The sequence below is a fragment of the Zingiber officinale genome, chromosome 4A (assembly GCF_018446385.1).
Source record: "Zingiber officinale cultivar Zhangliang chromosome 4A, Zo_v1.1, whole genome shotgun sequence".
Classification (NCBI taxonomy): Eukaryota; Viridiplantae; Streptophyta; class Magnoliopsida; order Zingiberales; family Zingiberaceae; genus Zingiber; species Zingiber officinale.
In genome coordinates, this window is record NC_055992.1 from 157,682,931 (window position 1) to 157,802,509 (window position 119,579).

The 119,579-nt window shown below is 39.4% G+C and overlaps 7 protein-coding genes across 23 annotated transcripts; 2 read left to right on the forward strand and 5 right to left on the reverse strand.

Moving 5' to 3' along the window:
• Window positions 1–35,797: 35,797 nt before the first annotated feature.
• LOC121971862 (membrane-anchored ubiquitin-fold protein 4-like) lies at window positions 35,798–41,054 on the reverse strand. 4 transcript variants are annotated; one of them, XM_042523334.1, is made up of 4 exons: window positions 40,773–41,045; window positions 40,532–40,691; window positions 38,599–38,769; window positions 35,798–35,955 (listed from the first exon to the last, which is right to left on the reverse strand). In XM_042523334.1, the coding sequence occupies exons 2-4, from the start codon at window positions 40,659–40,661 to the stop codon at window positions 35,813–35,815; spliced, it is 444 nt and encodes a 147-aa protein (XP_042379268.1). In that variant the 5' UTR covers window positions 40,662–40,691; window positions 40,773–41,045; the 3' UTR covers window positions 35,798–35,812. The 4 variants fall into 4 exon arrangements, with proteins under 4 accessions (XP_042379268.1, XP_042379270.1, XP_042379269.1 ...); XM_042523336.1 differs by lacking the exon at window positions 35,798–35,955 and adding an exon at window positions 36,278–36,535 and having other exon boundaries at window positions 40,773–40,989; XM_042523335.1 differs by lacking the exon at window positions 35,798–35,955 and adding an exon at window positions 36,939–37,340 and having other exon boundaries at window positions 40,773–40,971.
• Window positions 41,055–41,643: 589 nt separating this feature from the next.
• On the forward strand, window positions 41,644–48,852 carry LOC121971863 (probable catabolite repression protein creC). 2 transcript variants are annotated; one of them, XM_042523337.1, is made up of 11 exons: window positions 41,644–42,024; window positions 42,122–42,436; window positions 42,509–42,617; window positions 42,694–42,796; window positions 44,010–44,097; window positions 44,185–44,268; window positions 45,521–45,617; window positions 45,717–45,804; window positions 46,301–46,406; window positions 46,472–46,564; window positions 47,979–48,852. In XM_042523337.1, exons 1-11 carry the CDS (start codon window positions 41,878–41,880, stop codon window positions 48,354–48,356), a joined length of 1,608 nt encoding a protein of 535 aa, XP_042379271.1. In that variant the 5' UTR covers window positions 41,644–41,877; the 3' UTR covers window positions 48,357–48,852. The 2 variants fall into 2 exon arrangements, with proteins under 2 accessions (XP_042379271.1, XP_042379273.1); XM_042523339.1 differs by having other exon boundaries at window positions 41,878–42,011; window positions 42,095–42,436.
• Window positions 48,517–54,722, reverse strand: LOC121971864 (exosome complex component RRP45A-like). Of its 3 annotated transcripts, none has more exons than XR_006109266.1 (11): window positions 54,499–54,722; window positions 53,453–53,662; window positions 53,211–53,306; window positions 53,015–53,129; window positions 52,698–52,778; window positions 52,403–52,591; window positions 51,302–51,567; window positions 51,178–51,218; window positions 49,255–49,489; window positions 48,945–49,013; window positions 48,517–48,848 (listed from the first exon to the last, which is right to left on the reverse strand). XR_006109266.1 is itself a non-coding variant. In XM_042523341.1 (11 exons), the coding sequence occupies exons 1-10, from the start codon at window positions 54,639–54,641 to the stop codon at window positions 49,284–49,286; spliced, it is 1,221 nt and encodes a 406-aa protein (XP_042379275.1). In that variant the 5' UTR covers window positions 54,642–54,722; the 3' UTR covers window positions 48,517–48,848; window positions 49,255–49,283. The 3 variants fall into 3 exon arrangements, 2 of the variants coding, with proteins under 2 accessions (XP_042379275.1, XP_042379274.1); XM_042523341.1 differs by lacking the exon at window positions 48,945–49,013 and having other exon boundaries at window positions 53,453–53,507; window positions 53,634–53,662; XM_042523340.1 differs by lacking the exon at window positions 48,945–49,013 and having other exon boundaries at window positions 54,499–54,721.
• An 11,847-nt stretch (window positions 54,723–66,569) lies between these two features.
• LOC121971865 (F-box protein SKIP14-like) lies at window positions 66,570–70,842 on the reverse strand. 3 transcript variants are annotated; one of them, XM_042523344.1, is made up of 3 exons: window positions 70,662–70,842; window positions 69,387–70,526; window positions 66,570–67,758 (listed from the first exon to the last, which is right to left on the reverse strand). In XM_042523344.1, the coding sequence occupies exons 2-3, from the start codon at window positions 70,173–70,175 to the stop codon at window positions 67,288–67,290; spliced, it is 1,260 nt and encodes a 419-aa protein (XP_042379278.1). In that variant the 5' UTR covers window positions 70,176–70,526; window positions 70,662–70,842; the 3' UTR covers window positions 66,570–67,287. The 3 variants fall into 3 exon arrangements, with proteins under 3 accessions (XP_042379278.1, XP_042379277.1, XP_042379276.1); XM_042523343.1 differs by having other exon boundaries at window positions 70,658–70,842; XM_042523342.1 differs by having other exon boundaries at window positions 69,387–70,842.
• Window positions 70,843–74,541: 3,699 nt separating this feature from the next.
• On the forward strand, window positions 74,542–93,785 carry LOC121971866 (ER membrane protein complex subunit 10-like). 4 transcript variants are annotated; one of them, XR_006109267.1, is made up of 10 exons: window positions 74,542–74,968; window positions 75,166–75,228; window positions 75,317–75,412; window positions 76,637–76,684; window positions 84,271–84,342; window positions 92,192–92,250; window positions 92,424–92,514; window positions 92,659–92,818; window positions 93,206–93,341; window positions 93,511–93,785. XR_006109267.1 is itself a non-coding variant. In XM_042523345.1 (9 exons), exons 1-8 carry the CDS (start codon window positions 74,630–74,632, stop codon window positions 92,788–92,790), a joined length of 900 nt encoding a protein of 299 aa, XP_042379279.1. In that variant the 5' UTR covers window positions 74,542–74,629; the 3' UTR covers window positions 92,791–92,818; window positions 93,511–93,785. The 4 variants fall into 4 exon arrangements, 2 of the variants coding, with proteins under 2 accessions (XP_042379279.1, XP_042379281.1); XR_006109268.1 differs by having other exon boundaries at window positions 92,659–92,800; XM_042523345.1 differs by lacking the exon at window positions 93,206–93,341.
• Window positions 93,786–95,215: 1,430 nt separating this feature from the next.
• Window positions 95,216–104,402, reverse strand: LOC121971867 (probable transcription factor PosF21). Of its 3 annotated transcripts, XM_042523350.1 has the most exons (6): window positions 104,207–104,402; window positions 103,941–104,013; window positions 103,362–103,841; window positions 101,809–101,941; window positions 98,250–98,334; window positions 95,216–95,858 (listed from the first exon to the last, which is right to left on the reverse strand). In XM_042523350.1, the coding sequence occupies exons 2-6, from the start codon at window positions 104,009–104,011 to the stop codon at window positions 95,530–95,532; spliced, it is 1,098 nt and encodes a 365-aa protein (XP_042379284.1). In that variant the 5' UTR covers window positions 104,012–104,013; window positions 104,207–104,402; the 3' UTR covers window positions 95,216–95,529. The 3 variants fall into 3 exon arrangements, with proteins under 3 accessions (XP_042379284.1, XP_042379282.1, XP_042379283.1); XM_042523348.1 differs by having other exon boundaries at window positions 103,362–104,013; XM_042523349.1 differs by lacking the exon at window positions 104,207–104,402 and having other exon boundaries at window positions 103,362–104,032.
• Window positions 104,403–105,078: 676 nt separating this feature from the next.
• LOC121971868 (protein FAR1-RELATED SEQUENCE 6-like) lies at window positions 105,079–109,524 on the reverse strand. Of its 4 annotated transcripts, XR_006109269.1 has the most exons (8): window positions 109,286–109,523; window positions 106,924–109,029; window positions 106,721–106,816; window positions 106,529–106,627; window positions 106,194–106,262; window positions 105,953–106,115; window positions 105,783–105,834; window positions 105,079–105,462 (listed from the first exon to the last, which is right to left on the reverse strand). XR_006109269.1 is itself a non-coding variant. In XM_042523352.1 (7 exons), the coding sequence occupies exons 1-6, from the start codon at window positions 109,355–109,357 to the stop codon at window positions 105,987–105,989; spliced, it is 2,571 nt and encodes an 856-aa protein (XP_042379286.1). In that variant the 5' UTR covers window positions 109,358–109,523; the 3' UTR covers window positions 105,079–105,462; window positions 105,953–105,986. The 4 variants fall into 4 exon arrangements, 3 of the variants coding, with proteins under 3 accessions (XP_042379286.1, XP_042379287.1, XP_042379285.1); XM_042523352.1 differs by lacking the exon at window positions 105,783–105,834; XM_042523353.1 differs by lacking the exon at window positions 105,783–105,834 and having other exon boundaries at window positions 105,079–105,481.
• Window positions 109,525–119,579: the final 10,055 nt, after the last annotated feature.

Sequence of the window (119,579 nt, forward strand, 5' to 3'; positions counted from 1 at the left end):
AACACTCATTATTTATGAGCCCCGTCATATATTCATTCATCCCTTTTATTAGTTTTTTAAATAATATTAAAAATTTTATAATTTAAAAAAGAAAAAGAAAATATTAAAAAATTAAGAGAGGGGGTGTTCAAAGGTGTTCAAACCTTTGAACACTCTCTCTCCTCTCTCTTGTGAGTGGGCATTATAATGCCCACTCACAATGGAGAGGGGGTGTTAAACCCATTGAGGATGTTCTAATGGGTACACGTTCCGTGGATAAATTTAAATTTTAAATAATACAATTTTATTATCTCCGGCTCCTATGGTATCGGTTGAAAATTTAATATAAATGAGAAATTAAATCTTAATCATTGTATCAAGATTGATAAATCTTAATCATTGAATCAAATTGATAAATCTTAATGATCATGTCCGAACGCTGAGTCGATGGACGCTGGGGACGTGGCGCTCTCCGCTGTCTTCAACTGGTGATGTGGATCTTCGGCGAACCTGCAAAGAAGCCGAGCCGGCGACGACCCTCCGACGCTCAAGTCAGGCAGCGAAGAGAAGAGGAAGAAACAAAGTAACACTACTGTGGCTACAGTACTCAAGATTACATCCCTCCGTTGAAGCTTGGGGTCCTTATATAGGCCCCCGGGGAGGTGCGGGCACGTTTCTCGATGCGTGCATGTTTCCCCAAATATACCTCAAACGAGTGTGTCAGAAAAGCATGTCTGACGTCATTCCGCAATCGTCCGAACATATCCCTGACGTGACAGTGGAAACTTCCACCGTACGATACTCTGTCCGGTCCGGTCGCCGACCATGCTGCTTGTCGGCGGCATGGTAGGCGGCAGGCGTCTCGAGGATGATGTTTACCAGCTATACCTTTTGTCTTTTCTGGGCCAGGCGGTCTGGCCGCTCGGCGCTCCTATCCCTCGAGTACGTGTATGTATTGGACTGAGCGGGAAGATCCTCAACCCTATGCTCGACTGGGATCGCACCTCAGTGATCTGTGCTTCGACCAAGCGGCCTGTCCGCTCGGCCCATAAGCTCCTTTACCTTAAGCGTCGGAAGCTCGGCCTGTGGCCGAGCTATATTCCGATCGGCCCGAAGGACATCCAGCCGACCGGTCAAATGTTCAATCTGCTCGGTAGGACCTTGGGGCCGCCCCTATTGACTTTTGACTTTCATGTGTCGTTGACCACCACTGACGTAGATGCTCCGTCCTTACCACCGGATCATTAATCATTCAACTTGAAAAGTTTAAGTGCCCTTTGGATGGCTAAATTTCATTCATTAATTTTCAAAGGGTGACATCTAATGAAGAGATAGTGTGTCTCTTAGAAAAAGATGTTATCTACATCATTCAATTCAAAATGGATAGATGAGATTTAATTGAACCAAGAGGTTTTTATTGTTGGTGCGGGAAGCATCCGATGGTCGAACCTAAGTTTTGGGAAAAGGTTCAAAGTTATAGTTATTTGTTATCTAACGTCATCCAATTCAAAATGGAAATATGATATTTAATTGAACCAAGAGATTCTTATTGTTGGTGCGGGAAGCATCCGACAATCGAACATAAGTTTTGGAAAAAGGTTCAAAGTTAAGGTACGACAATCGAACATAAGTTTTGGAAAAAGGTTCAAAGTTAAGGTTATTTATTATCTAATGTGTTTGAATGAGTTTGCAGGAAAGTCCTAAGTGTACTTAGGCAAAAGTCCTAGCTGTTGTTAGATAGGTGGAAACCCCTAGGGGGTGGTAACCCTAGGTCCTAGGGGATGGTAACCCTAGGAGGGAAGTCTTAGCAGGTCGAGGGGTTCGGGCAAAAGTCCTAGAGTCAGGGACTCTAGGTGGAAAGTCCTGGTGTCGCGAACCGGGTGGAAGACTGGACGGGTCGTGGAGCGGACGAGCAGAAAGTCCTGGAACCTCGAGTACTGAGCAAAAGTTCAGTCGGTCTAGAGGATCGGTCTGACAACAGGTATATTCTCCTGAGTGGAGTAGGTGAGGATGTGTTCCCCGGTGAGGGAACAGTAGGTGTCGGTTCGACCTAGGGTTTCGATTGAAAATCCGAAGTTAGAACCGGACAGTCCGATGACTGTCAAATATTTATCTTAACTTTATTTTATTATACCTAACTCTATTTTGTAGGATATATTTTATATTTTGGACTAACACATCTTGCAGGGAGCAAAAAGGATGTAAAACCTCGGATGAACAGTACCCGAGGCGCCCTCCATGGAGCTTGGAGGTACCTCGGGTGCACTAGCCGAACTCCTCCGCGCAGCTGGGCAGAGAGCGCCCTCGAGGGCGCCTTCATGGAGCTTGGAGGCACCCTGGAAGCTGGTGGAGAGCGCCCTCCATGGAGCTGAGGGTGGCCTAGACGCAAGACACGAGGGAGCCTCCATGGAGCTTGGAGGCACCCTGGAAGCTGGTGGAGGGCGCCCTCCATGCGGTTGGAGGCGCCCTCAGGCAGATAAGCAGTGAAGGAGTTAAAGCTTATCAACGCTGTGTTTTTGGCGGGGTTGAGGGTGCCCTCCATGTGGTTGGAGACGCCCTCCACGAGCTACTTAAGCCCAATTCGAGCAGCAGCAAGTATACAACAAGAACTCACAACCATTCTTCCATGTGCTGCTTAAAGGATGATCCGATAAAGTTGTAACAAGACACCGACGACCCGAAGCTTTAAAATTTTGTGTTTTCCGTTGTCGGTATAATTTCATTACTGCTTTACTTGTATTTCAAATTGTAAATTTTTGAGCTTATAGTGATTGCCCAAAGTAAACGCTCAACGAGCGTAGGCCTTAGAGTAGGAGTCGTCACAAGCTCGGAACCAAGTAAAACCAACGTGTCATTTCTTTTATTGCTTTTATTCCGCTGTGTATTACTCGATTGCTTTAAATGAACGAAATAGCCACGAGCGCTATTCACCCCCCCCCCCTCCCTCTAGCGCTTTCGATCCAACAATTGGTATCCGAGCGGGGTCGCTTCGAATTGTTGAAACCACCATTCAAGCAGTTTTTTTCATGGTAATTTTCAATTTTTTTTGGAGTCGATTGGAATCAGTAAAATTGTCGCCTTCTAATCTATTTTTATCGCAATCAATTTTTTTCTCGAAGTTGGTGCAACACCACTTAAGTTTGCATTTTAATTTCTTAAATCACACACTACTAAATCTAAGACCAAGTCTTGGAACAAAATTTCTTGTCTTTTTGTGTGCGAGGTTTTCTCTAAAATGACCCATCAAGAATGCTATAGCACAACCTGACTGTCGCTCTTCTCCGGCAAAGATTTCGGCTACTGGAAGGGCCGAATAGAGTCTTACTTTCAAACCCAGTTCGAGATGTGGATGATCATTAAAACTGGCATCACACTCCCACTCAACGGCACGGGAAAACCAGTTTCATGCGAGAGCTGGGACGCAAGTATAATAAAGAAGGTCGAAGCCAACGCCAAAGCAACGTGCACTCTTCAATGTGGGCTGACAAAGGAGGAGTTGAACTGAGTCGGCCCATTCTCAAGCGCGAAAGAGTTGTAGGAAAAATTGATCGAGTTGCACGAGGGCACTTCTAACACAAAGGTAAGCAAGCGTGATTTACTTTTTAATAAACTGAATAACGTCAAGATGCAAGAAGGTGAGACGCCTAGCCAACTTCACGCGCACATTCAAAATCTTCTCAACGACCTCCACGCAATCGGACAAAAGGTGGAGAATCGGGATGTAATAAGGTATGCACTCAACACTTTTCCGAGGAATACATTGTGGGCATCAATGGTAGACGCCTACAAGACATCTAAGGATTTGTCTTTAATTAAACTAGATGAGTTGTTTTCCTATTTGAATTGCATGAACAGACTAATGCACGTCCGGCCGAGAAAGGTATTGCGTTGATTGTAGGTACAAGCAAGGCAAAGGAGGCTAGAAAGAAGCATCAGATTGAACCCGAGTCCAAAGAAGAACCGGACTCAGATGATGACAACGACGAAATAGCAGTCGAACTCGTCAACCTAGTGTGCATACTCTACAAAAAGAAGAAGGGATTCACAAAGAAGGACATCAAAAAGGTGATTCAATCCAAGAAAGTACAAACAAGTCCAAAGGTGAAGTTCGAAGTAACATGCTATGGTTGCAATCAAAAGGGACACGTCAAAGCCAACTGTCCAAACCAAAAGGAAGCAAAGAAGCAGAGGAAGAAGAAGGCACTACAAGCAACTTGGGATGAGTCATCGTCAGAAGATTCAAACGAAGAGCTCGAGTAGGCGAGCTTCCTTGCGCTGACAACTCAGGAACAAATCGACAAATCCGAGACCGACAGCGAATCGGAAATAGAGTCCAAGAGAAGCCATGGATCCGTATCCGTTTTTGAATGGCCTAAACCCACTGTAAGTATTTCTCAAGTAAATAAACTTTATAATTTAGTCAATTACCTTATGTGCAAATTAGCTAAATTCAATGTTCGGGTCAAATCACTTCAAAAGGAGGTAACAACCCTTAAAAAAGTGACTAACCCTAGCTCCTTGACTGACCTTATTCAGACTGAAACTTTAACTCAAGTCCAAATGTTTGAGGAAGAGAATTCTAGCCTGAAAAATCAAATCAAGGAACTAAAGGATACGTTGGAATGGTTCACCTTGGGTTCCAAGAATCTTGATCTATTCTTGGAAAACAGTGAACCGTTTACAACCGATCCGGACTTGGATTTAAGGCTAAATTAAAATACAAATCTTATTTATCCCTTATTAATAGAACTAATAGAAAATTAGTCCAAGCATGGGTCCTCAAGTCAGACTTGGTTAATCAAGTTGAACTTGGACATTATTGGGTCCCCAAGGATCAAATCCATTACCTTGATAGACCTTATCGAGTCTATGATCCAGGGGAGCCAATAGAAAGACTATTTTTATTAATAAATAGAATTGTTTAATGCTTGTTTTTTCTTGCTTTATGATACATACTTAGATTAGGCTAGATAAGGAACAAGGCGTAATTTACACTTGACCAATTAGACCTAGGGGTTTCAAAAAGAAAACTAAATATCTAATTTCTTTGAAAGGCTTTATCTAGAAGTGGTGGATGATCTCATACCCAAGAAGGCATAGTACCTCGCCACAGCCTGGAAGTCAATCCTTGAAATAGATATTTAATTACTAATTATAAAATCTGAGTCTAACTCAAATGTAAATTAATCCTTAGATGATAATCTAAATCAAAGATTAATTTAATCATCTCACAAAAACCTATAAAGTTCCCTGATTGATAATTTAGAAAAGGATGAGATGGACTTAGGTAAAATTTAGATCTAACCAATTTAACTAATTAATCGAATTAATAAAACTGATTAAATTAATCTTAATTAATTAACCTAATCAATTAATAAATCTAATTAATCTAATTAATTGAATTAATAAAACTGATTAAATTAATCTAAATTAATTTAACCTAATTAATTAATTTAATTTAACCTAATTAATTAATTAAATTAAATTTAACCTAATTAATTATTTTAATTTATTTTAACCAATCAATTAAATCTTAATTAATTAATACTACTTATCTCTAAATTAACCTAACACAAGCAAACAAAACAAAACAAAACAAAAATGTGTTGATCGTAGGACGTCTCCAAATAAATGGAGGCGCCCTCGGGAGCGACGGGAAAAACTTCCGTCAAAACTAAGGTGGGTGCCTCCCAACAGGTCGGAGGCGTCCCCCATAACTCATTAAGGGCGCCCTCCATGCAGTTGAGGGTGCCCTCAACGCTAATTTTTTTAGCAAACAGAACCTTTCTCTGTTCGCATTTTTTCAGGACTCAACTCACACCGAGGCGCCCTCTGCAACCTAATTTTCTCCCCTTCAACCCAAAATACCTCCTAGGTATACCCTATTTCATTATATTACTTCAAAATTATTTTTTAAACTCGATGTTTATCAAAAATATTTTTCATCAAAAAGGTTTTTACATTTTACTAAACTTTTTATGAGATTTTTATTTTCAAGCTAAAGTGCTGAATTGTAAAATTCTTTAAAGCTCATTTTTGCGAAAAGCCAAAAAAAAATTCTACATTTTATCCTTCTCTTCCAAAACTAATTTTTTTAAGTAAAGACTATCTTTTAGAAGGAGCTAAAACTTTTCTACCTTTCCATTCTTTTCTCTATTTTTTAAGTAATATTTTTGATATATGACAAAGGGGGGGAGAAAGAAAGTGAAAGTTAAGTAATTAAAGGGAAAGTGAAACTTAAGTAATTAGAAGTGAATTTAAAAATGAATAAGTGATTAAGGGGAGACTTGATTGCAACTAAATATATATATATATATATATATATATATATATATATATATATATATATATATTTTTGTAACTAAACGGTTTTAATGTTCATGCGAATCTTGATATTACATTTATGTTTGTATACATTTATGGTACTATTATTATACTTAACTTTGAATTTTCTTTCCATAATCAAAAAGGAGGAGATTGTTGGTGCGGGAAACATCCGACGATTGAGCCTAAATTTTGATAATGGCAAAAGGTTCAAAGTTAAGGTTATTTGTTATCTAACGTGTTTGAATGAGTTTTCAAGAAAGTGATAAGTCTACTTAGGCAAAAGTCCTAGCTGTTGTTAGGCAGGTGGAAAATCCTAGGGGGTAGTAACCCTAGGCGGAAAGTCTTAGCGGGTCGAGGGCTTTGGGCAAAAGTCCTAGAGTCGGAGACTCTAGGTGGAAAGTTCTAGTGTCGCGAACCGGGTGGAAGACTGAACAAGTCATGGAGCGGTCGTCCAGTAGAATGTCCTGGAACCTAGGGCGCTAAGCAAAAGTCTAATCGATCTAGAGGACCAGTCTAGCAACAGGTATATTCTCCTGAGTGGAGTAGGTGAGAATGTGTTCCCCGGTGAGGGAACACTATGTGTTGGTTCGACGTAGGGTTTTCGGTTGGAAATTCGAAGTCAGAACCGGACAGTCCGATGACTGTCAAATATTTATCTTAACCTTATTTTATTATGTCTAACTCTGTTTTGCATGATATATTTTGTATTTTGGACTAACACATCTTGCACGAAACAAAAAGGATGTAAAGTCTCGGATGAATTGAACAGTACCCCGAGGCGCCCTCCATGGAGCTTGGAGGCGCCCTGGAAGCTGGTGGAGGGCGCCCTCCATGCGGTTGGAGGCGCCCTCAGGCAGATAAGCAGTGAAGGAGTCAAAGCTTATCAATGCTGCATTTTTGGCGAGATTGAGGGTGCCCTCCATGTGGTTGGAGGCACCCTCCACGGGGTACTTAAGCCCAGTTCGAGCAGCAGAACTCGCAACCATTCTTCCGTATGTTGTTCAAAGGATGATCCGATAAAGCTGTAACAAGACACCAACGACCCGAAGCTTTAAAATTCTATATTTTCCGTTGTCGGTATAATTTCATTACTGCTTTACTTGTATTTCAAATTGTAAATTTCCGAACTTATAGTGATTGCCCAAAGTAAACGCCCAACAAGCATGGGCCTTCGAGTAGAAGTCGTCACAGGTTCCGAACCAAGTAAAACCAATGTGTCATTTCTTTTATTGCTTTTATTCCGTTGCGCATTACTCGATTGCTTTAAATGAACGAAATAGCCACGAACGCTATTCACTCCCCCCCCCCTTCCTCTAGCGCTTTCGATCCAACACTTATACCCCTTCATTTAGTATAAATAAGGTCCCTCACATCCTCATTTCACTCACTCAATTCCTTCCAAGCAAAGCAAACATTGCATTCCATACTCGCATTGGAGAGTTGGAGAAGCTTCTTCGGTTCGGAGGTCTTGCGATTTGCAGTGCTGCTATCATAAGATAGTATCTTGAGAGACGATTGTCGTGTTCCGTGAGTACCGTATGCGGGATAAATTCACCTTAAAAAGATAGAGTCAAACTTTAACCTCAACTTTACCAAAACGATGATATACTATTATTCTATCCGCTCGGATTATACCACCACTACAAGATCCCAATAATATCAATATATACAATATATGTACTGCTTTATATTCTTTTATTACATACAATACTAATACATAGTCATGCACTGAACTGATGCTAATATATATATATATATATATATATATATATATATATATATATATCATCAAGCTAATTAAGCATGCATAAACCACATAAAGCGATCGATCGACCTTCATAATAAGTCACAATATATATATATATATATATATATATAACAAAGCGCACAAACACCAACAAGCATTAATTCTTAGTGTTTCCTTCTTCAATTCATCGACGGCGGCAGCAGCGGCGGAAGATCAGGCGTGGCAAGGAGACCAAAGTGCGGTGGATTGTCCGGGCCCGACGGAACCGTGCGCATGTTCACTTCCTCTCCGCCACCTGCTGCGTGCTTTTGCTTGTGATATCGTGCAGCAGCCTGCAGGCTCACGTCGCGGCTGATCTCTCTGGCCACAGCGACGACGCCTGCAGAGCTGCTGCACGATGGCGGCGGCGGAAGGAGCAGGAGCAGCAGCAGAACTGCGAAGCAGAGGATTCCCGGTACTGATCTGCTGCACGCCATGCCGATGGATCAAACAACAGATCATGGCAAATGGTGGACTCGCATGCCCTGCCTTTATAGGCGATCGGATCAATCGTATTAATTAGCGTAATGCATGAAGGAAGGAGAGAAGGAAGGTACGGCAGTGCTCCAAGGGTGGTGCGAGTGAACTGACTCTGTGCATGCCTTTGTTTGTTTAATTAATTAATTAATATTTGAGATCCTATGGCAGACTCTCACCGTGAGTGTTGTCGTGTCCTTTAATTAGGTAAAGATTCCCTTTCCAGGTGCTTCTAAAAACCCTGATTCTCCAAACCTCGGGCGAAGCTCAAACATCCGGATCTGTTGGGCCGGAGCAGACTAGAAGATTCCCAACTCAATCCAATCTAAACCCTAAACCCAACGTAGTTGCAAGTTAGGGCTTAGGCCACCCGTCCATAAAATATATATAATTAATAATTAAATATATAATTTATGAAACCATATGTATCAATCTAAATCACAAAATAATAAAAAAAACGAGGTCTCAAATTATTTTAGATATAAATAAATTATATATAAAAATACAGTATACCTGAAATATCATAGCTAAAACTAATAACAAATAATAATAAGATGGTACATGAAACGGTGCATGATTATGGGGTCAGTAAGACATGGCGGTCAGAAGTCACGATTACGTGGCGATCAGAAGTCACGATTACGTGGCGTTCAGAAGTCAAGATTACGTGACGGTCAGAAGTCAAGTCTATGTGGGGTTCAAAAGTTTGACCTACGTGGAAGTCAAAGAGCCTGTTTATGGGTAGCTCGGGCCCAGTTACAAGAGGGGTCGGGTTAGACACGAGGGGCGTCTCGAACGATGGCTCGGGACTGGACATATGTGTCAATGGATCTGTGATGCATACAGGTCGGGAGTGTGTCCACTAAGGATACAGGTCGAGACTCAATATAAGCGGAAGCAGACCGATACTTACAAGTTGGGAGTGCGCCCACCAAGAATACAGGCCGGCCGGACTCAAGATAAGCGGAAGCGGTCCGATGCGTACAGGTCGAGAGTGTGCCCACCAAGGATACAGGTCGAGACTCAAGATATGCGGAAGCAGACCGATGCATACAGGTCAGGAGTGTTGGTCCCTTTGGAGGCCGACGAGAGGGGAGGGGTGAATTGCCCTACAAAAATAAATACAAATCTTTCTCGGATTTTCAACTTAATAACATACACTTGTAATAAAAAGAAACAGAGACTAAATAAAGAAATCAGACACGAGAGATTTACTTGGTTTGCAATCAGAGGATTGTTAATCCAAGACGAATACGGTGCACTATCTGACGATCTCCTTCGGGCGGAGTAGCCTCTTTACAGTGTTAAGAGTACAGACAGAAAAGTAAAGCACTAAGAAACTGATTACAAGTGAGATGAATAAGCTGTGCAAACTAGTACTATATTTATAGCACTGGTCGGGTGCCCCGAAGGGGTTCCGGGCGCCCTGGGGGGATAAAACTTTATCCCCCAACGTTCAGATCGAGTTTGACTTGATCTGGTCAATATCTTCAGTCCAAGTGTCCGGAAGGGTTCCGGGCGCCTGGAGCCCTAAAGTCAATAGGAATTAACTTTTTTCCTTCTCCGGTTCAGCTCGTCTTGATCCGGTTCTTTTCGCTCCGGCTCCGCTAGCTTGGGTGATCTCGGTCATCCGGAATAGGGCTCACCCGAACCCAAGTTCCGGCCTTTTCCTCGAGCAGCCTTCCTTCTCGGTTTCTCGTTCCTCAAACGTCGCGTACGTTCTTCTCGTCCGCCGGTGTAGTCTTCCGCGGTCACCGCGTCCCTCGGACGCACTGAGCCCGTCGGCTCTCTCCCGTGTCGTCCTTCTCGCTAGCCGTGTCTTTCGCTCGACTTCCTGTGTTCCTAAGCTCCTGTACACTTAGACACAAGGGTTAGACAAAACAGGACCTAACTTAACTAGTTTGATCACATCAATACACCTTGGGGTTCCAACAGGGAGTGTACCCACCAAGAATATAGGTCGGGACTCAAGATAAGCGGAAGCAGTCCGATGCGTACAGGTCGGGAGTGTGCCCACTAAGGATACAGGTCGGGACTCAAGATAAGCGGAAGCAGACCGATGCGTACAGGTCAGGAGTGTGCCCACCAAGGATACAGGTCGGGACTCAAGATAAGCGAAAGCAGACCGATGCATACAGGTCGGGAGTGTGCCTACCAAGGATACAGGTCGAGATTCAAGATAAGTGAAAGCAGACCGATGCGTACAGGTCGGGAGTGTGCCCACCAAGGATACAGGTCGGGACTCAAGATAAGTGGAAGCAGACCGATGCATACAGGTCGGGAGTGTGCCTACCAAGGATACAGGTCGAGACTCAAGATAAGCGGAAGCAGATTGATGCATACAGGGTAGGACTGATAAGCTTGGAGCACAAGATATAGGGACAAAAGTGTACAGGTCGGAGGCAGGACCAGGATAAGCGGAGTTGGATGGGGGCATACAGATCAGGTCAGACGGAGTCAAACAGACGTATAGCTTTGGAGGCGGGATAAATAGAGCCGAACTAAGGCATACAGGGCGCAATACGTGGGGCAATAAGAGGCAGGGCTGGTCGGGAATCTACAGCAGGGGATGCATAGAACAAGGTTAGAGGTACAGGTCTGGAGGCGATACCAGATCGGGGTCAGCAAGTGCAAAGACCCAGTTTAGCGATCACGGACTGAGGAGACCATTCACTACACGACAAGTACATAAAGGAATCGTAACCACCTGTCAGAGAATAATCAGAGTGTTAGGGAATATGCCAACAGTCGTGGCTCATTACCCCTTCGGTTCTTTCGCCGGCCTATAGGAAGATGTCACGTGTCATTCACTGCCAGACAAAACCTGACATCCGACATTCCCTGGCACCCGCCAGATTCTAGAAACACCATGGCAGTATAAAAAAAGGATGTTTTGTCCCTTACGCAGATACGCTCACTAGTCTTTTACGTTTTGCCTTTTGAACTTTCTCTGTTTCTTCTGGGGAAAAAGTACTTGACTTGAGCGTCGGAGCCTGACCCGGGGACTTTTTCCCTGATTTTTGGCCTCTAACATGGAGGGGACTCGTCTGAGTGTGCGCAAGATCAGCAGTCTCGTCACCCCATCGTCATCCGCTTGTGGGAGCCTTTCGGTGGGTTGCCAGGTCATCCAGGAGGCCCGATGACTTTCCGTCAACACCGGCGACACCGTGACCACTTTCATCCGACTCAGCTTCCAGACGAGATCAATTTGACGCCGTCTGTGGGAACACAACTACCTGTTCTGGAATGGGAAGATGGAGGAGTCGGGTCGAATCAATGTCACCATGATCACGGGAGAGTATGAACTCTTCAAAGAAGCCAAGAGGCGAGCGGCCTCCGAAAAACAAGCAACTGTCTCACGACCACGCCGAGCACTCGAGGTCTCTAAGGAGTCCATTCCCATATCAGATCGGGGCTCTAAAAGGAAGCAGCCTGAAGAATTTCCCCAGGCTCTTTATCGGGAACCTGACCTGGGGTACTATCAGCCAAGTCCCAACGGTCCTAGTTTCAAGAAGGAACAGCCGCAGGTCTCAGCGACCGAAAGTTCTCTCCCTCGAGATTCACGGAAGGGAAAGGCTATAATTCTTAGGGAGGAGCCCCACATGGAACCTGACGAGAAAGTGCCTTTCTCTTTCAAAATATTGGAGGAGAAGTTGCCTAAAGGGTACCGACCCCTAGCCATTGGAGAATATGACGGCAGCAAGGACCCCGAGGATCATCTTCGCAAATTTAGGAATGCTGCCTTGCTACGTCAATATAGTGACGCTGTTAAGTGTCGAGTGTTTCTGAACACTCTCTCTGGCTCGGCACAAAAGTGATTTGATGGATTGCCACATGGATCCATCACCTGTTTTCAGGATTTTAAGACCGTCTTCTTGCGTCACTTCGCTAGTAGCAGGAAGTACTAGAAAACAGATCATTGCCTCTTCACCCTCAAGAAGGGGTCAACCGAGCCCCTACGGAGCTATATCAAGTGATTCAATCAAGTAGCTCAGGACATTCCCTCAGCCACTTCTGAGATACTGATGAGCGCCTTCTCTCACGGACTGGCAGAGGGGGAGTTCTTCCGGGATCTTATTCGAGATCCAGTTAAGAATTTTGATAGCATGCTGGAAAGAGCGACCAGTTATATTAACGTGGAGGAGGCTCAAGCTGCTCAAAGGAAGGCAGACCGGACGGCCAAGTGATTCAATCAAGTAGCTCAGGACATTCCCTCAGCCACTTCTGAGATACTGATGAGCGCCTTCTCTCACAGACTGGCAGAGGGGGAGTTCTTCCGGGATCTTATTCGAGATCCAGTTAAGAATTTTGATAGCATGCTGGAAAGAGCGGCCAGTTATATTAACGTGGAGGAGGCCCAAGTTGCTCAAAGGAAGGCAGACCGGACGCCTGCCGCTGCTAACAAACCGGAGAGGCGAACACCTCAACAGCCAGCCCAACCCCTTCCCCAAGCGCGGGAAGTCAGGCCTCTCTTTCAGACCGGTCAAGAAATTAGACCGACACACGAGTCGCGGCAGTTCATGCCCCCCGACCTGGACCATGGAACTCCCGGTACTGCACCTATCATCGGTCCCGTACTCACGATACCAACCATTGCTTTCAGTTCGCTCGAGATTGTGGTGTTCCGTGAGTACCGTATGCGGGATAAATTCGTCTTAAAGAGATAGAGTCAAACTCTAACCTCAACTTTACCAAAACGATGATATACTATCATTCTATCCGCTTAGATTATACCACCACTACAAGATCCCAACAATATCAATATATACGATATATGCACTGCTTTACATATATTCTTTTATTACATACAACACTAATACATAGTCATGCACTGAACTGATGCTAATCTATATGTATATATCATCAAGCTAATTAAGCATGCATAAACCACATAAAGCGATCGACCTTCATAATAAGTCCCAATATATATATCTAACCAAGCGCACAAACACCAACAAGCATTAATTCTTAGTGTTTCCTTCTTCAATTCATCGACGGCGGCAGCGGCGGCGGAAGATCAGGCGTGGCAAGGAGACCAAAGTGCGGTGGATTGTCCGGGCCCGACGGAACCGTGCGCATGTTCACTTCCTCTCCGCCACCTGTTGCATGCTTTTGCTTGTGATCTCGTGCAGCAGCCTGCAGGCTCACGTCGCGGATGATCTTTCTGGCCGTAGCGACGACGCCTGCAGAGCTGCTGCACGATGGCGGCGGCGGCAGGAGCAGGAGCAGAACTGCGAAGCAGAGGATTCCCGGTACTGATCTGCTGCGCACCATGCCGATGGATCAAACAACAGATCATGGCAAATGGTGGGCTCGCATGCCCTGCCTTTATAGGCGATCGGATCAATTGTATTAATTAGCGTAATGCATGAAGGAAGGAGAGAAGGAAGGTACGACAGTGCTCCAAGGGTGGTGCGAGTGGACTGACTCTGTGCATGCCTTTGTTTGTTTAATTAATTAATTAATATTTGAGATCCTATGGCAGACTCTCACCATGAGTGTTGTCGTGTCCTTTAATTAGGTAAAGATTCTCTTTCCAGGTGCTTCTAAAAACCCTGATTCTCCAAACCTCGGGCGAAGCTCAAACATCCGGATCTGTTGGGCCGGAGCGGACAAAAGATTCCCAACTCAATCCAATCTAAACCCTAAACCCAACGTAGTTGCAAGTTAGGGCTTAGGCCACCCGTCCATAAAATATATATAATTAAGAATTAAATATATAATTTATGAAACCATATGTATCGATCTAAATCACAAAATAATAAAAAAAACGAGGTCTCAAATTATCTTAGATATAAATAAATTATATCTAAAAATACTGTATATCTGAAATATCAGAGCTAAAACTAATAACAAATAATAATAAGATAGTACAAATTCACGACAGGACTAAGCTAGCTATAAAACTCCTAACATCAACAAAATAGGTAATGAATGTCTACGTCCTAGTCCAAGATAGAGTATATTTAACGAATATAAGATGTAAAGTCATTTACAATTTTTCATGAAAAAAAATGATAATCCCAATTAACCTCGTTGACTATCCCTGGGAGGACCAGCCCGATCCTACCGACCACTAGGATAAATCGAGAAACGCGCAAGATGGTCAGTCCAAAAGCCCAACATCCTTTGATTGCGCCCCCATTTGAAAAAAATTCTACAAATACGTCAAAGTTGGGGATCGAACCGCAAGTGTCTAGGTAATAATCTAAATGTCCTACCATAGTATCATAATTAATCACATGACATTCATTTGCCAATTGAATCCATCTTCATTTTTTATCGATTCGATACTTGTAATTAACTCATCTAATTTTTATAATCTTAAAGCATAAAAGTACAAGAAATCCAGGAACAACTGCTAGCCATGTATTTTTGGTGGTCGACACAACCGCCAGTCGCGTGCTAGTGGTTGACATAGCCGCGCAATGGCGAATCTAGAAATTCAAGCATGGAGGGGTGATTATTATATAGAACAAGAGACAGTATCCTCTATCTCCACTGATAGAATTCCATAATACAAGGAATTCTATAGCCGATACGGTGGGCCCCCTGGATCCGCCCCTGTAGCCCGTGCTAGCGGCTGACACAGTCGTGTGCTAGCGCCGACACAACCGTGTGCTAACGGCCGACGCAACTGCATACTAGCAGCCGATATAGCCACCAGTCAAGTATTGTATTGCCTCCGGCGTCGGGAAGAGGGAGGGAGGGGGGAGGAAAGAACTTACTGGAGAATCGCCAAAGTCAGAGGAGATTGGGGAAGAATGGACGCACGCGTGTGTAAGTGGAGATCGGGGCTAGGGCGTGCCCTAATAATTGACAATACCGACGGATTCATGATTCCGTCAGTAACCTCGATGTATTACCGATGAAATCTCAAATCCGTTGGTAATACATTGAACCTACTGACGAAATCATGATTCCGTCGGTAATTCCTAATTGGTATTACTGACAAAATCACTATTCTGTTGGTAATACATCGAGAGTACCGACAGAATCATGATTTCGTCAGTAAAGTTATGTTTGTAAGGAACTAGGGCACTAAACACGCAGAAAGCCCAGCAAAAAACATCTAGTTCCTATCAGAAGATCCATGCGAAGAAAGAACATATACTAAGTTTTAACATGATAGGGAGTTATATCTTTGATGCTTGTACTCGATCTCCCGACAGCTAGAATCTCAGCATAATCACGTGTTCATGCCTCTTTTGGTATCCACACGAACACAAGAAAATGAAGAAGTCCAACACTCAAGGTTGTGAGTTTCAGCCAAAGAAATAGAGGAGAAGATGAATGAATTCACACTAAAAAATGAGAGGAAAAAAAAAATACTTTTTTTACTTCATCCAATGAAAATACTTAATGAGCATTAATTCACTCATGAGACTTAATGAGCGTTAACATTCCATTAAGGTCATTTTTGAATTCAATTTCGAAATTGAATGAATTTCGAAATTAACTCTTCTAATATTTCATTAATCTCCATTAATCTTCTTTAATGAATGAATTCACTTAAGTCTAAACTCTAAGTCTAATTCGGATTAGATTGAATCCATATGGTTGGATTCACTTGAGTCTAACTCAATGAATCTAATCCGGATGTATCAATCATTTCATAATTGACTCTTAGAGTTAATACTAATAATGTTTTCTTGATGGAATAATATTTTCATCAAGAATTTCCGATAGAAATATTTTTCTATCAGTAGTTTCGTTGATAATACTATTTTTTTTTTATATAGGCTAATTTTATATATATATATATATATTAAATTTTGGATTTTAATTTTTCTTCTCTAACTCATAGGCCAATCCGAGCCTACCACATGCCAATCCACTTGGACTCGCAATCCATGCGGCCTAATTCGTTTAGATCTACTAGATGATTGGTTGATAACATTATAATACAACCTATTTTAATTGTTGATAGAATAGATCAATCCGATAGATTAACTTAAATTGACGATTTTAATTATTAAAAAATATATGAAAAATGCTTATTCTCCCAGTAACAAAATCCCTTTGACCTTTCCCAATAAAATCTATTAGGATGTCTACTCTGGAATTGTCCCCTAATAATTTATGATGGGATATATATAGATATATATATATCCAAAAAGAAGCTCTCATACTCTAGTCTGGATCTCCTGGATCGTAAAGAGATCGTTTTGTGGTCCAGAGGATGATATCTTGATGTGGATTGGTGAGGATGAATGGTCCCCATCTATTTTATGACTGGGGACCATTCATTTCACCAATTCATGTTAAGGGATTATCCTCTGGACCGCAAAAAGCGATCCAGAAGATTTACCCTCCTCACATTGAACAATTAAATTTGTAATTAAATTCACTAGCTAATTAAATAAATTTAAACAACTTAATAACATCTAAATAAACTAAACTCAAATTTATAAAAAAATAAAATTTAAGTAAAACTTAAATAATTATTTTAATGATTTACTTCATTTTAATTTGATTTAAGATTTTATTATTAAATAAATTTAAACATTAATACAAAAGTTGACTGCATATTACCTCTAACAATTAAATGTAATGAATGCTCCTAAAGATTCATGTATATCGAAAAAATTCATGTCTTGATCATTTACACTAATGATTAGTAGTTGATCCTGTTCGAACCAGAAATTAACAGACGCTGGGCACATGGCGCTCCCTGGCTCGCTGATGTAGATCTCCGACTGGTGGCGCGATGCTCCGGCTAACCTGCACAGAAGTCGGGCCGGGAAGGGGGTTCCCTCCGACGACCCTCCGACGCTCAAGTCAGGTAAATTACGATGAACAAGGTGGCTCCCAAAGTCTCAGAGTACGTACCCCAGAATCCTCTGTCGATGAAACCTGAAGTTCTTTATATAGAGCTGTGAAAGGTTTGGGCACGCGTACCAAGGTGCATAAGTGTCCTCTGTCCTATCCTAGGTATGCGGCTGTCAGAAAGGTACGCGTCTGTCAGAAAGTTTACCTGACCCATATCGCTACAGTCAAAGCATGCCCTCGATGGGACAGCAGAATCCCCTGTCACAAGATTTGGAGCATGGCACACACGTGAAACCTACAGGTTGTCAAAGAAAGAAATCCTCTGGCCTTTTCCTTTGCTCCAAACTTGTAGTCCGAGCGGACAGATACCTAAACATCCGACCGGACATCCGCAGTGGTTTACTTGTGCTTTGTGGAGACTAACAAACAGGGGTGCTTTATGACTGCGGTCGGTCAAAAGGTCAACTCGGTCCATGACCTTTTAACCGAGCGTCGGAACCCGATTTGACAGGTGCCTCCCAACTATAAGTGCGAGCCGGCCGGACCCTCCGGTACTCGATTCCATCGGCCGGCCGGCATCCAATCGGATCGGCCGTCCGTCCGGTCGGACCACACTCTCCTCTGGGTGGGCGGCTGTTCCGGTGACTTCCCCTTGGCGTTGACTTTGCAAGAAAGGGGGGGCCCACTCTTACTACCGGATCACTTGCCTTCCCTTCAAGTCTAGTCGAAGGAGGAGCATAGTCCGACTGACTGGACTGTGAGTCTAGCCGAACGGCTCTTCCATGCTAATCTTCTCCGCCCGGTCAGCGGCAGAGATATCCTTGAATGAATCAATGATGGCTTTCGCCGGATCTCCTTGCGTTCTGCGCCAATCTTCGACATCAATGTCGATCATACCTTCATTAAATGCTCCGAATGATTGACTGCCACGTGGAGCAATGCCATCAGAGTACGGAGGCGGTTGCATGATATTTGGATGTGACCGAAGCAATTCGAAATAAACGGCTAGATGTATGCATTGATTCCCGTGACCTGGATCCGACGGTGGAGGCCGACCGGCCCTCACCCTATAAATTCTTCGTTTCCTTCTCGCCTTCACACGCCTCCGTTACCTCTACTGTTGCTCTCTGCGCTGTGGAGCTCCGGCGATCTTGTTGCTGCCTTCTGACGCTCTCCGGCGCCTTTCCTCGATTCATCTCCCCTCAGTAAGGTTTTAGATCTCTCCTCCTTCCTTTCCGGTATCTAATCCGTATTTCTTCCCCTAGCTCGAGTCTTTGAAATTCCATTCCTTCGTCTTTGGAACTTCCTTTTTTGATTTATCCTGTCCGGATCATGGCCAGTTCCTCTCCTCTCGAAGAACAATCCCTAGGCCCATGGTATACTACCATGCGATCCCGTTTCGAACAACGGGATTTTGATATATTGGCTGACAATTTCGAAATCCCCGAGGATATCGAAGTTCGCCTAGCTGGTCCTGCCGCTCGGCCACACAGACCGCCGCGCGGTGGTTTTCGTGTCTTTCGCGACCAATTTACCGTCGGTCTGCGGTTCCCCGTACATCCTTTTATAGCAGACGTCTGCAATTATTTTGGCGTGCCGCTCGGAAGTTTAGTACCAAACACCTTCCGTCTCCTCTGCGGTTGTCGTTTTGTTTAAGATTCACAACATTCCCTTCCGACCGGAGGTCTTCTTTTATTTTTATTATCCTAAGCAGCCGGCACCTTTATGTTCCAAGCTTGGCCCGGTTTGGTCTTCTTCAATAACTACCCACTTCCAATAAACATTGAAGGACTATTATTTCTATCATGCCCAGTCAGCCTAACTTTCCGACCCAGTGGCAAGTCAGTCTACCTCCTACTCCTGAGTTGAAGAAATTCAAGACCCGACCGGATTATCTTCACGCCGCAAATGTACTAGCTGGTCTGCGTCTCGACATCAACAAACTTCTTTCACGAGGGAGTGATGTACATTTTTGGGCTGAGTCCTATACGGACCCCACTTCCGACCGGCTTCGGTAAGAATTTTGCTTGGGCACTTGCTTTAATTGCTAACTGATTTCTTCTTCTCTTCATGCAGCTGACATCGTCATGGACTCGGTGATGGCCGGCGTTCTGAAGAGGAAGGCCGCGGCGGCCAAGGAAATGAAGGCGCTGGGTATTCAGCCGGTCGGTTCTCACGAAGGAGAGAGCGGCACTCAGGCTGAATCGGCCGCTCAGGCCTCTCAACAACAGGCGGCCAGCGGAGCTACCCCCTCCAGGGAACCAACGGCCCCCGAGGAAGGGTCCGTTCGGGAGGAGGAACAGCCACTGCAAAAGAGGCGCCGGGTGGAGACTCCGCTGCGCTCGGCTACCTCCGCGGTCCAACCATCCGATCGGGCCGCCGTGGCTACTAAAGGAAAGGAGCCTGTGCCCGAGACCATTTCGTCCGACCGGACGCCTTCTGACTGGGACGAGCTGCCTGCTCCGGTTGAAGCCACTCCGGTCGACACTCTCCCCCCCGCTCGCCGTTCAGTCCAACGTTCGACCATCCATTCGCGGTCTTCTGCGCCAGCTTCTGATCCCGGTCGGGCGATCCCTGGTCACGGCCGCACAATACGGGTTACTCTTCATCTTCCGACTGAAGAGTTGCTACCAGAAGCCGACCGGCCCACCGTGCCCGAGCACACCATTACTTTGAAAGGGCCCCTCGCCGAGATGTGGGCCGACGCTCGGGCGCGCGTGGCAGTGATCCCCCTCCGGAACTTAGCCAACAGCCACATGCAAGCGGCTACGGGGGTAAGTTTGTTGTTTTTTCAAGTTTTGCCTAAATATTTCAGCTCGGCTTTTAACAACCGGGCCTTCTTGCTTCAGAGATGGGTGGAAGAGATAGCAGTTTCCAGCCGCCTGGCTATGGCGGACGAGGAGATAAGACAACTGCGGGCGGCAGGCGGTCCGAGCGGCTCCCAAGGCCCATCCTACTCCGAGCTGCAAAAAGAGCTGAAGAGGGCTCAAACTCTACTAGCTGCTGAGCAGAAGAAAACAGCTGACCAGGCCCACGCCCTAGCCGAGTCCGAGCGACAGGTCAAGTCGCTTGACACAAAGATAACTCTGGCCACCACTCGGAAGAACACGGCCATCTCCGATCTGGAGAAGAAAACGTGGAGGCCCGGGGGATAAAGGAGCTGACGGAGCAGCTCGATCGGGAGAAGGCAGGCCGCTCGGCCGATGCGGAGAAGATTGAACGTCTGAATGAGGCCCTCACAAGCTCCCAGGCAACCTTCAAAGAATACCAGGATGCCGAGCCGAGCCGAGTCGCCGCTCTCCGACAAAGCCACATCCGATCGCCCGAGTTCTCGGAGAAAATTTACGAGCGGATGTACTCGGCTTTCGACTTGGCCATTACGGCCACTATGACCTATCTGAAGTCGAAGGGCCTTCTTCCGGAGTCCACCAATATTCCGGCCGGCGATCAGGTGGAGCTCCTGAGCAACATTCCGAGGGACCTCTACGACTACATCGAGTAATTCTTGTAATTTCGCCGCTCGGCTGAACATGAACCTTTTTGTACTTAGGCCACTCGGCCTAAGGTTTTAATTTTAATGAAATGCTTTCCTTTCGTGTACTCTATCTTTTTGCACTGTTCCCTTGCTAACACTTGTACTGTCCGCTCGTCTTCTATCACATCATACCTTGGGCATTTATAGCCGGACAGCGCGGCTCTCGATCTTTAACGACGGAGCTCGTCGGCGCGGATATTTATAGCCGGACGGCGCGGCTCTCGATCTTTAACGACGGAGCTCGTCGGTTCGTCCGCTCGGATTATTTATAGACGCCGGCTCGTCTTCGTCGGCGCGGATATTTATAGCCGGACGGCGCGGCTCTCGATCTTTAACGACGGAGCTCGTCGGTTCGGATATTTATAGCCGGACGGCGCGGCTCTCGATCTTTAACGACGGAGCTCGTCGGTTCGTCCGCTCGGATTATTTATAGACGCCGGCTCGTCTCTCGATTTTTAACGACGGAGCTCGTCGGCGCGGATATTTATAGCCGGACGGCGCGGCTCTCGATCTTTAACGACGGAGCTCGTCGGTTCGTCCGCTCGGATTATTTATAGACGCCGTCTCTCGATTTTTAACGACGGAGCTCGTCGGCGCGGATATTTATAGCCGGACGGCGCGGCTCTCGATCTTTAACGACGGAGCTCGTCGGTTCGTCCGCTCGGATTATTTATAGACGCCGGCTCGTCTCTCGATTTTTAACGACGGAGCTCGTCGGCGCGGATATTTATAGCGGGAGAGCGCGGCTCTCGATCTTTAACGACTGAGCTCGCGCGGATATTTATAGTCGGACGGCTCTCGATCTTTAACGACGGAGCTCGTCGGTTCGTCCGCCGGATTATTTATAGACGCCTGCTCGTCTCTTTTTAACGGAGCTCGTCGGCGCGGATATTTATAGCCGGACGCGCGGCTCTCGATCTTTAACGACGGAGCTCGCCGTCGCTCGGATTATTTATAGACACCGGCCGTCTCGATTTTTAACGACGGAGCTCGTGGATATTTCTGCCGAGCTTCTCGATCTTTAACGACGGAGCTCGCCGGTTCGTCCGCTCGGATTATTTATAGACCGACCCTCGATTTTAACGATGGAGCTCGTCGGCGCGATATTGTCGGACGCGCGCGGCTCTCGATCTTTAACGACGGAGCTCGCCGGGATATTTATAGCCGGACGGCGGCTCTCGATCTTTAACGACGGAGCTCGCCGGTTCGTCCGCTCGGATTATTTATACGCGCGTCTCTCGATTTTTAACGACTGAGCTCGTCGGTATTTACGGCCGACGCGGCTCTCGATCTTTAACGACGGAGCTCGCCGGTTCGTCCGCTCGGATTATTTATCGACTCGTCCCTCGATTTTTAACGACGGAGCTCGTCGCGGATATTTATAGCCGGAACGACTCGATCTTTAACGACGGAGCTCGTCAGTTCGTCCGCTCGGATTATTTATAGACGCCGGCTCGTCTCTCGATTTTTAACGACAGAGCTCGTCGGCGCGGATATTTATAGCCGGACGGCGCGACTCTACGGTTTAACGTCTGGGCTAGACGACCTTCAAGGCTAACTCCTTACCAGGTCGAGCGACCTTGGCCTTCCTTTCAGCAGAGGATACCCTGTGCTTTCATCTTTCTACTTCCTGCATCGCAAGTACATAGGCGACCCAAAAGTATATAAGTTTATATTTAGCGCACCTTTCACCCAACTTGGAGAACGTATTCATGGCCGAACGGCTCAGGGTCTACTTCGTCGGGCATTTTGGCTCGAATAAGTTGCCTCCGTCCGAACGGCACGGGGCCTTCGTTCCTCGAGCGCTTGGCTCGACCCATTTACCTCCGGCCGAGCGGCGCGGGTCCTTCGTTCTTCGATGATAATGCCTTATATTCGCTCTTTTGACTTTTCATTTCTGCATTTCCAGTAATCAATCGAAAAATGTATACAGGATGATTTACATAGGCACACCTTTCACCCCGCCCGGTAAGGCTGGAGGTGGTTCACGCTCCACGGCCTATCTAGCTCCCTACCGTCCTCATCCTCCAAATAATACGCGCCCGAGCGGAGCTTTTCGATGATTTTGAAGGGACCTGCCCACGGAGCTTCAAGCTTGCCGACGTCGCCGACCGGCTTGACTTTCTTCCAGACCAGGTCGCCTACCTGGAATGATCTGGGAATGACGCGTCGGTTGTAGTTTTGCTTCATTCGTTGACGATAGGCCATCAGCCGAACGGATGCCTTGGCACGCTCTTCGTCAACCAAATCCAGCTCCATGTTTCTCCGCTCGGCGTTGCCTTCATCATAACACTGGATCCGCGCGGATTCGACGCCGACTTCGACCGGAATTACGGCCTCACTGTTGGTGCAATATCCCTCAGGTCAAGGTTGACCTGGGTAACCAAGCTGAGTCTTGGTTTGGGTTTAGATGTTTGACAATAAGATATTGATTGAAGAAGAGTCAAGTAGGTCAAGGTTGACCGGATACTTGACCGGGAAGTCCTAACTGGGATGTTAGGTAAAATGAAAGACCTAGTGAGTGAAGCTAGGCAGTATAAAAGTCCTGGTGAGTGAAGCCAGGCAGAAGGAAGTCCTGGTGAGTGAAGCCAGGCAGAAGAAAGTCCTAGTGAGTGAAGCTAGGCAGATGGAAATCCTGGTGAGTGAAGCCAGGTGAAAGTCCTAGTGAGTGAAGCTAGGCAGATGGAAAATCCTGGTGAGTGAAGCCAGGTGAAAGTCCTAGTGAGTGAAGCTAGGCAGATGGAAAACCCTAGTGAGTGAAGCTAGGTGAAAGTCCTGGTGAGTGAAGCCAGGCAAGGGAAAATCCAGATGGATCAAGCATGATCGGACATCTGGTGCTGGGAAGTCCAAGTAGGTCAAAGGATTGACCGGATACTTGGCACAGAGAAAAGTCCAAGTGGGTCAAAGGGATTGACCGGACACTTGGTAAGGGAGTCCTAGCAGGTCAAGGGAGTGACTAGATGCTATGCATGACATACCAACAGGTCAAGGTTGACCGGATGTTGGTTTGGGAGGTTTGGGACTTGGTATGGATAAAAATCAAGTGCTGGATCGATCCTGTGGACTCCCGGATCGATCGCTGGATCGATCCAAGACCGCCCCTGCCGCAGAGACTCTCCGGATCGATCCGTGGATCGATCCAGATGTCCCAATCGATCGCTGGATCGATTGGGAGGCAGTCCGATAACGCCGGATCGATCCGTGGATCGATCCGTGGTTCTCAGAACGCTCGGATCGATCCGTGGATCGATCCAAAGCCTCCCGATCGATTGGGAACATTCGAATCGATCGGATCCGACCGTTGCGTCGTTAATGGCTGCAGCGCACGATCTGCTGCATCTCTTCTCCGATTCACTCGAGCTCTCGCCAACTCCTCCACAAAGCTCAGATCGCCAGTTCTTGAAGAATCTTGGAAGCTCTCCAAGTCAAGAGGCGGATCAAAGCCAAGAAGAGAAGCTAGGGTTAGGGTTTTGTACTCATTGTAAGCTTGTAAGCTTGTATTTCTTGTATCCTTTCCCTCTCTTCTTGTATTGAGTATTGTAGGGCTTCTCCGCCCTTGGTAGTTACCACAAAGGAGAGTTTTATTTAGTGGAGGGTGTGTGTGTTGGTGTGGATCCTTGGATTAGTCACCTCTTGTGAGGTGGATACCAAGTAAAACCAACCGTGTTAGCGTTGTTGTATTTGTTTCTGTATTTTCCGCTGCGCATCACTTGAAGAAACAAGCAACGAAGCTCGACGAGCACACGCGAAGCTATTCACCCCCCCCCCCTCTAGCTACTTTTCGGTCCTAACACTCACCGCCGTATACCAAATGGAACGGCGTGACTCCTGTCCCTTCTTTTGGCGTCGTTCGGATGGCCCATAAAACGTCCGGCACTTCATCCGGCCAACTTCCTTCCACGTGGTCGAGCCGAGCGCGCAGAATACGGAGAATTTCTCGGTTGGCTACTTCGGCTTGACCGTTGCTTTGGGGGTAAGCCACAGACGTGAAGTGTTGCTCGATGCCGTAGCTTTTGCACCAATCTTCCAGCACCTTCCCTGTGAATTGCCGCCCGTTGTCAGAAACCAATCGGCGAGGGATACCGAACCTACAGATGATATGTTGCCAGATGAATTTCTTGACCATCTGCTCGGTGATCCTGGCTAGTGGCTCGGCCTCCACCCACTTGGAGAAATAATCGACCGCGACTAGCAAAAATTTCCTCTGCCCGGTCGCCATAGGAAATGGACCCACAATATCCATTCCCCATTGATCGAACGGGCATGAGACGGTTGATGCCTTCATCTCCTCTGCCGGTCGGTGGGAGACGTTGTGATACTTCTGGCATGAAAGGCAAGTAGATACTGTCCGGGCGGCGTCTATTTGTAAGGTCGGCCAAAAGTATCCAGCTAGCAAAATCTTCTTGGCTAGTGATCTTCCGCCCGGATGTCCTCCGCACGATCCTTGATGTACCTCTTGGAGGATGTAAGCCGAGTCTTCCGAGCTCACACACTTCAACAGCGGGCGAGAGAAAGCCTTCTTGTAGAGCTGATCGCCGATGAGGGTGAACCGACCGGCCCTCCTCCTGAGCAGCTGGGCTTCATCCCGACCGGCCGGTGTGGCTCCCGAGCGGAGGAACTCTATGATGGGTGTCCTCCAGTCGCTTGGAAATGTGAGGCCTTCCATCCGGTCGACGGCGCCACCAAAGATCTTTTCAATTGGTTCGAATGGCGATCGGCTATAGAACTTGCTAGTTGGCTAACTCATCTACCGGTTCTCCGCTCGGGAATCTTTTGAATAAGGACCTTTCGGAAAGTAGCTTTGAGTTTTCAAAGGCTTCAAGAGAGCTTAAGCGACTGCTGATTTCAAAGGTACCGTAAAGTTGCCGAGCGCCAACCCGAATAGAGAGTCACCCGACCGCCCCACATGCCGTGCTGCCTGTAATCCGGCTATGAGGGCCTCATACTCTGCTTCATTGTTGGTGGCTTTGTAGTCCAGCTGGACGGATAGGTGCATCTTTTCTTCTTGAGGTGAGATCAGCAATATTCCAATCCCACTTCCGAGTCGAGTGGAAGACCCATCCACATATATCCTCCACAGAGCTTCCGGCTCTGGCCTCTGCACTTCGGTCACAAAATCAGCCAAGGATTGCGCTTTGATTGCCGAGCGGGGCTGGTATTGGATGTCAAATTCACTTAGTTCTGTCGTCCACTTGATGAGCCGTCCGGACGCTTCTGGATTTAACAGCACTCTTCCTAGTGGACTGTTTGTCCGGACAATGATGGTGTGAGCCAAGAAATATGGTCGAAGGCGCCGAGCGGCTAGAATCAAAGCAAAGGCCAACTTCTCGAGCCCGGTGTAACGAGATTCAGCATCTTTTAAAATGTGGCTTAGAAAATACACCGGCTGCTCTTCGCCGCTCGCCCTCACAAGTGCCGAGCCTACAGCATGCTCAGTTGACGACAGATACAGATAAAGTGACTCACCCCCGATCGGCTTGGCAAGTATAGGCAGAGAATTCAGATATGTTTTCAATTCTCCGAACGCTCGGTCACATTCCTCATCCCACTGGAACCTGGTAGCCTTGCACAAGATCTTGAAGAATGGTAGGCTCCGGTCGGCGGTTTTGGAGATGAATCTGGACAAAGCAGTTATCCGACCGGTTAACCGTTGCACTTCCCTTGTATTTCTGGGAGGCGGCATGTCTTGCAGAGCTTTCACCTTGCTAGGATTGGCTTCAATTCCCCGCTCGGTCACTATATATCCCAAGAAACGCCCCCCTTTTGCTCCGAACAAGCATTTCTGGGGATTTAGCTTGACTCCATATCTGCGTAGCGTTTGAAAGGTTTCTTCCATGTCCTTGAAGAGATCGGCCGCTCGGAAGGATTTGATAAGAATGTCCCACATAAACTTCCAGATTCCGCCCGATCCGCTCCCGAACACTTTGTTCATCAAGCGTTGATAGGTGGCCCCAGCATTCTTCAATCCGAACGGCATCATATTGTAGCAATATGTGTCGGCGACGGCTAACCTTTCCGATCTTCACGGCGAGCGGTTGGTGATAGCCCCGTAGGCGTCGAGTATGCAATTAATTCACAAACCGTAGAGTCCACCAAACTGATCTATCCGGGCAAAGGATAAAATCTTTGGGGCATGCTTTGTTTAAGTCCCGAAGTCGATGCAAACTCTCCACTTGCCGCCCGGCTTGAGACCAATACCACGTTGGCCCACCGAACTGCACTCGCAGATGTGGCCTCCGTAAGTTTCTCTACTTCGGATGATGGCATTCCGCTCGGATGAAATCTCTTTTCCTCTGCTTCACCGCCGGTCTGGACATGCAACTCATGCCGCATTAGGCTCGTGAAATTTCGCAACTCGTGTGTCGCCCGACGAAGACATCATGATTTCGTTGGAGGCATTGGATCAGGTTCTCCTTCTGTTCTTCCTCCAGATCAGAAGCGATAAAAGTCGTGGCCTCCGATCGGGTCGGATGGATCTGAACTTCCTCCTTTTCATCATAAATTAAAGCAGGAGGTTTCTCGGTTATGGCGTGTACCTCGATTCGGGGCGCCTTCCGAGCGGAACAAGCTTCTGCTCGGATCATCTCTATATAGCACCGCCGAGCTGCTAGCTGATCTCCACGTACTTCTCCTACTTTATCCTCCACGGGGAATTTTATCTTCTGGTGGAAGGTTGAGACAACCGCTCGGAATTCGCCGAGCGCCGGTCGTCCCAAAATGACGTTGTAGGACGAGGGAGAGTCGACCACCACGAAGTTTATTGTCCTGGTCCTCCTGAGCGGCTCCTCTCCCAGCGAGGTAGCCAGCCGGATCTGTCCGACCGGCTGAACTTCGTTGCCCGTAAACCCGTAGAGCGGGGTCGTCATGGGCAGCAGCTCGGCTCGATCAATTTGCAGCTGATCAAACGCCTTCTTGAATATGATGTTGACCGAGCTCCCTGTGTCAACAAATATGCGGTGAATGGTGTAATTTGCTATTACCGCTTTAATGAGCAGCGCGTCGTCGTGGGGCACTTCTACTCCCTCTAAGTCCCCGGGTCCGAAAGTGATTTCCGGTCCACTTGCCCGCTCTTGGCTACAGCCGACCGCGTGGATCTGCAGCTGTCGGACGCCTGCCTTTCTGGCTCGGTTGGAATCCCCACCAGCAATAACGTTGATCTCGCCCCGGGAAGTATTGCTCCTATTTTCCTCCTCCCGAGCGGACGGTCGTGACCGCTCTCTGGACGCCCGGCGATTCTCCTGCCTCGGAGGTCTGTGCCGATCGGGTGTCTGCTGATGTCGCCCCTCGTTGCGGGTCCGGTCAGCTTCATGAGTCCTACGTCTCACGTCGATGGGAGGCGACCGTCGTTCGGCTTTCCTGGGAACAGGATTGGACACAAAGGGAAGACTTCGGCAATCCCTCGTGTTGTGCGTATCCGTCTGGTGGAAGGTGCAGAACATAGGGGTCCACCTCTTCTTTGGCTTTGGCCGAGCGGCAGCCACTTCTTGTACGTGCGATCTAGCGTGTGGGGATCGAATTGCTTCGGCCCTCGGTCCTCTGGGTGGCTGCTAAGCGGCGTGCTGTCTCCGCTCGGCATGAACAGGTGCGCGCTCGGCTGGAGTTTCCTTTTTCCGAGCGGCTTGCGCTTCTTCCACGTTTATATATTCGTTGGCCCGATGTAGCATGTGATCATAATCTCGGGGCGGCTTTCGGATGAGCGACCGGAAGAAGTCCCCATCCACAAGGTCTTGCGTGAAGGCATTCATCATCGTCTCCGATGTGGCCGTGGGGATATCCATCGCCACTTGGTTGAATCGCTGAATATAACCTCGAAGCGATTCTCTCGGCTCTTGCTTGATGGCGAATAAGCTGACACTTGTCTTTTGATAACGCCGACTACTGGCGAAGTGGTGGAGGAAGACCGTTCGGAATTCCTTGAAGTTAGTGATGGATCCGTCCGGCAACCTCCGGAACCACCGTTGAGCAGATCCCGAGAGAGTGGTAAGAAAGACTTGGCACTTCACTCCATCGGTGTATTGATGGAGCGTGGCTGTGTTATCAAACTTACCCAGATGATCATCCGGGTCCGTCATTCCATTGTACTCGCCGATCGTCGGAGGCACGTAGTGCTTGGGTAGAGGGTCTCGTAGAATAGCCTCCGAGAATTGGCGATTGATCCGCTCGGGAGATGAGTCCGCCCGGGGAGCTTTTCCTTTTCTGTCATCCCGCCTTGGAATTTCGTCTGAAGAAGAGCCTCTATCTCTTCGAGCTGGTGTGGCTTCAGGGGTGCGAAATAAGGCCCGATGGAACGCGACGGTGGCTGGAGGTGCTTCCGCTCGGCCACCAGACGCAGTTGTTGCTTGTTGCTCTGGCCGTTCGGCTGATGTTTTTTGTCTTTGCTCCACTAGTTTGGCAGCCCTCATCTCGACCAGAGCTTCGAGTTCTTCTGTTGAAAGCGCCACCGTGTGTTGTCGTCCAGCCTCGTCCATTGCTCTTGTTCGAATGCAGGTGCGTTCCCACAGACGGCGCCAATTTGATCCTGTTCGAACTAGAAATCAACAGACGCTGGGCACGTGGCGCTCCCTGGCTCGCTGATGTAGATCTCCGACTGGTGGCGCGATGCTCCGGCTAACCTGCACAGAAGTCGGGCCAAGGGGGTTCCCGGCGACGACCCTCCGACGCTCAAGTCAGGTAAATTACGATGAACAAGGTGGCTCCCAAAGTCTCAGAGTACGTACCCCAGAATCCTCTGTCGATGAAACCTGAGGTTCTTTATATAGAGCTGTGAAAGGTTTGGGCACGCGTACCAAGGTGCATAAGTGTCCTCTGTCCTATCCTAGGTATGCGGCTGTCAGAAAGCTTACCTGTCCTTTCCTAGGTACGCGGCTGTCAGAAAGTTTACCTGACCCATATCGCTACAGTCAAAGCATGCCCTCGATGGGACAGCAGAATCCCCTGTCACAAGATTTGGAGCATGGCACACACGTGAAACCTACAGGTTGTCAAAGAAAGAAATCCTCTGGCCTTTTCCTTTGCTCCAAACTTGTAGTCCGAGCGGACAGATACCTAAACATCCGACCGGACATCCGCAGTGGTTTACTTGTGCTTTGTGGAGACTAACAAACAGGGGTGCTTTATGACTGCGGTCGGTCAAAAGGTCAGCTCGGTCCATGACCTTTTTAACTGAGCGTCGGAACCCCGATTTGACAGGGTGCCTCCCAACTATAAGTGCGAGCCGGCCGGACCCCTCCGGGTACTCGATTCCATCGGCCGGCAGGCAGTCCAATCGGACCGGCCGTCTACGGCCGTCCGTCCGGTCGGACCACACTCTCCTCTGGGTGGGCGGCTGTTCCGGTGACTTCCCCTTGGCGTTGACTTTGCAAGAAAAGGGGGGGGCCCACTCTTACTACCGGATCAGTAGTCATTCGTGATTTACTTCTTCCGTGTTGATTTAGGGATGGATTAACGGGGGCGCTAGGGGCGAGCGAATCGCCTTTTGCCACATGTATATAGAAGAAAAAAAACCTAAAAAATATAATCATTACATCAACGGTCCCTCTAAAGTCGATCTCACGGATATGAAATGAGATAAATATAGATATATAGCTGAAAGCGCATGACCAGAACGCTAACCTTAGATAATGATATCCCGAGGATCGAATTCTAGACCTCTCGATCACGAAACTATGCGCCTCAGCTGAGAAAAGTCACCTAAAAAAAAATGTGGAACCGCCACATCAGCGGCCCCCCTAGAGCCGGTCCCACGGATATGGAGGGAGGTAAATGCAGGTACACAGGTGGAAAGTGCATGGCGAAGACGTTAACCCTAGGCAGTAACACCCCGGGGATCGAACCTTAGACCTTTCAGTCACAGAACCATACACTCCCTATCTGGGCTACGCCCTGGGGATCGAAAAGTCACCTAAAAACATGCACTACATATGGTTGATTGATTAGTCAATCAAAGCAAAGAAATGTGACAAACATAAAGGCAAACAGTTGTTTGCCAACCAAAACAGACTTTGGAAACGTCATTAGAGCATGCACTTAACCCCCCTTATTATACACAACACAAGCACTTAAGCATCATTAATTTATGATGACCTTTGTTTTATTTTACAGCAGAAGCATGCACCACTCTCGGCAGCAATCATGGCGCCAAGCACCGGGGAAGGCTCCCCACCGTCCAATGTATGCACTTTTTCTAGAAAAGAAAAGCAAAAAAAAAAAATAATAATAATAATAATAAAGATAGAGGTGTTGTTCGTGACCGTAGAAATCGATTCGTGGGAAATTTAAGGAATAATAAAAAAGAGAGATCAATAAGAGATTAAAAAAAAGAGGCAGGGAGGAATATGAAATATGTATTAGTTGAGAGAATGAGAAAGTTGTTTGGATGTTAGAAATAAATATTTATAGGAATATTTATTATAGTTAATTTAGTAATTAATTTTAAATTAAAGTTGATTAAAATATTTTAAAGAAAACTATTTTTATTTGAAATAAGGAGTATTTTAGTCTCCTGAAAGCCAAGCCTATGAAATTCAAGCTAACCTAACCTAGCCTAGCCTAAATCGAATAGAAGTGATGCAATCCATTTGACATCCCTAGGCAAATTAAAGAAGACGACTAGTAAACCATCCTTCCCCTGACTGAGTACTACTGAAGTGGAGAAGCCACTCAATTGTTAGAAAGCAAAACTAGTGTGCCACATCCATTCTATAATGGCAGCCATTACTTGATTGTTTTAAACGAATGAAATAGCCACGAATACTATTCATCTTCCCCTCTAGCGCTTTCGATCCAACGCTTATACACCTTCATTTAGTATAAATAAGGTTTCTCATATCCTCATTTCACTCACTCAATTCCTTCCAAGCAAAGCAAACATTGTATTCCATACTCGCATTGGAGAGTTGGAGAAGCTTCTTCGGTTCGGATGTCTTGCGATTTACAGTGCTGCTATCATAAGATAAAATCATTATATCTTGGGAGACAATTATCGTATTCCATGAGTACCGTATGCAGGATAAATTCACCTTAAAGAGATAGAGTCAAACTCTAACCTCAACTTTACCAAAACAATGATATACTATCATTCTATCCGCTCATATTATACCACCACTACAAGATCCCAACAATATCAATATATACGATATATGCACTGCTTTAATTATATTCTTTTATTACATACAACACTAATACATAGTCATGCACTGAACTGATGCTAATCTATATGTATATATCATCAAGCTAATTAAGCATGCATAAACCACATAAAGCGATCGATCGACCTTCATAATAAGTCACAATATATATATCTAACCAAGCGCACAAACACCAACAAGCATTAATTCTTAGTGTTTCCTTCTTCAATTCATCGACGGCGGCAGCGGCGGCGGAAGATCAGGCGTGGCAAGGAGACCAAAGTGCGGTGGATTGTCCGGGCCCGACGGAACCGTGCGCATGTTCACTTCCTCTCCGCCACCTGCTGCATGCTTTTGCTTGTGATCTCGTGCAGCAGCCTGCAGGCTCACGTCGCGGCTGATCTCTCTAGCCGTAGCGACGACGCCTGCAGAGCTGCTGCACGATGGCGGCGGCGGCAGGAGCAGGAGCAGCAGCAGAACTGCGAAGCAGAGGATTCCCGGTACTGATCTGCTGCGCGCCATGCCGATGGATCAAACAACAGATCATGGCAAATGGTGGACTCGCATGCCCTACCTTTATAGGCGATCGAATCAATCGTATTAATTAGCGTAATGCATGAAGGAAGGAAAGAAGGAAGGTACGACAGTGCTCCGAGGGTGGTGCGAGTGGACTGACTATGTGCATGCCTTTGTTTGTTTAATTAATTAATTAATATTTGAGATCCTATGGCAGACTCTCACCGTGAGTGTTGTCGTGTCCTTTAATTAGGTAAAGATTCCCTTTCCAGGTGCTTCTAAAAACCCTGATTCTCCAAACCTCGGGCGAAGCTCAAACATCCGGATCTGTTGGGCCGGAGCGGACTAGAAGATTCCCAACTCAATCCAATCTAAACCCTAAACCCAACGTAGTTGCAAATTAGGGCTTAGGCCACCCGTCCATAAAATATGTATAATTAAGAATTAAATATATAATTTATGAAACCATATGTATCAATCTAAATCATAAAATAATAAAAAAAAACGAGGTCACAAAATATCTGGGATATAAATAAATTTTATCTGAAAATACAATATACCTAAAATATCAGAGCTAAAATTTATAACAAATAATAATAAGATAGTACAAATTCACGACAGGACTAAATTAGTCGTAAAACTCCTAACATCAATAAAATAGTTAATAAGTGTCTACGTCCTAGTCCAAGATAGAGTATATTTAACGAATATAAGATGTAAAGTCATTTACAACTTTTCATGAAAAAAATGATAATCCCAATTAACCTCGTTGACTATTCCTGGGAGGACCAGCCCGATCCTACCGACCACTAGGATAAATCGAGAAATGCACAAGATGGTCAGTCTAGAAGCCCAACATCCTTTGATTGTGTCTCCCATTTGAAAAAAAAACCTACAAATACGTCAAAGTTGGGGATCGAACCGCGAGTGTTTAGGTAATAATTTGAATGTCCTACCATAGTATCATGCTTAATCACATGACATTCATTTGCCAATTGAATCCATCTTCATTTTTTTATCGATTCGATACTTGTAATTAACTCATCTAATTTTTATAATCTTAAAGCATAAAAGTACAAGAAATCCAGGAACAACCGCTAGCCGTGTATTTTTGGTGGTCGACACAACTGCCAGTCGCGTGCTAGCGGCTGACATAGCCGCATGCTATTGGCCGACACAGCCGCATGCTAGCGCCGACACAACCGCATGCTAGCGGCCGACACAACTACGTGCTAGCAGCCGACACAGCTGCATACTGGCATCTGACATAGCCACCGGTCAAATATTGTATTGCCTCCGACGTCGGGAAGAGGGAGAGAGGGGGGAGAAAAGAACTTACTGGAGAATTGCCAAAGTCAGAGGAGATTGGGGAAGAATGGATGCACGCGTGTGTAAGTGGAGATCGTGGCTAGGGCGTGCCCTAATAATTGACAATACCGACGGATTCATGATTCCGTCAGTAACCTCGATGTATTACCGACGAAATCTCAAATCCGTTGGTAATACATTGAACCTACTGATGAAATCATGATTCCGTCGGTAATTCCTAATTGGTATTACCGACAGAATCACTATTTTGTCGGTAATACATCGAGATTACCGACGGAATCATGATTCGTCAGTAAAGTTATGTTTGTAAGGAACTAGGGCACTAAACACGCAGAAAGCGCAGCGGAAAACATTTAGTTCCTATCAGAAGATCCATGTGAAGGAGGAAAACATATACTAAGTTTTAACATGATAGGAAGTTATACCTTTGATGCATGTACTCGATCTCCCGATAGCTAGGATCTCAGTACGATCACGTGTCCGTGCCTCTTTCGATATCCACACGAACACAAGAAAATGAGAAAGACCAACACTCAAGGTTGTGAGTTTCGACCAAAGAAAGAGAGGAGAAGAAGATGAATGAATTCACACTCAAAAATGAGAAAAAAAAAACTTTTTGTACTTCATCCAATGAAAATACTTAATGAGCATTAATTCACTTAATGAGCATTAACACTCCATTAAGGTTATTTTTGAACTCTTCATTTTTTTAATTCAATTTTGAAATTGCATGAATTTCGAAATTAACTTTTCTAATGTTTCATTAATCTCTATTAATCCTCTTTAGTGAATGAATTTATTTGAGTCTAACTCAAGTCTAATTTGGATTAGATTAAATCCATATGATTGGATTCACTTGAGTGTAACTCAATGATTCTAATTCAGATGTATCGATCATTTCATAATTGACTCTTAGAACTAATATTAACAATGTTTTTCTGATGGAATAATATTTTCATCGGTAATTTAAGATGAAAATATTTTTTCATCAGTAGTTTCATTGGTAATACTAATTTTTTTTTAGTGTAAGCTAAGAACTTGTCACAAGCTAACCTGCCTCTATATATATATATATATATATATATATATATATATATATATATATATATATATATATATATATATATATATATATATATAATATGAATTTTTAAACTTAGTACATTTTCCATTTTAATTTTAAATTTTAGATTTAAATTTTTCTTCTCAACTCATAGGTCAATCCAAGCCTACCACATGTCAACCCGAGCCTATACATGCCAATCCACTTGGACTCACAACCCACGTGGCCTAATCCGTTTAGATCCGGTAGATGCTTAATTGATAAAATTATAATACAATCTACTTAAATTGTTTGATAGAATAGAACAATTTGCTAGTTTCAACTTAAATTGACGATTTTAATTATTAAAAAAATATATAAAAAATGCTTTTTCTCCCGGTAACAAAATCCCTTTGACCTTTCCCAATAAAGTCTATTAGGATGTCTGCTCCTGAACTGTGCCCTAATAATTATGATGGGGATAGATATAGATATCTATCCAAAAAGAAGCTCTGAATAATTAAATTTGTAATTAAATTCACTAGCTAATTAAATAAATTTAAAGAGGTCAATAACATCTAAATAAATTAAACTCAAGTTCATAAAAAAAAATTAAATGAAACTTGAATAATTATTTTAAGGACTGGGCTCAATTTGATATAAGATTTTATTATTAAATAAATTTAAACATTAATACGAAAGTTGACTCGGCTCTAGAGCATGTTACCTCTGACAATTATATGTAATGTATGCTCCTAAAGATTCATGTAAATAGAAGAGAAAAGTCACCTAAAAGCATGCACTACATATGTTGATTAGTCAACCAAAAGCAAAGATATGTAACAAACATAAAGGCAAACAGTTGTTTGCCAACCAAAACAGACTTTGGAAACGTCATTAGAGCATGCACTTAACCCCCCTTATTATACACAACACAAGCGCTTAAGCATCATTAATTTATGATGGCCTTTGTTTATTTTACAGCAGAAGCATGCACCACTCTCGGCAGCAATCATGGCGCCAAGCACCGGGGAAGACTCCCCACCGTCCAATGTATGCACTTTCTCTAGAAAAAAAAAAAGCAAAAAAATAATAATTATAATAATAATAATAAAGATAGAGGTGTTGTTCGTGACCGTAGAAATCGATTCGTGGGAAATTTAAGGAATAATAAAAAAGAGAGATCAATAAGAGATCAAAAGAATGAGGCAGGGAGGAATATGAAATATGTATTAGTTGAGAGAATGAGAGAAGTTGTTTGGATGTTACAAATAAATATTTATAGGAATATTTATTATAGTTAATTTAGTAATTAATTTTAAATTAAAGTTGATTAAAATATTTTAAACAAAACTATTTTTATTTGAAATAGGGAGTATTTTAGTCTCCTGAAAGCCAAGCCTATGAAATTCAAGCTAACCTAGCCTAGCCTAAATCGAATAGAAGTGATGCAATCCATTTGACATCCCTAGGCAAATTAAAGAAGACGACTAGTAAACCATCCTTCCCCTGACTGAGTACTACTGAAGTGGAGAAGCCACTCAATTGTTAGAAAGCAAAACTAGTGTGCCACATCCATTCTATAATGGCAGCCATTATAGGTTGTCTCACTTGTCCCATCACCTGCCGATTCCCTTAACTACTATCTGAAAAAGAAATGTAGTGGCGATATTAGGAAACATCAATTATTGTGTATCAACTATGCAAATAAGAATCAACAAGCTATGCGATTTGAAAAGAATAAGGCTACTGTTGTTGGAGGATTCTATTGAATGAAAGTCTCTGTCTCTCTCATCCTTTATTTGGTTGTCTCTTGAGCAACAAACATCCAAAAAAATATCTTAATATTCTTTCAGAATCTTAACCCGAGACTAAAGTTCGGCATGATCTCTAAGAGTTTGAAATCTTAAATTTTATACCAGCAGTGAATGTTGGTGTACCACACTACTTGTTTACCAAATTCTTTACTTTCATTCACGTCTACCATTCGGAGTCCCTTCATAATAGAGACAAGCCCATGGCTTCTCACACTAACTGATACCCAAATCATGAAGTAAACCAATAAGATAACTTTTGTCTAGGCTTTGCAGAACTACATTGAGCATAATGGACATTCATTCTTCTCATCCATCAGTCGTACTCCAATGCTTTCGAGAGCCAAATTACTGTGTAGCTAATGCAATTAATATACAGATATTGCCAGGAGAACTAGAGATCCAAAGAGACAAACCTAAAGGCATCCCACATTTCTGACCAACCTGGATTGCGCACGACAACAATCAAATAAGGATGCAAGTGAAACAACATGTTGGCCTCTGTGGTGTATGTAGTCACGGCAAAACCGATCGAGGATAAGTCATTGCTACCAGCCATGAAATCTGAGACGCTCCTAGCTCTACAATATAGTGCACGAACAGGTGGTCTTCTTCGACAACTCGTCAACCTTCTTTTCTGGTGTTGTTTGTTAACGGGTAATTAGTGAAAAGTGCACATTTGAAGGGGGAAAAATGCAGTAGCATATATCATTCACAAAATAATAATATAAAAAAACCTACAGTACTTAGTACTGACATGGCAGTTTGACAAAGAGAATGCATAATAGCAAAAAACAGACCAGACCACTTGGACCAAAAAAGGAACCAGATGTTTCTTTCTCCGAAAAAATAAAAACTGGATACTTCTTCAATTTGGGTAAGTTCATGTTGGTGTGGCCGATAGACTTAGCTGAGATAATGTTAGGTCCACATGCAGTTCGACCAATTAAGAGACCTGTCTGATCATTGAACAAGTGACCCAGAGCTTGGTTGGTTTGGTTTCTGGATTGGTTTTCATAACTTTGGAGGAATGTATAAAAATGCATTATGCACTATGTATCCTTCAACTAAAAAGAATTCCTAACTATGGAGGAATGTATAAAAATGTATTATGCACTATGATTCCATCAACTAAAAAAAAAATCCTAACTATGGAGGAATGTATAAAAATGTACTATGCAATATGATTCCATCTACTAAAATTGTTGCAATAAGCACATGTATGCCCTTTTTTGATGTTCTTATAACAACTCTTTTGGAAAATTTTCTGCTTGCTATACAAGTCTACACTCGATGATCGCCATATAAGAATATGTATTCTCAGTTTAAATTGTATTTCTTTTTAGTTTTCCTAACAATTTTTAAAACTATTTTGTCTCCATGCTTTACGTGATAACTTTGAAATCAATCCAGCAAATTAGCCATTTCCAGTGAAACCCATTCTACTTGAAGGCAAGATTCTATGGATCTTTATCTTACAAAACAAATTACCCTTAAAATCTTCAGCTAGTGTTGACCTGAGTCATTTTTTTTATCCTGGGGAAAAACTAAAATCACATTCTTAGTTTCCTCAATCAACAGTTGAAGATCGTCCCTTTAGTTAAATATCAAATCAAATAAAATTTCATTCCTGACCTCTTGAAGAGGCCATCAACTTTTATATGACAATGTATTTGTTTAGGTGTTGATTTTGACCGTTAAACACTTTGTGCTAGCTTAGTTTTTCAACTTGAAATGGAAAAAAAGGGGGAAAGAACTCCATTTAATATTCAGCCACAATGAAACATCCTCTTGATGACAACAAAAGAAGAGCAGCATTTGAAGTTTCTCTTATGTTGATTACCACTAAAATAAAAGCAACTTATCAAAAAGATGATAAACAATAATAGGCTTACTTGTTTTAACTTTACTTGACGATGGTTGGACAACAACATGCATGGTGATAAACCCACCAGAAATTTCATCAAAAGGTGATCTGCACTGAGCAACTGTTTTGTTGTTCTCCAACATCTTGCCGCCACATATCAGCTTCACATCAGTTGCAACCCTTGGTATGATCTTCTTATCTAAATGAGTTGGAGGAATAAATTACTTATGAGCAGAAAAACATGGGGCTCCAATATGACAGCAAACAACTATTTCAACTAGTCAATATGAAATGATAAAAATATGAAGAACAAGCTCTCATTTGCATCTGTGACAAGATATTTAATCTTGCAAAAATAAAATCAACATTGAAAGGAAAATAAGACATTTTGAGTACTGAAACCTTTCGGAACGTAATCATTGGAGCATGATGAAAATTCCACAAGCTTTTTGACTACTATGATTCGACTAGAACATTCATATAATGCAAGCCAAACTTTCCATAAACATGGAGGGAATAGAGAAAAAGCACATGAAAAAGGTTCAATGAGTTTGACATTGTAATAAGATAAATGAGATATCAAACCAAATGAGATATATTTTGGAAATGTAGAATGATTACATTTAAAACCAAATGAGATATATTTTGGAATAAGATAACAAATGTAATAAAATATAGGACTGGTGCTTCTACATTTTTTGATCTAGTATCTTCGGCTCCAACAATGTCATCCTGCTTCCTATTCTTCCTTTGCTCGTTGTCCCTTGCCTCTTTGATGAAGTGCCCAAAACCACAAAGGAATCTCAAACAGCTCTCATCTCCAGGGTGCCACAATTTCTGTAGGCAAATCATCAGATCTTCCAATCCATGGTTTCCATATACATGTGAAGTCAATCAAGCTAAAGGCATAGCTGAGTCATTGCTATGTTGTTGTATCCTCGGCAAAGAAACCATGGCCATAGACTATGCCAACGCCAATAATAGGAAAGATCTTGTTGATCCTGCCATGACTGCTAGCTACACGTTTTTCTTTCATTCTTTCCTCTCCTCAATTATTGAATTGTTGTTGGCTGTTATCTGCAGCGATTCATATGTCATGCTGAGATTTGTCATCCCCACCCAAAGCCATTTGCACCATGCTCATATGATGGAGAATGCTAATGCTGACATCACAGCTAACACCAACCCTTCCCATTCCAGCATTCGATGTGTAACCATGCCTTGCGAGTGGCTTCAGCCTTACTCCTTGGTTTTGGGGATACCAATGTCTTTTGCCTCAATATCAACCTGACATGTGACAACTTGCAGAATCCAGGGCAAGGGAGTGTGATTCATATAGCAGTTCAGTGGGAGGTGAAGCAATGGAAGAGTTGCATGGACAAAAAAAAAGGAATAGAGGTGGGAAGAGACACAAAGTGACATGGGCTGAAGCAACTGCTATTGGACTGCTGTGAACGTGACGTTTAAGTTTCTCAAGAGGCATGCATTTATGGTCTTGTTTTATGATATGTGTAGATACTTAAAATAACTATTAGGAAAAGATAAAATGTAATGAGAATACAAAATTAAGCTTCTTCCCAGTAGTTATCTGGAGTTCATCTTTCAGGAATTCACTTGTGTTGGAAATTCTATTCATCTACTAGATATTGGGGAGCTATTGTCTAAATCACCATCACGAAATTGAGAATTCTAATTCATATCAAGCAATATGGTATTACATACTATATACAACGCAAACTGCAATATCCTAAAACTAAAAAGAGATGCACCAACACGTGATACTCTGCAATACTCAGTTCAAACTAATAACAACTGAAATTAAATTTGCAGTGTAGCAAAATCAGCATCCTACCTGCAATTTTTTTCTGTAACATTCAGACGACGAATACTCATCAATACAAAAGAAGAAGAGCAAAAGATCCACCCTTATCCTCAGCCAAAAGATCAAGGAAACAACATACCGCGCGGCCACTCGGAGATTATCCTTTCCTTGAGCATCGCAACAGTCGAAGAAGCAGCGTAGCGGATCGGACCGATGTCCGAGCCATCATAAAGCCGGAAGTTGAGCTCGACCAGATCCTCCTCCGGCATTTGTCGTCTCCGATCCGTCCCCCAATCACCCTAAAAAACAAACACACAAGCAATTCCCTAATCCATCCCCCAAAGTCGATTTCCGAAGCACAAGGGAGCCAAATCGCGCACCTTTCACGGCAGGATCGAGCAGGAACCCAGCGATCGAGGATCGAAAGCAATCGAATCCAAAAGGAAAAGGATCGGAGCTCAAATAAGCGTCGTAGGGCGGCCGGAGGAAGAAGCGAAAGCAAAGTTGCCAAAACCAAAGCGAACTCCAATTAATTCTCAAATTTAAATCGAAATCCGAAAAATCATTAAAGTGCTACAATTACACGGTTATTAATTTTTTTTAAAAAAAATGGCCAGAAATAGAAAAACTCTGGGGAATCGTGGCGAGTCGCCCAGCGACGTGTGCGCCTCGCAACCTCCCTGTCCGCAGGCCGGTGCGCCATGTGGATATAAATTGTGGAGCGACCGCATGGGAAGATTCCTGCGGTCCTGGTGCTGCATGCCGACGCATCAAGCGCTGTCGGTTATCGGGCGGACCCGGACACGTCAGCCACTGTTGACCGTTGTTATGGTTGCTTGACACATATGAAAGAATGGGCAGAGCATCCATGTTTTGCTTGGGGCTAAATATTTTATATAATTTATAATAAATTATAAATCATCAATTAATTTTTATCAATAAATTGGCAGAGGATCCGCTGTTATGGTTATAATAGTGGAGCTATCAATTTAAATTGGGGTTCATTTGATTATTTTTTTATTAAATAATTTAAATAAATTAAATTAAAATCTGACAGCCTCAGGTAAGAGGGGTTGTTTAGGAAATTGATGTGTTCGTGGCCGCGTGACCAGGTCATAGCCACGTCGACGAGAGACAGGTCATCGTCGCATCGTATCTCGCATTTCCATCTCCACCGAACATCATTCTCTATTTACGATCATCCCTTTTCGACGGCCGTGATCTCTCGGCCATATTTATCCCATTCTTTTCCTTCTCTCTCCCGCTCCTTCCCCTTCTCCTCACCGTGGTCGGAGATCGCAGAAGAAATCCCGCCTGGAGCGGCAGGAGAGAGTCCTCCTCCACCGTCTTCCTTCCTCTGCGATCCCTGTCCTTTCCGATTCATCCCTCGCATTTCCTCGTCCGATTCGAAGCGCGGAAGAGTGAGGCATGATTCCAAGGCCGCCGCCTCCTCAGTGATCCCTAATTTCTCCGAAGCCTTGGGCCATGTCTTCACCGTCGTCCGCATCAGTGCCTTTTTCACCAGCGCCGAAGAGATTTTTTAAGACGCCGGAAGGCCGCTACGACCAAATCCATGAGAAGACATACCCAGCCTCCGCCCTACACTGCACCCATAGCAAGTCGGTGTCCCAGGTTGCTTTCTTTAAAAATTTAGGGTTTATTCTTTTCTTTCCTTCTCATTTGTTGACTTTTCTCCACAAAGGTTTGATCTTGGCGCATTTATTGGCAGTTGACAATTGCGTGCCTTAAGGAGAAACCAATGGCGGAACAAAGCCAGGCGGCTCCGTTAGCATCAAATTCAGGATCGAGGTCTGTGGCTTCCAGATTTTTAGGGGTCGCCAATGGGGGTCGGTCGCTAAGCCTTGTCGTCGGAAATAGTATCGGTAGAGTAGCATTGGCCAACTGCCGGACCGCTGGGTTTGATGAGGAAGCTGTGGAATCGAGTACCTCGACTGAATTGCCAAATTATGGTGGAGGCGGGACGTTCTTAATTTACAATGTTGCAGACACTTTGTTTGTCAGTGACCTCAATTTGAAAGAGAAGGTGTTGAACTGTTTGATGCATTCATTTTTTTGTTGTTATTTTTTGTGTGTTTCTTATTATTCTTTGTCTCAGGATCCCATCAAGGCTATCCAATTCAGCAATTCAAGCCCTGTTTGCCATGCATTTGATGCCGAGGCAGATGATGGGTATGATTTGCTCCTCGGGCTGCATTGTGGAGATGGTTGGTTCAGTCAATTATAATGGTTTGAGCTTTTTAGCTAATTTTTACACTAATATTTGCATGCATGATGTTGTAGTCTACTTGGTATCGCTGAGGCAACAATTACAGGATACAGGAAGGAAGATGGTGGCAGCTCAACATTATTTCTATTATAATATGGATGGAGCAACTAATAACAGGCATGCCTTGCATTTGATCCACAATGTGACATTTGTGCAAGCATTATTCATTATGACTCATTGATCATGTTCTCATCTTGATAGTAATTATGGCAAAAAATTTGGCAATTGTACCTGTATGTTTCCTTCTTTTACTATTACAATCACTGTAATTCTCAATGTTGGTCTCCATGTTTTATATTTATTTTCCTTTTGTTTTCTTATCATTAGTTTTGCTGATTAAATTTATCAATGATCTCATTGACACCTTTATTAAAAAGGCGATTTTCATAAACATTAAGGCATTTTGAGAAAAACGATGTTTCTATCAGACTTTCAGTCTCTTTGAGACCGTGCTAGCAAGTGGTACAGTCCTCTTTTGAATCATGGTTCTAATGAAGATGCAATATAAGAAAAGATCAAAGAGTTTGGTGAATTGGGAAGGGTACTTTTAGATATAATAACCAGTTAGAGAAATCAACAGCTACCAGCAAATTATGTGGCCTCTGTAATACGAATCTAGATGTAACTCAAACAGCTATGTAAATGTGTGGGGTGATCCAATGATGGAGTTTATATGGGCTGACAAGCTCAGTTTATGTTTTTGATGGGACTTGCTAGTTGGCTTTCTTTTGTTCTAAGACAGAAGTTTATTTCCAAGTGACTTAAGTATATAAACAGGTATATTCTTAGTATACAAAACTTACGTTTAAAACTTGTCTGAAGCTTTATGATTAAGTTAGCTCGTTTGCATTCTTATACATCTAGCTTAGGCCCTTAGGAATACACATCACTTTGTTGAAGATGAGCACTTCAAGTAATGGTGAACTGTGGCAAATATACTGAGAAGATAAGGAGGCGTTTGGTTTGCCCCATTTTCATTTTCATTTTCTGAAAAACGCGCGTTTTTCGTTTTTCAGAAAATGACTTTTCCGCGTTTTTCGTTTTCTTAGAAAACACTCACATTTTCTTAAAAATGAACGTGGAAAACGCAAATCAAACGCGTTTTCCATTTTCTCAGAAAATGAAAACAGAAAACAGCGTGGAAAACGCAAACCAAACGCCCCCTAAGTTTCTTCTTTTGTATTCACATCTATTTTGCATCTTAGTTCTTCATGCCATGTTGCTGGAAAACCAAGGAATTATTTGTTATACATATATTGTTTTCTGTTATGCTCTGATTATTGTTCCGCATTTATGTTTTCTTCTAATGCCTACACCATTGTTTATGCAGCCGGTGCATTTGCGTGGCATGGGTACCTGGACGTATAGGTACTTTTGTTGTTGGTCATGCAGACGGTAATATATATGTATACGAAAAGGTGGATGATTATCTATAGAAACATTAGCATCGTATTCATCAAATTATGTTTGAAACAATCATAAACCTGTTTCTTCATTTCCTTCAGAACAAGGAAGGAACTTCTGATAGCTCATTTCCTGTAATCAAGGATCAAACTCAGTTTTCTATTTCTCACACACGCTCAAGTAAGGTAATGAAACTTCATAGGGTTTTTCACTTTTAGCTTGGTCATGCAACTATGTTGTTGAGATTGAAAAATCTGTCTTAACACAAGTTTTCCATTCTGTATTGCTTGACATCAACATCATAACTCAAGTAGTATTGGTTTGAAAAAAATCCTGAAATTTGACATCTATAGTTCATTCAAATTCAGCTTGTAAATGCTAGCATTTGCGATTTGTGGGTTACAACATGAAGTTCACTACTTACAAAAATAGAACATGCTGAATGTTATGAGTTTGTATAAGCTTGAATGGGATAACCGAACGTGTCAATCAGACATGGTCTGATTTACACATTGGAATGAAACAGTTGAGAATAATCAACATTATATTTCATAGAGAACTGAAGAACTGCATCTGTATGTATACATGTATATGTTATGCTTGTGTCTGTGCAATCCAACATAATACCAAATTAAATCTGAAATTTGCAAAGATGGATAATTTTTTTTGAAGGATTGAAATAAATGAAATATAGAAATAGTAGAGATGTAATTTCATTCTGATAAATAAAGACAATATACCGGATGAGAAATTGTCATGGTTGTGATACTTACTGGAGAGAAGAAAGATTATACTTGAAGAGAGATGGTAACTAATCTATCTTTAAAGTTGCAAATATTGGAGAGAACTGATGTGACTTGTGGGCAGAAATGAAATTTTGTGGAGGATTCATGAGATGGAGATTAGTGAACTTTTGCACAAGGATGAAATGACAATAGAAGAGGAGGTATCGGGTGGAGGGGAGGTTGTAACTAATAAAGAGGGAGACGTGGAATTGTAGTGGAAACTTCAACCCAAAGATTCAATCTAGGTTGCTGCCAAGTTGAGAATAATAAAGCACTATATTCAACAGAGAATTATAGACTTGCATCAATATATAGGACATCAATTCAATAAAGTTAAACTAATTTGGTGAGGCTACTAACTATCAACTATATAGACATTCTAGTGCAGTTCTCAATTGCTACAAGTCAGATGTTAAATGCATCTTTTGTTCACTAGCATAGAAAAAATAATATCTAAAAACTCGAGGACCATGAATTTTGTGTCTACCAAGTTGCCAGCATATTTGTTCACTGCTCAAATGTCATAGCACATCAAATTTTAATTAGGTGATAAATGAACTGTTTCTTCAAAACAATTAATCTACTCAAAGGGATATCTTTTTTGCCCACTCTTTGTTTGCTCAATTACACTGACTAACGTGCTTGCTTGTAGAGCAATCCAGTTGCTAGATGGCATGTTTGTCATGGTCCAGTAAACAGCATATCATTCTCAGCTGATGGAGCTTGTATGGCCACTGTCGGTAGAGATGGTAATTGTTTGACATATGAACAACAAACCGTGTTTCCTTTTCTCTTGTACCTGGTTTTTATAAAGTATCCTATACGATGAAAGAGCAGAATCCTTGTAGGTTGTTTAAGAGTATTTGATTTTGCCAAAGCGCTTCTATTATTTGGAGGGAAAAGTTATTATGGTGCCTTGCTATGTTCTGCCTGGAGGTACCTTTTGTCTTTCTTTGATTAATGTTGCATCCAAAACTTGATTTGGCAACTCCAGCAATTTCTTTGCCACAAAAAAAAAAAAAAACTCATCTTTGATTTTGGTTCTTAAATTCTTGTGGCTGTCTCATTCTTCATACCACAAGTCTTGCATTGTTTTGTAGTGCTGGAGCACTTTAACTGGCAGGAAATAACATGAATCTGTTTAATTATATTTTCTTTGCAATTGTGTCCCTCTTATTTGGCTGTCCGACTATTGTGCTTGATTTAGAATCATGGCATGCATCATTTAAAGTTCCATTAGCTCCAGTAACATCATTTATTCCATGTGCTGGATCGTGCAAACAAGGAAGCATGATTCTACTGCATTGCACATTATCTTATTAATTATGTTACAAAAATTATTTGATACACATATTCCACTACTTAAATATGGACTCAATATTTTACTGCTTGACTTTAAGAAATTGATCTATGAAATAATACACTGTTTTAGTTCTGATGGAAAATACATATTGACCGGAGGTGAAGATGATCTCGTGCAAGTTTGGAGTACAGAGGAGCAAAAGATAGTAGCCTGGGGAGAAGGGCATAATTCATGGGTAACGTTTTGATCCTAAGTTGCCCACTTTTTTGTCTAATTGTTGAAACCCTTGTATATTGGCAGATAAGTGGAGTTGCTTTTGATTCATATTTGCAAGGGCCAAATTCCGAAGAGGCAGAACAAAACGTAGTCTATCGTTTTGGCTCTGTAGGCCAGGTAATCATTCTGAAATTTAAAGTTGGAAACAAATTTTTTGTAATTGCTTCTTAGTTTTAAGGTGTATCTACTTGAGTAGAGGAAGAGGGGGAAATAAAGGAACAGAGGTGATGAAGGGAGGAGAGGAAGGTAGAGAAGACAGTTTCCTTTGTTTGTCTACTTGAAAAAAAAAGGAAATGAGAGAAAATAACAAAACGTGTAGAGAATCGGTCTTTTCATCACTCTTCGAATCTTAATCCCCTCTTTTATCCACTTTTTGATAGAACCAAAAGTAAGGAAAGAAGTTCCAAGTTGCTCCCTTTCGCAGGCTTACTTTTTTTTCTTCTGCCTAAGTAGACAAGGGAATTTGGCTCCTTTCCATCTTCTTTGGCTCCCTTTCCCTCAAGTAACCACACCTTAGTGTTTCTTTGATGTATTATTGGCACGCTCATGAAAATAATTTTTAAAAATGAAAGCTCTTGCATCGGTATCCAATGTCATATTAAGAAATTCTGCAAGCCAATAGAAGCACTGTTACATTGGAAAAATGGTAGATATAACAAATCCTATAGAAATTGAAGATAAATGGTCTCAGTGGGCAAAATTCTTTTGATGCAGGTGTGAAAATACCATCTATTTCGGGATGCATACAACAACCCGATAGAGTTCCGGTACTTTGACAGTTTCACCTAGATGATACTCACCATCAAAAATGAAACCAGCCATTAACTTTCTAATTCTATTGTGTTTTTTTTTTACAATTCATTAGATATTAATTATTGAAGGGGAGCTTTAGTGCAATGATAAAGTTATCGAAGGATTTATCGTCTCCGAAGAGATTGTGACACCATTATCATCGAATCCCATTCGTATGGGATGGTATGGGATGACATAAAAACCACGGACTTTTAGGAGATTGGTGAGAGCTAGGAAAATGAAGTTAGTCAAAGCTCAACTTGAATATAGAATATAGCCCCACATTGAAGTACTTCTAGGGGTTTTGGATACTGTGTATCGGACATCCTCATATTCATACTTGTATGGGTGCATTGCAGACCTATGGTCTGAATTCCCACTGGTTGCGGAATGAAATATGGAGACTTGCTCCAACCCACAATAAGAGGATTTCTCGCGACTTGAACTTAATCTCTTTGATCTTGAATATTCGACCTTTGCAATCTTATTCTTAATTCTACAAATTCTGTTTTTCTTTTGTATCATCAATATATTTGGTTTGGTGATTTCAACTATGATAAGCAATACTGCCAGTTCGTTCAATAAGTTGCATGGTGATAGTTGTAAAACTAACATAGTTCAATGCTGTGGGAATTTGTTCACTTAGTCTTCCTCCCTGGGTTGATGCATCACTCTATCTCAACTACCACCAATATTTCATTATTCTGTTTCTCATTGAACATCCATGACGAGCTTGCAGGACAGTCAGCTGCTTCTGTGGGATCTGGCGATCGATGAACTTGTCATGCCACTTTATGGTCCGCCTGGTGGTTCACCAACCACCAAGAGTGATCTCTCAGCAAATGGGGATAGCATTAGCACCACTGGTGCTATCCTGCCTTCTCCAAGCATGAGTGATGTGCCTAAAATCTCTCCTATTGCAACTCAGCAAGTACACTTGGATCCACTCTCTGGCTTGATATTCACTAAAGCATCATTGCTAACAGTATCCCGCGAAGGCCATATCAAGATCTGGAGAAGACCTGGCCATTCTGATTCCTTGAAGTGTTTATCTGCGAAGAATCCAAGCTTCTGTTCCAGCATTGCAAGGGTTGAGTTGCAAAAAGAGTGCCTGTGATGAAGATCATATACAAATATTCATTTCCAATCTGTAACATGAAAAGTAGCAGCATATTCAACTACCTTTACTGGTATGCATTACTTGGAAATTTAGATATGCTGTCTATCAATTTATTCTTCTTGGCTCATCATTCATCAAGCACTGGATCAGCACAATATTTCCAGCATAAGCCCCCAGTCAAATTCAACTTGATTACAAATCAGATTATATTACATTAGGTATGAAATCATTATAAGTTAACCATAACTAATAGATTCAGTTGAAATAAAATATGATTTGACCAATCAACTCAGGTGATTCGTTCGAATGTAACCCATTACAATTGCAATAGATCTCTGCGAGTCTGGTGTCCAAGTTTCCAGCGAGCTCTCGTCTTCAGGATAATCAACTACATTCACAGCCTAAAGAGCTTTCATCAATTTGGATGGAAGCCATTGGCATAAGCATCGAATGGCACAGAGAACGATTACTTTCACAACAGCAAAATGCCTGAGGCAGAAAAGGAGATATCGTTACTTGTTAAGCACATTAAGTCTTTAACAATGACTTTGGGCCATGAGTAAAACATGTATATTGAAAAGTAACCAATATTCAGTTGCAACAGAGGTCATCCAGAAATCCATAGTCACAGGAAGGAAGAATTCTAAGAGACACCTGGCAAAGGGAAAAACAAGACAATAATGCTTTTGAAAACTAAAAGTCTAATTTTGGATCGAGACATGCAAACAAGTTAGACTGTAAACAATTGCTGTTTTTTGAATCATTTATGCAAGCGAAAAACCAGGCAAACTTTATTTCTCTATGCAGGTTTAAATGTTATTATTCATTTTCGGGAAAATAAAATGGAAAATAGAGCAATAAAGAGATGCAGATAACATAGTTTACATGACCCTACCTGAAAACAACTGTAGATGTTGAATGTATTCATCTGGTAGTGGTCGATGATCTATTCTTCTTTCTCTTTTTCAACTTCACTGCATCTTTCAAACTTTTTGAAGTATTAGATTTCTGCATAGCATCTGAAACACTAACAGTTCCCGAACTAGAAGTGGTTGTATGGTCAAGACTACATTCGACTGCCCTGTGATCATCGCTTACTACTTGTTCTTCCTTAACTACCGTTAGGGTACCTGCAAGATTAAAAGGTATTTTTCCACATGCAAGGATGAAAATATGAATGCGATGCAGCATGAAAAAATTTTACTATGCGGAACTGAAGCATATCTCACCAAAGATAAAACAATATATTATTAAACGAGAAGATAATCTAATATATGAGAAATACGACAAAGTCATTAAAGAAATGTTGCCTTATCTCTAAAAATTATAACTCCCAATTTATTTTTAAAAACAATAGCAAGTTTTTAATTACTCTTAAAAATTTAAAAACATGTAGAATTAAATTTCATGAAGAAGAGCTTTGGCAAAATGATAAAATTTTTGGATATGATAGCTAAAAAACTTTTGCATCAGCTATCCTATCCATTCCCTAAATTTAGATGTGAAGAATAATGATTCTCTAAATTTAGGGAATGAAACCACTACCCTAAAAATAAAATAATATTTCTTTTTAATCTCTCTCCTTCCACTCAATCTTTTCAATCTCTCTCCTTCTACTCATTCCATAAATATAATAATAAAAAAATAGAATAAAGAGAAGAAAATAATAAAAAATTAAGGATGATCGAAAATTTATGATAGTTGATGTAGTGTGTAGTAAAAAGTGATTGTCTAAATTTAATAAAGTAAGTCATTTATCCTAAATTTTAGATATAGTAATAAGGAAATTGATGTGGATGCTCTTATGGTCATGGGTTTGAGTTGCGAAAAGAATATCTTATAATGCAGGGTAAAACCACGTACAATAGACTCAATATAGTTCAACCCTTCCTCGAGACTCCACATGGGCAAGAGCTTCATGCACAGGGTAAGACTGCATACAATAGACTCAATATAGTTCAATCCTTCCTTGAGACCCCATATTGACAAGAGCTTCGTGCACCAGCTTAATCTTTTGTAAAATTTAAACTTTTAGGATTCTAAAAGAATTTTCTAAAATGATCCCCAATTTTTGAACAACTTCACACAAAGCTCAACCAACTCAATTCACGAAAGAAAAAAAATACTATTAAACTGAGAAATTTTCTAATAGATAGGATCCTAACCTCCTTTTATAAACTCGAAATAGAACTAAGTCAACTAAAAATATCTTCCTTTATCTCTAAAAATTATAACCAACTTCTGAAAATTAAAAAAAAAACTTGAGATTTTAATGAAAATTTCTAAATTGATCTCTAATTAATTTCAGAACTGTCAGAATATTGAAAGAAGCTAGAAATAAACTGCAGGATGATACGCTGGTGTACAAAATTAAGCATGAACAATAAAAGAGAAAACCAGGTAGGTTAGAGTTTGATGCCTTCAGTCCTCACTGAAATAAATTCATGACCATTAGATTATTCATAAGGAGCTCTTCCATGGAAGCAACAAGAACATTGACATACTAAAATCCAGAATGGGTGAAAAAAAAAAGTTGGATTTCATCAAAACTTGATTATTTTAACTTCGTGTTGTTGCAAGTTCTAAAATATATTTCTGAATCACCCTCTGTTTACCCCACATCTGAGAATAAAAGCGCAAAGCATATCACTGCTCATTTCCAGCTAATATGAAAATGCAAAGTTCAATTACTTAAAAGCAAAGTGATTATCCAAGAGAAAAAAATGGCATGTTCAGCAGATCACAACCAGCATACACGATAAAAGGAAAAAAGGAGCAAACAGAGAGGTTCATAAGATCTAAACAGGTCTAATCATACCAAGTACTTGAGATGTTCCAACCCTCAATGGATATGGATCCCTGCAAACAGGATCATCAATTAGATTTATGACCAGTTTCATTCCTACATACGCAAATTCATTGGAGCTATTTAGCGATATTACCATTTTGATGGGCCACCAACAAAAGCATCAGCATGTGTGCCACTACTGTTGCCATCTGCATTTGTAGATGTTCTAGTATCAACTTTTGGTTCATCATCTTGACTAGAGCCTATATATGGTTGACATGCCATTTTTGCTTGATGTCTTGGCAAATCCTTGACTTGCTTGTCCTCCAGTGTAATATCCGCAACACTAACTTGGTGTGCCATTTTAGATGGATGGCGCTTAACCTTCCGTAATGCTCTTTCGGTGTTGTATACTTCTACCTAAAAAGGTTGTGAAACATCCATCTGTTATCATTACAAGAGATTACACAAACCATAATACAGAAAATTAATCGTAGAGAATGAATTCAAAATTTGTCATATTGCACCAACTAGTGTACTCTAGATTTTTAAAGAAAAAAATCATGAAAATTAATAAAATGTGAATCATGATAGTTCTCGTCACCAATTTTGTTTGAATGTTACTGCCGGATTAACAGTTCTAAGTGTGGAATTTACCATGAAAATAAAAGTACTTGCAGGAAACTGATTTCCAAAAAGACTGATTAATCAAAAAGACAGCTTAAACGTGAGAATTATGACTTCCTTTCAAAGAGAAAACCATTTTCCTGAACCGAGGTAGTTTGATAGCTTTAAGACACAAATGGCATCACCATGATGTTAAAACAATATATATTAAAACTAGATAACAAAATACGATACAACAAATCAAAAGTTAAAAGCATATGGTTTATAAATAACAAAATACTAGATATAGATAAGAAAAAATATCAACTGAGAAGGATAAATTTATAATATATTGTTGTAGTATGGAAGAACCATTACATCTTATTATAGCACTCAACCATAGCATATAACTAACTACCAATATCTAATCTTTGTCATATAGACTTGTAAAGACTAACAACTAGACTGCAGCAATGATATCAACACCTCATTATTTTTATTAAGAAAGCAAGGTAGATATGTATTATCTATGACAACAATTCAATGTAGAGATGTATTTTTCAGACTAAGGATGACGCTACCATGAACTTCAAGAAAATTAAAATGTAGCAAGTACAAGATATACAAAAGAATAAACAAATCAACTCACTGCATTCTTAAGTTTACTAGTGATATCAGCAGCTTTCACAGAGGCGATTCTTATACACTGCATGACTACACTTGGCATGACACCTTCTCCTCCTGCTTTTTGAATTGCACAAACATCACCGTTTGAATTTATTGTAGCAGTCATCTTTCCTCCCATAACAGACTCTTCTTTATGTGTTGGATCAATAACCTGAAAGATAAATATACATCAAATGGGATTAAACAGAACACGAAAATTCACGAATCTAGATAGTAACTATAGAAAAGTGAAAATACTTTTGATGTTTTCACAATACCATGATATCTCCCTTGTTATAAAATGCAAAAGTCACTGAAATTGGAAGATGATGAATAACCAAAGGAAGGGGTTCCACAACCTGTAGAAATATAAGCAGTATTTAGTCTTCTTGCTAACAGAAGCACGTCATTCCAAAAATTAGCTATTCCAATAACATGACCATAGGTAAAACATGCGGCCAACCCTGAATCAACATACCTTGCCTTAAACTCACAGAGAAAGAGAAGCTAAATCAATTTACTAAGCCAACAAGTGGCAAATACAACATAGAACATATAGCATAAAGAATAATAGATAAATCTGAAATTACTTGACCTTGGGATCATGAATAATAATATCTTGGCCATTATCTCCTCCTACTGTACATTCAGGCCTTTGAAATGTCAAAAGGGCAGCCAAGGCAGCAACATTAGCAGCATCTACTAGATTCCTAAAACATAGGAAAGACCCAGTTAGCACTTTGACTAGCAGATATCACTAATATTGAAGGTGCAACAAGAACATTTGTTACCCTCCATTATCAATAATGTGTAGATCCACTTGGATAGACCACACTAATTTTCCTGCAACAACACATAGGGACTCCATATCCACCGCCCTGCTTTCCCTGGATAGTATTACAATTCATCAGAAAATCCTATAGCAATAAAAAGTTGTGGCACATACTATCATGCCTATGCTCAAAGAACACTGACTGTGAAACATTGACTATTTTGGGTGCGGAAAAAAGGGTTAACTAGATAGAGGGTTCACCGAAGACCACGATCTATAACACGACCAAGTTCAATAGCAGATTCTCCAGGGCGCCCTGCTTCGAAGGAAGGATCAGCCATTGGTGAAAAATCAGTGAATATAGCAAGAATTCCTTCATTTGGTCTATCTCGATACGGTTGCACTAGTTCAGAAGTCACATAAGCCATCACATGAGTCTCACCTAGTTGCACTTCTGAACAACCATCTTCTCTGTTGGTGAAACAAACAAAGAAACTCATGCTTTACTCGATGACACTTAAATCATCTTGGAAAGGAAACAACAATAAAGAAATCAGTCAAAAATATAGCATAAGACAGGTATATTGCAAAATATAGTCCAAATACAAGATAAATACAAAACACAGTATGTATACAATGATAGAAGATATGAAGGAATTGGTACGATATTACACAAAGTATCACATTGACATTATCCTTGATCCTATTGTTGTTCGTCCTTAAGATTATGCTCTCTCTTTTAATGTAATTTCTGTTTCAGGACTTTGCACAAGAAAACCTTCATGCTTTACTCAATGCACATTGCTTTTAGAGAAAATAAAAAATTAAGAAACGAGTTAATTAATAATGTCACTTAGGAGAGGTATATCTACAAACATAGTCCACATAAAAGATAAACAATCATTAATGATCCAAAAAGGCAGTGGTATGATTGTCAAGAATAAAAGTAAAACATTATCTTTGATATAGACTTTGTTTGTTCTTACGCTTCTGTTCTCTCACTTTCAGCGTACCTTTTTTGCTTCAGGAATTTACACAAGCACGAATCTACCTTTAACAATTACTACTACTAGCCATGAAACTAATCCACTAGCATTCAAGATAGAAGATTAGCAGAAGACATAAGATTTCTATCAAAACAATCCAATACAATGAAACTGACAAGTCAAACAAGTCGTAACAATTTAGCGGCAACTCAAGATCCCCTTTATCGTAATGCATTACAACCCACAACGAGAAATAAACTCTTCCAGTTAAGATAGCGCATTATCACTGCGTAGGCAGTGAGGCAAGAGACGAAAACGGACCTCCCAAACTTAATGTTCAACCGGCGGTAGTCAAAAGGGCGCCGGCCGTCGACACGGAGATCGGAAGCGAGTGCGGTCTCTATGAACTTCCGTTCATTGACCGACATCCGCCAAGCCATCGATTTATGCTCCATGATTGGCATAATTTAGGGTTTAGCGGCGTTGGTGGAGATATAGATGGACAAGGTTTAGCGCGGAGAATTAGGGTTCGAAGAGGATGCGTGGATGCAGCGGCGGGCGATTATATATGTTTATGATAAATTATAAATTTTATCAAATTAATACATTGCGTATTATTTTTTATTTTTTAAAAAAATCAATTAACATTTCAGTTTTTTTAATTGTAAAAAAAGTTACATCTTAAATCAATTATGTAATATATTTTTACAAAAATTGTTTAAAATGTCTTAAATTAATTAATATATTAGTTGTTCGATGGGAGGGGACTGGGGAGCTAAATAAGATTAATATTTTGAATTAAATAATTAGTATAGTCATATTTTTATTTTATATCGTCCCCTTACTTTTTCAATTACCAAATCAACCAAAATATCTTTCCATCCTATGCACATCCAACCCATAAGTTTTTTTTAATAGAGATATTCCGGATAGATGATTGATTAAGTTCCACAAAACTATTAGTATAATTTCAGATGTATAATTATTTGTTAGAGGATCTTAACTGTTGTATAGTAACTCTGGGGGTATATCCAACCGATAGTTACTTATATAAACAATATATCTTACATCGATCAATCGGATTGATCTATTAGCAGTTGACGCGCCAAGCCCCGATGTTTGTTCCCCAATCCTCCTCCCTAGTCTAATAGATCATAGTGATCAAAGTAGCTCATTTCATAATATTTAAAAGTTTCTAGTTGAAGTCTTGTGATTCCCATGGCATTCGACTCATGGACACAAAACACGAATTTCTTCGTACCTCTATGATGAATTTAAGATTTGTGCTTCACAAAAGTGAGCTAATGACTTTCATCTTGTTCGAAAATAATAAAAAAAATTAGTTGGAGATATGACTTTATGGTTGATTGTTTGAAGACTCTCCTCTACCCTATAAAATGAAAGATATCAATGTCAGATCAAGGAAGGGATCCCGACATTAGTCCTCCGACGCTCAAGTCAGTTATCAGAATAGTAGAAGAACAGTAAAAACTATAGCAACAAGAGTGTAATCATAGAATAACGCATACCTGCTCTGGTGCATAGACTCTCATTTATATAGTGGCTCTGTAGCGTACGTGCACGTTTCTCAAAGTGCATACACATTTCCCAATCATTCATATGAAAAGACAGGTCAGAAAAGTGTCTCTGACACCATCCTTAACAGAGCGTGCAAATTCTTGATATGACAGTAGAAGCTTTCGTCATACAATTTGTCTGTTGACCATGCCTTACTGCCGGCGGCATCAACTCCCATAATGATACAACGAGCTAAGTAAGGGGTCCCACTGTTTGCCCGAGAAGGGGAGCCGCTAAGCCTGGATTCCTCGCCCGGTTGCTCTAGTTTGTTCTTCTCCACGGTCGCTCGACTCGGTAAGTTGTTCCTTGTACAACCGGATAGGTGATCCGGTCAAATTAGCCCTTATATGGTTGTCATAGTTGCGAACATATACTTTCTTCGTGATCCTATCCAAAAATCGTAGAGATGGTTGGTTGGGGATGTGGCTTCTGTGTTGATTGGATGTAGACATCGCTCCGCTCTGCAAGACTGCAACACAAAAAACGTCAGTGTCGAGCCCAGGAAGGGCTCCCCGGCATTGGCCCTCCGACGCTCAAATTAGTCACCAGAAAGATGGAAGGAAGTGGAGCAACAGTAAGTACATGCGTGAATAGTGAATTACACGTACCTCCGTCGATGTATGGACTCCCCTTTATATAGTGCTCTGGTGGGCAACGAGCATGCTCTCCAAGGCACGCCCATGCTTTCCCAACCATCCCATAAAAGGACATGTCAGAAAAATATCTCTAACATCATTCCTTAACAAGACATGTAAATCCCTAATGAAACAGTGAAAATTTTCGTCGTATAATCCGCATGTTGACCATGCCTTGTGTCGACAGCACTATCTCCTAAAAGGATATTAAGAGATACGTCAATGATCTCTCTGGTCGACCGAGCAGGGTAACCGCTCGACTAGGGATTCCTCCACTCAGTCGATTTCGGCTGCTCTTCCCTGCGGTAACTGAGTCCAGTAGACTGTCTCCGCCCAACTAGACAAGTGCTCCGATCTCATTCCTCGATCCGTACTAAGTGTCTGACGATATGGTCGTAGCGTTCTGCTTGGAGAAGTCATCTGCCGATTAGACATTCCCTGCCTCGATCGGCAATTATAGTCGACCTCCACTCAGCCACTATGAGTGAGCATGTTGACTCCCTGGCGTTCAACATCTTGACTTTGACCTCCACATTGGTAGTTAACCCCTCTTCTGACCCGAATTGGATGCCCCCCCTTTACCACTACATTACAAGTCCTCCCTCCAAGTCTAGTTAAAGGAGGTTGTAAGTCCGACTGACTAGACGAGCGGTGTCTTAGGTGACCTTCCGCCGACTAAACATTCTCTATGCTCGGGCCGTCGATTGGCTCATAGCTTCAAAATTGTCGCTCTGCCTCTTCTTATTAACTTGAGCCTGACGAGTCGTTCGGCTACAATGAGCATCGAAGCTTTCTTGTTGTCCTGTGTTTGTCGCTCGGCTGTTGATGGTGTAGATAGGTTTATAGTCACCACTCAATTGTTGAAGGTGTAGACAGGGGCTTATATTCGTCGTTTGACTGTTGAAGGTATCGTCGCTCAACTTGTAATGTAGACTAGGGTTTATAGACGCCGCTCAACTTTTAACTTGGCGGATCGTCGCAAGAGTCTAGGAAACTTATGAATTTTATTCATATTCGCCTACATTTACAAGACATATGTTTATACAATCTTACCCAAATTTAACTATGCACATCTCACCCGACCCTATCGGGCTGGAGATGGTTTGCACTCCAAGGCCGCTTTAGCCTTCTCCCATCTTCATCTTGCAGATAATAGGCTCCTGAGTGGAGCTTCTGAATGACTCTGTAGAGTCCTCCCCATGGGGCTTCCAACTTGGTGACGTCATCGACCGACTTCACCTTTTTCTATACCAAGTCGTCGACCTGCAATGACCTTGGGATTACCCTCCGGTTGTAGTTCTGTTTCATGCATTGTCTGTATGCCATGAGTTGGATGGCAGCCTTATCTCGTGTTTCATCTACTAAGCCGAGCTCCACAAGTCTCTGTTTGGTGTTTCCCTCGTCGTAGAGTTGCACACGGTCGGACTCTACGCCGACTTCTACTGGAACCACTGCTTCACCTCCGTACACCAGATGAAACGTGGTGATGTCAGTCACCTCTCTTGGTGTGGTGCGATGGGCCCACAATGCGCCGAGGAGTCCATCTACCCAGTTGCCTCCAACATGGTCGAGCCGAGCCCGCAACTCTCTGAGGATTTCCCTGTTGATGACTTCCGTTTGGTCATTACTCTAGGGGTATGCCACTAAGGTGAAAGCTTGCGTAATGTCATAGCCTTCGCACCACTCCTTGAGCCTCCATCCTGCGAATTGTCTTCCATTGTCCGAAACGAGCCGGCGAAGGATGCAGAATCGACATAAGATATTTTTCCATATAAATTTGATGACCATATACTTAGTTTTCTTGGCTAGCGGCTCGACTTCACCCACTTTGAGAAATAATCTACTACAATGAGTAGAAATCTTCATTGCTCGATCGCTATGGGAAAATGTCCAACGATGTCCATGTCTCACTGGGCGAACAGAAAAGATATCGTAGACGCTTTCATCTCCTCGATGGGTCGATGTAGGATGTTATGATACTTTTGACACGACAAGCAAGTGGTCACTATCCGAGCTGCATCATCTTGTAGTGTGGGCCAAAAGTATCTCGCCAACAGGATCTTTCGGGCCAATGATCTCCGCGTTGGGTGACTTCCGCAGGAGCCCTGATGCACTTCTTACAGGATGTATTCAACGTCCTCCGATTCCATATACTTGAGCAGCGACCTTGGAAAGCTCTTTTGTAGAGCTGATCCCCGATCATGGTGAATCACGCAACCCTCTTCTTCAACAAATGAGCTTCTTTTTAATCAGCTGGTGTGGCGTCCGATCCCGATCAGAGGAACTCTATCAGCGGCGTCCTCCAGCCGCATGAGAATTCTATCCCGTCCATTCTTTCGATGTGTGTCACTAGTGAGACTTGCTAAATCACGACCGGTGATAATGAGCTGACTAGCTTAGCGAGCTCATCCGTGGCCTGGTTATCCGATTGGGAGATCTTCTGGATAACCACTTCTTGAAAATCGACCTTCAATTTTTCGAAAGCTTCAGTGTATAGCTTGAACCGGGCATTACTTATCTCAAACTTGCCCAATAGCTATTGAGCTGTCAGCTGAGAATCCGAATGGATGAGGACTCTCGTGGCTCCTACATGCTGAGCCGCCTGTAAACCAGCTATCAAGGTCTCATACTCGGCTTCGTTATTTGTAGCCCGATAATCTAGTCGCACGGACAACTGTATGTTGTCCTCTCGTGGTGAAATCAAGAGAATGTCAATTCTGCTACCTTATCGAGTGGATAAGTCATCTACATATATTTTCTAAGTCGTGTCCGGCTCGACGTTCTCGACCTCGGTGACAAAATCAACTAAGGCATGGGCCTTGATTGTCGTTCACAGTTGACACTGTATGTCAAATTCACTCAGCTAGGTAATCCATTTGATCAACCGTTTGGATGCTTCTGGGTTAAGGAGGACTTTCCTAGGGCGTTGTTTATCATCACCATGATCGGATGTGATAGAAAATATGGTCGGAGTCTCTGAGCGGCGAGTACTAATGCGTAGGCTAATTTTCGAAACTGATGTAGCAGGATTCTGCATATTTTAATAAATGACTTAGAAAATATACAGACTATTGCTCAGGGTCGTTTTACCTCACCAACACCGAGCCAACTGCATACTTTGTTGAGGACAAGTAAACCCAGAGTTGCTCACCGATGTTGGGTTTCACCAGTACAGGTAGGGAGGTAAGGTACTCCTTAAGTTCCTCCAGCTCCTTGTCACACTCTGTGTCCCATTGGAACTTCATCGCTCTGCACAACACCTTGAATAACGAGTGACTTCGATCAGACGATTAAAGATGAACCTTGATAACACGGTGATCTGACCAGTCAGCCGTTGGTCCTCCTTCAAGTTGTGGGAAGGGTGCATGTCTTGCAGCGCTTTCACCTTGCTTGGATTCGCCTCAATCCCTTGCTCGGTGATGATATAACCCAGGAAGTAGCCACTCCTTGCTCCGAACAGGCAATTGTTTGGATTCGGCTTAATTCCATAGGCCCTCAAAGTTTGGCAGGTTTCCTTGATATCTGCACAAAGGTCAGTAGTTCGAAGGGATTTTATCAAGATGTCATCGACATATACCTCCATGTTGTGGATGGTCTACCATCAGAACACCTTGTTCATCAGTCTCTGATACGTGGCGTCAGCATTCTTCAATCCGAATGACATGACGTTGTAGCAGTAAGTCTCATCGACAGTGATGAAGTTAACCTTCTCTTGATCGACTCGGGTGAGCGACACTTGGTGGTAACCTTGATATGCGTCAAGCATGCAGATCAGTTTACAACCCGCCGTGTAATCACCATTTGGTCTATCTAGGGCAAGGGATAGAAGTCTTTTAAGCAAGTCTTATTCAGATCATGGAAGTCAATGCAGACTCACCGCTTGTTACTCGGCTTGGAGACCAACACAACGTTGGTCAACTAGCTCAAAAATTATACGTCGCGGATGTGACCTGCTTCCAGCAACTTTTTAATCTCCACTCGAATAATTTGATTTGCTCTGCGCTGAAGTCCCTCTTCCTCTGTTTCACCGGCTAAGCGTTCGGTCGGACATGAAGCTCATGGTGAGCTATGCTTGGCGAGATGCTCGGGACCTCATGTGTCGACCAGGTGAACACATCATGGTTTCGCCTAAGGCAAGCGACCAGCTCTGCCTTCTTGTCCTTTGTCAGGTCGACGACGACAAATGTAGTGGCTTCTAGTGGAGTGGGATGGATCTAAACCTCATCCTTTTCCTCATAAACCAATGCGGGAGATTCTTCCATAATGGCGTTCACTTCCAGGTATAGGATTTTCCGCGTAACCCTTGCTTCAAATTTGACCATCTCGACGTAGCACAGTTGAGCGACCAATTGATCACCTTTAACTTTGCTCACCTCGTTGTCCACCGGAAACTTGATCTTCTGGCAGAAAGTGGATACCACCGCTCGAAACTCATTCAGGGTCGGTCGATCCAATATGATATTGTAGGCGGACGACACGTCCACCATATTGAAGTTTGTAGTTCTAGCCCTCTTGAGAGGTTTCTCTCTGAGAGATATGACTAGCCAAGTCTGGCCGATCAACAATATTTCATTACCGGTAAACCCATAGAGCGGGGTAGTCATGGGCTGTAGTTCGCTCCGATCGATTTGCAACTGATCAAATGCCTTCTTGAATATTGTATTCACCGAGCTGCCTATATCAATAAAAGTCCGGTGAATGGTATAGTTGGCGATTACCGTCCAGATGATCATGTGTCATCATGAGGGATCTCCACTCCCTCTAAGTCTCGGGGGCCGAAGTTGATCTTGGGTCCCTCGGCCTTTTCCTTGATACATCCAACATGTATCTCCAGTCGTCGGGCGTGCGACTTTCTCTCTTGATTCGAATCATCGTCGATCACCCCACCGACGATCATTCTAATTTCAACACGAGCGGCATTACTTCGGTTTTCCTCCTTTCGAGCTGAGGGTATAGTCGGCTTATTAGAGGCTCGGACGAGACTTGTGTTATTTTTCCTATGGGGCTAACGATGGCGTTGTTCGTCTGCCCATCTGTCTTCTTCTCTACACCCATTCGATCGACGTCGATGTCATCACTCAAGATTCGGTGAGCGACGACGGTATCTTGGAGGAACTAGTCAATTGGAAATTGACGTCAGATTGTAGCAGTCGCGCGTGTTGTGCATCATCGACTGATGGAAGGAGCAAAACAATGATGTTCATGACTTGCCTTTTACAGCTTTTGGTGACTTGCTGCTACATGTGTTCTTGGCTTCTGGTGTGGTTGTGTTGCTCCCCGTTGGAGGCCTTTCGACGGTTGATGATGGTGCCTACTCCGGCGCTCCACGAGAGAAGTATGTTTGGTAGGGGCTTCATTCCTCTACGCCGCTTGAGCTTCCTCCATATTTATGTATTCGGTGGCTCTCCGGAGTAGGTGGTCAAAGTCTTTTGACGGCCTCCGGATAAGGGAGCAGAAGAGTTTTCCTTTAGTAAGATCCTGGGCAAAGACATTTACTAATATCTCCGAGGAGACCGATGGAATGTTCATGCCCACCTAGTTGAACAGCTTGATGTAGGCCCTTAGTGCCACCTTGGGCCCTTGCTTCAACACGAACAGATTAACGTTTGTCTTTTGGTAGCGGCGACTACTGTCGAAGTGGTGCAAGAATGTCGATCGAAAATCTTTGAAATTAAACTGTGAATTAATTTGATCGACAGTTGTCTGAACCAGTGCTGCACCAATCCATAATAGGTGGTGAGAAAGACTCGACACTTCACTCCATCGGTGTACTGATGGAGTGTGGTCGTGTTATCGAACTTGACCAGGTGGTCGTCTGGATTGCTCATCCCACTGTATTCCTCGATCGTCAGCAGGGTGTAATGTCGGGGGTAGGGGTGGTCCAGGATCCTCTGAGAGAATTGTCAGTTGATCTACTCTGGCAAATCATCATCCTGTGGTGCTTTCCCTTTCCGTGCATCCCGCACTGTCACGTCATCCGATGAAGATCCTGGTTCCTTGGCTGCTCGGCACTGCTCCTCTAATGGAGTATGGAACAATGCCCGATGGAAGGGAATTGACGTGTTGGGCGCATCCCCGTATGTACCGGTCAACTTCTTATTTTATTCCCGAATTGATATATACTCCACTCGGTCCCTATATCCGGCTTGATGGCCCGTTGATGATGCCATGAGCTCATGTACCTGGTGCTCGGATAACGTTTGTTGCTGTTGTTGCTTCACCATTTTTGCTACTCGGGATCAGCATATCCAGCTCTTCCTTTTTTAAAATCATCATGGTGAGTTGTCCAACGTCCTCCATATTCATGTATCAGATGCAGGCTACATTCCCACAAACAATGTCAATATGATCCTATCCAAAAATCGTGGAGATGGCTGGCTGGAGATGTGACTGCTGTATTGACTTGATATAAATCTCACTTCGCTCCGTAACATAAGAAATGTCAGTGTTGAGCCAGGGAATGGGTCTCAGACGTTGACCCTCTGACACTCAAGTCAGTCACTGAAAAGATGGAAGGAAGTGGAGCAATAGTAAACACAGACGTTAATAGTAAATAATGCATGTCTCTGTCGATGCACGAACCCCCCTTTATATAGTACCATGGTGGGCAACGCGCACGTTCTCCAAGGCACGGGCATGCTTTCCCAACCATCCCATGAAAGGACATGTCAGAAAAGTATCTCTGACACTATACCTTAACAAGATATGTAAATCCATGATGAGACAGTAGAGACTTCCGTTGTACGATCCACCTGTTAGCCATGTCTTGTGTCGACGACACTATCTCCCAGAATGATACTAAGAGATACATCAATGATCCCTCTGCTCGGTCAAGCGGGGTAGTCGGTCGGTTGGGGACTCCTCAACTCGGTCGACTTCGGCTGCTCTTCCCTACGATAACTAGGTCCAGTAGACTGTCTCCACCTGACCGAACAAACGCTCTGGTCTCATTCCTCGATCCATACTAAGCGCCTGACGATCAGGCCGTAGCGTTCTGCTCAAAAGAAGTCATCTGCCAATCGGACATCGCATGCCTCGATTGACAATTGTAGTCAACCTTCCCTCGACCACTATGGGTGAGCTTGTTGACTCCCTGATATTGATCACCTTAACTTTAACCTTTATATTAATAGCTAACCCCGCTTTGATCTAAATTGGGCGGACCCTCCCATTATTACCGCATCACTTCATATTATGTTGAAAACAATAAACCACTATAAAGCAATTAGAGTTTATAGAAGTAGTTTTAAAATGATAAAAGGGAGAGCTTGATCTACAAATTTGATAAAAATTCAAATAGAGCTTTTTTATTTTATTATTATTAAAAAGCACATCATTTTAAAAGATATAGTAAAAAGACATCTTATATCGCAGCAAACAATTCATAAGACGATTTAGTATTATTAGTTCAATGGTAAAATAAAAATAGATAAATTATAAAGGATATTTTATCCTATAAAAGATCATGCATCCAATCCAAGGAGGTGGATTTCCTAAAATCATCCTATATTTAATGCTGTGCTGTAGCAACTTTAATCAAAATTATTCCCATGGGAGTATCTTTGATCAACATTATTCCACAGGCTAAATAACTTTGATCTAAGTTGCTATAATTTTGATCAAATTTATTGAGTAATATCAAAATGATGCCCTCTATTTTTGAATCATCAAGATGATATCTAACTTTGATTTTTTTAATCAAATGGCATCACCCTACCCTATGTATAATTACTCAACTATCTTATTCCCACAGAATGTTCAATTGAGGATGATAGATTTGTTACAATGGGATAAAAGATTAATTTTCGACATACACATGCTCTCAGGAAAAAAAACTCCTCCTACCCCCTAGCCACTTGGCAATTAGCTATAAGTTGACATTGTGATTTACTTCTCTTCACATATAAGGGAACGAGCTATGAGAACGTCTGGAATGAATATAATCACCTTTTACTATAATTATCCAACTATCTTTCACTACATTTTTTTTCCATTATTATCCCTCGTCTATATTTCTCACATAAATCGCGAACCAGAGGCGCGTTGTAACAACTATAAAATCGTAACTACTACAACTGAATTGTCACATAATTATAACAATTACAGTTTCATAGTTACTACAGAGTTATAGCAAATATAAAATCGTATATAGCTGTCACAACATGAATGTTAGGTAAGCTTTGAAATATAATAACTTTTAATTCCGGTTAAACCACGAGATGTATAATGTATCAAATCAAAACTTACTCAAAGATCGACATTTGTTACCTGGTTTAACCCATAATTGCCAAGCATTAGACCCAAAAACATTATTTAAAACCTTTTTAGAGGCTTCAAAAAGTTTTAATTCTCTTTATTAAGACTATTTTTCATGTTGTAGCAACATGATTTTATAGTTGCTACATCGCGTCCGACCAGTTCAAGATTAATGCGGAAGATATATATAGGATAATAATTAAAATAATACTAGATAATAGTTAGGTTATTTTACTAGGGATGAGTATCCAATAAAAAATCAAAGTGAATGTCCTTTAACGATTTTGAGAGTTAAAAAAAAACGTGCTTTCTTAATTTTTACCCAAATTTATTTATGTTATAGTAATTCTAGTCCAAATTATTCTAAATATAACTGTAGTTCAAAGACCAACATGCGATGTACAATGTAATGTTACATTTTGAAAATTAACATCACTTAAATGTGATACTACATATTAAAAATGTCCTCGGGATCATGATATTATGATAGGACATTCATATTATCATCCAGACATCTATGATTCAAATTCTAACTACGACATATTTACAGAAAAATAATCAATGAGATTAAGTGAGATTATCATTTTTACATATTAAAAATTAACACCACTTAAATGCTACATTCCATAAATCAACATCATTTGGTATTGTATATACCCTCAAAACCATGCTGCATTTCATAAATCAACATCATTTTGGTATTGCATAAAACATTCCATGAATCATCATCATTTTGGCATTGCATATACCTTCAAAACCAATACCATTGTGGTATTTTATTTTGAAAACCAACACCATCCTAATGTTTGAAGAACTATGATGCAAGGAATAAAATGAGAAACAAATACACCCTTTAACAAATTTACCAAGACACTTTATGATATTATACACTTCCAATTTGTTTTTACCTCAATGGGGGCAAAGTAATAGACAGAGTTACATATTGGTGGGAATTATCATAAGATAGGAAGTACGACCCCAAGATTTGCCTAACTGTAGCTGAATGACATTACAAATAAAGTATATATTTAAAATGAAAGAAAAGCTCGGTAAATACAATCCTATTGCACAAGCATTTAAAATAACAATAGAGAGATTCCAATGCATTTTTGAGTAATATCTTTGTTGGTTCCTTCTCAAGAACACAAATATCATGTAAAAATTCCATACCAGATAGATTTTGGTAGAAGAACAAAACATAAACAATAACCATGTGATTGTCAAAGAATTTCATACTTACAAAATCCAGCCAAGAAGTAAATGTATTAATGACTAAGAACATAACATTTATCGCTAGCCATTGCACACTTCTGTTACAGTCTGAAGCATTGGATTAGTTGAACAATATAATATACATGCAATTGAGCGTAGAAGAACAAATATCTTCTGATACAATCTGAAGATTTCTAACTTGTTAACATGCTCCTTTCCCCAAATTTAGAATGTTAAAATTGTTTTAGAAATTCTAGCTTTCAACTTCCAACAAGGATCCAATTTTATCACTGTTATGCAAATATAATAACAAGCAGAATCAAGATTCTTAAGTTTGAAACAGCATATTGCTAATCAGCAAACAGTTGGATTGCATTCGATAAGTCGGATCAGCATTCTTTACTTGTGCCATTGTGCCATCATAAGGGAGCATTCTCTAAATGAAATTGGAGGCAGAATTGAAGGACACCAACATTCAAGGTGGTATCGCTCCAAGTCCACCAGCACTTGAGCCAATGACCAATTGTAGGTATATGAGGGAAGTGAGCTCATAAACTCTTCAATATGGTTTTAGTCGACATGCGCTCAGACTCTGCAAGTGAATCTCAAACTTCCATTGTTTTTACTGCAATGAAAATGGAAAACAAAATTGACTCATAGTTCATGGAACTACAAATTAAAGTGCGTTAAATGGTAAGCAAATAAAACTACCTGGAAACCAAACTTCATATTTCATAATTCAAATAATTCGGATCATATGCAGAATAACAAAGGATGTACTTGATATTGTCGCTTTCTTCTACCATCTTTTTCCTCATCTTTTGGGTAAATATTGCTCTAGTTTCATACTCGCTTCTCCTGATCATAAGCATGATAACAAAGGGTGTTCTTGACATTATCACTTGCTTCTACCATTTTTTTCTCATCTTTTGGGTAGATATTGCTCCTGTTTCATACTTGCTTGGCCAGTTAAAGGGCAGACGTATGAAGTTCTGTATTGAACAATAGACCAGCAAAAAATAATAGGTGGCCAAACTTATATTTCTTCGATATATGAGCAAAATCATCCATCTAAGTGCTCAGTTGTTCTACTTGTAGCTCCATCCAACAATTTGAACATGAACATACATATTTGAGGCGGAAAATTTCAACATGCCTGCATCTCTGATTTTTTTTTTTTTTTTTTGGCATTTGGATTTATAAATCACTAGAACTTCATCGTTGCTTGAAGGAAATGCTGGTGGCCCAGAAAGGCATAGAAATATGAAGCTTCCATTTTTGCAATACCCCCATATAAATATTGAAAGGGTGGGGGAACTTTGAATTCTCCAATAAAATTAAGCAAATGCATTGCCTATTAACCAATTGAATGGATAGCCAACAGTCTAAGGTTGCAAATTCACGTTTTTTTTTCAGTATTCTTGATGCTCTAAAATTTCTCCTGTAGTTCCTTCCAACAATCTGAACACAAATATTCGAGACAAAAGGTCTCTACATACCTGCAGTCTTTGATACATTTTCCACACTGGATGCATCTTGCAATGCAAATGTCACAGGCTCTGCATTGCGTAAAACCTCTTCCTTGACAACTCTCTGAAGGACAATCATAGACTAGTTTGTACTTTTTGCAAAGTGGGCACATTTCAATGTCAATAGCACGATCATCAACCCAACCAAGAGATGATCGACTAGTGTAATAGAACCTCAATTTCTGAGCTTGGGTTTGTTGATGTTGGTCTGCGTGTAGCAACAACTTCAACTCTTCATATTGTTCTTGGGATACACTGAAAAGTCTACCAAGCTTGAGCTGCTCAATTCCTGGTGAACATTTTGACTGATATTCCTTGAGGATGTTTATTATACTTTCAAGGCTTAGTCTTACACACCCAGGAATATGCAACTGTCATACCCCATAGAATCAATCATTAGTATAACATGCCATTGTATAAAGTCAAAGTTTGGGAAAGAGGTGCATATATAACATTTTTCACAAATCTAAGATGACTTGACTTCACTTAAATAATAGAGAAAAGTCATCTCTCACATTTATTTACTAGACCAGTTGTGGTTAATCCTATAGAAAATCTACAGGAAATCAGAAAAAAAATATTTCTCATGAATTATAGAATTGCTTGTTAACTTACTTAAGAATGGTAAATAAATAATGATATTTATTGAACTATTTATTACATGAAAAATCAAATAACAGAGTCCAAACCTCATAAATTCCCATGGCCATAAATATGATTTCGGTACCAATACATACCCCATTTAATGGATGACTCCTTATTTGGCTAATTGCTCTTGTTCTATTTGAGTGCAGCGGGAGGGAAAGGCAAAACAAATGAATTGCTCACCATAGGGATAAGCATAGGTTTGGCTACCAGCATTCCAGATAAGTAGAAAAGCAATGCAGAAATGAGAGTAGGGTGAGTGTCCTATTGTAGATTTATGTTAGTACTTAGTTTCTTATTATGAATCCAAATTCACATCATGGTGTAAATTCATTGCTAAACACCATAATACTCATGAAAAATTGGAAAACCTTTTCACTGGTAAAAGATATATTATTATTATTATTATTATTATTATTCAGTGAAAATAATGAATTAGTGAGGTTTTTCAAGGTCTCAAACAGAAAATTGTAAGGCCTTAACTAAAGTTGCCAACATAGATCCAATACAAAGAATTTGAATAAACAAAACAATATTGTCTTTTCAACAAGCAGAAAAAGAAAGTCCCATTGATGATGACATATGCCATGGAAGAACAAGCCTATGAACTTTGTGAGGATGCCTTAAAAATACAATTGGATTGTAAGGAGATTCATTAACCTTTATAAGTGCATATCATTAGTAAATTAAATTATTCTTGTATTTTTTATATACCTAATAGTACACTTATAGTGATCTATCAACTGTGATGCGAGATGATAGGAAAGCATAAAGCTAGTACGATTAGATGTTCTAGTAGTAGCAGTTTAGAGCCAAGACATCATCTTTGTGGTAAAACTAATATGTGTTATGTTTTTGCTATGTGATAGTAATAGGTAACCTCATGCCATTATGGATAGTAAAGTCTATACAAGTATGTAAGTGACTTGTCTTTACTAGGTAACCTACCTAGTGATAATAGGGCTTCTATAGCAAAAAGGGTGCATCTAGTCAAAGCCTACAGGCATAGTTACGGCTAGGCAAGTATGTAAGTGGAATTCATAAGAACACAAAAAGTCATTTGGTAATTTACCTCGTATTTATGAGGCTTTCCAATGCAAAATGGGTGTGAAGAGCCTATGAGGCATTCCAATTGAGAATAGCACAAAAATAATTTAAGATAACTCATTTAGTGAAGAAATTCCATGCAGTTAGAAGATTAGCAGGCAGTTTGTCAATTGATATTTTTGTCTATATGGCTAGTAGACAATGTGACAACCAGGCATCATTTTGGGAAATCTATACAGGTAAGTGGCAAGAATGAAATTAGAATGTTTTGCACCAAGTATTTACTCAACAGAAAAAATACACTAACCTTCTTTAGACTCAGATTATTGTCCAACACACACTTCAAGCCTTCATCTGTAATCCTTGGACAACCTATCAGACTCAAAGATTGCAAGTTCCCTTGAGCTCTCCTGGTTAGTTGCAGGAGAACATCATCTGTTATCTTCTCACTCAGTGGAGAATCTATTAGCATAGATCTCCACAAAAGAGAATCATTTCGAACAGCTGAACGCAAGGGCCTGCAGACCCTTTCAAGTGAGAGGAGATCTCGAAGATCCATATATCTAAGTGAGAAGATAAGTCCATCGTGTGGAAGTCCCTCATCTCCTCCACTAAAGTGGGTATTGTCTTCACAATAGAGGTTCAAAGATTCACCGTCTATTAAGCCAGTTTCAGACTCTTCATCAAGACTATCATGAACAGAGAATCCTTCAAAGCTTTCAATTGGCCAACCATCAAGCTCTTCTGCCCTAGCATCATAGTTAAATTGAGTTTCAGGCGAGCAAACCAAACTCCATCCAAAGAAGTCCCTACAGCTAGCCTTAAATAAGCCATCTAGAGCAGCTCCCATATTTCTGTTTAACTCCATCCCAAATGGGTCATCAGGTAACAGATCAACAGGATCACAAACATCGTCTATTGCTGACAACGACTGGTTGCCCCCAACAACGCAGTCAAAAGCATTTACAACCTCCCAGCCAGACAAAAATGGGTACACACAGATTTGGCTCCCCTCGAACACCGATAGGTAGGATTCATTATCAGAATGGACAAATGGGACAGGAAGCATAGAACGAGAAGAAAAATTCAATGCCATCCTCAAACCTAATGACCAGAATGACCAGTATTTGATTCTTCAGCACAAAATTGTGAATCAAAGGAATTTCAATCCAAACTCCGGTTCTTTAACGATTTGTCTTTACAGAAACCTAATCTAATTTTCATGACCCAAGAAATTCGTCAACTTTGAATAATAAACAGAAAATGCCAGCTCAAAAGTTCCAGAGGCCTAAGCAAACCCTCAATTTAGCCAAAGGGGAAAAAAAACAAACCCTCAAACAATTATCAAGCTTCTTAAGTCGAATTACCAGAGATCATATTTTTTCAACCGAACAGTAGAACAATCCGATATGCTGATCTACTACAACCTCGAACCAATCCACAATACCTTCGAAACAAATAAAAATGATGCAAAGATCAGCCTTTTCAGCCACCAGATCGATAGAACCTCAAGGCCGCCACCAATACAAAAGAGAATGAGAAGGGAGAGCCAAATTAAGGGTAAAGGAAGAAAGGAACCTACAACACCGGAGATAACGGGAGAAGAACCACTCAAAACCTCAACTTTTCCCCTTTCTGCGGACCGATCGATGAGCCACGAAACCGTCTATTCCTCCCCTCTTCTTCGGCCTTGCGAGCGACGAGGCGCAAGAGAAGAGAAACAAGGAACACGGCGATTTATCCCAAATTTAGTAGAGCTTCCTTGCCCTTCTTTTACAGGAATCCCCCTTTATAATTCTAAATCCCAACCATTTACATTTGCGATTTGGTCAAAGATCAAAGACCATTTTAATAAGAAGCACACTCTAATTTTTAAAATATCAAAATAACCCTTTATTTTATTTTTTATTTTAAAACTATTTTTATTTCAATTTTAATCAAAATTATTGTAATATATAATAATTTTATTCCAAACTATTATGGGAATAAAATTTTATATACCGATAAAAATAAATAAATAAATACATAAATAGGTAAATGTGAGAATGCTATAAATACAAGGGTATAGATGAAAGAATGAAGCTGGGGTGGATGAACACGTGCTAGGTGAGGAAGAGCGATTTGACGACACGAGAGTGTAGCTGCCAGGAGATCTAGACCGTTCGGTTTGCCAATGAATGTTATAGTAAAATGACTTTAAATATTTATTTTAATAGTTATCTTTTCTTTTTTTAAAAAAAATCCAATTACTTCGCGTGAATTGCTTGTCGCCCAAGTTATTGAATAAAACAAATAGAATAAAAATTAATCCGATTTAACACGTGAATTTTAAATTATTTCAAATCAATGAATAAGAAATAATAAGATTAAATTGCTTGTCGCCTAAGTTATTGATTATTATTGTTGTAAAAATAATAAGATTAAATTTCAAAAGAACATTTAAAAGCAACTAATTGATTATTATTATTTATTAGTTTTAAGGACTTATTTTTATTGCTTTATTTAAAAAATGATTAATGGATATATTCTTTTGGAGTGAAAGATAATATTGTTTATCTTAGCGCCAATTTATAGGGACGGACGCGGTTAAAAATTAATCCTAAATTTATATAAACACTCATAGGGTGCGTTTGATTCAAGTCATCATGTATAATCTTGGTTATGTGATTACCAGGTAATCACATAACTAAGGTTATAGGGAATAAAACATAACCAAATGTTGTTTGGTTCAACTTAAGTAATACAACAAAAACTTGTTTGTTTGAAGGTTTTAATGAATACCTTAGTTTAATATTTTACCGTATTACCCTTAGTTACAAAACCAACTATACATAATAATAATAATATTATTATTATTATTATTTATTATTATTATTATTATTATTTATTTTTTAATATTTTTTTACTTTTCTTTTTTCTGTATATTTTTTTAGTTTTTTATGTGTTTTTTATTTTTTAATGTTTTTATATTTTTATATTATTTATATTTATATTTTTTTTGTTTTTTTACATTTTTTAAATTTTAATTTTTTTTAATTTTTTTTTTTAAAAAAATTTTATAATTTTTTTAAAATTTTTAAATTTTTTAAAATTTTTAAATTTTTTAAATTTTTAAATTTTTATAATTTTTTTAAAAAAATTTAAATTTTTATAATTTTTTTAAAAATTTTTAAATTTTTATAATTTTTTAAAAAAATTTTAAAATTTTTTAACATTTTTATTTTTAAAATTTTTATTTTTTTATGTTTTTTATTTTTAAAATTATTTTTTTAAAAAAAAATTAAAATTTTAAATTTTTTAAAACATTTTTTTTATTTTTTTCTCTTTTTTTCATGTTTTTTCTTATCGGAGGGTATTTTTGGTAAAAAAATTCGTTAACCCCGGAATCAACAAAAACCTTAGTTTTCTGAGGTTTTCCGATTCCGGGCTGCATGACCCTTTTACTGACGAGTGTCGGGCATGAAACATTACTTGGGAATCATCGAATACCTAAACCAAATAAGGTTTTTGTTGATAACCTTGGATGGATAACCAAGGTTATCAAGAATAACCCTGAACCAAACGCATCCGATATCCTATAAGGGATGGACAGTGGATATGTTCTTTTAACCGAGTGTAAAATTATGATCCAATTAAATTGTGTGACTATAAAATTATCTTTTTTTATGGATTTATTTAGCTACTCTTTCAACTAGCAAATCAGAAAAAAAAAATATCATTAAAAATAGTATAAATTTTATAGATAAAAAAAATCAACATACCGCTTTGAATTTTATTAGTTAAAAATAATAAAATGTCTCAAATGATGTAATTATTAAAAGGATGACTTTTTCAGTCAAAAAGTATCATAGGATATTTATATCCAAGATATTTTTTTTATTCTAATATATATTGGGGTAGTAGCTACTCAATGAAAATTTTAATTATTTTATTTTAATCAAAATTATTATTAAAAAAATTTATTACATCAAAATATTATTTATTAATTTAATCAAAATTTACTTAATAAATCTTAAAATTTTAAATCATAAATCTTAAAATCTAAATACTATTATATTAAAATATTCTTTTTCAACTTAGTTAAAATCATTTAATTTTTTTGAAAATCACTTTAAATTAATCAAAATTAATTTTAAATAGTTATAAAAGTTACTAAATAATTGTTATACATTTTACTTAAATCTTAAAATTTTGAATTCTAAACACTATTATATCAAAATACTATTTATCGAACTTCATCAAAATTATTTAATTTCATCAAAATAACTTTAAAAATAATTATATAACTATTACAATAATATAATAGCTATATGTTATAGTAATTAGTTGTAATTACTATAATAAAGTTGAAAGTAAAATAATAATATTTTGCTACAAAGTTAGAGTATTCTTGAAATAAAATATAACGGAGAGTGTATTTTGATTATTTATAATTTCTATTTTTCACAACCATGGGCCTATTTATGTTGGGCTAAATCACTTGGCTAAAGTGATAAGTGGCGGATGGTTTGCCATTTGAGATCATGGTCCAATCTCATGATCAGTTTAGAATGAAAATTAAAACTTAAAAAAAAAATCTCTAGTGATTTTTTTTTTCATCATATACTTTATTAAAATTTTTATATGGAAGAAAAATCTAATCTATCAATAGATAATTTTGGAGCCAAAATTAATCATCGGATGAAAAAAAAAATAACACATGCACCCATTTTCATTCGTAAAATTACATCATGTACCCAAATAAAAATGACGTTTGTATCTCTTTTAGCTCGTAATATTACACCATGTATCTAAAAAAAATGACATATGTATCATTTTTTATTTATAAAATTACGTTGTATGTATTCACCTTCCTCTATCAAGATAAACAAATATGTAAATGAAGAAATTTCTTCACCCTTTCTTTTCTCTTTCTTCGAAGATAATTTTCCATTATAGATTCCTGTCCCTTCCTCGTCCACGCTTTAGAGTAAACAGAGCATTAGAGTTGGTAGGACGTAAATTCTTAGACCACAGATAACCCTCCCCTCCATCCATGAGACCGGATTATCTAGTCCACTTTTTTAAGATTAAGAGATGATTCACAATACAATTATGATCGTATCGTGGCTGTGATTTGACTTTAATTGATTACGAATCTCTCCTTGGATTCACCTTCCCATCTATATTATAGTTTGAGTCGAGGTGGGCGGCCGGAGGCAATCTGACTATTCACCTATCATTGACCGTCTTTAAACTATCTCTGATTATCCATCCTAATCTAAATTATAATCTAAATAGAAAAAATAAATCTAAAAATTAACATTGTAACTAATTATGATTAAAATAATGATTATAATTCAATCGTTATTATATTAGGGACCATCCGGAGGGATCCTCTCTCCCATTCCACTGGCCACGTTTTTGGACACTAGTGAGCCAATTGTCTGTTGCCATGTTCGGCTAAACCACCTCAAACTAGAACTGACAAATGCGTCGGCTGAGCTGGACACAAGAGAACGCTAATTAGATGGAAATTGGCCATGGCTCGAGCAAAGCTTGGCGCTCCGGATGCAGAGCTCAGAGATGGCGAAAACCAATCGCCGGCTGCTGTCTTTGCGGTTCTTCTTAGCTTTCCTCTCGATCTCGTTTGCCGCTGGGTTCCAGTCCGATGAGTTGATGCAGGATGACGAGGAGTTCGGGCTCGAGGGCGGCCGACCAGCCGCCGATCCCCAGCTCTACATCCCTACCCAAACACCAGTCCGCCGAAGACCCGAACTTGATCTGCTAGCTGGATCCTCCGATTCGAAGTCGATCCAGTTCTCTCTGGAGCATGAGTTGGGAACCCCTGGCTTCTCGCCTGCTGGAACTTTTACGGCTCGCCTCAAGTCCTGGAGCCATGGAGGACAGGTATAGATGAGTTTTCACTTTCCCTTTGTTATTTTTCTACGATGATCTACCGCTATATAGTTTTAGTTTTTGATGATTCCTTTTCTGATCGGGTGGGGGAAAAATGTAATTTTTACTGATTAAGCGCGATAGTGAGAGTGTTGGCCTTTTACCATTCAAATTATTGCTTCTCTCAGTGATGTTGGATATGATTGCAGACTCTAACTAAGCTTAGGTTCTCGAGAAACGCACTGACAGAGGAAGAAAAGAAGGCTTTCAAGGTAATTTGCTTTTGAAGAAAATGTCTTTTTTTGTGCGACTGGAATTTAGATGAGTAATAGAATTGACGCTAAATTTAATTTGCTGCAGAAACTATTGAAAGAAGATGGCTACTATACGATCAGAGTGCCATCTAATGTGTTAGATCCTCCAGGAAGAGATTTTGTTGTTTCATCAGTCAGAGCTGTGAGTAAACAACCCGTTGATTTTCTGATCCTTCTGTTTAACTTCAAATTTTTTCCACTTGTTCTATTCGCTTTTTCATTCTAATTTGAACCTGAAAGGCCAAATAATGATTCTGAAAATTCAGTTTTGTTTCTTAAGCACCATATAGAACCAAGATAGTGTCAGATCTTTAGGTCCAGTTTTATACTATGAAATAGTAAAAATAAAGTTCATTATAGAGGTATGCATGAATTACAAGTCAATGACATAAGAATAAGGTCCACACTAAATATATTTCATTAGCCGATTTTCTTTTATCTACTTAACATGTCTTCACTTTGCAGTGCACCCACATCAGTTTCTCTATCACTATATCTAAAATTTAGAGTAAATAACTTACTTTATTAAATTTATACAATCACTTTTCACTACACACTACAACTAGCCTAAAATTTCTATTATTTTCAATTTTTTATTATTTTATTCTCTTTCTTCTATTTTTTTATTATTATTTATGGAATGAGCGGAAAGAGAGAGATTGAAAAGAATGAGCGGAAGGAGAGAGATTGAAAAGAAATATTATTTTACTTTTAGGGTAGAGGTTTCATTCCCTAAATTTAGATAATTCATCAAATCTAAATTTAGGGAATAGATAGGGTAGCTGATGCAAATATTTTTTAGCTACCCTATCCAAAATTTAGGATAAAATCTTTAGATAGGATAGCTGATGTGGATGCTCTAATTGTTGGTCCTTAAATGTTTGGGTCAGATTATGTAAGCTTGTTTATATACACACACACAAGAAATGTCTAGTTAGATTTTTTACCTTTCAACTCTTCCATGAGATCAACTGTTCAACTATGGTTACATGATTTTTCTTGAGATACCTAGTTGATGCTTTTGCAAGCTTGTAAATTTGTTTTAAGATAATTCTTTCATGGACTAGTTTAAGATATTATCCTCCAGATAATAATCAATAATGTTTTGGAATGTAAAACAAATTTACAATTTTTTATTTTATGTGCGACTTTATCAACATATTATCAATCTCTTTAAACCATACGGTGTTTTGCATGATTATGAAAATGGCCATCATGTATCTGTATTTCATAATATTCAAGATCATTTCCTGAAGGATATCATGTTGATTTTGATTGTGCTTAATAGCAATAGAAGTAGATGGATTTAGTTTTTACATGCGATTGGATGCCAATTGCTACTTCTCTAACTAGGTTTTTGTTTCAGAGGTGCATCCCTAGAGAGATTTTGGACGAGCATTTTATCATCCATGCGGTAACTACTATTTCTTTTGATTGCCATGTGTAATGATACCTAGTTATTTGTAAAAAAAAACCTTCATGCATAGTTCCTTCCGATACGGCCATGTTACTTGAAAATTGTGTCTTGTGTTTATTTACATTCTTTGATAAGAAATTAGCTAAAATTCTTTGTTGCTCATACTTCAATTAATTTTTTTGGTTTATATGGAACTATGCATATATGCACTAAAAGGGTGTCTCAGTATTGATGAGCTTCATCATCGTTACGTGACCTGCTATGATTTGAGTGATTGGAAATAGTTCTCTTTGCTTGCAAGTGTAGTCTTTCTGGAATACTTGTTAGAGTCATCATTGTTCTTAAATATATGGTATTGTTTGGGAAGATTTAAGGTTGGGACCAACCAAAGTCTATGAACGGATATCCTATATTCCTATGTCATAAGAGTAAAAGAACTCAATTTGTTCTACATAGCTGTAAAATATTTGGACTTTAGAATATTTTTATGTGTATCCATAGTTGGTAAACTCGGCCTGTCTCGATCTGGATCAATGTAGATGGAATGAGATTGACAGTGACCGATTTGATTCCAGTCAATTTCTCAAACAAGTCCCTGATATCTTCTTAAATGTTGATAAAAGACAATAATATTTTGGGGCAACTTGATGGAATTAGAGGAAAATTCAAAAGTTCAAATGACATATCTTACTATTCATACAACTCATTATGGTTTTTAAAGGTGTTTTCCATTCATCACTAATTCTAAATTAGTTATACCCAAGGTTCAAAATCTCGAGTTGCGCTGAGACCAATATTGTTCCGATGTATTGTGTTGTTGGCGAATTGGTGATTGAAGGAGGAAGGAGATGAAGAAAAAGAAGAAAATAAAACAACTTGTGTTCGATTCGAAATAGTATAGTTTTGACATTATCCTGTATGCACACAAGTTAAAAATAATAATAATATTATCTCGATTCATCTTGGTTATACCCAATACAAAAGTCATCGTGATTAACTCTTGTGCTCCAATTATCAAGTTGTGCATGTCATAAAGTGTAGATATATATTCAACGATGATCTTATTGATGACATGATTGACTAAAAAATGATATAATAATAGTATGTGTTGAACTATGTCCAAAGGTGGTAAGTCATTGCGAAACTCTTCAAAAGTTATGTCTTCAAAGTCCCTTGAGGTTTTTTTAAGGTTAGCAAATGGGTTACTAGTGTCAACTTTAGTGTCCTGACCACTAAAGCCAGCATCACTCTTAGATCCTTCTCTTCTTTCTCAAATTTTGATTGTGGTAGGAGGTGAAGGAACTGACTTAATGATTGAGTTGATTTTGTTTGTGACTTGGATTTAGGCTCAATTAAAGTAGGTTTTGATATGGTTCATCGCCGGGGCAATGGTGCAGTGGCAGGGTGCCTTTTCAGTTTCCCTTCCTAGACAACACAATTATATTTATCTTGGACTTATTATTTTGGGGCTAAGAGGACTAACTCGAGCCAAATTAGGGGGAAAAGTTTTATTAGTCTTACATGATACCTGTTTCTCCGATACTGAGAAAGCTATCATTGGACTTATAGAGGTAGACATGAATGCTAACTTAGGCATTACATAGTTATGTCCTAACTTTAATATGACCATAAGAGAAAAAAACATTTAAATCCATATCCAAGCCAAAGGCTATGGCCAATTCTAGGGAGATAATCTTCAATTAGATATCATCTTTTTAGGCAAAACTATGAATTACATGCATAATCATTTTAAAATATCTGTTACAGATATGATTGAAGCCTTAACCACAAAAGACATACACTTTCTTAAACCCAAAGAATACAACTCTGACACTTTAGCAGGATTAGAATGAAATATTAATTTACAAAATCCTGGTACCACTTTAAAACCAACTTCGTCACTTATGTACAAAGACAGAAACAACCAACTTTCAGTTAGATTTTCTGGATACTAGCCCAACATAGAAAGAGAAGAGGAACCAGTAATGCAATTGAACTTAATGAATTAAGTAAAAACCCAAGAGCAAGTATTGTTTGCCCTGGGAAATAGACATTTACAACTTATGGCTCTCTATATGAGAAAGGTAGAAGTGGTACCTCTAAATCTCATGAATCTAGCAGAATCAGCTGCTACTTCTAGACCATATGATGTACGCCTATCTGAAAGCACCATGAAAACAATGGATTATGGTCAAGGGCATCCACCAAGAATAATAACCCATTAGTCAGAACCATAGGAAAACTTAGACTACTAGAAATGACTTTTTTCGATAAAGATGTTGTGTTACTGAATATAACTGAATATGACCCTCAATTATATGATATTTATTTAGAACAATGGATACTCTCGGTAAAAAGAGATTATCAAGCCAAACATGAAATGGACATAGAAACCGGAGATGCTATGATCCGTGTAGGGAAAAATTACTTAGGAGATGTAGCTAGAGCAGCTTGGAAAGACTTTAAAAGTCACTTTCCAGAAGAAGTGGCTTGTATTGCCTCACAAGGTAATAATATTCTTAATTTTTGCTATGCAATTCATAGACTTTTAACTGCACGAGATGCTAACATTGAACTAGATATAGGCAAAAAGAAGCTATGAGAGATTTAGAGCAACTTCAATTATTTAATTGGAATTATATTAAACCCTTCTGGAACGACTTTCTAGCTTTTACAACCGTATCAGGAAACTACCCTAACCCAGCTTTAGGGGAAAGATTTTGCAGTAAACTACCAGGAGAATTAGGCAAAGAAATCCATAAATCTTGGACAGACTTACAAGTTCCAACATTATATGACAACATTGATGTACGTATACAACATATCTTAACTACACTTAAGACCAAATGCACTTACATACAAATACAAAAACAACTTAAGAACCAACAATATGGGTTATGTAGTCAAATCTACACACTGCAACAATATGGAAGTCAACAGAAACAAATAAGATACAAACAAAAACATCGGAATAGACTCCCAGCTCCTAAACCAAAACTTACTCCGAAAAAGACTTATTATATTAGGAAAAGCGAAGAAAGAAAGCCCTATTTAAGTATGACGGTTTGAAACAGTCTTGGTAATAGGTTTCTGAAAACTCGTCTATGTCTTCATTAAGGTTGCAATCGCCAAGTATGCCTAGTTTTCCTGTATGGAAATATTAATAGTAGGTTTTTTAGAGCAGGGTTTAGGTTTAGGACAGAGACAGGTGGAAGAAGAAGTAGGGTTACAGGATTCAGCAGGAGGGGAGGGGTGTCACCACGCTTCCTAACGTTGACCTCGAAAGGGTAGGCAGACAAGATGGGAGAAATAATAGGAGTAGACAGGAAAACCGCGTAATCCTTGGTAAGTAAAAGAACACGGTTAGGGGAAACAAGGAAATTAAGACCAAGAATAAGAGATATTGATTTATGAGGCATAGGTCGAGTCCAAAGTTAGGCTAAAGTAAGGGGAGAGCTAAAAACACCACAATTCGTATAAAAACGGATATGAACATTTTTTACGAATTTATGACAACTAAGTTGTTGGCCGTCAAATTGGGGTACTTAAGAGCGGAGTATTGGTTGTCTTAATTAAAGTAGAGGGGAGAAAAAATGTGAGTAAACTTTCGTCAATGGTGGAGGTAGTGGCTCCGTTATCCAGAAAAACATGTAAAATAAGTTCATGGTCTTGGATATTTAGGGCACATTGTATGCGAATATCAATAGTGAGCCCAGTATTACAAATGCTTGGTGTTTGAATAAATACGAATTCAGGATTAACTAGTTCTTCCAGAATGAGGGGGACTTTTTCCTTTGTCCGTATAAGGATCTTGTGTATACGAGGAAGGGCTAGCGTCCGTATGGACAAGTGCCTTCTCTCAGAAGAGCAAGTTCTGTTTCTAATAGGTTTAGTCTAGTTTCCAGGATAGAAACCTATGATTCTAACAAAGTATTTCTCGTGCTTCGTTTAACTGTATGAGTTGGTGGTATTCTGATTTGAAAAAGAGCGCTAAGGCATAAATTTCAACATTGTTTCTTGCATAGTTTGCAAGTACCTCGTTGTAAAATGGAAGGGTAATAGCCGCAAGTATAACTAGAGATATTATCGAACCCTTCTTTGAGAACCGAGTCATAAGAGCAAATTCTTTGGTCAGAACGTAGATCAGTTAAGTTTTGAGGGATAAATTGGTGATACATAAGTGATAACGGTTGAAAGTCATGTAAAGTTGTCTCAAAAACGGGATCGGCTAGTGGATCCTCTTCTGAACTAGAGTCATATGTGGAATCTAAAAAAGAATTAATTAAAGAATAATCTTTTTGTAACGGAGTTGACATATCTTTAAGATCAGGTATAGATAGGATGGAGTAAATAGAAAAAGTATTGGAAATATCTAATTGGACTTCTATTAAGTCAAAATTTGTATTGTCGACTATTTCAGCATCTCGGCTGTACAAGCTTTTTCTATCTGGACAAGCAGATGATAGATGGTCAGGTTTATGACAAGCAAAGCAAGTAATAGTATTGGAGTAAGTTTTATTTGGTTTAAAGCATCACACATGCTTTTCTTTATTTAAATAGGGCTTTCTTTCTTTGCTTTTCCTGATGTAATAAGTCTTTTTCGGAGTAAGTTTTGGTTTAGGAGCTGGGAGTCTATTCCGATGTTTTTGTTTGTATCATATTTGATTCTGTTGACTTCCATATTGTTGCAGTGTGTAGATTTGACTACAGAACCCATATGTTGGTTCTTAAGTTGTTTTTGTATTTGTATGTAAGTGCATTTGGTCTTAAGTGTAGTTAAGATATGTTGTATACGTACACCAATGTTGTCATATAATGCTGGAACTTATAAGTCTGTCAGGATTTATGGATTTCTTTGCCTAATTCTCTTGGTAGTTTTGAAAAGTCTTCCCCCTAGAGTTGAGTTACAGTAGTTTCCTGATACTGTAAGAGCTAGAAAGGTGTTACAGAAGGGTTTAATATAATTCCAATTAAATAATTGGAGTTGCTCTAAATCTCTCATAGCTTCTTTTTGCCTAATATTTAGTCCAATGTTGGCATCTCGTGTAGTTAAAAGTCTATGAATTGCATAGCAAAAATTAAGAATATTATTACCTTGTGAGGCAATACGAGCCACTTCTTCTAGAAAGTGACTTTTAAAGTCTTCCCAAGCTGCTCTAGCTACATCTTCTAAGTAATTTTCCTCTACATGGATCATAACATCTCCGGTTTCTATGTCCATTTCATGTTTGACTTGATAATCTCTTTTTACTGTGGCTATCCATTGTTCTAAATAAGTATCATATCACTGAGGGTCACATTCAGTAACACAGTATCTTTATCGAAAAAAGTCATTTCTGGGGTCTACGTTTTCCTACGGTTCTGACTAATGAGTTATTATTAGTAAATGGTATAATCTGTTTTCTTAGTGGATGCCCTTGACCATAATCCATTGTTTTCATGGTGCTTTCAGGTAAACGTATATCATATGGTCTAGAAGTAGCAGACGATTCTGTTGGATTCATGAGATTAAGAGGGGTATCACTTTTACCTTTCTCATATAGAGAGCCATAAGTTGTAAATGTCTATTTCCCAAGGCAAACAATACTTGCTCTTAGGTTTTTACTTGATTCATTAAGTTCAATTGCATTGGTTCCTCTTCTCTTTCTATGTCTGGTGCCATTGATGTGGGCCGGTATCCAGAAAATCTAACTAAAAGTTGGTTGTTTCTGTTTTTGTACGTAAGTGACAAAGTTGGTTTTAAAGTGGTATCAGGATTTTGTAAATTAATATTCTATTCTAATCTTGCTAAAGTGTCAGAGTTGTATTCTTTGGGTTTAAGAAAGTGTATGTGTTTCGTGGTTAAGGCTTCAATCATATCTGTAACAGATATTTTAAAATGATTATGTCATAGTTTTGCCTAAAAAATGATATCTAATTGAAGATTATCTCTCTGGAATTGGCTATAGCCTTTGGCTTGGATATGGATTTGAATGTGTTTTACAAAGTCTCTTATGGTCATATTAAAGTTAGGACATAAGAATGTAATGCCTAAGTTGGCATTCATGTCTACCTCTATAAGTCCAATGATAGCTTTCTCAGTATTGGAGAAACGGGTATCATGTAAGACTAATAAAACTTTTCCTCCTAATTTGGCTCGAGTTAGTCCTCTTAGCCCCAAAACAATAAGTCCAAGATGAATATAAAGGATTCTATAGTTTTGGCTGACCAATCATCAAATGCATTTGGATTATTCGGTCCCCATAACTAGGAGTATTTGCCTTAACATGCTCAATGGCATTTCCTATATGCTACTTTGGCTTATGCCTATTATTTTATTCAGGTTTTTCTTTAAGCATGGAATGATTGTTATGATGCATTTTGCATAATGCGGGACTTGTGTGTTCGCGATTATCCACTTTAGTTCTTTGGGTTTTAAGCTCATCCCTTATGTTATTATATAAAATTCAAGATGTTTGCACACTAAATCTATATTTATAAAATAAAAATCATGAGAAACTATAAAACTAGCGATAGTTTTTTTATCCGTTAAACAAAAAACTACTTCGAGTTGGATTTTTTTGGTTTATGAGAAAACCTAGGTAAATGCTGAAAATTGACTAAACCAAAAAAAATTAAATCTACTTCTTGTTGTATCTATAGTTTTCGATCAAGTAGAGTTATCTCCTTTGTCTTAGTATTTGCAGAAAATCCCAATAAGAAGTGGTGGCCCACCTCTAGGCAACAAATTATTTTGTGGAACTTTATTGTAGTGATTGACTACAAGCAGCAGTGGTGAGATCACTAAAGATGGAATGGCTCTAGTGGAGAAGGCTTAGACAGCTGAGGCTTTGCACGATCACCATGCCTTTTCGGCAAGGCAAAAGGGATCAAATGTGCTACTGATTGAACTCGTGACATTTTGTATCAAACAAAAACTCATTCCTTGTGATGCAAATGAAAAAAAAAAAAACTGTCAAAAAACTAGCATAAATGAGTGTGGTAGGTACTACTAGGTGGAGGAGCTGTGATTTTTTTTATTTTAATATTGGGGAATGGGGGGTGAGGGGAGGGGATGAATCATTAAGAAAGAAAGGTGAAAGGAAGAGCCAAACACTACTCATAAAAGATCTGTCAAAATAAACTCTTACAAATTCTAAAAGTTTAAATATTGAATTCCTTATGTGTATTGAGTGAGATATTTTGGAATTGTCTGCTCAGTCATCAACTCTTCAAAGAGCAATCCAGAGCTGCATAGATTAAAGTTCTTGCACTAGTATTATATCTTTACTTTCATCATCATCAAGTGTCTTAGTTTTATTTTCTTTTTGGGATCTTTCTCTGGTTTATGTAACAAGTTGAACATAGGTAATCTTTATGCTCTACATATCAAAGGAAGTGCTAGAGTTATTAGATTAATGTAGATTTTAGTTATATTTGTTCTGTGCCTAGTCCCATATTGAGTGTGTTATTTATAGGGTATATTACATTGAGTCCTTTTTATATTATATAATAGTTCTCTCTTAATGACTACAATCCAATATTTCATCTTCTCAACTAAGTTTATGCTTTATCATTTTAGCAAGTTGCATTTGCTTTTACAGGATGGTGTGAATATTTTGGCAGTGAATTATGGGTCAGCTGAAGCTTGTCAATATCCGAGATTACTCAGATATGTATGTTCTTCTAAATGGTTGTGGTGATGTTTAGTCACCTAAGTAGTCTAAGCAAGGCTTTAGATCTTCGATGCTAGTACATGTCTCAATCAAATCTATATAGCTATTTATCTGTTTTGAAACCAAGATAGATTGAGATGGACTGGACCACAATTGAGCCTATAGGTCCGTATTAGTAATCTTGCCACTGGTTTATTTTCCTTAAGTTTGTTTACCTGCAAAACAAAGAGGATTTGTCATGGTAGTCAAATTGTGATCCAGGCCTTAGGATCTTACTATCTTATGATCTAAAGTGAGTTTAACATTCTAAAACTCAAGTAGGATATGTTTTGGACTAGGATCTTACAAACCTACACTTGGATCTTATGTTTACTTACTGTTTTAGACCTCGGTCCCAACTACAACTAGATAAAATTTATATATTCATCAATTAGACATTTTAAAGAACAATATTTTACTATAGTAATATTTTTTCATGATAGATCATTTGAGAAAATTTTCAATTATAATTTAACTCCTAATTAGAAAGATCCTTTTAGTTCTTATTATTCGTCTTATAGAAGTTTCTACTTGTTACACACACACACACACAAATGAGCATGTATATAAATCCAAAAAAAACATGTACATATTTGGAGCTCATCTCTTGTAGGAAAACTCTAGGAAGAAATAAACTACCATGCACAAAACACAACGAAATAGAAGAACTATAGAAAAATTCACATTGGAAACTATCGTATCCAGCTTGCTTCAACCAGCAAAGTATAGAAAACACCATAGCTTGGCTCCATGCAGCAGCAAAGCCTGCAGTAACGTATCAGAAACAAAATTAGAAGCACCAACAGCTGACCATATCTGGAACAAATCCAGTCCCAACCTCGTTTTATGCATCAGAAGCTAACCGCATAAACCAATAGTCCAGCTCCAGCCTCTTCCATATTTTTATATTATATGTACAACATTCAAAGAAGTAATCAAAATCATCCTTACATCATTGATACTTCACCATTCTATACCTGATCGACATTTTATTCTCTTATAGTAATCAAACTGAGAATTTTATTATATTTTTCTTATATTTATTAACTGGATAATTTTATTTATGCTTCATGATACTGGAACAATAGTATTCAAAACATTCCTGTATTCAAAACATTCCTACTGACATAATATAATGAAAGTTAATACTTATTAGAAGTCAAATAAATTTCTAGAACATCTTACATTAATTGTTGGATTGTATGATCCCATGCTCCAATCATGTGGACCTCTTACCATTTATAGTTAGGATATTGATCGTTGCAACCTTGGATTTTATATCTAACTTGTATAAAACTTAGTCTGCAGGTTATACTCAACAAGATTAGCTAATTAGTAGCTTATTTTGCAGCAAACTCTCATTCTGTTGATAACTTGTTAATTGAAACACCTACAATGGCCATGCTAGTCCTATTGGGCAGATGGAGAGGTGTCAGGTGTCACGAGAAAAGAATGATGCGTAATTGATCATCATGCATTCTAGTATTTAATTTGTAGGGTTGGAAATTGATTTTAAGTTTTTTAATGCCACATCATAAGTGGATCCAAATACTTGGTATCCCATTGGGCAGATTGAGAGATGTCAGGTGTTACGAGAAAAGAATGATGCGTAATTGATCATCATGCATTCTAGTATTTAATTTGTAGGGTTGGAAATTGATTTTAAGTTTTTTAATGCCACATCATAAGTGGATCCAAAGACTTGGTATCCACAATTACTATGCAACATATGATTGAATGATTTGAACCGGTGCCATTAATATATGAGACATACTACTCTGGGGATAGCATAGTCATGACTTTAGTGTACAGATGTGAAGAGTGTTTGCTCTGGTTAGATTGATCCTCGTGTGCCTATTCATTAGATATGCCTGTAGATGATTTGTGAGAGATAAAAGAAGCTAGACAATCTAATCTGCAACAAACAACTGAAGAAAGGCCAGTTTTGTCCATTGAAGCCTTGTTCAATGGGGATATGAAACTAGCCATTGGATATGTTTGGATTGAGACACATTGAGACCCTGACTAGTTCTGATCAAGGTGATCAAAACAAATTCTAGCTTATTGGAGATAGCAATTGAGGGGCAGGTTATGTGGAAGGATCTTTATACGATTTCCCACCTGGTATGTTTTTGTTTTGACCAAGATTCTCCAATTCCTAATTTAACTAAGACTCCTTATAGTGACAAGTATGGCTTATCTCCATCAGCTAAATTAAAATGTGCTTTTAGTAATTATATTTCCAATGCAGTTTATTGGTCTGTGGTAAGAAATATGTTAGAACAGTTTATCATTGAGCTGAATTTTGCTCTTCACTTAGAATGGGGAATAAACCAGGATCACAAGTAGTGGAAGGTTCTTGTCCAATCATTAGTTGGTACTCGGATTACACTTAGTTTAGTGAAAACTCAAATTCAACCTGTGAGAAGGTTCATATTCTTTCATGTTTACCTCAGTTACAATTTGCCTAGTTGCTATCCATGTGTTGCCTATTACCTACTATAATACATTTCATGTGTGATTTGTGTTGTTGCTCTCAAATTGTCACCACATAACATCTAAGGATATGTTTATTTGCATAAAAAGAAGTCATTCAGCAGATGGGCAATATTTTTGTGACGACTTCAAGTTCCTCTCCTCCATTTACCTATTCAGAAACCACTGAGGAAGATATTTTGAGCCCCTTCCATAGAATCAGCATTTACCCACTACGTTTTCACTCGAGATCCAAAATAGTTATGAAAACTGGACTGGACCAGCCAATTTGATGGGGATATGTAATCAACATGTTTATCAAACCATTAGAACCAATTAGTTCGGTAAAAGCTAGACCAGTTTTGTTATTCTCCAAAATTTTCCCAAATATGCATTTGTGTACGAGTAAAGATTTTTTTCTATAATCTTGATATAGTGACTATTAACAGGGAAACTTTATCTGTGGGTATAGCATCGATGATTGAAGGGGAAGGGGAGAGCATTAGCGATGACAACAATATGTGGGAGGGAGTTGGCGGTGTTGACGAGATCTGGAAGGGTAGGAGTCGGAGTTCCTTGACCTCGGCTACAATGAAAAGCTTATCCTTATTGGCAACGTTGAGAGGGACATGGTGAAAGTGCAATGTGAGGCTTGGGCACTGCTGTAATTGTCTATAATCAGAGGCAAAAGTTGGCAGATGAGGAGGCTGCATGGGCCTATCCTGGGAAACTGAGGGCTGTGATTCTTTACAGGTGAATAAGGGCGAGGACGAAATCAACAAGGAAGAGGAAGACAAGGGTGTCACGGTTATTTCATTTCTTCTTACTCGTTTGTCTTTTTTCTTTTCTCTTCTCCTTGCCTAGGTAAACATTATTGTCTTTCCTTTCTCCACCTTGTCTCCCTTCCCTTTCCTTCTCTTGTTTCCTCTTCCTTCCGCTTCCTTCCTCCGGGGTGGGTAAATAGTCTAAATGATATGGGGGTACATAAATAATGCACATGCAATCCTCATTAAACAAATATGTTCCTAAAAATCATAACTTAAACTATCACACCATGTCTTAGGTCCATGTACTTGTAGATATTGCCCATGTGTAATGTTAATGCCACAGTTGTAAAACTAGCGAACACCTCTCTGCAGGTAACACAACAATGCTCGAAAGTTCAGAGTAGCCAACTTGATTTCCTCAACTAAAATTGGAGGCACAATAAGGAAAATCAACAAGGAAATGTTGAGTAGGAAGGCAAGTATCATGTGGATGCATTAATCCTTATCTGCCACTAACGGAGTGGCATGCGGTGCCTGTTCCATCATCATAACTCTTAACCATGATACTGCTGCATTTAATATTCTATGCTCATTAGCTAGTAATCACTGTAGTACCAGGACGGATGCTCTTAGTCTTCAGTACAACTTGGAGCTAAACAATTGATCCGTACAAGATAATCACTGATTCTAGGCGTGATAATGATTCAAATAGGAAAGCTATTTTCTTTAAATTCAATGGTGGAATCAATCAAAGCCATTGTCGGCAGATATGAATGTTTGGCCAATGCCCTTTTCTAAGTATTTTCTCCAAGAATTGAGTTAGCTGACCCAAGACCTGACCTGCTAAGCTAGGTCTTTCTTTGGTCTCTCCTTCCTGACGAGTTGTCCATGTGACCTAACCTACTCTCCTTGTGAGCTAACCTACTCGCACTCCTTTTTTTGAAATCATTCTCAGATCCAAGAAATGAAGTAGGCTAGACCTTGATCAAGAACAAATCCCTTTGTCTCTAAGGAAAGAACTAACTTTGCGCAATCAGAAGGCAGAAACCTTCTACACAACATTCATGAGTTTAGAATGAAAATTGAAGAGTACCCCTCTTTTATCTTCCCTGAAACTTTCATTTTGTGGTTGATAAAGACCCACCCCTTGTTTAAGTCAGATAGAGTCTCTGTCTGTCTGGATACCTGGATTAATAAAAAATAAATACATAAAAAGAGTCTTCTCTGAGTGGTGATATGGCCTCAATTGATCAGGCGTGCTTTATAACCAGTGACAAATTCCTAGGAAGGCAAGTGTATTGACCTAAGGAGGGACTTGATGCAACATAGAGGCACACTTATGACTTTCTCCTCATCTGATCAGCTGGTGCGGCTTCATACTGAGACTTTGGATAGTTTAGGATTGCCAGTGGCTCGACTATATTCATGCCCTATTTCATGCATATAGTGATTTCTTTAGGAGTAAGATGCAGATGGAATTCAAGGATAATATAGGTCATACGGGAATTGGAGGATAGTAGATAATTTTGCTAACTTGACGTGAACCATATAACATGATATAGCATGTATATCTTGAAAGATGATAGATTAGCAACCTGTAGTGAGTTTGAATCTCCAACACATGTTAAAAACTTATTCATGACATTATAACAACAATATTTACACAAATGTGTCCAATGGAGATTTCTAGACACTAGGAATGAAATCTCGAGCCGTGTCGTTCGAAACAGACCGTTTTTACCATTCCGACACCGGCACAGCATGCACAACAATTTTGCGTGCGTCATGCGTGTGCAACAGATGGAAGAAGGAATCAAGATGAAGAATTATTCGGAAGGAAGGCGACGACGAGGGAGTGGCGAGGCGGTGGCGGCGACAGGCGAGGGGGAGAAGTGGAATCGCAATGAGAGCGGCGGAGAAGAAGCGGAATCGCGATGAGAGTGGCGGGGAAGAAGCGGAATCGTGATGAGAGAAAAAGTTGGATTTTATTAAATTGTTAAATTTAAAAGGGCAGCCTAGTGCACGAAGCTCCCATCATGCGGGGTCCTGAGGAAGGATCCATGCAACCTTACCGTTGCGCCAAGGCTCCCCTTCTAAATTGTTAAATTATATATAGAATTTCTAATTAATTATCATATAAATTATAATTATATATTATATAAATTTAAAATTAATTAAATAAATTGTTAATTAATTAATATAATTATAATATATAATTTTATTATTTTTATTTAAAATATTAAAAATAATATAGATTTATATAATTTAAAATAATTTTAAAATCAAATTTTAAATTATTTTTATAAATTAAAAATAGATTAAAATTTTATAAAAAATTTTAAAATAATTTTAAAATTTTATAAATACTTTTTGAATTTTATAAATATTTTTTTTAAAATTAATTATTAAAAAAATAAAAAATATATAATTATTTCAAATAAATTTGATTTTAGAATGCAATATATATATATATATATATATATATATATATATAAACTATAATATTTAATATATATTATATAAATCAATACTTAAATTAATAAATAAAAAATTTATATATATAAATTAGGATTAATTTATATAATTATTATAGATGATAATATTTTTTTCTAAGAATTAATTTGATTTGAGATTTGGAACCATAAATATTAACATACTTAGCTTTCTATTTTTAGATTCTTACTTCCTAAGCATATGAAAATATGAAATATATATTTTTATTAAAAGTTTTATAAGGCCAAGTTATACTAAATTAATATACAACTTATTCTTAAATTATATATATATATCAAAACCGTATCGGCATGGCACGATACCGAAATTGTATCGTTCTGGTTTGGAATCGAAACCTCGGCACGAGTCGAGATTTCAAACCTTGCTAGACACAATGAAATTTAAATGAGCATACAAAAGAAGCATCAATGCAAATCGAGGTTTTATGTTAGGTCTGGCTCTATCATAATCATTCAAAACAAACATTTGGAGTTTATCGTGGTTTAATCATCTTGACTGTCCACTTGTCAAGTTATACACATCTTCATACCCAAATGCTAGATCAGATTTACATCATAGCTACAACCTCTCTACCCAGTACACAGTTGACTGCTGCTGGTAGCCATTTTGTAGCTCTGTCTTCCATTGAGCTATGGTGCTTACCCTCTCACAAAAGACAGGTAAGAAGGGAATCAGAAAGGAAAATCCATAGTATCAAGCCTCTGTCAATGTAAAACCCATTTCAAATTGGTTAAGCAGAACCAATGCCTAAGACTGCTGGTTCGAGCTCAGTTTAGGTTGAATTCTTACTATTTTTATCCCTGTTTGAGTTCAGAGCAAACTCTAAATCCTCCCATGAGAACCTAATTAAGACCCAAATTGGGCACAAGTTAATCCAATTTAGGCCAAATTCAACTAAAATTCAGGCCAGTTAGATTCAATTAAACTGAGTAAAATCTAACTTACATTAGATATAATAACAATGCAAACCATTTATGCTAGTAGTTTTTAAATTTTTTAAAATTTACTCATTCTTATTCTCTCTTCTCTTTTCTTTCTTTCTTTCTTTTGTTTTTTAATAATTCTTCATCTCTTCCATTCTTGTCAGTGATTGTGCTGGGATTTTATCCTAAGGGGGAAGAGGGAGAAAGAGAAGAAGATAAACAAAGGAGTGAGAAGGAGAAAGAAAGAGAGGGGAGGAAGAAAGAGGAAGAGAGTGGAGGTCGTTGGTGCTGAAGCCATTGTCAATGATAATGTTGTTGTCATTGACATTTGTACTACCTAAGGAAAGAGTGAGGAAGAAGAAAGAGAGAGGGAAGAAAAAAGAGGGAGAGAGAGGAGGGTATCAGTGATGGCAGTGGCACCGCCCTAGGGAAGGGAGATATAGGAACAGAAAATGAGGGATGAAAAAGAGGGAGAGGAGAGAGGTGGGGATCAATGGTTGCCAGCTTAGGATGGAGTAGGGTGGAGGAAGGGAGGGTAAGAAGAAAGAAAAAGAGAGAATGAAAGAGAGAGGAACAAAGAAACAAAGGAGAGGGAGAAAGGTAGGAGTGAGGAAGAAAGGGTGTCCTTTGGGAAATTTCGAACTTCAAGTGCATCTTTGAGAATTTACCTTCATGATTGGAACAAAGAATACTTGTGTTAGACTGTAATTTGTGACATAGTGAATGTATGATTTAGGTAGTTTTTCCTACATAAAATGGGGAATAAATATAATTAGTGTGAAGGTGAGCTTTTTCATAGGTGAGCAAATTATACACAACCTGTTAATGTGTAACACATGATATAGAGTACACCTTTTTCTATGGATGTTAATTCTACATGACGATAATGGTAAAGATTCATGGCTTCCTTCCTATCAATTGTCATAGCAAAGTTAAATAGGATCTTTGTTCTACTTTTTTGGAAAAAGAACTTTATAGAGCTCATGCTTGCAAGTAATCTGGCTCTCTGTGCTGATTTGAGATAACTAGAAAATGAATATTGAAAAAATTATTGAGGAATTTAATAAGAAGATTATTGTCATTCTGTTGGTGAGATAAAATGATATTTGCATGCATCTCTTCTCATTTCAGCCTGCAAAGTGGTCTTTCACATCATATACAGTTATGAAGACCAGCGAGCAAGCTCCAAGGTACTACACCTTGTCCAACTATTCTTGGAGTATGCATGCATCATGTCTTTGTACAATGCACTGATACTAAAACTTTTACAAGTATATGTTTTGATTTAATGGAAAGTTTCAATTAGTTAACTAATATACAGCATTGTTAATAAATATCAAATTTTATTCTCTAATACTTGCAGAACTCCTACATTTGCTGAAAAATTGCTTGCCGTGGAGGAGGGAGTTGGTGAAGGTGTAAAGCCTCCTGAAAAAACTTTCTGGGCTAAATATGTAAGATACGTTTTGGTTTTTCTTCATATGCAGCTAGGCTTTATCTGGACATTCAAGTCTGTTTATGTTTTTCAATTAGCATAAAGTGCAATTCGTGATCAACTTAATTAAAGCTGCCTAACAGTGAATCCTTTTCATCAACAGTGGATGTATTTAGTTCCTCTGGTCTTCATTGTGCTGAATGCCATGACTCAAGCCATGAACATGCCACCGGAAGAGGGGGCTGCTGGGCAAGCTGCACAGCTGGCACCAAGTGCTAATGTTAGAAGAAGATGAAAAGATTTAGGTCCACAAATTAATCCTGGTACCTCATTATTTCTTTTCTTTTGCGTCGTACATAGTGCAAGTCCCATGTTTTACCTGCCTTTTTTTTAAATGGATACAACAATCAAATCTTATCCTACTAGATGGGGTCGGCTATATGGATCATTTTATGTCATTGATCTCTATCTCCTACTAGATTATCATATATATTTAAATAAATTTTATCTTGTTTTATTGTTTCTAACCCAATCTTTTTATAGTTTCATATTACCTCAATGTAGTACTTATTGGCCGCCTAAGTACATGTCCGTATCATCTTAAACGTATTTCTCGGAGTTTTCGCTCAATAGATGCAACTTTGACTTTCTCTTAGAGTTTTTATTTTTTAAATGGATGTGATTTAAATTTTTCCATATCGTTACTTTAGAGGAGAGCATGGAAAATTGCTTTGAAGTATTCTTCTGCTCTTTACTTGAGAAAGACTTGATGGGGGCAAATTCTTTTATCCCTTATGTCTTTACCGAGAGGGGGAGGGAGAGGCAGTTAACAGCCTACTTCTCATCGTAAGTGAACAAGCCCTAAAGGTTTTTTTTTTCTTTCTTTCCAAAGAAATATGAGAGCACCCATCGCTTGGCGTAACCTACTAAATTTTGTACTCTGCTAAAACTTTCTTTTTTATTCTACTTTCCATAACTCTAATTCGATCGACATTTTATTTTATTTTTATTTCAGGATTATGAATGAGAAAGCTGGTGCATCCCTCTTTCACAATCTAAAGCGCAAGCAATGCGGTTCTTGTTTGTATGCTTCAAGCTTTTTGGTCCCGACGCCAAAATCATGAAACTGATGATTGATCTGACATCAAACATTGTTGCCTCCTTTTCTACACGATTCAAATGCTCGATTCTCATTTATAAAATTATTCGGTAGAATTTCATTCAGATGTTCCACTTGCAATCCACAATGTATTTGGTTTAGTCGCATTATTTACTCAGGTTGGTGTTGAATAAGCCTTCCTAAACGTTGAAATCAGAAATAAAATGGTTAAATACTGGATCTAACCAAACAGATCAGAAGAGTTTCAAATGGAAATCAATTGTACTCAACAATTAGATCAGTAAACTAGTTAAGCTTTGTGGTGTTCGATTTTGTTTGATAGGGTAGCTAAGTCAAATTTAAAATGAATAAGCCATTGAAATGGTTGAGCTTGATTTAAGTTTGGTTTGATCTTTAATGTTTTATCGAAGTCTCAATCTCAATTTATGTTTGTTTGATTTAAGTTTGGTTTGATCTTTAGATGTTTTATCGAACTCTCAATTTATGTTTGTTTAATTGAGTATTATAAGTTTGATTATTCATTTTAAAAAGTTTATTTATTATTTATCATATTGACCAGAATTTTATTTGTGAATATTATTTACAAATTTTATTTGTGTTCACGAATTATTTATGATCCTTATTTATGAATATTAATGAATTGAATATATGTTCAAATTTATTTATTTATTTAATTAACTTTATGTATATTGACGGACATAAATAAGTTTTTCATCAAATTTACTGATGATCATTTGACTCGTTTATATCCCTACCAATAATTCATTGGTAACACTACCTTCGTTCATTAAGACTAGCATCTGTCAATTATAAAATGTCTTGTTAAATACTTATAATATTATAAAATGTCTTGTTAAATACTTAATTTTTTCCATGCAAACAATCATTATGTTTTGATAAATATTCTTGATGATTTATCCCTTTTTAGAGAGTGCAGACTACCCTGGTGATTTATCCCTTTTTAGGGAGTGCAGACTACCCTGAAGGGGCACGAACACGATGGCTTCCTCTTTTTTGCTCTAATTAAGAATAGCATCTACTAAATATATATATATTTAGTAACGGAGATTGAATAGGCATTCTTCAAGATCAAAAAGAGGTAACGGAGAAAGTGAATATATATATATATATATATATATGGCTAAATAAGTTAATAAATAAATTAACAATACGCATAAAATAAAATTGGCAACTTAATGTTTAATAAACTAAACAATATTAACATATGCTAAATTTTAGCGTCACTTTAGCATTATGCTACATTAAATAAAGACTAAGTTTTATATTAAAAAAAATAACTGCACTGAATTCATGTATTAACTATCAGAGATCAAAAAATAAAAATGAAAAAATATTATATTTCCAAAAATCTTTTATGCAATCATAGTTAAACATTTACCTTCGTATTAACCCTAAAACAAATTAACAGAGGGTTGAGGGCAAACACAGTCACCTTTTCCCACTATAAACAAACATTTGCCTGTAAAATTTCTCTAGACCTTTATGCTTTTTTTTTTTGCTGTGATTCCTATCTTTAGAAAGTGTAGGTCAATGTAGTGTTCCTAACATCCCGCAATGAAAACTAAAAAAAAACAAAAAATTAAGAAAAAGATGACAATTATTTCTTGTATCCATGAACATCCAACTCGCCACTTGATCATGATACGAATGGCCTAACCAACAAGCCTTTGAATAACCTACCACAAGGCCTTTGAATAACCTACCACAAGTAAACTTTTATCCGAACTAATAAAACACTCTACAAAGATAAACTACAAAAAAAAAGAGAGAGAGAGAGTAGCATCCAGGAGGTTCAACTTCCTCAATTATCGAATGGCTAACTAAAAGCAAGCATGCCAATGCAGGCACATGAAAGAAATCGAAGCTCAAAGCGAAATCAATGTTCTCTCTCATTCATCCCTGTGGAGCGCCATTGCTGTTATCTGAAGTCCCTTCCTTTTGGGTTTGAGAAGCCATAAACCTTGGTTTAATCTCGGCAGACGGTTGCCTCTGCAATGGTGCTCCCTGATACTGCTGTGGACGTTGTTGCTGCGAATGCAAGTGAAGTTGCTGAAGTTGGTGGGCAGCCATGAGAGATTGTGATGGAGGAGTTTTGTGGTAATACTGCTGGTTGACTCCGAAAGAAGATTGCCCGTAATTTACCATCTGCCCACTGTTAGCAGCTGCAGTCCCGGTTGCAAGTTTCAGACGTTGAACCTCGTCCCTCAGCGTTTCATTTAGTGCTGCACAAAGAAATTTGAATATATATCATAGATTTATGAGTTAGAAAATACATTATGGGAACTAAGGAAAAATCAACTATATTGAAAATCAAAAGGGATGGACTAGTTCAACCGATCTGATGGAGAGGACCTCCTTCATAATTAGTACCCAAAACCAGTTTGATCAAAGCCCCAACCGTTTAATTTCAACTGGTTAGTACATGTTGAAGGTGTTATGAGTCATTAGATATTTATAGTAGATTTACTCCCATATTAGATGATGTTTTGCATTTAGAATTCATAGAGTCCTACACATAAAATAGCAATCAATATGATATTATTCTCTTGCCACTTTCATCGATAGGTTTTCTAAAATAATCCACCTAGATGGAGGCTGCAGATGTCAGCAATTGCTCCTCTCATCCATCAACCTTTCTGCGGACATCACATTGCGCGTCCATCTTGAGTCCTCGCCGTGCTTGCTTCTATCTCACTTAAGCTACTCACACAAAGTGACATGAGCCAGCAGATGATGGATTCCTATCCATCCCATGACTGCTCGCTTGTTCTGGCAGTTCCCGTCAAGATGGATTCCATTTCTCATGCTAATACACCAGATTTCCATAAATCTCCTTGCGACCTCTTCCTCCTTGCCTCTTATCCACGATGGATGACTAATGACTTCCCAATTTGAGTTTGTTGCTAAAAAAAAACATGCCAGTAAAGGTGAAGGCACTACACTCGCCTCTTTTTTCCTTGTTGCCACATTAAAGCTCCAACATCAGGCCCACATCAAGCAAATGCATGCTTCTTGCAAACTGTTGTTTAGTCAGTCTCCTAACTTATCCTGCATTGTATTAAAAGCCTGTGAAGACCTTCACCTGAACAATACTTAATTCTTTGCCGTTAAGCAGAGGAATAAGTTGTGATGTCCATCTTCACTCCAGATCTCATCTTATTCTTCCTGTGCTCATTGTCTCCCACAAAACAGTAAATTTTTTCGGTCCCAGGACCCACATTGAGTGTTTTCCAAGGCCTTCATTGAGTGTTTTCCTCCTCCCTTTCATTCGCCAATCTTCCATTGTCAATGCTGCCTCAAGGAGAAACTGACTGCTTCATCCTCTCCCTATTAACATTATTGAGATCAAAGGAACTGACACCTACCTGTTTTGATGTCGTACTTTTATTTTTCAATTTGCAAAATGTTTTGTAGTTTACGCAACAAGGTGAACACATAGAATCTATGCTGAGGGAAGCATTAAACTTATTATAAATAGTTAGTTATGTATAGTGGGTTTAGGATTTATAAAGTACTACATACCTTATAATAGTTTAAGATCTACAAGAAGTACCACCATCATAATGGATTTATGCTTGTCTCAACTAGTTCAAGTTGTTTGTATGAACTTATGCCTTCATTGACCTCTATATAAGGTTAAAAGAGCAGCTCGGTGCACTAAACTCCCGCCAATACGGGAGCATGGGAAGAGTCTATTGTACGACCCTTCCCCGGGACCCCTATGCGAACTTATGCGTTCATTGACCTCTATATAGGTTATAACTGATAATATTCAAATTTATTAAATTATTTTTATTATATTGACTAATCTTTTCTTTAGCCTCCCTCCATTCCTTAACCCTATATTACTATTATAACTATAGAATAGATTGATTGTTTTTGAACTAGTATGTATCATCTCAACCTATTTATCATTGGTGTCACACCTAATTGCTTTCAGATATTATTCAATTTCACAAAATAATGTGAATAATTAGAAGGCCTCCCCTCAACCATCTTCTCCACCAGCTTCCAAACTTCAATTTCTTCCACTAACTCATTTGAAGTTCAACCACCACTTGTAATCATCTTCCCTAGAGTTCCTTCCTTGCTACTAAGAGATTTGTTGTTGCACAGAGCTTTGTCATATTGACATCCTACCATAGAGGTTGCTACCCAAACCACACTTTACAGTGCTATGATCTCATTTAATTCTAGTGGTGTTCCCTTGAGCATCACTTCCTTTCGAAGCCAAGGCAAGCCTTTTTCTATAAGCCCCACTTTCAAAGGACAAATTTTTGGCATTCTTACCAAGCTACTTAATGAAACTTGAATAAGTTTGTGCAACAATTTAGGCATGGTAGAGAGTTGCATTCCAACTTAGAGGGGAGTATTAGAAACAATAGCTATACTGTTATTTTAGTATTAAGTGGTGAGATTTGGATTTTATATAAGCAATTTTTCTTCTAATTATCAGTAAGAATAAGAAATCCTATATCTCAACTGTGATCTTTAAAAAAAACAAATAGCTGGAATAGAGAAAGAAACCCTAGAAGACAAGCTTAAGATTTTGAAGTTTAGTATTAACCAAGAGGTTAGTTATTAATTTTAAAAATCAAAGATAAAAGCCTTACCATCCTGCAGATGAACTTGCTGCTCCATGGTCTGTACCCGCAGCTTCAGTTCGTTGTTTTCAGAATTCAGACCAGTGTTGTCTCTCTGTCAAAGCAAACCAGCAAGCATAACTTCAAGTGAATAAAAGAAAAAGATTGTGAACTAATTGCAAGCAGAATCTGATAAGAAAATGGTGAACTACTTTTAATGCCAATTCACGTGGTGCAAAGTTCTATAAACTAAATGCATGCTTGATTTGCAAGACAAAATCTAGTTCACTATCTATAGTAGCAATAGACAGAATTAATTAATTCATAAAAAAAATAGACAGAATTAATTTTAGAAAAAAAAAACTGCTTAACTAAGCCTTCCATCAACTTAAGTATTGCTATTCTGACTTCTTTGGTCTTTCTAAAAATGTGATGGGAAAGTTTCTTCCTTGCAGAGAATCTCATAGATATTTATCTCGCCCGATGGCAATAGCTTGCTCTGCTCTCTCCATCTCTGCCTCCGTTGTAAACAATGCAGAGAAAGGTTGTCGGCAACACATTCTGAAGTCCCTTCTTGAATCATGCTTCAGACACAGAAATGATAATTTTCCATGCCAAAAAAAGCACAACAATCCCTTGCCAAGGTATTGACTCATGCAGAGTGCATAGACAAACACAAACTCATTGTTCACGTGTCACCCTTACACACATGCCAAGCAGACAATGTTGCTCATTGAACTACCTGATTATGAACTTTAGAAAGTAAAATATAATTAATTACCAGTATTTAAAAAAAGAACACAGAAGTATTACTTTTCTTCAAAAGATATCAAAACCACAAGGGCAGTGGAAGTTTTCTTTTAAGATCTCAGAAAAGAAAAGAAGACACTCGACAAAGACTAAATTTCAATGACCATGTTGGTGGACTTTGAATGGAAATTCTCAATCAATTCAATTAAAAGATTTAAGTTTCATGGAATCATATCTTATTAGTGAAGACCTATGGAATGTGGTTGGCGACCATACAACCAAGGAACCTTAAGGTGACTACCCAAATATGCTAAAAAGGTGAAATAATCAAATGAAAAGGCATATTTGTGCTAAAGAGATAGATCTCCCATGATCTCTTTGAACAGATTATTAGGTGCAATTGATGGACTGCTCAATAAGAATAATTTGCTGATGTGCAATATTTGGAGAATGATTTGGCTAACACAAATTAAGGTAACATGTCAATTTCTCAACATTTATTGAAGGTTAAAAAGTAATGCACGGTGAATTAACTTTTGGATCAAGAAGAAACTATATCTATAAAAGGATGAAGCAACATATGACTTATGCTCTTTGAATGGGTATTCATCCTTTATCAAGTCCACTTGAAGGATGTCAAAAATAAAAACTTTGGTAGAGTTGGAGAATCTTATTACTTCTCAAGAATCATTATCTCACTAAATGATGGGCAATTCACCTGAAGGTGGTGAAAGAGAAGCCCTTTTTTCTGCATAATGAATGGAATGATAAGAAGAATGTTGACAAAAAGGAACTTTCTTCTAAGAAAGGCGGCAACAAAAATAAGATCAAGTGTTATCATTGTGGCAAAGCTGTTCATATAAAAGGAAATTGACGAGTTAAACTCAAGTAAATGTCACAAACAACAATCTTATTGTTGATGGATTGTTAATTTCAGATATAATGCCCACTGACTGATGATGATTCAAAGTTTACTAGCATTCATTCTTATGAAGAGAATGATGCAATGGCCATGTTAAATAATACAATCCATCAAGTGTCATAGTCCAATCAAATGATTAGTAATCTTAGGAGTGCATATCATGTGTAGGTATAAAGAAAAATCTATTTTCCATGACTAAGACAATGAGCATAAATCATCATGTTCTTTTTGAACCAAAAAAGATTGGAGTCACTCAAGAAAGTTGAGAAGGTGAACATCCTTTCCGTCGTCCAATTTGGTGGACTTGTAAGTTCTATAAGCACATAGTTATTATATTGAGAAGATGCCCAAAAAAGAAGTTGCAACTATTTGAGATGCAAAACTTCATAGTGTTGATATGAACAACTTGAAGACAATAATGGTCAAGAATCTGGTTTGCAAGCTTCCCAATCTTTCTCTTTTTAGTTATGACATTATGTAAAAATTGTTAATATGGAAAAGCACATTGGAAATTGTTTGGACATTTTCTTTTAAGATGTAAGGTCTTGTTGAACCTTAATCACAAAGATTTAGTGGGTCCAAGACAAACTCCTCATTTGGTTCTTGAAATATGCTTCTATTTGTAAATGTTTCACAAGATACACTTGAACATATTCTGTTAAGGAAAAAAATATCTGAATTTCAAGAGTTCAGGATGACCATTAAAATTGTAACATAAAATAAGAAAAGAAAATTGTGAAGTGATAACAATGTTGAATTGACCTTGAACAGGTTCTTATCATTTGACAAGGAACAAGGCCTTAGAAGAGATTTACCTATGTGTATACACCACGATAAAATTGTGACAGAAAAAAATTAGACATTTTATGAAAACTTTCAGATGTTAAGAAAAAATTTATGTATCCTTACTAATTTTAGCACATAAGCTTTCAGAAATAAGAAAAATTGAATTCTCTAGTTTAATAAAAATGAAGTTGCCTTACCATTGGGTTCTAAGTGTCAAACATTTGTAAGGCATTTGGTTCTCTATGCATTAATGTGTCTGACTTTTAAGCAAAGAAAGCTAGAAGCGAAGGCTATAAAAAAATGTATTTTCATCAGTTATTATGCATGAAGCAATGGAAAAAAGTGTATGGATTCAAAAGCACATTAATCTTTGTCTTTAGATGTGTTGCCTTTCATAAAGCTACTTCTTATTTCCCTCAACCAAGTGTTTTTTAAAGGATATTGGCTTAAATCATGAAGGTGAGAAGATGATAAATCAATTTGGTGGTCAAATTGCCTATGTCATGTTGTATTCCTATGGTTCTAGAATCAGCCTCTACTCTGAACTGCTCCTCAGCTAAGATAGCGCAAAGTAGACCAGCCCACAGGCCAGGTCCAAACCTTAACTAAGCCAACGGGCTGATTACCCCTTGACCCGGTTTGATGGGGACCGAAACCATAATAAATATGACCTTATTAGTTATTTTTAATAAATTATAATAATAACAGAACATTATTGACCTGATAATCATAATATGACATCATGATAATATATTTTGTGTTACTACTATAATTTTATTAATTTTGTTAACATAATTTTATCACAATGATATATTTTGTGTTACTATTCAAATTTTATATAAAATGCTGGTGTTAGTTTGATTTTTAATCAAACAATATATATTTAAAATTGATTTAATTTTCTCTTCTTTGATTTTTTTGCCCATAATTACTCTGATTTCAATAATCCCAGAGATATGATACAATAAATACATAGATATTATGACCATCCTATGGCTATATCAATTTTGACAACCATCATTACTCCCATTTAGAAAGAGATACTTGGTAGTGCAACATGGACCAAAAAGTTTAGTTCTTAGGTGATCCAAAATTTCAATTTCAATAAATTAAATAAGAACGCATACGTACCTGTAACATGGTTAACTGAGCTGATAAAGTTGTAGCTTCTGTCTGTAGGGTCATTATTTTCCGCTCCAGTTCTGAAATGTACCGCATCTTCCTTTCTTTTGACCTAGCAGCTGACTGTCTATTGGCCCAGACTCTATCAAATATTTTAACAAATTTCTTAGATAAGAGATTTTACCAGAGCGTAATAGGAAATTAGAAAAATATAAAACCACCTTTGGAGATGATCTACATAAGATGTTCGCGCAGAATTAGTACTGTCTTTAAAAGCTTTATGGACTTAACAGAATATTGAAGCAGAGTTAAGTAATCATCCCGATGTATAAAACTGTCATGCTACATCTAGTAATTCGCTAACAGAAAACCAAGTAAATTTGCTAAAACACTCTAAATAAAATTTCCCAATTAATTCCTTACCCATAAGGACACAATGAGAGTAGTGTTTCAGTTGTAATAAGAAAATCCCAACAAATACAACTTTAAAACCAAATGCTTGCAAAGATATCAGAGTTGTAGAAAAAATGGATAAAGATAAACAAGAAAACACATTTCTAAATCAAACAAGACCCTTCTCCATTTGTATACTTTTGTCAAGAGGCAACTCCTCTGATAACAGATGACTAAGAATTACACCTACCAAAACAACCAGGAACCCGTAATCTGATTTTCATCAGTTTACTACTTGTTCTTCGTTTACATGTCTACTACTGGGACCAAATTAACCAGACTAAAAAAACATTAATTCACTAGGAGAATTTTTCTGGAACTGAAAAAACCTAAACCACACAGTTATAGAAACCATGAGCATACCTACAGAAGGAATACAAAACAAAATTAAAAAAACAAACAAGCGTTCCACAAAGAAACATAGTAAACAACTCTTGGCCGGAATTTTAATGAACTAGTCCCAAAGTAAAACTCAACAAGTGCGTCCAAATGAATCTTTCCAACATCAACCCATCTCATAGAATTGGATGGCCTGCCTAATTTTCCTTCAACTAAAGGAACAAACAGAATCCTTCTTGAGATGAAATTTGGAAGTAAAATGATAAATGTAGTGAAACAAGGATGCAAGAGAATTTCAAGATATTTTGAGCATGACTAAAAATCTGAACTAGAAGGAGAGTAGGAATTCTTTTTCTCATTTATCTCAGGTTTTCTATTTTAAATTACAAAATCATTGCAAAGTAACAATGAGATCTTTTTGTAAATGTTACAAACAGCAAGTTTGTGAGTCCACTATGATGAAGTAATGTTCCACCTCATTTAGTTCACCTGTAGACAAAATTTTCATTTTTGAATAGATAGATTAGAAAATATGTCCTTGTCTTTGATTCCTTGCTATTTAACACAAGTGTTAACTTCATTTCAGGACAACAATCAGCATTAGTCTGCCTACATTGACATTCATCAGAAAACACTAATGTACTTTGTTTTTTTCTTAAAGCCTTGTCCATTTGACACGTTGGAGGAAACATTAGGTAATGCGCAAAAACACTTGAGTAAATTTTGGCTTTCAAATAGAATTTAGAAAAGTGGCATGCTACATATCAAACCTCTTTGCTCGCTTTGGATCCACAAGAGCAAGTTCAGCAAGTTTGGCAGCTGAAATGGCCTTCTTTTCCTCAACCAACGACATTCCACCCGCACCTGATGCCAATATCTCTCGCTTGATAGTGGTAGATCCATCAAATGATTGGCTATGTTGATGCCTAATCCTTGGCCTCTCGCTAGAAGTTTCAGCCACATTCTCAGCATTAGCACCCACAGATGCAGTGGCCAAAGTTTCGCTCTCTAGCAGATCCAATACTGAGGACGCAGATGATGAAGCTATCTTGTCCATATCAAGATACATAGAGATCAAATCTTCGTCAGTCTCTTCTGACAACGATGGGCCCTCTCCGGCCCCTACAATGCCTAGGTCACTGTCAAAGCTAATGTCATCTGGGAGGCTCAATATCTCTGAGTGAGCTCGCCGGTGGCCGTTGCTTCTCCGAGGAAAATCAGGCATTCGCTTGATGTCATGACTGAACTGCCTATCATCACGATCGTCACTGGGATTAGAAGACGAAGAAGACGCACCAGCCTTGGCAGGAAAGCTGCTCGAAGTCAAAGCAGTTGCGAATGCGCCGTACCGAGATGGCGAAGGCGGCGGCAAACCGCCAAAACCACTGCTCTCGTCGCCGGCTGATTTATCTTTCTCCATGACTACGAACAGTAATTACGATTAAAAATAAAAATCGAATCGAAGTTCCCACAAACCCTAACATCAACTACGATTAAAAATTCCCATGGAAAAGTGATATCCAACTTCAACAACCTGATCCGATGAGTTAGCAAGTTACCGATCTGTTGAAAGGGCGGATGAACGAGAAAGGAATGGATTCGAGAAACATCTTACCCGATCCTAACCTCCAAGAAACCTCTTGATCAAGGAACAATCGGTAAGCAACTCGGCGGCTCCGACTGAAGACGAAGCGAGGAATCGACGACGAAGAAAGGGCAGCTTCTAGAGGATTCCGCTCACCAGCGATGGAAACCTTCGCAGTGCTCTTGCAGAATCATGTCGAGCCAAATAAGTTCAGCTAACTCGAGTTGAGTTAAACGGAGCTGGATGATGCTTATTCAGTTCGATCGTGAGATTCGAATAATAAATAGAAATAATATTATAAACGTATGCATATCATAATAAATTTAGTTTTAAATATATTTCTAAATAACTTTATTTTTTGAACACTTTGATTCATAAATATCAAGGCGTAGAAATTTATTTGAAAATAAATATTGATAAGTTTTTATTAAATTAATTTAATTTCAAAAATAATAAAATTTATCTGCATTGAGGGAAGCTTGGTGTACCCTTATTCTATGGACTTACCTGTAAGAATCCCAGATGAAAATAAACATGGAGAAATCAAGAGATTGAAAACAAGCATTCAGTTGGAGAGAGTTGCTGTGAAAGAAGATGCTGCAACTGAACTGACGCAAATTATAGCTAAAAACTTAATTGAAAGGGAGTTAAGGGTGAAAGTATCTTACAAAAGACTTGAGCATGTAATTAATGGAAAAGAAAGATCCAAAATAAGAAAATGCAATTGTTCTAAAACATCTGAATTAGCAAACCGACCAAGACCTACTGAAATGAAAACAGACAACGATGGCTTGTACCACAAGAACATGAAAGTTTCACGAGAATCAACCCTGTTCGTCTCAAGGGATAAAGCTTGAAATGCTAGGGAAGAAATCAACATGCTTGACAATTTACATCAGAGGTTTGGGGTGGTAAGAAGTTTCTATTCACACATGGAGATCTACAAATAATAATGTTGTCATTACAAGGCATCGAATCACAGTCAATGAGATACATCATTGAGGTGCCTAATTCGAAAAATAACACTTATATAACTGCAAAGATAGGCCACTTGGGTACTCGTTACCGTGGATAAACAAAGAACTCTACAGAGATTTGCATGGAAAATGTTGAAATGCTTAATCCTTCACAAAAGCAACTACAAAGGAGCATCATAGAGGGAATGGTATTGCAGATTGTAGAGTGGCAAATGCTCAGTTGTGCCTTCAAGCTGGAATGAATTGTTCTCTACAGCAAGCTCAACCAATATCTTTGTGTGCTCTGATTTGATCTGCTTCGCCACCATCCTACAGTACACAATAAAAACTATTCAAACTGTTACAATGTCACTACAAGGAGAGTGTATGTGATGTCTGACAGAATATCACAAGAGAACCAGAGAATATTGTGATGTGTACTCAACTTGAAATTCTTCATAAAGGACAGACAATTCTGAATCCTATCGATGAGACAATGATATAGAAGTTACATGACATGTTTCTCATTTTAAAAATATTTCAGTTTGCATCCCAGGAATTGGTTTTGCAGAGGGTAACCTACTGTTATATCAAATAATCTATTTTTTTTCAGAAATTTTGACTAATCTTGCAATGTTTCACGTCCTTACATTTTTGAGTCTTGACATGGAACGAGATGGCATGACTGATGAATTGCCAGCCCTGATTGAAGTGATATGGATAAACAACTTCAGAATTAAGTGATCACAAATTAAGATGCAAATAATTAGCTACAATGTGAAGCCGATGAGCCATCTCTATGCAGGATTTGTTTGCATACCTTGGGTTAAAGCTGCAGCTTGGTGCTGTACCCATTAACTAGTTGTTGCAACAGGTGCTTCTTTTGGATCTTGAGTTGATTCCACAGGTTTTTGATCACGGAATATTTTCCGTCTCCTTTTAGGAGGACCTGGTGCCAGAGGATCCTTTGGGTTCTGAGTAGCCTATATATTTTCAGATTATCAGGAGAAATGCAATGTGAATTACACTCATGCAAGTAACAGACAAGTAATTAACTATACTTGGAGCACCGGCTGATAGATCCATGGCATCAAAGGTCCATTTCCAAATGTCTGTGGGTCAAATCCACCCTGTAACACAATAAATCATTTAAAGCTCGATAAGAAGTCATACTGAATATTTGAAAAATTAACATAAACAAAACATAGCAATCACTTATTTTAGGATACCAAAAACAGATTGAGATATTTGTTTCTATAATAGATATGTAGTGACCTAGAACTGATGAGCATACTTTTGCACAAAAGTTATATATAGAAAAATTCACTTAGCATGAGATAGCTTTTAACAAGGGATAGGATAGTAGCATGGAAGAAATTAATATTTTAAGACATACCGGGAACATATACACAATGCCTGGTCGAACTGTTGCTTGGTTTCCATTCATCGACAAACCAAATTGACTACGAGGCAAGACAGTTGGATTTCCTCCTTCCTGTTGCAAACATAATTTCCAAAAAAGGGTATGTGATGCCAGGTAAATCTGCCAGAATATTAATGTAGAGCACGAAGACAACATAATGAGAACCGTGGGTTTTGTATTTTGTTGTGGCCTGATTTGGGTGGCAAGATATGGAGTTGGAAGAACTTGAAAATCAGTAGCCTTTGTGATTCCTAGAGAAGGCTGCTCATGATGGGTTCAAAAGAGGTTAGCACTAAACAAATCGACAGAAGAATTTATAAATGCTACTAACAGGCAATTCATGCATCAAATTTGGAGTAAATCCTTACATGTCCCTCATTCAACTGCATAAGACCACCAAGCTGCTGCACTGCATTTCCATTTTCAGATATCACACTAGTTCCAACATTTTGCTTGCGATTCTGGATCAATCGATTTGCTTTAGGAATACGAGGCTTAATCTTGGGCTGTGTATCATCATATGTGTTATCACTTAGAAGAAACTTCTCCATCTCTTTTATTAATCTAAGAGCTAATTGATATTTATCTGACAAGACTCCTACTTCAACAAGTTGAAGACATCGCATTGATAAGTAATCATATCGATCAATTCTATTATTAGCAATGACATCATCTGAAGATTGAGCTAGAACATGCAATCGCTTGAAATCCTTTTTCCACCGGTTGATAACATACTGGGATGGAATTTCATGCACTTGCTGCAACTTGAGCACAGACAAGGCATGCCTGCATAAGATCCCTCTAAACTGAAACGAACCGCATATGCACTGAATCTCCTTCTCTTCTGTGTTGAATAAAACTCCATGGTTCTTGTTCATTGTCCTCTTGCCATCATCAAGAAAAATACATTCCCTGACATCAAAAGTAGATATAGGTCCATCTACCTTGAGCAGCGATGCATGACAGTACATTATGGCCTCAATCTCATCTTGAAACTTCTTAAACATATTAAGTGTGAATACTCTGGAAAGTTGTTCTTCCATGTAAAATTTAGACACAGAAGGTCGTCGCTTGTGAAATGTCTCAAAATCTGCTTGAGCTTCCTTTTCATATTTATCCAGTAATGCCATCTCGTATTTACTAAGAAATTGCTTCAAAGAAGTCTTTGCTTCAATATGGCCATCAAAAAATGCAACTATAGTCTCATTACGCTGGGTGGTAGACATGCCAGCCCAAAATGTTTCTTTTAGATATACAGGGACCCAAGAATGCCGGAATTCATACAATGATCTGATCCATTCATTACCTTGAAGTCCATATATGTCAACCATCCTTGCCCAATCTTCTTCAAACTCATCAGCTGTTAAGGAATCATAGATAGCCTTTTGCATTGCCTTGTTAATGGCTCTATAATCTGCTGACCCACCTAATTTTTCAGGTACTCTTTTCATTATCTGTGACAGGCACATGCGATGGCGAACATTGGGGAGAACTTGAGCAACAGCATTCTGAATGCCCTTGGATTGATCAGTAACAAGCGCCTTGGGGAACTCTCCATACATACATGCTATCCATGCCTTAAACAACCATACATATGTCTCCATGGTGTCATCTGATAGCAAGCAGCAACCCAATAGAACCAACTGGCCATGATGGTTCACCCCAACAAATGTAGCAAGAGGCAAATCATATTTATTTGTCACATATGTTGTATCTAGCATGACGACATCATTGTAATATTGATGTGCAGCCCTTGACCGTGCATCTGCCCAGAAGACATTTCTCACACTCCCTTCCTCATCCAAATCCATGACATTGAAGAAATTTGTATTCTTTGCCTGCATTCGGGTGAAAAAAAGACGAAGGGCTTCAGCATCCCCTTCCCCAAGCTTTAATCTACCTCTTTCCACAAAACTCTTATGCTCACTCTCGCTAAAGAGTAGTTCTTCAAGCGCACTTAATCTATCAAGTGGCATAGTTGGCGGCAATCTTGGCTCATCAGCCTCTCCATTGTTTCGATCAGCACGCTTCTTGGCAGCGCCTGATAACTGCTTATAACAAGTCAAGAACCTTGCCATGGAGGGGCTAACAGGGTGGTTGTGGTCAATGTTCGCCACAACCAAGTGAAGCATCCCATCACCCCATAGCTTAACTTTAATCCTAGCTGGACAATTTGTTTTTGCTGAGTTGCGCTTCCGATACTTGGGCTCTGGTCGCTTCCGGCCCCCTTTGCAGCACATCAATTCTAAGTACAAGCAATGTCCATCTTCCGTGAAGGCAGATCTTCTTATGGCAATGCCAAACCCCACCCGGCGAGCATATCGCTTGTAGAATCTAGACACCTCTTGATGATTTTTGAACACCATGCCCACCTCAGGAACTCTGTCGTCAATTTCATCCCCGACATTATCATCAATCAATTCATCAGCGTCCATTCCTTCAATTCCGTCCATGGCACTATCTCCCGTCACATCCTAAATAGAAATAAAAATTAATAATTCAACAAACAGAATAAAATTACATAACTTTCCCATGACAAAACTCCAAAATAAAAAAATCTACCCTGACAGCTTGAAAGGAGAGAAAAAGAAGGAAATAAGAAGTAAAACCCTAAATCTGATGCACGAAGTCGTGAGGCTAAGAAGAGCACAAACGGATCACACGGAAAGAAATATGCAGAAGGATGCAGTAGGCAAAAGATTGAAAATTGGCCTGAGGAGGTGAACCGACCTGAGAGTTGAGAGAAAGGGCGGGCCTTCTGGGTTTTCTCTGTCGGGCGCTGGGTCCTTCTATGCCCTGCATCGCCTGCTCAGGAAAAGAGAAATGGATCCTTGTATTGATCGCCGGCGATGTTCTCCGACGAAGCCGAAAAGAATTCGCCGAGGGTTTCCTGGCGGTGAGAGAGAAGAGGGGAGGGAGGGTGGCGGTCGGATCGAGCGTGCCTCTTCTGCGTTCGTAGCAAAGAAGGGTCCTACCTAAACACGTGAGTTGCAAGTGGCGAGGGTAAAAGATTGGGTACAACCGCTCTGTTTATGAGAAATAAAAAAAAGGAGCATTCTTATGACTATTTTCGTTAAAAGGGTCTCGTTTTAAAAATACTAAAATATTGTATTCTAATTTTTTTTTAAAAATATATTATTATACTAACTTTTATCAAAATTATTATAATATATATTAAATTTATTTAAAATCATTATAATATATATTAAATTTATACAATAGAGGAATTTAACTCAAATTATTTTTAATAATTTTCACTAAACTATATATATATATATATATATATATATAAGTTTTAAACAACATTATCCAACAGAATGCAGGTTTCGGGGGCATCGACGGTGAAATCCTTAATATTATAAGGTTACATTGATAGAGATAGAGGATATCGTTCCTTGTTTATCATGATTGTTCCTCCATATTTAAATTCTTAGATTCATCATTGACAGAATGTACTCCGGACAATAATGTAGTGATGACTTTTTTTCAATTTTTTAAGTAAGAATTGAGTTTCCATGAATTGATGAATAATTTTTTTTTTGGGTATAATACCTATGTGACTCATTCCTATGTATTTGTAGGCAATGGGATGATCAAGGCCTCGATAGTATGTACGTGTGTGACTCATTCCTATGTATTTGTAGGCAATGGGATGATCGAGGCCTCGATAGTATGTACGTATAAAATATTATTGTCTTAATCCTAAGTTAAAAAAAACTAAAAATATTATTACCCCTGTTAGAGTGTATACTAAAAGCCTAGCTTTTGGTATAAACATTTATCTAGAAATAAGAATCACATTGGTCAAATGTCTACATTTATGATAAATGTAGTTATTCAATTAATTTATATTGTAGATAACATGGTGTGTGGTGTCACACACAGAGGATCATGTTATCAGTACCTTATAAATTATAAACAGTAGCTCACGACCATAATGGAAAGGAACAAACCATTGGAAGGTCGTAGTGTAATTAGGTATTAATTTATCTTAACTATATAATTACACTAGTACACTTAGAGTGTATTGAGTAGGACCATTAGAGGTCGTTTCTTTTATACTGATTTTATAAAGAAACAAAGACCTCAGTTATTATGGAAGTGTGTGCTCTTAATCCTAATATAATAACAAGCACATATATTTGATATTTATTTCTTTAATTTATCAATGGGTGAGATTTAGTTCGATGAATCAATAAGCCCGATAAGTTGGTAAATAATATCACTTATAGTGTGTGTTGTTGATTATAGAAGGAAACTGTGTCCTAGTGATCTAGGTTGAGAATGTCCCCAAGAGGAGCTCATAAGGATTGTCATGTTAAACCCTGCAGGTGGACTTAGTCCGACATGACGATGAAGTTGAGTGGTACTACTCTTGGAGCTAGATATTAATTAAGTGAGTTATCAGTAACTTACTTAATTAGTGGACATTTGTTATCTTAAACACAGGGAGACTAACACACTCATAATAAGAAGGAGCCCAAAATGTAATTTGGGATTGGTGCGGTAGTTCAATAATAGTTCTTTAGTGGAATGAATTATTATTGATGAAATTAAGTTGTGTGTTCGGGGCGAACACGGGATGCTTAATTTCATCGGGAGACCAAAACCAATTCCTCCTCTCGGTCCCTATCGTAGCCTCTAGTATATAGAGATTTATACCCACCTATACCCACCTTCTTACCCATCCTATAGGGGGCCGGCCAAGCTAGCTTGGAACCCAAGCTAGGGCCGACCAAATGGATGAAGTCATGTGGTGGTCGGCCAAAGCTTGGGTCCCAAGCTTAGGTGGCCGCCACTAGAATATTAAAAGGATTTTATTAAAATTATTTCTTATGTGGATATCATGATTTTAAAAGAAAGTTTAAAAATTAAAAATTTCCTTTTATAACTTTCTACAAAAGATTAAGAGAAGAGATTAATCTCTTTCCTTATTTGTAGTTTAAAAGGATGGTTTTAATTTTTGGTAAAATCTTTCCTTATTTGTAAATCATCTACATGTTTAAAAGAGAGTTTAAAATTTGAAATCTTTCCTTATTTGTTGATTAAAGGTGGATTTTAAATTTTAAGAAAACTTTCCTTTTTAATCATGTTCATGATTTAAAAGAGAGTTTAAAATTAAATATTCTCTTTTATAAGTTTCTACAAAAGATTAAGAAAAGATTTGATATCTTTCCTTATTTGTAGATTAAAAGAAATTTTAATTTTTAGAGATAACTTTCTTTTTATCCACATGTTTAAAAGAAAAATTTTAATTTATAAAATTTCCTTTTTATTAACCAATCATGAAGGGATAAAATTATTGGAAAAATTTTTATAAATTTCTAGAAACAAATTAGGAAGTTTTAATTTTTGTTTTAATTAAAACTTTCCTTGATTTGTGGATTGAAGGTGGCCGGCCAAATAAGTTGGAAAAGGAAATTAATTTTTAATTAATTAATTTTTCTTTTTCATGGCAAAAGAATTAAGGAAGGTTTTATTAATTTTTCCTTATTTGCCAAGACCAAGGATTATAAAAGAGGGGATAGAGGAGGCTTCATGGTGAACAACCTCTATTATTTTCTCCCTCTTTTCTTCCTTGGTGTGGCCGGCCTCCTTCCTTTCTCTTCTCTCCATCTTGTGGCCGGACCTCTCTTCCTCCTTGAAGATCAAGTGGTGGCCGGATTTTAGCTTGGAGAAGAAGGAGAGAAAGCTTACATCCCTTGGAGCTTGATTGATGGAAAAAGATCTTCATCTCTTGGAAGCATAGTGCTTGGCCGAAACTTGAAGAAAGGAGAAGAAGGTGCTTTGGTGGTTTCTCATCTCGGAAGATCGTTGCCCACACAACGTCCGAGGTTAGAAGAGGAATACGGTAGAAGATCAAGAGGTTTTTTCTATAAGGTATAACTAGTAATTTTTCTTTCCGCATCATACTAGTTATTTATGGAAATAATACCAAATACAAGAGGCTTACGATTCTAGTATTTCGAATATGTTTTTCGAAGTTGTGTTCTTTTATTTTTCTTTTCCTTGTGATTTGATTGTTCCTTTTGGTTGACCTAAAGTTATTTTAGGAAATTAAATATTAGCTTTCCATAAAAGGTTTTGTCTAGTCGGTGGTGGTTGTTCCCATATCCAAGAAGGTCATGTGCCTCGCCACGTCAGTACTGGGAACCAATTATGGAAATTAATATTTAATGGAATTAATAACTTAGGTGATTTGGATCAAACGTGTTAAGTTCCGCAGGAGATCCAAGTCTAAACCTTAAAGAACAAATAGATTAAGTTTTGGATCAAACGTGTTAAGTTCCGCAGGCGATCCAAAATTTAATTTAAAAAGAACACATGGTAGCTAGGAAAAGGTTCAGACCTTTGTACAAAATTTTTGTACAGTGGAACCTCTAGGTTTTCCGAGTAGCAACCAACAACCCCATCCTAAATATATACCCTATAAGTCCCATCAATTTCGAAGTTGAAGTACTTATTAAAGGTAAAATCTAATTAACTTAACCTAAAGTTTAAAAAAAAATAACAAAAAAAATTATAAATTCACCTTTCAGACACTTGGATTAAATCCAAATGACTAGACCTTTGTCGTGCACAAGCCACACAACACATGTCGCGTAATATATCAATTTCTGTAATATATATATATAGAGAGAGAGAGAGAGAGAGAATGATACCCTATACATCTTTATGTGACCATCTATGGGCAACATCTGATGTGTACGATCTGATGTGACAAAAAAAAAAAATTAATCCTTCTCTCATTTGTATGCAACTCTCTTCTCTCTCCTACATACAAGGTGATTTTTATAAACCAACACAAAAATGGAGCCAATCTTTAAAGACAAGCTGCAACGTGTTGGTCTTTGAAGACAAGCACTAGCATGTCGGAGCTGGTTTCTACAAACCAACTCTAACTGTGATACTAGTTTATACAAACCAATTCTTTAAAGACCGACACTAGCACGTTGGAGCTAATTTCTACAAACCAACTCCAACTGTGATGCTAGTTTATACAAATCAATATTAACGGTAAAAGCTAGTCTTTAAAAATCAACTCCAATGTGCTAGTCTTTAAAAATCAGCACCAACGTATTCTCTTTAAAGACTTGTACAACACGTTGGAGTTGGTTTCAGTACCATATATAAAAAAATGATATATATATCATTTTTAACTCATAAAATTATACTATATATATAAAAAAAATGATGTATATATCATTTTTAATTAAAAAATTACACTACATATATCCACTTTTTTCAATTAAGGTAAATAAATAAGTAAAGGAAGATATTTCTTTTCTTCTTCATTTTCTTCCCTATGCCACTAGGTTTTTTTTTTAATTATGATTTATGGTTTAAGGTTTAATATTTATTGTAATTTAAAAAGTAAAAATAAGATGTGCCTTTTGATTTTTTTATTTACTTCAAAATTTATATTAGGAAATTTCCTTATAGCAATTTTAGTTCAAAAACTTATTATATCTAATACTGCCCGAAAATTATGGAGATGACAAGCTGGAGATGTGGTTATTGCATTGACTAGATGTAGACTCCGCTCTACTCTACAGCACAAGAAACATCAGTGACGAGCCTAGGAAGAGGTCCCCGACGTTGGCCCTCTGACGCTCAAGTCAGTCACCGGAAAGAGAAAAAAAATGGAGCAATAGTAGACACAACCATGAATAATGCATATCTCCGCCGGTGTATGGACCCCCTTTATATAGTGTCATGGTGGGCAACGTGCACGTTTCTTGAGTTATGGGCATGTTCTCCTATTGGTCATCAGCACGTTCTCCAATTGTTCGTAGGTAAGTTCTCTAATTTGTCCTACGAAATGACCTGTCAGGAAAGTGTCTCTGACACTATATCTTAACAGGGCATACATATCCCTGATGAAACAGTAGAAGCTTCCATCGTATGATCCGTCTATTGACCATGCCTCGTGTCAGCAGTACTATCTCCCAAAAAGATATCCCGAGACATGTCAGTGATCCCACTAATCGGCCGAGCAAGGAAGTCGCTCGGCTAGGGACACCTCCGCTCGATCAGACCTCCACCGGACTAATGCTCCGGTTGTCCCACCGCTAGAGCCGTCAATTTAGGTTAGGCCCGTCGGGTTGGCCTACCCCGCCAAACAATTTAAGCGGGTTGGGTTGGAATTTTATCAACCCAAGTCCGGCGCGGGCCGACCCGCCTAGGCCCGCGACTCGCATGGGTCGGCCTGCGATGGGCTTGGGTTGGCCCGCGGGTTGAGAAACATATGTAAGTAGTTTATATCGATAGCCAATGCTGCAACTACGAGAGCACCAAGGGTTAAATTGTAGTATTTCATTATCTTCTTTGTTGAGAGGAATACTAATTATGAAAAGCTCATACTTGTGAAGTTGAGTGGGATAGACAAAAGTTATAGAAATATATATGCACACAAAGTCGATTAATCTTAAAAGTAGATGACCTTCTTATTTGATTCATTTATGGGATAAATCTGAAACATACATTATGCACAATGAAGAGCTTGGTGTGTGTACCCAAACTAGATGGCCTTCTTAAAAGTAGATAACATTCTTATTTGATTCGTTTACGCACGTACAGCCAGGGTACCACTGATCTAAACTACTCGACGAACAGCCAGGAGTCCTAATTACTATTCCTCTTCGTTGCACAATTTTATGTCAGTTTATTATCTTTCTTTGTTATAATTTAAAAATAAAAATAGTACTTTTGACCCAACATAAGTACTTGTTTATGTTCATTTATATTTAAAATACTTGTTTATGAATACATTTAATTGATAAAATATTTTCAAAGTAAAACATTGAAGATATGAACTATTTTTTTTAATTTTTTTTTAAAAATTTGATAGGCCCGTGGGTTAGCCTGCTAAACTCGCGACCCGCCTTGGATTGGGTTGGGTTGGAAATTTCCCAACCCACCAAGTTGACGGCCCGCCTCGCCCCACCCCGCCAAATGGTTGCCCCACCACGAGCCGACCCACCCCGGCATAGGTTGGCCCGTCTGACAGCTCTACCCACCGCTCCTTTGCTCCATGATGAGCGCTTGATGATCTTAGCTACATGGGTGTTCTGCTTGGACCACCCCTTTGTCGATCAGGCGGTTCATGCACGATCGGCCACTGTAGGAGAGCTCTGCTCGGCCCCCGCCGGTGAGCCCGTTGGTTCTTTACCATTGACCTTCATGACTTTGATATCCATGTCGGCTGCTCTCTCCTCCCTTTGACCCACACTTAGTGGGCCCCCTTTACAACTGCATCACAAGTTTTTCCCTCAAGTCTAGTCGAAGGAAGCTGCAAGTCCAACTGACTGGACGAGTAGTGCCTTGGGTGACCTCCGTCGATCGAACACTCTCTATGCTCTGGATGATGGTCGGCTCATATATCCTAATGGTTGTTTGGACGTAATGAACATCGAAGTTTATCGCTGACTCGACGGTCTAATCGTCGACCGACTATTCCTTTCATTATTCTCGAATTCCTAATATGATCACCTAATCTTCACCGCTTTGCTTGACCTGGATGTGTAATTGCCGCTTCGATTATCCCTCATGAGCTTGATGGTGGATCGGTCGCTCGGCTGTATGATAAAGACATCTGTGTCGATCAGAATGATTGACGACAACACTTAGTGATTTTTTTCATTTCTCTACACTTTCCTAAATGAGTGCCCTTTCATAGCGACTGACATCATCTAAATTCCTAAAAAACTATGTAAATCTTTAAGCATTGTGGCCGAGCACGCCACCATGCTTTTTAATTAAGTCTCATTAATACTCTCCTATAGCTGATTGCCACGTGCCATATCTTCTGTCGCCGCATGTTTGATGTGATCGACGGATATCCATTAGTGATGTGACAGACACATTTTCAAATTCCATAGCCAGATTTCATCCTAGTTTTGTGCAACCCTTGATCGGACGACTCTGGGTGGTCGGTCGTGAGGTTTATAAACCTTCATTTGCTTGTCGTCGTCTTCGCCTTGTACTTTCTTCTTCGAGCACACTCTGCTACGCTTTCTCCTCCTCATCTTCACCGGTGATCATTCTCAATAAGGTCCTCTTTCTTTCCTTCGTTGAATCTGTGCTTTGCTCCTTCTCAATTTCTTTACTTTCGATGGCTAGTTATTCACAATCTCCTGTGCCCATCACCGGGCTCTGGTATACTTCCACAAAGTCCAGATTTAACGAGGATGAGATAGACCAGATGAAATCCACATACCATTTTTTATCTGATTATCAAATTATCATTCCCTCCGCTTATAATGGGCCACACGAACCACCAGCCGACTTCCTGTCATTCTTTAAAAACCAATTTTGTGCAGGCCTTTGGTTTCCCCATTCATCCCTTCTTTCCCACCGTCTGTAAATATTTTCACATCTCCCTACATCAATTAGCGCCGAACTCCTTTTAGGCTGCTATGCGGGGTAATAGTTTTGTTCCATCTGCATGACATTCCCTTGATGCCTCGGGTCTTTTATTACTTCTATTATCCTAAACTGTCCGAGCCGAGGACTTTCTTGTTTCAAGCTCGAGTGGGCTCAATCTTTTTTGACAAAATGTCGTCCTCCAATAAGCATTGGAAGGAATATTATTTCTTTGTTCGTTTTCCTGGGCTACCCGACTTCCCGACCAACTGGTAGATGGAAGTGATGACGCATCCGTCGCTCAAGAGATACCGAAGCTACTCGGACTATCTCCAATCAGCTTCTGCCTTAGCTGGTCATAAGTATCATATTCACCGACTGCTGTTGGAAAGTGTCTTATATGTTTTCAGGTTAAGCCCAATCTGAATGCAGCTGCCATCCAGCTTAGGTATGTTATTTCTTCTCCTTATCTTTGAATCTAATTGATTTTTCTTTCCATTTTGTAGCCCAAATCATGTTGAGGGCACATCTAGCCAGTAAGAGTAGGCTTACGGATGCAGAAATCAATGTTGCGGGCATCACCGAGTTAAAGAGTCGCGGCCTAGCGCCGATCAATCATTCAAACGATCCGCTCGGTGAGGTTAGAGAGACACATGCACTGGCCAGCAATGGTGGAGCGAGTCAGACAGCGGCTAGCAGAGCCACAACTGCTACAACAGACCTGCCTCCCAAACGACCTTCCATGTTGCCAATCGTGGTGCCCTCGAAGTTTGCTACCTCTGACTGATACGACGCAAGAGGCATCACGGGGAAGTTTCCTCCCGCTCCGCCACTTCCGCCCTACAAACTCTTGCCCGAGTCGGCTCATGCTCGTCCTTCGAGCGGGGTGAGACATCCTCGCCCGCATTTCCCGAGCTGGCAACCGCCCAGCTTCCCACATTTGTATCTTCCGACCTGACACCTTCTGTATTCGAGCTGCCTTCAGAGACTATCTATGCTCTATCAATCGCATAGATGCCATCGCTTTCCTCGCCGACGACACAAGTGTCCATCATCTGGTCGTCTCCAATGCCCAAGTCCACGGGTAAAGCGACTTCTGAACCTTCTAGTCCAAGCGGCCAGAGGCACATAATGAACATCATTCTGTTGGATCATGAAGAACGCTAAAAGGGGGTGAATAGCGATCGTCGAAAATAAAGTCAGAATTAAAAGTGTGCAACAGAGAAGAGAAAAATAAAAACAACGCTAACAAACAAGTTTTACTTGGTTCAGAGCCTTCATCGACTCTTACTCCAAGGTCCACACTCGTCGAATGCTTTCGTTGGGCAATCCACTAACAATTCGTGAATCTTTACAAGAGGAATACAACAGATCTATAATTTAAGTGCAGCAATAAACAAGAATACCAACAACTTCTCAGAGATTTGGAAGGTTGTGTTTTCAATTGTTCGAGTCGCGTCACTATGTCATCGGAGTTGTGTTGCTCGGTCATCTGAGGAGCGTCACTCGGCCATCGAAGTCGCGTCGTGGAATCACAAGAATGTCTTTGGAGCAGCACACAAGAAAGCGATCACAAAAGAATGTTGTGTTTTCTGCTCCTGGTGGAAGGCTGCTTATATAGGCAGTTCCAGGCACCCGAATCCCCTGCAGGCGGTTGGATCGTGATGTCAGCCAACTAATCAGTGCGCTCCAAGCTGGTGACAAAATAAGCTTCGGCCATTTCAGGCGCCCGGACCTCCTTTTCAACAAATTGTTTTCTTGCAAGAAAAGGTTAGTCCGAGACAAATAAAAATTATACTACCTTGTAAAACAAAGTTAGCACAACAACAAGTATTTAGTCAAGATCTCAACTTAGATTTCCAAAATGAATCTAAGTTGGATCGACGTCTACTGTTCCCTCAAACGAGGAAGCGTTCTCACCAAGTCACTCTCCTCCAGTGGCTTACCTTAACTTACCATCTTGCCAGACATCTGGTCAGCCCGTCGACCTGTCTGGACTTCATGTCAACTATCCAATCGGCCCGTTGACCTAGCTGGACATCCCTGTAACACTGAGTTAGCACAATAGATAAAATAGTAAAGTAAGAAAGTGTTAACAGATTTCAAGATTCGCTAGTCTAGTTGACCGCGTGCGGTCGACCGAAAACCAGTCGGTCATATATAACCTAGGGTTATCTCCCCTAGGAGTGCCCAACTTCACCCACTAGGACTTCCATTATCTGACTTCACTCACCAGGACTTCCACCACTTAGCTTCACTTACTAGGGTCTGACTTAACTCTCCAAAACTTCCACTATCTAGCTTCACTCACTAGGGGCTGGCTTTACTCACCAGGACTTCCACCATCTTCCTTCACTCACTAGGGTCTGGCTTCACTCACCAGGACTTCCACTACCTAGCTTTAGTCACTAGGGCCAGACTTCACTCACCAGGACTTTCACCACCTAGCTTCACTCACTAGGCTTGGCTTCACTCACTAGGACTTCCACTTTGCCTAATCTCCAGTTAGGACTAGTCACTCAGTAGACTTTTCACATATCTAGCCTTTGGTTAGGACTTACCTTTTCTAGTGATCTAGTCCTGACTAGACTTCTCTCTTCCAAACATTAACTCCTGTTTGGATCAACCCTTGGTCAAATTAACCAAACTTATGCATATT

Coding starts and splice junctions, on each gene's coding strand:
- LOC121971865 (XM_042523344.1), bottom strand. CDS start 70,175: ATGGCATTGAATTTTTCTTCTCGTTCTATGCTTCCTGTCCCATTTGTC. Junction 67,759..69,386: donor ATAATCTGAGTCTAAAGAAG/GTTAGTGTATTT, acceptor GGGGTATGACAG/TTGCATATTCCTGGGTGTGT.
- LOC121971862 (XM_042523333.1), bottom strand. CDS start 40,661: ATGCCGGAGGAGGATCTGGTCGAGCTCAACTTCCGGCTTTATGATGGC. Junction 38,770..40,531: donor AATCTCCGAGTGGCCGCGCG/GTATGTTGTTTC, acceptor CAACTCATTTAG/ATAAGAAGATCATACCAAGG. Junction 37,659..38,598: donor GTCAAGTAAAGTTAAAACAA/GTAAGCCTATTA, acceptor ATGATCAGACAG/GTCTCTTAATTGGTCGAACT.
- LOC121971868 (XM_042523351.1), bottom strand. CDS start 109,357: ATGCAGGGCATAGAAGGACCCAGCGCCCGACAGAGAAAACCCAGAAGG. Junction 109,030..109,285: donor CCCTTTCTCTCAACTCTCAG/GTCGGTTCACCT, acceptor ATTTCTATTTAG/GATGTGACGGGAGATAGTGC. Junction 106,263..106,528: donor GCATTGTGTATATGTTCCCG/GTATGTCTTAAA, acceptor ATTGTGTTACAG/GGTGGATTTGACCCACAGAC.
- LOC121971863 (XM_042523337.1), top strand. CDS start 41,878: ATGTCTTCACCGTCGTCCGCATCAGTGCCTTTTTCACCAGCGCCGAAG. Junction 42,025..42,121: donor ATAGCAAGTCGGTGTCCCAG/GTTGCTTTCTTT, acceptor ATTTATTGGCAG/TTGACAATTGCGTGCCTTAA. Junction 44,098..44,184: donor ATATATATGTATACGAAAAG/GTGGATGATTAT, acceptor CATTTCCTTCAG/AACAAGGAAGGAACTTCTGA.
- LOC121971867 (XM_042523348.1), bottom strand. CDS start 104,011: ATGGAGAAAGATAAATCAGCCGGCGACGAGAGCAGTGGTTTTGGCGGT. Junction 98,335..101,808: donor CTCAGTTAACCATGTTACAG/GTACGTATGCGT, acceptor TTGCTTTGACAG/AGAGACAACACTGGTCTGAA. Junction 95,859..98,249: donor GCAAGTTCATCTGCAGGATG/GTAAGGCTTTTA, acceptor TTCTTTGTGCAG/CACTAAATGAAACGCTGAGG.
- LOC121971866 (XM_042523345.1), top strand. CDS start 74,630: ATGCAGAGCTCAGAGATGGCGAAAACCAATCGCCGGCTGCTGTCTTTG. Junction 75,413..76,636: donor TTGTTTCATCAGTCAGAGCT/GTGAGTAAACAA, acceptor TTTTTGTTTCAG/AGGTGCATCCCTAGAGAGAT. Junction 84,343..92,191: donor ATCCGAGATTACTCAGATAT/GTATGTTCTTCT, acceptor TTCTCATTTCAG/CCTGCAAAGTGGTCTTTCAC.
- LOC121971864 (XM_042523340.1), bottom strand. CDS start 54,641: ATGCCAATCATGGAGCATAAATCGATGGCTTGGCGGATGTCGGTCAAT. Junction 52,592..52,697: donor ATAACAAGGGAGATATCATG/GTATTGTGAAAA, acceptor TTTATCTTTCAG/GTTATTGATCCAACACATAA. Junction 49,490..51,177: donor TGGAACATCTCAAGTACTTG/GTATGATTAGAC, acceptor TTAATCTTGCAG/GTACCCTAACGGTAGTTAAG.